The sequence below is a fragment of the Numenius arquata genome, chromosome 3, assembly GCF_964106895.1.
Source record: "Numenius arquata chromosome 3, bNumArq3.hap1.1, whole genome shotgun sequence".
Lineage (NCBI taxonomy): Eukaryota > Metazoa > Chordata > Aves > Charadriiformes > Scolopacidae > Numenius > Numenius arquata.
Genome location: NC_133578.1, coordinates 29,631,706 through 29,756,769, shown reverse-complemented (window position 1 = coordinate 29,756,769; position 125,064 = coordinate 29,631,706). Strand labels below are relative to the sequence as shown.

Below are 125,064 nucleotides of genomic sequence, written 5' to 3'. Positions count from 1 at the left end.
GAAAATTGAGTTTATTCCAAAGATTTTAAACTAACTGTACTCTATATGTGTATATATATATGCTTATATATATGTATACATTTAAAAATTGCGGAGCACTGCTTGCTGACAATCTCGTATTTCTCTACTTCTGTATTTGCATACTTTTTATGGCCATTCCACCCAACTGTTCCACTGGGACTGAGGGCCCTAGAATCCAATTTGTGTTGGAATATATAGAGCATCCTGCTAGATGCCTAATGGGAACTGAAACCTCAGCTGTGTGAAACTGTAGAGCATCCAGTCAGTGCATTAGGTTAAAAAAAGGATAAGAGAATCCTAGAATTTCCTTAATGTAGTGTCCTAAAGTATGTGCTCTCAAACCCACCACTATGATATTCATTGGCTGTGAACCTGCATAAATATTCTCCTTTGACCTCTGAACACACTTGCCTTTGGACATGCTATCAGTAGTCTACAAACCTTTGTTATTGACAGTTTACGTACCAGACTGTATTCAAAATGGAAGAAATCAAGCAAGACTATTTATTTACTTCCAGTTGTCATTTATGGTCTTGTTGACATCTTATTTAAATATGGCAGAACAAGGGCCCCATGGAAAAAAACATGCTGAAATGTCTGATTATTTTTTTCTAGAGGCAGGCCTACATCTAAATCATGGATCCAAATAGCATAAAAAACATAGAGAAAAAGGGGATAAGAGACAACCAGATTTCAGATTTCTCAGGCTCTCTCTGTAGCAGGTCTTGAACTCTGAAGCCAAATTTTGGGCTTTAGGACCATCTCTTCTGTTTGTTAAGGGAGATATTTTTCACCTGTATACATGGTGTACTCAGTCAATCTCTGGACTTCAGTTTTTGGGTGCTCATATGCAAGTGTCTTAGTCATTACTAAAATTGTGAACCATAGCTGGTATTTTGTAGAAGTCTCCATTTTGGAAATGCATAATCAGCGACACATTCCAGGATCCATTTTTTACAATGACAACTTTTGTTTCTTTGCAGATATTTTAAGCTGTACACTTCAAACTTGTGTAATCTGTTATAGCTAGATCCTTTTTAGGCCTGTGTCTCCTTGCTATAGTTGTACAGTTGTCCTCTATTTGTAAACTATGAGTAGAAGCAGACTAATAAAGAAAGGCTAATACTCTCTGAAAGGCTTCTTGGAAGCAAACCCATAAATAGATGATTTGGTAACAGTTGAGGACTGAGTTATCCAGCTGTACAAAGGAGAAGCTTAATGTTGTTTCCTCATGCTAGATTTATGCCTATTTGCAAAAGAGAAGCCTTTATAAGAAAGTCAGATTGTGGTTTCCAAGGCCATGGAACTGTAGGATGAGAACAAATTGAGACAAAAGTCTCACAAAATAGTGTACATAGAGGAAGCAACTAAAACAAATGTGAGTTTTTGTGAATACCTAAATAATATTTTGGAGCAGAGCAGTCAATCATAGAATCATGCAGGTGGGAAGGGCCCTCCAGAGGCCATCTTGGCCAACCTCCAACTAGAGCAGGTTGCTCAGGGACATATCCAGCTGAGTTTTAAATATCTCCAAGGATGGAAATTCTACAATATCTGTGCAGGCTGATCCAATATTTGGCCATCTTTATGGTAAAAAACAAAACAAAACAAAACAAAAAAACCCAAACCAAACTCTAAAAAATCCGTGTGTCAAGTAGGAATTTTCCATGTTGCAACTTTTTTCATTGCTTCTTCCACTGTGCACCTTCAAGAGTCTGGCTTCTCCTCTATAACCTCTCTTAGGTATTTGTAGACAGCAATAAGATCTACCCTTACCCTTCTCTTCCCAATGTTGAACCATGTCTCTCAGCCTCTCTTCATCCATCATGTGTTCCAGAACCTGATCTCCATGGTGGCTCTCTGCTAGACTCGCTCCAATATGTCAATAATTTTCTTGTAGTGGGGAGACCAAAAGGAGACAGAATATTCTAGATCAAGATGTACTTCATATGTTACGATGTTGATATAGTTTATTTATTCTGGATTTTTCCATTATCTAATTCAGACAAGCTATACTCTATGATGAGATTCTATTTTGAAAAGTGTCTTATAACCAGTGTAAAGATTTTTCTAATCGGATTTGCTGAATCTATATATAAAAATATGCTTATAGAAATATGCTCTCTATACTGCTGGCTCGAGGCTTGGCAAGCAAAATTCCGACATAATCATTGCTGGATGTTTTACCTTAAAATAAAAAAATGTATTGTTGCACTCATACTACATCAAATATGAAGAAACATGGTAGTGTATTTTAGTCACTTTTTAGACCAAAACAACACTTCAGTGCATCTTTTCTCTGCTTGCTTTTCCCCTTAGGAGATAAAGAGCAACCTATAATATCACATGTATTTTATAAAGATTGGTCTAACAGAAAAGGGGATTCCAGAGCCCAGAGTATTTTTCATTATCCTGGAGTTGTTCTTTTTTGATAGCTGGTAGTCTAGAAAATTACATTACCTGGATAAATTGGCAAATGAAGAAAAGAAAGGGCTGAAATCCTAGATTCTTTCAATGTCTAGGACAAGGTCCTGAGCAGTCTGATCTAACTAAACTGTTTTTTAAACAAAGGGTTGACCTCCAGAGGTGCCTTCCAACTTTAATTTTCCTGTGTTTCTATGATTGATTCATTTCAAAGCTCTCACTGATTGTGTACTGGTTCTAGTTCTTCCCAGTCTTGTGCTGTGGAACAGACTATAGGACAGGTCTGTAGGGTTTCTCTCAAACTCTGATAGTTTAATCTTTATTAAACTTTATAATGCTTCTTCATGAGGGAGACTTAGAGAGGAAGAAATCTTAAAAAAACCCCAAACCTAAAGGAAGCCAGTTTGAAGCAATATCATACCATGAAATGTGTCACAGCTGCAGGGACCAACCAGATATTATGGAAACAAGTTTGTTAGCCTGGAAGACCCATACGTTCTCTCAAAAATGGTTTCCAGGTCGTGAAATCTAGGCCAATGTAAATTTCTACAAAGGTAAACAATAAATTTTCCTTTTGTTTTCATTCATTCTTATTTTCCTCATGCTTTTTGGAAATGGGTTTACTATTTTTTTAGGCTAGCACATTTTCACTTATTATGTGGAAAGCCCTACCAAACACAGATGGGGAAGAAGAACCTGAATGCAAGAGCCCCCAGGTCCTTGCTTTTGCAGCTGTTTTAATTTCAGGAGTAAAAAGATAGCTAATCACTAGGGTATGTGGCTAAAATGGAGTCAATTAATATGATAGTTGTAGTGACTGAGTGTATCTTATCTGTGACCTTTCTGGTATCTACAGAATCAGGCTTTCTCCCTCATTTTTACCTGGCCCTAGACAATTTGGGCTTTTTAGCTGTCTCCAACACAAAGGTCGCTCCTCCTATTTAACGTAGTTTGTTTATCTATGTACAAAAAAGGTCATAATTGGTGCTTTTGACAAAACTGATGAAAATCCAACTTACTTAAGTGTTTCCTTTTATCTGCCTGTTCCCTTAATGTGTGTCAAAATCTTTAAATTAAAAAAAAAATAAAAAGAGGAAAAAATTGTAAATAATTTAATGTTACTAGGCCAGCACCCAGTGGATCAAGGGCTTTTATTCTTGATTTCATTCAGGACTTGGCACATCCTGTCATTCCATGCAGCAAGACTGTTTTTAAGCTTTTGTATCCTGGGTGACGCCTCTAACCCAACACTCTTTTAAAGTACTTTTTGGTGATTTCAGATAGAATGGCACTTGCAAACATCCCCACATACCAAGAACAACAAAAAAATGTGTGACAATAACTCCATTTAACTCTGTCTTGAGAAATGAAAATTATTTCCTCCCAAAATATTACAACTACTCATTGAAAAGTCTTGTCTGTCTTTCATCGGCGTTAAATCTACGCCTTCTTGAATGATCATTTCTAGATCAAGCTTGAATATTCTTCTTCCTTTTGTCACATTTGTATCTCTTTTTATTGATAGTTTAGGGATGACGCCTGCAGTCTTTCTCCTCCACAGCTCTACACTGGCTTCAGTGGCAAGATTTAGCATTGTAAGAACTGTAGGATCTGGCCCACCAGGTACTACGGTCTGTCTTGTAAAGCTGAGACTTTCCTCCTCCCTTAGAGGAAGAAGTCCAAGACGTACTTGTGCTATATAAGTTATATATATAATGATACAGTTGTATATATAAATTATATACATAAAAATGTGGAGATGGGAGGGCAGGCTGCCTTTATCACCTCAAGAATGGATTTCCTTACCTGAAAACTTTCAAGTGCAGGTGTCATTTTTCAAACAGGGTTTTATAGTTTTCCTTAATGCTTGTTAATGGCATTTTTGCTGTAATAATTAAAGTTGGAACTCTTTGCGATTTTCAAAACGAAAGCTTTGATGATTTTTTTAAGTGCTTTGGTCCTAACTTCTATATACTGCCAGAAAACAGGTTCTCCACCCTGTCTCTGTGTGGATGTGGATGTACAACAGTATCCCATATATACCTACACAGAAGAGGAAACTGAGCTACTGACTTACAGTTTGTAGTAGCCAACTGTGCCTATTGCTTTGATTTAGGGAGGGCACTTGCTGTTGCCACTGCATTTTAGGAATCATGTCAGCTTCTGTAGGAAAGTTTTCAACGATGCTGGGAAATATATGTTGCTGTGTACTGTGAATGAGTAGGCTGCAAATTTGGGGGTTGGGAGGGGAGGTGGGAAGGGAGGGGTATGAGGGCTTAGCATGTACACACTAAAAGTGAACTAGAATGGATGGAAAGGTGACATTTTTAGCCTTTATTGTTGGGCTCTCGGGGAAATGAAAAGCTACCATGCAGCCCCTGGAAGGCCTGATGGCTGAAGGGCTGATCTTTACTTTATATTTTGCAACATATGTTTTACCCGTTGCTCTGTATTTTAAACCCCAGGCCTGTCAGATTCTGGAAATAGATCAAAACACTGGTTTAAACACTACTTTGTTACCAAGGCCATGTCTCTACCAGAGAAGTTGCCCTACTTTAAAATATTGGTCTAGTTAAGATCACTTTTAAGCTGCACCTATTGCTTGATTGCCTGGATTGAGTTTGCATTGGCATCCCTTGCAGTTAAGCTAAAGTGTAAGAAATGCTTAAGCCAATTAAGATAACTCTACAGGAAGGTTCTTGCACCAATTTAAGTACCTGGTTTTGAAATCACTGCGTATAAACCGTGACAGCTTTTCTCTTAGAAACAAGGCCTTAGTTTAGCATGTCTACTACTTTCTAGTTGAAAAAATAATAATGCAGGCTGAGATTTTTTTAATTTTTTTTTTGCTTTGCAAAACGGCCTGTTTTCTTTCTTGTCCTTGGAAACATTTCTTGCTCTCTACTACACATTAGGTTTTTGTTTGGGGGATTTTTTTTAGCAACAACAACAAAAAAGTATGAATGCTCCCTATTTAAGAAAGAAAACCAACATTGCTTGAAGGACTTTCATTTTGCACTATAATTTTTCTTTTACCAGATGTGTCTGACAAGTGCATTTTGGAGATGCCCTCGGTCACGTTCTCTCAGGCCTACTCTGGTATTTCTAATATATCACAGAAGTACCCAATCTTGTAGCCCTCAGTTCTGCCTTTTTTTGACATTTTATTTTTTTTAAGCTTTTTATATATATATATATAAATATATTACTTTGTCAGTTTTTTTGCTGTACAAAAAGTCTTAAGATTTAAAAATATTATTTGTATTATATGATGGTGGTATGTTAATGTTACAAAATTATTAATGAAGAAAAAATTTATTTTTGTTACTGGTCTGTTTCATAATTCTTTTTTAAATTGGTATATTGTAAGATATCTATGCAAAAATGTTATGTGACGCATTTTTATTTAAGAATGTAATATGTGTAATAAACAGTAGAATGTGTTTGGCCCGACAGTGTTTAGTGTGCCTTGTATATTATTTCTTCATGAAAACTTCTGTGAATGGTGAAATGGCTTTATGAATATCAGTTAATGCCATGGTTCTGTAAACAGTTATTGACATGAAATACATAACTTCTAAGTGTGCTTTAGCTTATCAGAATCACATTTTTGGATTAAAATAATTCCTTTTTAAAAAGAATTTATTTTATAACAGTTCAAGTGTTGCTTATATTCGTGCTGTATCACATGTTGCTTTTGGAAAAGATGCTCAAGAAGGAAATTCTTATTCTTAAAAGCTGACCAGATTTCCATCTGGCTTGTAATACTACTTCTGTTGGAGTCAGTGACTTCTGTTATTTGACATTTTACACTGGTTAAAGATTTCAGCCAGTATTATTTTTGTAAAAGACACAGAGAACACTTGCATTGCATTTTCCATGCCTCGCTTTAAAACATTTGTCAGTCCATGGTCAAAATAGGACTAGACTTTGAGGCTCCTTAGCAGTAGTGCTATGCTCTTGTCCATGCATCAGGTTGTCTTGCAGGAGTGCTGTATTTTTCTCTTTCCTCTCCCTCAATCATTTAGTCTCCCTCTTTAATGTCTGCAAAATTGCAAGCACAATTGAATCTACCTGGATGCTTAAGTACTAAAAATGTATTTAGGCAGTAAAAACAGTCATTCTGAGCACAATTACTTTGCAGCGTCATGGCATAAAATGAAATTACTTTTTCAAGTCAGGCCAGTATCTCTTTAGGTTTTTGCTGTCTTGTGCTCACACACTGCAGCAGCCTCAGTGGGCACTGCATATGAACATCCTATAGGGCTCATTTGATGCAAACTTGCTAGCTTTTATTCCTGGGACAACATGCTTCACTTGCCCTGTTGGGAGACATGCTGGGACTGTTTATGTCAGACAGACGGAAGGTAGGATTCCCCTCCTGACATCTGCGTCTAGAAGCCAGATGACCATTCTAACCTCCTCATTTATACTCCCTTTGTAGCTAATGAAGAGAGACATATCCAGAAGTGACTCACTCCAGGGGATGAGTTGAATGCAAAAGGAGCTGAGGTGGTGTCACGCATTTCTGGAAAGCCACGTGGTAAGTTGGAAGAAGAAAGTTCCAGTGATGCCCATGGCTGTCCTGGTCACTCAGGTAGTACCAGATGTTTGATGATGGTTATAATTTATAGCGTTTGGGTGTATGTTAATGAACAGCTCTTGAACACTGGAAAAGGACTCAGCAGAGGTCAAAATTTTGGGCTTGTGTTCCAAATCATCAAAACTGCACAGTGCTCTGGTTGCTTTAGTGTGGCAGTGATACCTTGGTGTCACTCTTATGGAGCTGTTGTGGTTTGGACTGGACTGGCCACTGAATCAAAGTGGTAAGTGAGACAGTCAATCATCTGAGTTTTTGGCATCCTACCATGAAAATACGAGGCTGAAAAAAAACTGGTCTCTTTGTTATAATTTGAAGTATTTGTGTGATGTAGGTATGAATGGAGTTATGTATGACACAGAATTCTTTCTGCAAATAGAATTTTGACTTTATAGGTTTTTTTCTTGTAAAGACAAGGTCCAAGTTCTTCACTTTCTCTTTCCTTGAAAACTTCTGGAAGCTGTTACATGTCTATTGGTCTATACAAAGATAATTCTAGTGTAAATTAGTATTCTACTCTCCGCCTGTGAGAGGGACTTAAAGAGAGCTCTGCAACAGCCTTTCCAAAGGAAACTTTGGGGCAGCACAGCTGGTTTTTTGGCCTGTGTTCAACTGGAATGAATTGGAGGGGGGATTATCAATTACACATAAATATACAAGCAGTTTGTCTTCCAGGAACTTCTAGAAAACACAATGTTTTACTATCATACACTTCCTATTAGAAGCAGGTAGGTTATTAGTCCACAGGAATAGCTGTTAGATGCTTCCTGGGGCTGGAGGCCAGGGAAAAGAGATGCTGTGAAAGGACTCCTTCCCTCTGAAATTGTTCAGGTGGCATACAGTCATGCTCCTTGGGCAGCTCCCACTGTCGGGGTGCAGAGTTCTCTAAGGAAAGAAAAGACAAATTTATTCACTTCTAGGGTTAGACTGAGTATCACCATCTTACTGAGCTTACGTGCTGTGAACTCATCACACGCGAGCTTTGTGTGACTTTTCAGACGTAGTTCCTCTCTTTCAAATGCATCTCGGCTGAAGCAGAGAGGGGCTGAGCAGACCTTACCTGTTCCTCAGGCCGCAGGAGGCTGAGGGAGCTCAGCGCTGCCTAGGCACGACTCCGCAACATAGGGCTGTCTGGTGGGCAGCTGACTCGAACAGAGGGGGTTGCCAGATGCAGGGACCCTATTCCTAAGAAGTTAGTTAGGTGCTGCACCCAGGCCCTAGCACAGCAGAGCCCGAGCTAGGAGACGGGGTGAAATGGTGTCCCTCCAGCCCTGGAGGCAGCAGTCTGCTACCCTTCGGAGGGCAGGGACAGAGGGGAGGGCCTCTCTGGCCGCCACGCTGAGGGGAGGCACAGGGACCCACAAAATGGCGCCTCTCCCCCCCTCAGGTCTCCCAGCAGCAGCCGGCCTATCCTCTCAGGCACCTTTTGGAATTGACTGCAAGCCCTGCTCAGTGGCTGAGCAACTGGATGGTGGCAGCAACAACAGGAGTTTTAAGGTTGAAGGGAAGAAGCACAGGAGGAAATATTTTCCTCCCATCAGGTGAGTCCTTTCCTGGCATGTGGAAGCCATGCTGCCCCCTCTCCCTGTACAGCAATTCTGTCACCTTTTTGTCCCTTACACATACTTCACTGTTTCGGGGTCCCTCTTGCAAAGCTGGCCAGGCTTTCTGCCTAGCCTTGAGGGTTTTCTTTTCACAGTGCTGGTAACCAAAGAATTACAAAATGGCGCCATGTTCTTCATGGTGGGGGTTGTTATTAACCCCTCATCTGCTTTTCGCTCAGCATTTTTGATGCTGGGTGCCTGCCTTTCCAAGCCACTGCATGGATAAAAACCAGGCACCTAGGCATCGATGGATCATATTTTCATTTGTAAACTCAACAGGGCCATAGCCCAGTCATCCGTCCTGTTAAATTGCTAGTTTGGCCGGTCAGACAGCCCCTGCAGCACTGCCTGGGTATGGCTCAGGGCTAGCAGGTGCCCAAAGGCAGCGTAGACATGGGCACTGTTTTAGAAGATCGTGAGGGGGAAGGTAAGAGATTTCAGTGGTGTGAGACGTAAGCCATGCTGAGCCAGTCAGCCTCAGGGCCGGAGTGTTTACTTGTCCACATGAATGCCGACAGCACTCCCACACAGCACCATTCCCTCCCACAGCTGCTGTTGGGCTCTTGTGATGACCACAGCTGTCTGTGAGGAGGGCATGATGGGCTCACGGGAGCTGTGTCACTGTGATCAGGTGTTGCCCAAAATGAACTGATTTGTGGGGTGAGAAGGTAGCTGTGCTGCTCTCTAAACACAGCCCCTGGCAGCCAGGCCACTCTGGCTCAGTGCCTTAGATGTCTGCCACGGCACAGAAGCTTCAAGATGACGGCTGTGCCAGCAGTAGCTGGGATGGCTGCCAGGCTGGGCAGGCCTCCTTCCTCCCCTGCCGCTGCATGTGTTTGGTGGCACTGGGCAGCAGGAGGTAAGTGCATGCTCCAGAAGGAAGCTGGCCCACCACAGTGGGCAAGTGAAAAAAACATCCACAGGCTGAGCAATTTTGTTCAGCCTCTGAACGAGAGACCAGCCCCGGGGTAGTTGCTGCCTGACAAACTTAAGGAGGGCAGTTTTCCTTTTGATGTTAGTGGGAATTATATTGTACGCATACCAAGGGAAGAATGTGCCCCTGATTAATCGGAAATTACTGGCAGTGAGTCATTGTGTCAAAAGGGTTTTTTTGGCAACTCATCCCTCACCTTTCAGAGGGGCCCCACTTCTACACAGGGAAGGACTTGCTCGGAAGCAACTTGAACAGATGAAAAGTAGTCAACAACTCTGAGAAAACTGCCTGTATATTTGTGTCAATTTAAAAGAGAAATGTACACTCAAATTTAAATGCCTTCTTGATTTACTTTTTTTTTCTTTTTACAGAAGAGAAAGGGATGAAGAGGACACTGAAGACAAAACATGCAAAGAAAATCTCAACTAAAATTTGATTTTATATAGAGCAAAATATTAGTGGAGCTGTATGGCAAGGAACTGTACCAGGATTTGGAAGCGCCAGATTGTACCCATGCCACAGCAGACATTTTAGGTAAATTTAACTAAATGTCATCATCTTGTATTGGCTCAGTTTTAATGATGTGCACCCCTTTTCCTCTGTATGCTCCTATGTAGCATGAGTACAGTATGCCCATGGAATTCACTTGCTCCATGGCTCTGGCAGACACAAAGCAAGGTGTTAATGTCTGTGTAAGACATTTTGCCTGGATGATTCTGTTGTGAAAGGCTAATGCTGGTTTCCTCTTTTCACGAGCAAAGTAGAGATGGTCCACTTAATAGAAGTTTAAACTTTAGCAATAGGCAGTGGGGAGAAGGTTTTTATTGACAATAGCCAAGCCCAAGGAGGATGGTTTAAACTATCTTTTTTTATTACCGAATTCTGTGCTAAATCCAGATTCTAGCAATTTACAGCCTAGTCTGCAGAGTGCTTGAGTTGACTTTGACACCAAGTTGGGAAAGGCATCTCTCCTTGACCAAAACCAAACTGTAGCCATTGGTTACATTACCCCTTTTTATAAGTACAGCAATCAGTTTTCTCTAAGGCAGGGAGTGACTTCATTACTCTGTGTGTTGATTTTTCTGAAAAGAATTTGTAAATATTTTCAGAAGAATCCGTGATTCCAGTAGTAGGATATGACTCTCGGAGAGCTCTCTAATTTTCATTTGTCCAATTATGGTGCCAATTATCTTATGGTGTGACGGCACTGAAAACAAGAAGAGTCTGATGCCACAATCACTTTCTGCTCATGGTGGTTTTGTTTTTGCTTTGTTTGGGGAAAAATTATAGTGGTGAAAATACCAGGTAAATCAAGGAAGTTTATGATTCTTCCTTCACATGCCACGTGCCTCACACCTGACCCAGAAGAACTACTTGGAGGACTAAAACAGTCTCTGCACCTCTTAAATTCAAGGTTTATTGATTCTAACTGCCTTTAGCTGTGCCAACCATTGCCAGCTGTGGAGATGGATACACATCTGTTAAGAACCAGACTAACATCTATTTCATGTGCTGGCAACTGTCAGAGTGAACAGGTAATCACCATCAGCATGATTACTGCTTTATGTATTGTACCAAACACGTGCATATGTATTTATGCAACTGTATACACACATGTATTTAGGGATATTCAAGTTCTTATGTTTCCTCCTGGCCTTCCTGGTAGTACTATAACACAATTCTTAAGAACATTCTCCTACCCCCACTTCAATATTTAACCAGTGTGAGAGGAGGAGAGGAACAAAGCTCTTGTGAGTGTAATATTAGTATGGTGTTAAGTGGCTTTGTCTGCCAAACCAGATACTCCTGTGACACTATAAACGTGTCACTTCGGTCCAAATTCACAGGTGGTATTCAATGCCTAAATATCTTTATGGGTATTGAGAGGCTTTTAGCCTCCCAACTCCTTAAACCAGGAATGATAGCATTCCTCTACCAGACAGGGCTACCTGTATTAATGAGATTATCAGATTCCAAAGATACAGAGGCCCCAGACTGACTTCCCTGGTATCACCTGTCTGCTAATCTGTTTGTAACACCATGTTGTTCCTGCTTAATATAACTTTCAATCAAGTTATATCCTGTTAAACACCAACCTCTCCTTAGTTGACTGTCATGAAGTGATAGCTTCAGTGGGAACGCCACGATATTCAGATTCAGTAGGTGAAATCACAGCATTACAATGGTTCTCCTCTTTCCCTGCCTTTTGTTCTCTGTTGTATTCTTTATTGGATTTGTGTGATGGATCACACAGTGGCTGTGAGTATTCTGGGAAGGGCCAAGCATGTGCTTGTGAACTGAATGAGTTCTCCATCTTAGTAGGACTTGTTTCTTTTCACTTGAAGACATGTAAATTTTAGGGGGCATATGTATTTGAGTCTTGTTTGGGGCCATACTGATGTATGCTGTGTGATGCTGATCCCTATTTTGTGATGCCGGTGCACGTTTGCTCTCTCATCTGGAAACTGGAAGCAATACTACGAATTGCTTGTCAAGAGTGACTGTGAGGATCAAATGTTTTGAGGGGGGAAGTAACTGCTAAGAATATTATTTGTTTGGTAGTAAGCAGTTTTTTTTGCTGTATCCTTGAATCTCTATTGCCATCAAAGACAAAAATGTACTGTGGTTCTGTGAGAAACTCTGAGACTGGTGCTAATACACTGTGACCCCCTTAGGAAAAAAACAGAATATACGTATGGAAGAGGTTGTATGCTATTGGCAGTGCTTGAGAGCATCAGTGCATACTCCAGTCTCTTCCTTTCTTGGACAATTGTAGGGTGCAGGCATTAAAGTTCATGGTCCATAGATATTTAGGGGTGGAAGAAGGAAATTAGAGTATTTATGTGGCAGTTATTCAACCTGATGTTTTTGAGAGAGATTATCTCCAAAGAGAGGAAGACGTTTATTTCCAACGTGTCTGAGCAGATAAATTGTTATGGGTCACTCTTCAGGACTGAATACAGAAAAAAATTCCTTTTTCTGAAAAGTTAACCCTAACCTGGTGTCTGATCTAAAAGCCATTAAAGCTATTGGGCAGGTTTGAATAGAGTTTAGATTGCAATCTTAATTCTCAGTCCTGAATATGGAGATTTTTTGTTGTATGCCATTTTTAAAAATTTTTCCATACAATAGATTTTTTTTTTTTTTAAAAAACACCAACAAAAATTGTAAAAGACAGCCAATCTAATTATAATATTTCTGTTGGTATCCATTTTGTTGTCTCCAAAAGGAGCAGACTCCTGCCATGGTTCTGCTCTTCTGCATAGCTCTGATTTTAATAATAACAGGAGGAGCATACAGAAAGCGTAACATTTTCTGCAGGGGACCAGTCCATGCCTCAGCATTAATAATGTAGCAAATTAACAGTCTTCTCTAAGAACTGTTCCTTTGAATGACCAGTGTGCCATATTTCCTACGAAACCATAGTTTATGACTAATACACTGGTCAGATGTTACACATACATTCATGTCAAAGATTACCAAATGGCAGTAACAATGGAGATATTTTCCAAGCTTTACACAGACTTTTGCTTTCCATTCCTCTCCTCCTGGAGGAATTTCCATTCCTCCTTTAAAAAAAGAAAAAGTTAATTATCAGTCTACCTCGAGCACTTCTTTTTTCTCATCTAACTGCCCCCAGCCCCCTCCCCACCCGTCAAGCTGTGTGAAATCTTTCCAGCAAGGCCTAAAAACATGTGATATCCTCTTCGATTCATGTTTCCTGTGGAATCTCAAGCTGAGAGAGGCCTCGGGATAAAGCAGTAACTGACAGGGGGATGGCAAGACAGTCAGGATTGTGTAGGCGTGCAGAACTGAGGAACCGGGGCCGCTCAATATGTTTTTAATGAAACTAATAAATACAGCCAGTGAATGAATAGAGCTGATTGACACAGGGAGTTCCTAGTTCCCCCCTTCCATCTGCAGCCTTTTTGGTAGCAGAACAGAATAAAGAAATTTAAAAGGAAACTGGGGCATATATTTTCAAAGAAATGTTATACAAAATTGCAAGCAAACTGCTGGATAAAAGAAAAATTGTTCTTTTTCTACAAAAAGTCTAACAAGGTTTTCCCATGATCTTTCCACAGAAAAGAATCAAACGCTCTCTCACAGTTTCCAATGAGCCAATGGAAAGATCAGTAATGGAACAGCTGAAAAAAATGCAAAGTAGAAATTGTTTTTCATTATCATTTTCGTGACAGGGAAAAAATTACTAGGAAAAATCAGCTGTCCCACTGCTTTAAAAAAAAAATATAAAGAAAAAAATAGAAATCAGCTTTGAAATGTCTTTTGATGATATAGAGGAGGCATTTCTAAGGGAAAATGCAGCCCTGATCTAATTATGGAAAGGGGTTTGCAGCCACATAGCCCTGACCTCATCACACCATGCAGGATCAGGCAGCGCATTGCCTGCGCTGCGTAGGATCTGGGTAGCCAAATCTTTGGGTAAAAGAGTGCCTGCATTTCCACATACGTTATTTTTCCCCCATTAACATGCTGACTATGTATTCAGTTCTAAAAGATGGGAACAGGGATGACCTTGAGGATAACTAAATTGAAATCACAGTGGTATATTCTGAAATAAGGAGCTAGGCAGAGGAATTGTTTAAAAATAGGTAGATGGCCAAAAATAAATGCTATCAATGTCTACATACCACAAGCTTAAAAATAATAACAGGTGAAATCAGAGTGTATGACAGTGGAAGTAGAATTTGACGTAATGGGTGTTTCTAAAGAATGAGGGAACATTAAAAATCAACGGGATATTGTAATACTTACTATAATCTCTAGATCAAGGACACATTAGGTCACAGAGTGAGGGGGAGGAAGGGACTCTGCAGCTGCAAGAGACCATTGGATCTATATAGATAAGATTGTAGTAGGTGAAGAAAACCAGATCTATATTTATACCAGTAAAATATTTATGTATTAATTGTTGACAAGAAGCAACTCTATATTAGAAGTAAATAAAAGGGGCCATAGTATAACTCTGAGCAACCTCCTTAGGTAAGAAGCGTGCCAAAGAGTAGCTTGCCAATATTAAAGTTTGGAAAGGAGGAATTTTCTTACCAAAAATACAAATTCAAATAGAGAAGCTAGTGAACAAGCCATAGAACTGTGACTAAAGATGTTCAGAGCCTTAGGCTGAGCAAGGAGGCTTTTTCTGAGTAACTCACAGTGATTACAAACCCTATAAAGCAGGTTTTAAAGACTAGATTATGTAATGCCTGCTTCTCTGCCTTCCAACCTCACACCCTAACATTACACTGAAATATTTTCCAACATATTCTTCCTTCTGCTGTTCCCCTTTATATCTCTCTCCCACAAAAGTCTTATAGCAATAGCCCAGCTGTTTTCTTGCTGCTGTGAATATATGCAGAAGACTTCCACACCACTGTACAGATGATAGACCAGAATTCCTCAAAGCATCCCCGAGATGCTTAACCTTATACCTCGCACATGCTGAAATCAAGATATCTAATTAAAGTTGTGGCATGGGAGGGAGGGGGTGAGGTACTCCACAGAGGTTTAGGTCAAGCATATGCACAAGTCTTTATACGGACAGACCCTCCAAATCTCATGGAAAAGTGGAAAAAAAACCCCAAAACAATAAACCCCCAAACCTGTAAATTCATACTTACAACAAAGATTATTTGTATTTGAAAAATAATTTGGCCAGAGCCTGACTTGCAATGGCTAATATTCTTATTCCATATCTAGGTTAGTCTTGCTGTCTCTCTACTGAATCCCACCAATACCCAAATCAAACTAATGTAGTTCAGATTTTCTGTAACTCTCACTTCTCATTCTGGGTCCTAAGTAAATAGCTGCATCACGTGCATCATGCCAAGCAGGCAGCAAAGCTGAGCTCTGACAAGTCAACTACAAATATACCAGGGTCAAACTCATTGGTATCAATGGAAGTTTTGTTTTAGCAGTGAAAGTGGATTGGAATCCCCTCTGGGCTAATCTGTTGTGAGTGCTTGTGCTATTGATTCTAGGAAGATGAATATTTTTTAAAAGTACAGAAAAAGAAGTCAGGAAGACAATAAGTGGTAGTAGCACGAAAAAACATTTAACTGAAAATAAAAATCCTTTTTTTTTAACAATTATTAATTATTTAATTAGCAGCCCCCCAGTTCTTGCTTCTTTTCTTTTTTCTAGGGAACCATCTATATAATCGGGGAGTTTTGATCAGATGAATGGTTTTTGCAGATACAAGCAATTAGTACACTGGCTGTCACAAGTTTGGCTGTCAAAAAAAACCTCTGCAGGTTTTATGCCTCCTATGGATTATCAAGCTGGAAACTGCGATAGAATGAACTTTCATGAGTAACCCTTAGAAGCGCATGAGATTATCCTTAAGGAAGTGATTAGACTCCTTTCAAGTATTTCAAGTGAAATACACCCAACCTGAGATTATCAAATTCATGAATCACATTTCTAGAATTTTGTTTCCTGGAGCTCAGATCCAAAATCATGACTGCTGCCAACCCTAGGGTGGGTCCTATTTCTGTGAAAATCAGAATCATTGCATTGGCTTTACAGGCAACACATGCAGGCTCTAAATGTCTAATTAAAACACGAGACCTCTTTATTAAAATATTTTAAAAGTATTCGTAACGTTTTTCCACATTTGCAACAGGTGGGAATATTTTTTGCCATGGTGACAAACACAGAAAATTAGATGGGTATTCAAAAGATGTCCTGGAGACTTAGGAAGGATGAAGTTTTGCATGGCGGTTTTATTTTTTCCTCTTTTGTTTTGTCTTGTTTTGTTTTACTTGCTATTTGTGAGGGTCCTTGGTGCTAATTTATGGTTTTCAAAAACATAGTTAAGTAGTTCATTTATAGAAGACAAACATAAATGAAAAAGCCAGATTTAGTCTTATGTATACTTAGTCCTTAGGCTTCCAGAGAAATTTAAATGATTCAGAAGTACAAATTCCAGTTAAAAAGTTGGGAATGCGCTGCTATTTTTATAACCTATTTCCCCACCTTATTATTTAAATAATTACCTCCTGCAGTGCCTCACCCACCCACCCTATTTAGAAAAGAGAGGAACTTTGCACAGGTGCATTATATATGAGGGGGGGGGAAAGAAAAGGGGAAAGGTTAAAAAAAAAAAAAGGAAATGGAAAAAGGGGGGCAAAAGAAGAAAGGAAAAAAAACAAAGAAGAAAAAAACAGAAAAAAGAAGGCATTTATCTATAGAGCTGCAAAAGAGAAGACAGTCTCCATTTCAGCAAAGACTTCTTGTTCCCAAAAAGGTGATTAATCATGTGCTTGAAATTAAACACACACTTATGTGCCTTGCAAAATTTGGATATAGGAGGAAATTGTGTCTTGAGTAGAACATCCTGATTTTATTTCCTAAAATGTTTTCTTGTCTTTAAGATCTTGTCTGTTCTGTCTGACTGGAGAATTGATACTCACAAGACAAAATTGATCTAGGCTCTGGAGCAACTGATTGCCAGCAGGTCAGCTGAAGCATACCTTGTGCTGGGGACAAATTGGCGGGGTTCTCCAGTTGTTAAGGAATCTGCTGGGAAAGACAGCATACGTATTTCCGATTTTATTAGTACAGGGACAGAAATTGGCAGCAGATCCTCATTCTTTACATTCATCCTCACTTGCAAGTATCTGGGTGCTAGAAAAAAAATTAATGGATAGGTTCTTATTTATATTCTGGTACCTTTGCATAGCTGGGTAGAAGGGCTTTCATGTTAGAATTGAGAAAAAAAAAATGCGCTGAACTATGAAGTGGTATAAATAGCTTTTCTGTAAATGTGAATCTGACCTAAAGTACTAGGAGCTCCAGAGTGAAAGAATAGCATTGTTTAAAAATAAAGGGGCAGAGAGGCTTAAGTTCAGGCATGTAATTGCTTTACAGACAGTCATCATGCAAAAATAGAAGGCAAAAACTTGTCAGAAAAAGTAAGACAGTGTGATACATTAAGACATTTACCCCTAGGTAAATCTCCAGAAATCAACAGATTGGTGTAAATTGAGCCTGGAGCAAGACAGTACTCCGAGATAACATTCGCTCAAGTTACCTCCCTTATTATTGGAAGGATTGTGGGCTGCAGCCACATCTATCTGGAGCTGCAGCACAAGAGGATAAAGGGAGAATGCCTGAGAACTAATTAACAAGTTACCAGCTGAGTGGGTCTCATTATTTTGAAATGTAAATGCTTTTATTGATTAAATCTGGACCATTAGCTCTGCTCTGTGATAGAGGAAGTTTCATCAGAAGTGAAAAAAGAGGAAGCAAGGAGCTTTGTGGTGTTGTGATGGCCATTGAAATAGCCGATCCACTGGGGAATGTCCCAAGAATGTACAGAGAGTTGAAAACATGAGTTTTTATATTTGAACTTATCCTCTGCAACTGAAGCTGTGAGAGGCTCTTACTCTCTTCAGATTATGCAGAAATGAAAAACATGATTTACACTGACCAGCAGTTACCAAACAGTCAATTTAATGATAAGACAAATTTCTATTCAGCAGGTTCTTGGTAACATTTCATATAAATGTAAATTCTAGTACAGAACCGGCAAAAGTTTCTTCTCAGATCCTTACCGTAGATTTTTATCTGCTCTAGATGCCTGGAGTTCCTATTCCCGAAAACAAATTTCTGCACACGTAAAAAGATGTGTGTAGTGGATTTAGACACTTTTCCAACTGACTTGCAGAAGAATAATCACCTAATTTAAACTCCCACTGAAAGGCACATTTTTTATAAACAAGGTCAAATTCTATCCTGATTATAGAGCAGGATGAAGAAAAAAAAATTTAAGTTAGCAAAACAACCATGTGTAACAAAGATGTCCTTTCAAAACTTCTGGTCCTGTGGTGTGGATTTCTAGATCTGAAATATGCAGTCAGCCTCCTCAGCCAAACTCTTCTTCACTCATGTCCGGGAGCCAAGACCATACCATTTGGATTTTGCAATCCACTTTTCTTCTGTCTTCTTTCCAAGCACAGGACAAGACTCCCCAGGCATTTCATTACCAGAAATCATAGTGATCTTCTGCCTTGGGATGGTGTTATATGAAATGCAGTTACTTGTATATTGAATGACCAAAGGACCAATAGGATCATCTGAAGTATTACTCCACAGCTATGCAGCTCAGTCAGCCTGTCAAAAGTACCATACTCTGTGTGCTGCAACTTTCAGTGAGCAGTATTTTTCATAAAGTTTGTGGTGAAGGCTTTGGGTGTGGTGGCCAAACTTGCAGTTATGGAGTTGTCTCCAGCTCCACTACAGTGCTTATTGCTCAAGTTTTTGGGCTACCGAGAAAATCTATGTGGTATTTGAAAAGAAGAGCCCCTGGAAAAACTGGAAGGCCTCATTATATATTGGCTAGACCACAAATAGTTCCTCCTTCTTGTTTAACAAGAAGTCACCACCTACTTTTCTTCTTATTCTTTCCAGATTCACAGTCAGGCTTTAATTTACGTATTCAAGAGTAAAACCTTCACCGCTAACATGAAAATGTAGGTTTGTGTCACAGTAGCACCAAGAACTAATTAGGAGCAGGGTACCCATCACGCTAGGTGCTGCACAAACTTGTGAAGGAAACTGTGATAAAGGTGTTGACTTCTAGTTTAACACAGCATCAGCACCCGGGGCAGAAGGAGGTGGGGAGTTAGGGGAACGCATGGTTATAGAGACCAGCTTTGAGAATGTAAATTGGGTAAGGATTTTGAATTCTCCTCCTTTCTGAACCTAAGGCCCCAGTGATGGGATACCAGTACAATAAGTAAAACTGTGTTCCTTCGAACTACCTTGTTTTGTCTTCTGGCTTTATCAATTGACTAGCAGTTGTTTTCACTGCAAAGTAAAACAAAAAGTGAAAAAAACCCACAGAGTGAGCATACCAGATGTTTTTCATGTATGTTTAATATAGCACTAGCAGAGCATTATCCCAAATGACTTATACCCTCTCAAACAATGATAGCTCTAGGAAAAAGCAAATATTGGCACTCCAATAATGTTTGCCCAGCCATCAGTGAGCAATATACAGCACTCAGACCATCTTTGTTACAGGAATCAATTAGGAAAATGGAGAATTGAGGTCCTCCAATTAGAAGTATATAATAAATGTTGACATTATTGAAAGTGTCCACTTTATGAATCTTTCTGAAGCTATGCATTTATCAGCTTCTCAGTTGGTAGCACTTGAAACTCCCTCCAGTTGACTACCTCCCAGTATCCCATACCTTTAACTTTAACCTTATCTCTCACATGTGAAAGCAGATCTTTGTCACCCTAGATCCACCTATTCTGCCTCTAAAAATTATCAGTACCGGCTTTATCAGAGGACATGATCCTGCACCTGAGAAGCTATAAAAAATATGCTCCCAGGGAAGTTTCCTCCTGTTCCCATTAACTGCATGGTGTCCTGACATAGACTTCATATACTTTGATTACATGACATCCCTCTTCTTCCTGCAAACAATTTTTTCCTTCTCTCTGCTTGGCTGATGCTAAGGTTAGCCTTCCTCTGTACCAAAACACTGACATTTGAAAATAAAGGTCTGGGATCTTGAGTGAGTTCTCCTTCGCCACTTTATACCACCAGAGAGGCCAGGGAGTCAGCAGCCCCTCTGCACACTGTGAGGACTGGAGCTCCAGCTCTTGTGTCACTGGAGCACTCAAAGCAGTCAGAGGAGATTAGTGACTCAAACCCTAAACGTTCAATGAATGAAAGCTGGTTCCAGTTGTTTGGGTCTGCAATGCATGGGATAGAACTTCTTACAAGAGAGATTCAGTGAACACTCTAAAAAACTCCATCAGGGGTAGATCGTTAGTTTGTTTCCTGTGTACTATTTTCTGATTCTGTTAGTATTCACAAATATCTCCACATCTAGCATTTTTCCATTACGGTCTCTATAATTTGTCACCGCTTCTCCTAGGACAAACATTTGCGGTGGAAAGATAAATCTGATTGCTTTTTTTTAAGATTGTAGCTTTTTCTTTTCCTTCTTTTCTGATAGCTTCATTATTGTTTCTGGCAGCTGAGTCACAAGAAGATGTTACACAAAGGGTATTTACAGTATAATGAGGTTCAATGGAGTTGAAAGCTAAAGTTCATTAGCCTCACATTTAAGACTATTAGAGCAGAGAGGCTGTAGTGAAGCATTGTGTTTGTCATTTGCACAGTGTTTCTGAAAAGCAAACAGCATAGATTCTTCGGACACTTACTGGCTTCCTTTCTAGCCTCCCAGCTGATTTTCATTTGCAACAGAGTCCAGTATTGCAGAATGGAGATTGATGGAACCATTCAGTGCAGTGTCAGCAAGCGTACGTAACCTCTGCTCTGACCATCACCAAAGTTACCAGGAGAATGAATCAGAAAGGATTTGAGCAAAAGATGGTGTCGGTACCATAGTGACCATGCAGTTGCTAAGGATGTGATTAGCACTCCGATTGCAGGAACGGGAGAGTTAATTGCTATGTCCTCATTCCATTTCTCTAGGGGAATACCTGTTTGCCAATTCTACAAGACAAAAAAGCCCAACCAACTGCCTCTTGATTTTACAGCATCTGAAGGCAGCACCTGTTTGACCCTGAACATCTCCATTATGAAACTAGAATACTTAACTTCTAGTGCAGCATAGTGCAGCATATGCAGTGCTAACAACTGCCTTTTTTTTTTTTCTCTTGGGCTTTTTTTTGCTAGATTTCCCCCTCCCATGCACAACATGCACTTACTTGCTCACTTCCCCCTGGAGGTTGGAGTGCCTTTTTTTTTTTTTTCGATAAGTCTGAAATTCAGCTATTAAGCTGAAGAAGGCTCAGGGAAATGAACTGAAATGACTAGTGAGAAGAAAAATGGCACTGTAAGGATAGGATAAAAAAAAAGCTCTGGGTAATAGAGATTGATCACTCAATCTGTCCATGGCCTCAAATAAAACTGAGTGAATTTAACACGTTAGTTTACAGTTAAGAAGCTGAGTTGTTTCAGCGGATATAATATAGTTTCAGATTATCATGGGGAGCCATTTATTTATTTTTGCATTTGTGAGTCATTTAGGCAGTCCCTTTATGTGAGTGAAAATACGTTTATTTTCCCACTCCCTGCTGTTGTGTGTTCTATTAATATCACACTAGTTGAAATAGATGGGCACACTAGAAACTATTTGGTGTTGAATTTGTTTTTCATATTTCTTTTTCTCTTCTTTTTCTTCTTCAGTCAGCTATTTTTATATAACAGTTCAAAAGCCCCAGGCACTTTTAATACAAGTTTTCCTCCATTTTGAAAGCAGAGGGCTTAACCCTGCAATAACAATCCACAAGGATGCAGGAGCCTATGTAAGGTCTGTGATGTCTTTTATCCCTTTCAGACAAGGTGGAGGTGACTCTGTATTTCCCTAGCTTTCCAAAACGAAGCATTGGGCACTCAGAAGTGGCCCCACTTCCAGCTGCTTCTATTTGATTAAAATAAAAGGAAAAAAGCTAGAAGCTGTCAAAAGGGAAGCTAAAGTGAATAGAAAAGGGATGTTGCTGTGAGATATACTGGTCCCTGTAGTTTACCAGCAAACACAATTACCATCTCCCCTCCCTCACCAAGGACATTCCTGATAGATGCTGACACAGATGATCTTGCCCCTTTCCTCATGACAGAAGGTAATGGCATACTGGTAAATTTGGCTCTTTTTATGCTCCCCATAACCTCCTGGAGTTGTTTCTCTTTGCTCTGCCCTTCCTATGGCTCCGTCTGAATTTTAGTAAAATATGGACACTCCAAGCAGGGATCTGGTGCCATGTCATGCTTGGCACTGTATGTATAGACTATAATGAGAATACTGAAGAGTTTTTTAGGTGAAGAGATGGGGCACAACAGGTTTACAAAGAAAATCAGTGGAGAAAATTAATGTGAAGTGTTCCCAGCTGATCTGAGCAGTTCCCAACTGAGGGAGGTCACAGAGGAGAGCTCAGAGTCCAGGAGCCGGAGAGACCCAGAAGACCTGGCTTTCAAATCTGACTCAGTTGTTCTTACTCATATTGAAATGATGGTAGATTAAAGCACTCGTACTTGATGGAGATGCTCCTCCCTTGATGGAGGAAAGGGGATTGTGCTGGGGGCTCCAGGAAGTTATCTGTGGGCTCCTGAACTCATTTAGGCTGGATTGTGCTATCTGTCTGTGGCAGAAGCAGGATGGTACTGAAAATGAGATCCTTTTCACACCCTCGGCCAGCATGACCCAGCTAGTGTGCAGCAGACATCAATCAGGGTGTTTGCCTCTGCCTGTGGCTGAGCTGCAAGGCTGCTCTAGTGCCCCTGGCTTGGCTCTTGCTTTGCCCCTATTTGTCTCCCCAATATGTGTCCCTCTCTCCTTGTGCTGCATACTGTCTAGGTAGCAAGGTGTGTGCAGTGTGGAAGAGGTGCTGTATTTTAAATGTCACTATTGTACCTTGTCCAGCATGGCCCTGACCTCTTGGTGTTGGTCTTAAGAGCTACAGAAATAGAAGTTTATACATAAATCCTCACACCTTAACAATAAAGGAAGGGTGGGCTGATCATGACCCCTTGATGGATATTCCCACCCTCCCTAGGAGCCTTCAACCCTAGGTTGTCACTCCATGATGGAACACATATTACTATCATCTTTTGAATGTAACCTCAACAACTTTCTCCTTGTAGGAAGGTGCCTCTGTCTCTTTGTTCTTTGGTGATCATATATTTTGGTTTACATACAACCCATCTTATATCCTCACCTCTGCCAGTGGGAGGGCAGTAATTTTGAAAGGACATTAACAGTCTATCAATTAATAAGTGCTTCTGATAGATCGATAAAAGTGCCAGCTCTTCCAAAGGCACTGCTGAACAGTAAGCAAATGTTATGTAAAGGTGAAGAGCTACATATAGACTGCTCCACTGACTTAGGCAAACAGATAAAAAGACATGAACAAGCTTCCTGGAGAGAGAATCTAAAAAGACCAGTCACAGTGAGCAAGTGATCGGAACAACAGATTACAAGAGAAAGCAGGAAATAAGGGACAGCTATATTGGTATCAGTCCTACTTTTCTTAAAGTCCAAGAGGGATGTGTCAGCATCTACAAATAAGAGCAAGATCAAGACATGAGAACCTATCCCCTCATTGCCTACCACTTGCATTGAATATGCTGGTATTATCTACTTTCTCAGTCACTTTATTCAGCTGAGGAAATAAGCCTGGTAAAATGTGTCGTATGTCTTCCCCAGGAACAAGTCCGCAACATCTGAGTGTTTTTGATCTAGGACATAATTTTCCTCTGGTGTTACTAGAAAAATCGGTGGTATCACCCTATGAGTCATCTTGTACAGCAGCAGTTTTTGAAGGTGTTCTGCCTTCTAATGCTGCATATCTTTTAATAAGTCTTTTTCCAAAGTCCTCAGGCCCTAGGAAGCCAATTTATAACACATATCTTTTTAAATACATGTGCCAGAAACCCACACATTCAGCATGTCGAGCACAGGAGCTTGACATTAAGTTCTTAAACCTGTGGCTGAGATCCTAAAAATAAGCACCAGAATTTTCAAGAGGGATGAAATCTAAAGAGCTTCAACCCTGCATCAAGAAATTATGTATTTGGTCCTTTTGAAAAGCCAAAAAATAACAAGAGACAGGGCTTGTAATGCAGGACTCATTTTCTACCCTGTGTGAAGTGTTTTACAGCATTTTACGCTGGTTTCTCTTTAGAGTGATATCCATCCATTAGAGGACTGGACCAGGGTCCAGGAATTTTCATCACCTCTTATTGTTGACCTGTTGTCTCGGCTACAGTTTCTTTTTCTATAAAATGAAAGGTGGGGCGGGAGGATAAAAATGTAAGGGGAAAAGAAGAAATTATGGTGATCAGATCTATGAAGCAGATAGAGATCTCCTGACAAAAACAGGCCAGAAGGGGGAAAAAGGTCCCTGAATTTGGTCCTATATTTACACAGAGATGTAAGTATAATTATTATAGGACTGCACAGTCCTGATATGATAGGAAAATTGCTGCTCTGTCATATAACCAACCCTCTGCCCCATAAATCATTGCCCAGTTGTTCTGCTGGAAAAACTTCTGTTATTTCCCTGAAAACATGAAAAATGAATTTATACTACCTGGCTTCTGGAGACCAAACAGTAGCTGTACCTGGAAAATTACTTTCCTGGCAAATCTTTATACTAATAAAGCATGTTCCTTCTGTGCAGGCAGATCCCAGGAGGCAAGAGCATTCAGCATTTCATAACTTGGGATCTCAGTGGCAGGGCTGGGCCTTGGGTTTTTTTATTTTGTTTTGTTTGTGGGGTTTTTTTTCTATGACTAGCAGTCTCCTAAGCAACAAAATGGGTAGGAGGAAAAATAGCAACTAGGCTAATAACAAAACTAGGGGAAATCCCAGCCTGAGTCATTGTAGGAAAGGGAATTAGCAGTACCCTTGAGCCTTGTGACACTTATTCAACAGAAAAAGTTGTTCAAGATTATCATCCTGTCACCTGATGAAGATATGGGGTGTGTTCTTAATGGTCTTCCTAATTGTAGAGCAAAACTCCCTCCTTGCCTTGCCTTGCCTTCTGCTTGCTTTTAATAAAGCAGTATTTTAACAATTGAAGAGCGAGACAGTCCTCATTTCAGCAGGAGCTAAATTCACATAGAAACCAGATTTTTTTCCCAGATTGGCTTTAAATGGGAAAAAAGCCTGGCATTTCTACCGGCTTGCTCTTGCTTTTCCAGCCACAAATGGGAGCAGAATCTGACTCTAGTCACTCCCATAAGGGCAGCTCCTGTATAGCTCAAAGCTTCCTCTTTTCTCTACGGAGGTCTTGTCTGAGATCTCTTCTATCTGAAGGATGTGTTTTTTTAGGGCTGACACTTTCTTTATCTCTAAGCATTTATGCTGATGTTTTAAGGATATTCCTACAAAACAGAAAGTTGTTCAAGTGTGTTTCTAGAGAGTACAGTGGTCAGTCCTTAGTTAACACTTCCACAGGAAGCTGCAGTGCAATAATCACATGTTTTAGTTTGTCCAACTTCCAGAAGGATCAAAGAACTCTCAGAACAACCTTTGGCTGAACTCAGGTATGTCCAAAAATACCAATTTGTGTAGGTGCTACTCTTCCTCTAAATGCCCTGTGGGTTTTTTTCCTATTTTTGACAGCTTTCAGCACATACATTAATTAACATGCAGTGTAATTTATATGTTGATATTGGCTTTTATTGTGTATGACTACATATTACATGACTACTCAGCATTCGAGCTTCAGCTTCTTTTCTCATCATCCTCTTGTGGTTTGGTTCAGGCCTTTTCATGTTTGTAATGCAATTGAGTCAGCTATGTCTAATAATCCTCATCATTTAACAGAAAACAATAATACAACCAAGCAGCAGAATTAACGAAGTCTAGTTTCCTCTGAAATTGTGTCCCCACCCACACACAGTCTGTAACCCACTTCTCCTCAATTTTCATCATAAGTGTGCCAAAAAAACAGCCTCAATTTCCTCCACTCTCTTCTTGGAGAGCCCCCCCTCGGCTCTTTTCAAATAAGACCTAATTACTGACCTCATCACACACCCCTTTTCCTATTAAAGGCACAAAGTGCGGGCTGTACTCCACGCAGCCATGTTTTTTTACAGACCTTGTAGGAACTTCTTGCTTTTGTGACCTCTTTCACATTACCAGTTTGGCTGAAGGCAGCCAGCTGGTTCACAAGTTATTAAGGAGAGACTGAGAGATAGACAGTATGATCTCTCAGGCTTTATTTCTTCAGGAAAAGAGGATAAAACCACAAAGTAATTAGAGCCCTTATGTCTATGGACGTGGGTTTTCAGAGGCATCTTTATCCCACTGAGCTGGTGATTTTATTGAGGAGTTATTGTGTATACTCCCGCATATTATCTAATCACTACGTTTTACCATCGTCCACTGAGGACAATAGAAATGTTTTAGTATAATGGTTAATTTGTCTAGTTGGCTGTGAGAGACTGGGAACTGCATTTAACCAAGGCAACAATTCCCTTCTTTTTTAAACAGTTTGGAAGTTTCCAGGGACCTTGTCTGACTCCTGATTCCCCTCCCTTACTGTTCCCTGTCTTCTGAATTGGCACATGTTGCCAAAAGTGCCTGCTGCCCAAGGAGTGGATGGCATGGCTTCCTATCGGGCTGTCAACATAGTTCTTTTAATCAGTCAGGGATTTGTTGCTGAATGAAAGAAATCTCCCCCAGACATCTTTCAAGTGAATGGTCTCCACAGAATTCCCAACCCAAGTTGCCGTGGGAAACTGGGTAAAAAGGTTTTAGAAATCAAGCTCTGGTCTCAAGCGTATTAGGATTTACAGGGTCAGATCCAGCATTGCTAAGGCTAGGAGAAGTTTAGCTATGGACTCAGTGAGTGCAGGATTAAGCCCATTGCCACTTAGCTACCATGGAGACAGAAACCTTAGAAAATTCTGAGACATTACTGGTGTGCTGGACTAATTTCAAGCTTAAATTTTGAATAGTCTGTACAGCAAGTTTAACATTGCTATTTAAATTATAGTCAACTATCTTTTCTCTTAATATATATCAAATAATATATATATTTACACCTTGGAAGTACGTTGTGGTTTTGCAAATTCTCTTCCTTTTCATCTAGAAAAAATGACTGCTCAACAAAGACGATGATTTCCCTTTAAGCAGCTTCTGTTTCCACTCTTGTGTTTGGAAAATGCTGCTGTTCTTTAGTGAAGAGCCCTCTGAGACACTCAGCTTTCTCCGAGGTCAGAACTCCTCACCCGCTTGCTGGAGTCTGCTCCTGACGTATCATCATATTAATGTTTCTGGTGGGTTTCTCTAAAATGGCTGTGTGTTTTGAAGCTGAGGAAGAGGTGGGGTCAGTAATTTCACAGAGTGCTATAGCACCACGTCAACATTTGGGTTTAGTCCTCTAAGTAAAACCTGCTGCACTTCATATAGAAATCTAAGATCTCTCTCAAAAAATGTGACCTTTAAGCAGGGTGTATTTCACTAGAATACCTGTTAAACATACTATCAAATGCTTTTCATGGTTTTTCTGTAGAAAAACAAAATGAGAAATTTGCACTACATTACTAAAAATACTGTGTAAGATAAATATGATGAGCAAAAAGTATTGATTAGCTCTAGGATGCTATGTGTTTTTAAAGTAGACCTGTGCTTAGAAGCAATTTCTTTTCCTTTGAATCCTATTTTCATTTTAAAGCTCTATGGCTCAGTTTGAATGCTACAGAGTAGTGAGTAGGTCACTGACTGAGACTCCAAAGATGTGGGCCCATGCTGTGTTCTGCAGTCCATCTTGTTGGGCACATTTATGCAAGCTGGTTTTCTTTCCCCTCAGTTCACATATGCTTTGTTGAGTAGTTTCTCTTGCTGCTAAGAGTAAGACTTTCAATAGTCATGTAGGTCTCACTGTGTTCACCTCACTGGAAGTACTATAGTCACATAAAAGGTAATATTTTTGCTGTTCAAAAACATAGAACTCCAAAATAGTTCTGCACTGAAAGTCTACAGTATGGGAAACTGCCACTTTAGCCTATTCAGAAAATAAATAGCTGCTTCTTTCCTGGTCAGTTTGCATCAACGTAGCCCCTCTGAGAGAACCTTCACCTGGCAGATGATTGAAGAATAACAAGGTATGTCAATGGTACTGACCAGACCATCTAATTTGAGTGATCCTGCGAATGGAGTAGGTGTAGTATTAGGATAAGCTTTGTCTCAACAGCTATCTTGGTCTAAAGAACTCAGCTGGAGTTCCTGATTTTCCTTGGAAGATAGTCAAAAGAGCTCAATATTCTGCTGATATTTGTAAAGAAAGCATACAATAGATACAACATCAGATTCCTGGTAACCTGGACAAAACCCACACGTTACAGCTGAAAAATAGCTTCATGACCTTCTTATCCATATAGTCTAAAGGAAGTGACAATTTCTGGAACTTACTCTTTTTCAGCCCCTGGGACAATGTGGGTCACAAGATAGATAATTAATGGATGAAGCCTGTCTCTGGATCCTTGAGAGTCCGTGGGATCCACAAAAATAATTAAGACAAGTAAGACTTGCTAAACAAAACATGTGTATATATATATAATAAATACACATATATTTGAAATATAAATTTCCTGTGCTGAACAGAGTCATACCTATTAGAAAAGGTTGAAAACTGAAGGTAAAGGTACAATCCCACAGCTTGAAGGGGGACACAGAAGAGGAGAACTTGAGACTTTACTCAACTAGACAACCACCCAAGAAATGTACCCCAGAGAGCATCCTAGGAGAGACAGTCTTTTATTGGCCTTTTTTGTCATTTCTAGCTTCTTTGATTCCGTACATTTTGATGTCCTTTAAATAGAACAGGGCTGCTATCAATCTCTTGATCTGTTATCCTGGCACACATAATGACAATTCTATGTGCAGATGGAGCCAGGGGAATTTTACTGCCTTTTTTTTTTCTAAAAAACATGTCCAAACTGCTTTTGGATTCACTGCTTCTCCACCCCCATCATTCTGCTACCTCTTCCCATTTCTTTGCTGCTTACATTGCATGACTTTTCTCCCACTTGTTAGATATATGCTTTATTTTATAATGTTTCTCATGCACTAAAAAAAGTGCTAAGTCAAGCAGTTACCAGAGCTGGAAGATCTAACCTTCCTCCAATCAGCACAACCATCATGTAATAGCCATCATGTTAACTTTAAGTATAGATTATTATTATTGAGCTTGTATTACCTTGGCTGTTTGCCCAGCATGTCCTTGATAACTCAGGGTCACAAAAAATGAGTAATACTCTGGTCCTACTCAATAAGACACAGGATCAGCATGATGAAAATGACCTTAGCATTCAAGAATCCTTTAAATTTGGCACTCCAAATTAAATTAAAAAATGGTTTAGATTGCTTTCCATGAACAATTGCTATTAACCCTTATTCCCCTTCTTGCCCCTTCCCAAGACTATTATTGATTCCCAGTTGCTCAGATAAGAAGATATGCTAAGAATATCCTTGGATAATGTTTTGGGGATTTAAGGCACTAACAAGTTTATGAAATTAATGGGATTCTGTAGGTAGCAGACAAAAGACAGTTGGATAGATTTCTCCATGCATGAGTAGCTTGATACCTGCCTCTGAGATGGGAGCAATGCCAAGTAACGCATTTTGGCTGTGAAACTCTTGTGCAATCATTTCCCCTACAGAATTACATTGTCCTGGTGTGGGATGGTGTGTCACCCCTGAGCATGACCCTTTAATAATATTTCCTAGTCAACTGTTTGACACAGAGCTGGCTTTCCCAGATTTCTACCTCTTGGTAATGATCCCTTTAAGTGTTTTCAAAATCACACCATAATTGGTTCAGGTCAATGTCACAGGTAACTGCTGAAGCAAACAACAGCGAATTCAGAGACAGTGCCAATATCACAAGTGTGATAGTGCCACAAGGGGCATTGCTTATCCCAAGGAAGATTCATTTTTCAAGTAGAAGCTAAAGCATACCCCCTTCCCCCCCTCAAACCAAACCAAACAAATCAAAAAACCCTCCCTTATTTATTTCTAACTAGGTAGCTTGAAAAAAAAAAGTTGCAACACGCAAATCTAAAAGAACATGCAGAATGAAGTGAGCAGAGAGAAGTTGGAGTAAAATGGCATTTCTCATAGATTAATGCGTTTCAGGTTTTTTAGGAACTAGGAACACAAGACATTAAATAGAGACTTACTTTTTGTGTGTTAGATGATGGGAGTGCGTGGGGGATCCTTTCTACAATCAGTTGGTTGACCTGCCCTGGCACTAGCAGTAAATAACATGAAAACCTGTACTGCAGTCTCAGGATGGAAACTTCTATTGTGTGACTGTCAAATAGAATTTTACACCTAACTATCACAGAGTGCGATGCCTACTCCTGTGTTCCTTGCTGCCTGGTTATGCTTGTGCTCAGTATCTCCCTCATTAGCTTTAGTCCTTCTTCTGCCCTGTGCCTCACTAATAATCAGTAATCCTTTTCCTCCTCAGCCCTCTCCCAGGTAAAGCTGTATGGGTGTTTGAGAACAGGAAGACTTCATATTTTCAAAACAAGGGCTGTCTCTTTTAGATGCTCATGCAGAAGAAGCTAAAGGTAGGAAAAATGGTGCGATTAGTCCATCTGTGACCTACCCTCTTTCCCACTGCTAAAGCCAGTGTTACTTACATCTTTGTCAGCACAGTAAATTTCCATTATTTTTGCAAATGCTCTCCCTCCTCTAGAGATTTTCCATTGCAGTTGGCACTGTGCAATCCTAACCATCTCTCCCTAAATTATATTGCTTTCATTTGAGGCATTCCCACACAACAGAGTGCAGCTATGATAGGATGTACCTTGGGTCAATATACTGAGGTGAATTAAAAGGTGTGAGCATGGCACTGCATTTGCTCTTGCTTGCCACTGGCTGCCTTGTGAATAGCACACTCATAGTGTTTGCCAACTTGCAGAAAAGAAGCTGATTTTATGAATGCCCACCATGCACGTAAACAGACACCGTGAGATTTGGCAGTCAGGAGCAAGTGATGACAAGCTGTCATCAAATTATTCCTTTATACCAACAAGGATCATCCAGATCCGTTGGAAGTAGGATGCAGGAAATATAAAATGCATTTTAGACAAGATTTTCATTAAAGGTACCCAAGTTTACTAATTCTAATGCCCAATCATAACCATGTTATTGGTCCCCTCTCAGCTTAGTGGTAATGAAAACAAAGCAGCCTTGGCCAGCCATTTATATAGAAGGAAATTGTGAGCATAGTATGTTTCATCAAAGCAATGGGTTCTGCTGTTGGTTTTGTGTATGGTATAACTGGATATCCCACCTAGTCAAGAAAATCCAGCTCTGGATAAAGCCAAAAGAAGATGCAGGGAATGAGACAAAGTTTACCAGGACCATGAATACCTACAGGTTTTAGGCTGAGGGAACCCAAGACAAGCTCATGATACTTTTTTCTTTTCTTTTCCATTCAGAGCCTGACCTTTCTGTCTGAAGCAGTTCCCAGGCTACTTTAGAAAAGGGGGATTTTGGGCTAGAGGGATTTGGGACACAAATGGCTAGGTCTTCAGCTGCCATAAATCAATACGTTTCCATCTACAATAATATCTGGAACACACTGAGAACATCTTTCTGTGTTTCTGTGCAGGTTTGTTCCAGTTAAGACTGCTTCCAATTTTCATACACAGTCTAAGGTGTTCAAGTCTGAGAGTTTTTCACTTGAGTTAGGACCTGCACAAAAGAATAATGTTTGAGTGCGTTTCTGGACCATAAGCAGTTTATCAGGAGGTAACAACTTGTGTTGCTAGTGCTTCCCCAGAAAAGTCAACTGACAGAGGTGTTTTCCACATTCCCACTCAAAACTGTAGGTTTTTGCTCTTTCATCATGTGATGCTCTAAGAAATGAGGTTACACACGTTCATTTAATAGTATAGTTCCCTCGTGATATCTTCACTTTCCTTAATGAGGGCAGTGTTGCTAACTTGTTAGGAGCCTGAGGACTGTATCAAATTAACATAGCATGGAGGAGAAATTAACATAGAGAGGAGCTCCTTGCATGAAATGGAATGAGATCACTTATGGCCCATTCTTCAATCATTATTTTTGTATTACAGACAAAATGTTAAGAAGGATAATATAGGACACTTACTCAGAACTGGGATACCCCTGTTTTTATTCAATAACCTGAATGACCAAAAGTAATTAATCCTTTGCAATACTAATTATATAATAAAGCAAGCATGATTTGGGTGTTTAACTCTGAGATAAAAAGGGAAGGGGCATGGGTCTTGGTAAAATTATTGGAGAGAAACAACAATGAATAGTAGAATCTTTTAGTTTTGCATGATAACTTTTAGTTTTGCATGTGTTTACACAAGTAAATCAGAAGTCACACTGTTGTCTCAGTAGGATAATGCTGTGCTTCTAACAAGAAATCAGAAAGCTGCTCATTCCATACTTCATCATAAAGCAAAACCTGGCAATGGTCAGAAAAAGCAACAGCGGAATGCAGGAGAGATAAAACCATGCAATGGATTCATAAAATAAGAGGAGTTTCAATGGAGACATCCATACTATCTTTTTCTTTAAAATTTTCCTTTGCAAAACATGGTTGATAAAATACACCCTCTCTGCAGTGATTTTTGTCAGCCATACATACCACTCTTCTATGAGCACAAAAGGTACGCAGAGAAGTCAGCAGACTGCGAGGGTGTGTGAAATATAGAGCCTGTGTAATGTTTGTGAAGATCAATTTGCTGCAGCATTGGCCTTTTAGTGGTTGTGGCTTGTTTGTGCAATGATAGTTCCTAAAAGCAGCTGTAAGCACTCATTGCAGGACATCTGTTCTGCAATGGCAATGAGGGCAAGGTGCTGCTTCCACACAACCTTCATTTGTGGTTTCACTATGCAAAGTCGGTGAGTCATTGCTGACAGATCCAAGGAGCTGTAAGCTCAGGCATGATCAGTGTGCTGACAGCAGCAGACATTCCTCTAAATAATGATTATTGCCAAATATCTCTTTTTTTTTTTTTTTTTTTTTTTTTTCTGGAGAACTCTTCCTCTCAACTTCTATGATTCTTGAATGCTGGGAATGCTGGAAGCAAAATCTCCTCTCATCCCCCTGCCTAGTTGCCATATGCAGGGGCATCTTCCCCTCCCTAGTGGTGGTTATTGTAACAAGGGGAGCTAATAGCGGACTGAGCCAGTCCACAGAAACCTACTAATTAACTTTGGGACACACCTGGTTGTATCTTGTAGTGGTAAACAATTTTCTCAAAAGATACCCAAGATCAGCAAAACCAGCTCCGTTTCTCTCTGGTTCTAGGCTTACAGGTTGTGCAACTTCTCTGAATCCACTAAAAAAGTCCTGGCTGGCAGCATTTTTGTACCGGTGTAGTCATGGGTTAGTGTTGGAAAGTGATTGGTGGCAGCCCAATCTTGGGTTGGCTTTGGCAAGGTGAGCATGTGGACATTCGTCCCCAGAGGACACTGCCATCTGCTGCTGGTGGCACTGGGAGCTTCACTGCTGTGTGCCAGCAAATGGCTACAGAACACTCGTGGTCAAACCCCACTCAGAATCACAGAATCATAGAATACCAGGTTGGAAGGGACCTCAAGGATCATCTGGTCCAACCTCTCTTGGCAAAAGCTTAAAGACAGCTCACAGTGATGGGCCAGATGGACTTGTCTTGTTTCTTATGGTTCCAAAGATACAATATACAAATACAAATTTAAAGGCTTACAAGTCACATCCTAAACTAAACATAAGTTTGGGGAGTGATGCTCCTGTGGGGAGAAGTGCTAATTAGTGACACCTTCTGCTACAGAGCCCAGCGACAGACGGGTCTTACTGTAAATGAGTGGTTGGTCTGGAAGGACTATGCTCTGGGGAACCTTCAGGAGTCAGACAGATTTAGCTACACCAATTGGTAATAATCTGTGGACAATGAACACAGGAGCTATTTGTCAACTAACAGTACAGGTAAAATGACAATAAGCTGTGCTTTGGAAAAATGACTGCAAGGTTTTGTCTGTTCGGGGTTTGTTTGTTTGTTTTAACAGTACCATGTTTAAGTAATATGCATCCTTCTCTTGGCAGCATTGGAAGAGAATTGGACAAAAGAATTTTCCAGATTCTGCCACAGACCCTCTTTGAGATCTTGGTTAAGTCACTGAGTCTTGCTGTACTTTATAACTTGAAGACAGTTATTACAGTTGTATTACAGTTCTTTCAATGTCCTTTATCTGTGAGCTTTCTGGCACAAGCTCTTGATCTGCATTTGCCATCACTGGCCTTCAAACAATCAAGGGGAAAAAAAAAAGGCATTCTCTTCCCCAAAGCTGGAAATATATTGTTGAAAATCTCTGGTTAGAACACCTTTAATTTTCAAGTGGAATCTTGAAATTTGCTAAGAAAATCAGACATTTAATACAATGTTTTTAAATTGTTATTATTTTTTCCCCCTGGACTCTTCATTTCCTATCAGAAAAAAAAAATAATTTGTCCTATTACCTGTAATAGCCAAGCCTGGTGAGCATATCTCTGGGATGTGGGACTCCTGGATTCAAACGCAGACAGAATACAGGTTAAAATAGGTCTTCTGTATTTCAGTGAATGCCCTGCACCCTCTGGTGTTGGCTGTAACAACACAGAAGCTCTTGGCATTTTCTTTTGAGCAGCTCAGGCGGAGGGGCCCTGCTCAATGGGCTGAAGCATTTCCTATCCTCTGGCACTCCAGTGAGCTTCCAGCTTCGCGTGGGGATCCCAGGCAGAACCCTGCAAGATGCAGGCTCTCTGAAATGATGGAGAGCCACGCAAATGGGCCCCAGTCGTTCTGCAGAGTCAGTCCCAAAGGATTAAGGTGGTTTGTAAGAAAGGCACACCTCTGTAAATAAAGTTCTTTGCATACCATGTGTAATGAAGTCCCTTAGGAGTCTGACTTTAGGAGAATATTTGTAGCCACCATTCAGCCAGTTTTAGTAGTTGAGGATGCAAAGAAATCGCTCTCTGGTCTGCTCCGTGAGGACTAGCACCCCATCCTCACCTTCCTTTTACCTTTCTCTTTTGTATTTTTGAAGGATTTGCGCAGTTTGTATCATCACTAATCTGACTGCACCTAAATCGCAGGGCCCACACCTCTTGTCTGTCCCCACATGCTTGCACCAGCTCAACTCTCCACTTTGTTTCAGGCTGCTGTTGATGGTTGCTTGATTATGACCTTTTACTAGCTTTTGAGGCCCTGTATTTTCTGGTAAATCCCAATGTGTCAGTTTATGGAAAGAGGGTGGATGTCAAGGAAGCTGTCCAATTTTCTGTAGTGGGAACTGGAGACATTTTGCTAATGCCAGCAAGACGCAGCAGTCAGTGGGGTCAGGCAGTGGGGAGAATTGTGACAGGGCAGGACTGGCTGACATAAGGGTGACATAGGCGCAGGTGAGCCCTGAAAACATGCTCAAGAACCAGGGAGTAACAGTGTTCTGTCCCCATGTGTACTCAAGCTGGCTTCTTGCAGAGCCAGCAAGGGAAGCTTGGGAAATTGCCACAACTCTTCATCCTTTTCTCCCTCCCTAAAACACAGCTATCAGAATGCAAGTGGATGCTCGTTATTTTGTGGGATGAGCCTTTATTGAAATAGTTGACATTTAGTTCCTCTGTTCATGATATTTTGTCTTTTCAAAGGGACTTTGTACTTTGCATGTGAGTCTCTTACTGAGTTCTCTAAACTGTTTTTAAGAAGCAGTCCATGTAAGTAGAACATTCAGGCAAAGACTCAGGCCTAGGCTGCCAGAGGTCAGCATCACAGCCCCACCGGGGAAGTACTTCTGATCAACATACTCTATGATAGTTGTCACAGCCAACATAGTCTCTTCACACGTGGGCTGGATCTGGTCAACGGGTAGAACAAATCCGTGAGTACCGTTGTCTCGCAGTTCAAATGTGTAGGAGAAAGGAATGCCAATCATGTGAGCCCAGTCCCGTGAGGAGCCTGAGTTACTGTCTGTGAATTTAAAATTAGAGGGGAGATATATGTATTAAGCACAGTTCTTTGAAAATACTTCTTGCTATAGTTAATGCAAGATTATACCCGAATCCCTGAACTAAGCAGCAATCGTATATCACTGTGACATGGAGAACAGAGTTTCTAGGTGCTACAATTCTTAGTTATACTAAAAGTCTTTCATGGAGTTTCCTAAGTGAAACAATCCTCCATAAGATGGTATTGTACAATAACAGGAGATGAGTTCCAGGGATTCTGTGTTTGTAGCATTTTACTGTGATTAGTGTGGAATACAAGATGGACTGGCCATTTGTCTGTTTTGGTACTTCATTTCCTACATTGACACTGCCTGGGGTTTCTTTGTATATTTGTTTTTAAGCGTAACTTTGGTTGAGTCTGAAAAATTTCTGGCTACTCCCTGTTCATATGCCTCATGGATATTTTTTCTTACCTATTCAGTATAAGTACAAACCTTGGCAAAATGCAGTCCTGGGCATGGACAAGTTACCTTGTACTTACACTGCATTGCTCATGCAGTAGGTGACTTGTGAGACATATGTGAACAGACATTGTGAATACGCAAAACCACATGGGTACAGGAGCCAACTGCTTACTCTTCTCAGTGACTGGCATGACTTATTGCTTACTGGGAAAAGACTGAGTTTACCAGGCAGGCTCTAGAGCCCTCTAGTCCTCTACGTAAAAGCCGTCAAGTAGTACCAGCTGTGATGGTGTGGTCGTGATGTGGCTCTCCACTCCACTAGGAACAAGGCTGAAACCGACATATTTCACGCAGAATTGCAAGCAGCTGCCGTGTGATAATGTCTGATGGAGTAACTGTAGACCTGATTGGGATTTAAATTTTTCCTTGACTCCAGTGAAGACAAATAGGAGTTTTGCTGCTGACTTCAGCAGGGTCAGGATGATGTATCACCAGTCTCCTTCTGTCCCCTGTGATGTATCTGTGAGGAATTCGTGTAGGAACTAGCTTCTGATCAATGCTTCCTTCCTTCCTGCAGTCAGCTTTATAACGTACAGTGTTATCTTGTATTCAAATGACTGCTGCTTAGATGTTCCAATGAACCAGCCCATTAAATATTACTCAAAGAGGAAACTCAGCAAAAGAGTACTTACTGATTCCTGTGACACAAGAGTGACTCTCTTCTTTGAAAAATAGAGCAATCAAAGGGAAACATAAAGAAACTTACATAAAATTGAAGAGGTTGATCCTACTTTATAACTGGTCCCATACTTTCCCATCAGAGCAGCAGCTGCTTTCTCTGCAACATGCATCTATAAATTCAAAATAGGAACAGCATTGTCATGAGTACCAGTACATTCAACCATTATTTTGAGTGGGCCAAAATTTTTGTCTCTTTCAGCTTTACATTTACATATGATCAGTTTTAAGTTTTGATATTATAAATTCAGGACTTTAGAGAAACCCATTACAAACATTTGGGCAAATTGTTCTTGATTTTTTAATGAAAATGATATTAAAATTTTGAAAATTACTCTGCTATTAGGTAAAGTATTTGCTTTGTTGTAAAGCTAGGGGGCTGTATTTTGGAGAGTTAGAGTCTATGCTGTATAGCATGCTGACTACAGCAGTGATTAATCCTTTACACTTACTATATTGCCATAGACTCTGTATCCCACCATCTTTAGAAACTGAGCCATAGACAGACTAAATGACTTCTTCAGTGACTCATATGAAGTCCAAACCAAGTCCCTCATGCTCTAGACTAGTGCTCCAGCTACTGAAATGTTCATAAATATACATGTTAATGAACTCAAATTAGAACACTGAGAAACTGAGGGAAGAAGTAACCAAGAAGCAGGTGCCTGCTTTGCTCCCATTCTCCTAGTGAACATGTTTGGAATACCCTTTCTGGACACAATCGTTGACAACCATGTGTATATAATGTGCTGGCATCCTCAAGTGCAAATGCATTCTTGTATGCAGCAAGAATAATAATTCAATTTTCCTGATTTAATATGAAGGATTAGGATTAATTCTGAGGCAAATAACCTTGCTGATACTGCACATACAACAGGCAAACCAAGAAAGATGCAGAGACCACAGCCCTACATTAGGGAAATGAATAACTAAAGCCCTGGAGACCTGCCTCAAAGGAAGCTTTCTTTAAAGAAAAGTTACTTATTACTTCTTTTCCTTGTTACTTCACTTTTCCTCCATAGAAACACTAAATCAGTGTCACAAGAGGTTCTGTTTAGGGGACAGGAAAGCAGCGTTAAATAGAAGCCAAGAGCTCTGATATATTATTAGATAGACGTGAGAGGATTTGTAAATCAGAGAATACACAGAGCTAATGTAGATATTAAACTCCATACAGGATGGTTCCAATTTTTGTGGCTGAGCAAGGGAGGGGAGCCAATGCCAGCCCATAGCCTGTCCTCACTGTGTGGGAAATGTGAGGAGCGGCAGTAACTCTGGGAGCCAAGTCCCTGAATAAGCCCAGCTCCTCTGAAGGAAAGGCAAGAGGGCAAATAGGTTTGTGCCACATGCAGTATACTGCCTGTACTTGTTCTCTACAAGTGTACAAGATGAATGTTTTGCCCTACCAGTTCTTCACTGTTACTTGGAGGTTCAGTTGTGAAGCCATATGGTGTGAGGATGTACTGTCCATAGGAGTGAATTGTTAAATAGCACAAAATGTCACTCTTCTTCCTTTCAATTAACTGAGCCACAGCTCTTGTCTCGGGCTCTGATTCTGGTCCAGATCCACAGAAAGTTTCACTGCTGCAGTTATAAGAAACACCAATACCTGGAGAGGAATACAAAAAGTGAATCAATGGAGATACATATAAATACCAGTTCAGAGGCAACAGGGAAATTTACATTGCAGTGTTAAGGTGTGTGTTTATGTGGGCAGGGAGACTAGACAGCTCAGTGGGATTTTAACATTTTACTTTGTTGGTAGAAACTAAGGTTTTCTACAAGACTGAAATATTTAACGCAGATTTGGAGGCTGACTGCAGCAAAAACACTCTGACACCACCACAATGTACCACCTTGCCAGGGAAGCTAGAGACGCTCCTTGAAATTCATGGCATAGACAACTACTGGCTGTTAAGTGACTAACTCCTAACATTGCTGCCTAGAGCTGATGCTTGCTCCTGCAGTGAATTAGAGGTATAGTTATATAAGCAGCAATTTTCTGCTCACAAAAATAAATGCTAGTTGAAAGTCAATGACTTAATATTTTTATAAACCAGGTTTTTATTTTTACATATGTCTTGATGACAGCAAGATGAGTATTCCTTTCATATAGGATCTCACCTCATTTCAGAGACTAGTTATTACTCTTGCTTTACACTTGCGTTGCTGATCTGAAATACTTAGAACTTACTGCCCCAGGAGGAATTGAAGTTTCGGTTGAGATCTGTCCCATAGCAGGTGCCATTCATATGGGGAGAACGGTTTTTCCTCCACAGACGATCCTAAACAAAAGTAACTGCAGTTACATAATAACAACTTAATGATCCATAGGGCCTAGTGATAATATGGTGTAAATACTCCTTTATTTTAGATGTCCGCATTCTGAGTAACTCTTGCATTGTAATAGTGCAACTGTGTGTGCAAGGGTGATAAAGCTTAGTGATAGAACATTTTATCTACTACAGCCAGGCTGTCATATTACACAAGCCTGCATGCACCTTGAAATGAGCCCACTGAGCTTTAAAAAAAAAGTAGAATTTTTCTGTAGTACTCAATTGCTTCCATGCAGTGCTGCACTCCTAAGAAAGACTTGGCATTGTGAGGGATACCTCTGTGCCCAAGAGATGACAGCTGAATTTATGTTTGTTTCAAATTAAAAAAGATTAATGCTTTTTTGTTAGCTAATCTTGCTGCTGCTCCTTGGTTCCCTACTATACTCATTGCTACACTTAGTTCTCTGCAGACCTCACTGCACTGCCTGTATGAGCTTCGTGGCTGAATTACCCATGCATCCAAGTGCAATGTATGGTATGCCCCAAACCTGCCGGGGAGCCAGCTGGGAGCCAGCAGGATCCACATGGTGGTAGGCTGAGCCTATTAGGCCATGCTGAGGTCCTGCATTAAAAGGTGTTTTGACTGGGCTGTAAGATAGATGAGAGTAGCTGAAGACCAACATTTTGCATTATCCTCCATATCAGAAAAGGAACATTATTTGGGAGGGCACATCTATTTCAAAACCAAATAGCCCAATATTTGACCAATTCTTCTCCTGTCCCATGCTGCAAAGGTGCTTAGACCCATCTGGCAGTTGACTTTTCCTGTGAAGAATGACTGACTCTTCCAGACATGCTTAAGTCCATCAACCAAGCCATGAGCTGTTATCAGGGAACTAAGTCCATCCTCAGAAACCCAAAAGCAATTGATACTGTGGTTTTGTCCTTTCTTCCCCAGGCTCATGACATTTGCTAGGATTTTTTAGCCCCATAATCTCAAGTGACTGCTGATTTACCAGAAGAAACAAAACCTCTCTGCCATGAGAGGATTTGTGTGAGTAATGATTCTGTCACTGTTCTCTGTTTAAATATAATTGCTATGATTGCATCTAAAATTAACAAATCATGCTAGACACATCTAACTTTCAATCTAGTTCCTGGATTTTCACTACTTACTTTTTCCCAGGAATAGATATAGCCATCAATATTGAGGACTGGCAAGACATAGAGGTCCAAATTCTGTAGAAATTTGCTTATCTTTGGGTCAGATTTGTAATTTTGAAGAATCTGAAAAGAAAAAGTACAGAGGACTGAGCAGAGAATCTAGTTATAATCGCTGGAAAGAGCTAGTTTAGAACTATCATCAGGGAATCACGCACTCCTGAATATCATCATGGTATCTGAGATCTGCTTGATCTCCAGATATGTGGAGATATCTACCTTTTGCCATTAAGAAAAAGACAGTATATAGTCACATGGATATAGTTTTGCAGGTATGAAGGCTGCATGATAGTGTAACTGTGTGCCAGTACACGTGGAACATTGCTATACCATATCTTCGGGTTGCTTTATTCCAGGGAGACTGTGGATTTGTGATGCAGAGAGGCTTGATCCAAAAGCTACTGTGGGAAATGGAGAGATTGCTATCAAGTTCAGAGGCTTTGGAATCAGTTCAGGTGGAGGAAATGATGCACTAACAAATATTCCTCTCAGACTGCGATTTGCACTTAGTTCTCCACAGGTATCTGTACTATTTACTAATTTTGAAAATCATATTTTAACAGAAAAAGCATAATTCTTGGTGCCACAACAGAGAAGAGAACTGAAGTATCCAAAGTGATATGGGTTTTTTTATTATCTAAGTGGAAAAGTGGGGACTCACTTCTTTCACAAACCACTGGCAGAAGGCTGGAGAGATCCATTCTCTGGCGTGAATCCCACAGTCCATCCAAATGATCTTTTTGGTTTTATCTGATGGTTGGCTGATCTGAGGGAGTGTAAAAATGATCATTTGGAAAACTTACATTACATTAAAACAGCCTACCATAACACAGAAAGAAAAGGATGTACCTTGATGTGTTGTTGAGCCATCTGAGATTTTTATTATTACAGATATCATTATGACAAGCTCTCCTTCCTAATAAACCCATCTCTGTAGTATTTTAGGGCAAGAGTTTTAAAGTGTTTGTTGAGCAGGACTGTCAATAAACTAGTTTCTTTTTCATTTATATTAGTCATTCACAGGACTGGTTTTTCTTACTTTGAGATTATTTTTTTTTCAGGAAGGGAAACAAAAAAAGGCAGGGAATCTAATTTTACTCAGCAATAGGAACAGATTAGACGATAACTAAACCAATTAATAAGACTATGGTTTTTACTAGAGAGTCTGATAAAAAATGTCATGGAATACTCCTAGCAGAAAGGCTATATGCTGCAATAAGTAAAAAAAACAACGAAACAAAACTCTTTATCCTCACACACAGCTGTTGCCAAGCTAGTTTCAGCTTGATTAGTATTTCTAAACAAGACTTCAGTTAAATTTGTTGTTTTCACTGCATAATAACAAGGTTATAGTGACAGTGTATATGAAAGTTGGCAAATCTTACTGTAGTGTAGAGGAGTAAAACCATTTCCTATTATTTCAGTGAACTGGGATGAGCACTGTTTTAGGAAAGATCTGAATCCTGTTTTCTCCTGTGTACTTTTCTGTGAAGATGCCTCTTACTCATTTTAAGAAAGCTCCTCCCTTACCTGCAGATAATACATTGTTCGATTCTCAATTGTCTTCCCCAGGTAGTGCTGAGTCACCAGCTCACTGTTGCTCTTCTGGATCTGAGTCATCCATTGATAAATCTGAAATAGTCACAAAGAATTCTTGGCCTAAAGTGAGAGTTTCCTTCTCTTTCCCACCTCCATTTCCAGATTAAGGCCTTTTATTTTGCTTAGACAAGCAATGTTTTCCTCAGAGCTTATTTCAATTTGTGATCTCACTTAACACTCATGGAAGGCCTTTCACTTGCCTCTGAGCAAATGCATGGTCGTATCTCACTGGGTGCTAAAAGATAACATCACTGCAATACAGCACTGATACTCTGTCCTGGTTCTCATTCAACATGCCTGTCCTTTTGGCATCTTTCTGTTTACTTCACCAGATGTGGAGTCACACCACCAAATCTTCAAAACAATATTACAGTCTCTTCCCTATCAGTACTGATTCTTCACACCTGAGTTCAGCAGCAGTCATCCCCAATGGGTAGCTCAAACAACGTATATGTGAGGATTGACTCTGCTCTCTCACTCTTTTTGTGTGTCTAGGAGGAAAATATCACCATGCTCTGCTTACTCACTGGTCTGTGAAACATAGCACCAAGAAGTCTTCACTGCCCCACCCTCATGACATTATTCTCTTCTAAAGTGTCAAAAACTTGTCCTTAAGTTACTTCTTTCTACAGGCCTCCCACTGTTCACCTCTTCTTCCTCACTGGGATTCCAGAGATGCAGTAGCCATTGCACTTCGCATTTGGCTCAGCATCAAACATACTGGGGCCTAAACGAATAAATGCTAGAGATAATGATAAAGCATAATAAAGAGCTCCACTGACTCCAGCTGAGCTTTCTGCAAGCACAGAGTTGCTTGCTGTGATATTTACAAAATAGCAGCAACAAAGCAAGCAAGCAGACTTGGGTTCCTCTTTACCTCTTCCATTGGATGATACTGGGTGTAGACATAACCTTCTGGGACCTGCCTGTCACTGCTCCTCTCCTTTGGCATGCTCTGATCCATAAGTTCCTGCACGTCAGGTATTAGGACCCTGAGGGGAGAGGAAAAAGGGAGATAGAAAAGAAAATAATCCCTAACAATTACTGCAGAACTATCATGGTGGGTACATTGCTTACATCAACAAATGAAAGGATTTAGCCCTCCCTTCTGTTGTGGGCTGCCTGGCAAATCACCATCAGCATAATGGTAAGAGAAATTTCAAAATACTGAGATTTTCACTGGGTTTTAATAATAAAGTAACAATTTTACCAGTTGGGTTTTTTTTTAAAGATTGTCAATTTTCTACCAAAAATGTTCAATAGCTTTCTTTTCTTCACTGCTGCTGCTTCTCGGTAAAACTGTAAAATACCACCTTTTGGGAAAAGGAGGGAAAAGTGAAAAATTTAAGATTAGTGTTTCATTGTCATTTATGGAGAAATTTTTAATTTGCAAAGACTTCACAGAAGTATTTGTTGGAATTTGCAAAAGTCAGAACAACCTCCCTCTTTCCTTCAAAAAGCTCTTCTTGCTTTTTAGCTACAAATTACTTCTGAAATAAATACAGCACAGGCGTGCTTTCATGATTAAGGTAGTCAATAAAACCTTTTCCTTGGCTTCAGAGGACTTTATGCACTGTGCTTTCTCAATCCAATCAGTTCCTTGTAACACTGTTACAAATCTGAGCTCATTGTAAATGCTTCGGATAAGACAATTGCAAAGGTAGCTTAAGCATTGTTGATTTCAAACACTGTAAGTGCTAATAGGCTATTCTGCTGACAGTAGCACTCATGGGCATTTCTGGAAACTGCACATAAGAAACTTGTAAGAGTAGTAACAGCCGACTTTCACTCCGAGCTTTGATGTTTATTCACATCTGAACTTCAAACTAAAATTTAGGCAATGCAAATTCCCATGAACTGAAACCACACATGCAAAATGCCTTATCAGAGCTCTGGAGAATTGAAATCCCAGAGTATGACACAGTCAGAATATTGATGTCCTGATTATAATTTGTCATTTATGTCTCTATCATTATATACCTAACAGTCATGTTACCTTCCTTGCATGTCAACTGCCTTCTAAAAGGTGGTTCCTGCTTTGAATCTGTTATAGGAACTTTAACTCTAACATTGCCATACTCATCTCAACCCTTTTGCAATACAAAGCCAAAATTTCAGCTTGACTGTTAAATTACCCACCTCTTTCTTTAGGACCCTACACAAGGTGAACACAGTTCTGGCCCTAATCTGAGGGGGAGGGGACGGAAAAAAATGACATTAAGTTAGCTTCAGTTTAGTCTTTACATTTCCACTAGAATCAGTCGAAAACTTTAGCAAATGAAGAGACTAGATATAAGTAAGAGGTTAAATATCTTCTGGAATGTGGTCTAAGTGATGAATACCTAAACCTGATGCTAGATCATTTGTACTGGCTCCTACCTTATCTGTCTCCATCTCTGGTTGTCAGGGCATCATACTTACTAAAAAGAATTTGTCAGGCAAGATGCAGGATGTCAAGATCAGCTTTAACTCTAAACAGCTTTGAAGTGACACCAATCCTCCTTTAACTTATCTTTGATTGGTAAATGTCAGTGTATGCCCATTGGCCGTTTGTCACCAGCCCTGAATGACTACAGGATTGTTTATATGAAATATAGCTAACTACTGGTTACCTGAAAAAGTCAGTTCCAAATGGGAATGAGACTGTGTGAAGAATAGACCTTATTTAATTCCATTTGGCTTTATAAACACTCTTTGTATCTGGATTGGATCTTCTGGTTGGCAGTAGAAGCAAGGCAGTTAGTGAAAATGTGTGGCTGGGTAGGTGTGATAAAAGCATCATTGGTCATTTGCAGCTTGTGGCTCCCAATTGCGTGCTCAGTAGGGACTTCCACTGAGATCTTTGTCCTAGGCTGGGATGTCTCTGTTTAGCTGGATGGTGCCAGGAAATTCTCACCAGCCTGGCAGGGGACAGGATAGGGATAGAAAACTGCAGCTCTGAAGAAACTGGCTGAATATTTACTTTGAAAGGTCTCTTCTCCAAACCAGAGGAGGAACAAAAGACAGGGAAGGGAAAAGGAGAGCTACAGAAACTGCTTCTGTGCAGTGACACTGGTTAAACCTTTGGCATTTCCAAAATAGGGGGGAACCTGTGTTCAGGTATCCATACTTTCCAAGAGCAAAGCATGTTCCTGTAAGGTTGTACCAAGTTTTGCTTCCTGACTTTAGAATAAAAAACTGAGTCATACTTCTGGGCGCCATCCTCTGCCACTGAGAAGGCAACAGCAGGAAAGAAGACAGTTGGGGTCGCCTCAGATCCCAGCTCCAAATTCACAGTCCAGGCTAGCTGGAAGGTGAATAAACAGGGCACGGGGGAATGTGCCTTTAAAACTCAAAGGTGTATCTAGCATCTGTGCATTGGGCAGGTCAAGGGAAGTTGGAGCCACTTGAAAAAAAGATTGGGTCCTATCGTCAATACTTGCTGACTGTTCATTGGAAGGGCTAGGTCCTTTCATGATAGCACAGATTCTTAGAACCAGCCTTCCCCATCAGGAAATTAGGGGTCGTACTTGTAAGAGATCATATGATGATCTAAGTTGTCTTTCACCTCCTGCACCAGAGAGGCTGGGACCCGTATGTGCAGGTCTTCTCCAGCCCGGATGTCTTCAGGCAGCTGGGGCTTCCACAAATCCAGCTGTGCAGAGGAGAAGAAAGAAATGCACAAATCAAGCTCTTTTTGCAGAATGAGAAAATATATTTATGATAGAGTAGCCTCATATCAATAACTGGAAGAAGTTTTGCTTCAAATTCTCCCCTTAACTATTCTCCAACCATCTGTTCATAGAGCATGCAGCACAGGCTTAGTGTTTCCATTGACTCAGGCACCACTGATAAGGAGCAGTTCCTTCACAGAGCCATGCAAGGTAACTGACTTCTTCCCATAAATGCCTTTAGGTAGTGGAAGGGTAATTCCACCCTACACTAAGAAAAAAAAGTTAGGTAAAGCTTTTTCAAGTTTACTTTAACCTTCATTCCTGTTCAAAGTTACATGGAGATCTGTTTTACAGTCCAAGACCCCAGTCTGCTTTTTGGGTACACATGGTTATCTTTACTCACCCATAGAGTGCTGCAAAGATGCTGAAGATGTTGGACTTGCTGAAATGTTTCTGGCACAATATGAAACACCTGATCCCTGGAAATTCAGCAGAGAAACAGGACCAGTTTTAATGTCTGTTAAAGTATCCATGATTTCATAAGTCAAAAAGAGATATTTTGTTATGTAGAAGGAAGATAGAGCATGTAACTGAGTGCTGTTCCAATAAAAGCATATCCGAGTGATGAAATCCTGGAATGTCTTAGCTGCAAGTAGAAGTAAGTGATGCGGGTTTTCTGTTGTTAGAGCATTAGGTTAACTCTGCTTCCTTGCCAGTGATAATTCTTTATTCACCATAACAGCTTCACTGAAGTCAGCTGCTTGCATGAGCCCTGGTATTTGTTTCTGCCTTTGCAGGACCAGGGCCAAAACAAGATCATCGATAATATATAATAAACTATTTATTTGATAAGATGTCATTTTTTTTTTTCTCCTGGTCAGGAATTATTCAGTTATGCCAGATAGACTTGGTGCTTTGCTGATCTACTTGAGCATGCAAGAACATTAGGTAGTCATGATAAATGAACATTGCTAAAAGCTTGAGATGTTCACAAACTACTTGTCATGAGAATAGCCAATTTATTCCACAAATAGTGGGTAGTGTGGTCTCCAAATTGCATATTCTTAATGAATTCACAGGAAACAAAAATTTCTAATACAGGATCTATGATTTTTTATTTCTAGAAAAGTCATACAGATCCAGTGTCCGAGTATATGTTTTCATGAGGCCCCATGACACTTTAATTTACTGCAGGCTAAATCTGAAAAAAATATCGAAAGTTTACAAAGAACAAATTAAAATGCTTGGACATGCAAAAAAAGCAAATCTGTATGTTCTATTTAAAAAAACCTTTGTAATTATTTTTCTAATTCTTTTCCAGTGTTCGTTCAGATCAGTTTTCCAGAACTGATAGCAAGTGTGACATCTCTAATGAAAGGGTTTCATAATGAGGAGTGGATTTTGACGACTACATTGCATTACTCAAAGGTGAGATAGCAGTTATGCACTGTTTGTGTGATAGAATGAGGAACCTGAGAAATATTCGTATTTGTTAGTAACCAATAACCACTGCTTCACAATCTCCTTCAGTGACTTCAGTGGGCCTTGGTCCCTTTACAGGACACATACAAAAAAAGAACATTTTACATTTTAAAGCTTCTGTAACAGAAATTCTTGTTGCAAAAGCCTTGTATGGTGAATCATTATGGTCATCAATATAATATGCTGTCATCATCTGAATTGCAACTGCTATCATTTGTGCTTCCATACACAAATGTACAATTATCAGCTTAATATACATGCAAATAGAATTCACTATTCATTCACTTTACCCACTGAAAAATAGGGAGATTTGGGGTTTTTTACATCTCTCTTGAATGCATCACCTTTGCTGATAGAAAAATGTAGAACTTGATAGTTAAAATGGGCTGTTTACTACTGGTTCAGGAGATGCTGTTAACATATAACACCCTTATCTATGGGGCAAAATGATTACATTTGCATTGCTAACAATTTGCTACAACAGCCATGATATCTTTGTAATAGAACCTTGTAGATGCAGGATAAACATCTTTGCTGGGAGAATAAACATCTCAGCTGCAGTTCAGAGTTTATTCTCTCTAAATGCCTGGGCTTGCTTTGCTCTTTGTCTATCAGGAAGGGAAACAATATCCTGTAATATCTTTCTATCCTCATTGACATTATGTCTTAATTACACCAAATGGAAGAAATGCCAGACAGTCAGATTTCTGCCAGATGGCCAGCTCTTATTTACTGATAAACCTTTTACAATAGCCAGTGTGGAGACAAATCATTTTTAATAGTAAACTAAGATTAGAAAGCACATAGTCATTTACGATTATGGACTAGAATTCTCAGTGGAGAAGTGCAAAGTCAGCTCATGTGACCATGTGAGAACAACAGTTTTTTAAATGCTACAGTTAAGCTTTCTTACCAAGTTAAAGGACTTTCTCAGCACAAGCTGTGTTTCCTTGTATGCTCATAGATCAGATATTTCATTTAAGTTGTTGAACAGAGAAAAGACCAGTGAAAATGGGCTTTACTAGTAATTTCATCTTTATGCAGGTACTGCCCACCCAAAGTCACACTGACCATTCTATTAAGTGTGTTTTTAAATCCCATGCGCGTACTCAACAGGTTCAGCCCTGAACAGCAATTAGAAAGACAAATGAACACTACATTACCAAGGGTCTGTTGAATTCTCTCCAGTGAAATTGACAGGCTCTGAGTCCCTGATACAAATCTGAAGACTAAATATTATCCAAGTGAAATAACGCATTTTAAAGAGAGAAGTGGTGACTCTGTATGTTCTGCAATTGCCAGGAGAGTTGTTGAACAGGTATACTATGAAGGACTTGCAGTAGGTATTGCTTCGTTTTTTCTCCATTTTAAAACTGTATTCAAGGGATATAATTAGTCTAGAGTCATTCAGCACTGGGCTACTTTCTCTGTTCACTTTAGAAAATTCCATGTATAAAGTTATGTGTGGATAGCTGGCCTCCACACTATATTTCTGCCCGTCCTGAAAATCCCAGTTGCTGTAAAGGCAGAGTGACCTTTCATTCCTTGTAAAGTTGAGGATGAATGAAAAAAAATAGTTTAGATAGGAAAACAGCATAATTTTATATCGCTCATTTTCTTACGAAGCAGAACTGAGAATGGAGAATACAGAAAAACTAGACATTTCATAGTTTTCAAAAACGTTAATCTGTAATAAAAAATGTGATAATCTCATTCTCTGAACACTTTTGGTTGATGGTTGTCTGGACCAACTCCATTAGCTTATTTTTGTTATTTCTACTGATTTCCAACAGGGAGTCAATATCTAAGTTGCTTTTTAAGACACCATCTTTTTCATGTAACCTCAGCTGTCTTTTATTAATGGATATAATTTTGCTCAGTCATCCCCCCACTTTATACTCAGAAAAAGCATTTTATTCCTACAGCATCTGATTTCAAAGTTCGTTATGAAAGAGGCTAAGACAAATGAATTTCAGCTAATGGAAGCAGGGCATCCTGAGGTCCATTTGAGGGGCATTCTGTGTCTCCTACAGTTGCAGCCATATCTTTGTTGGCTTGGATTTGGTTCAGTCTTTCTTCATTTCCCATCTTTGTATTTTCTTTCCAAATCTTACAAAGCCTACAGCTTAGTAACCCTATCTCCAGGTTTTCAGGCTGTAATTGTTATGAACAGTTCCTGGAAATTTCACTGCATGCACAATTCTTCATGATACCCCATTCACACTCACCCGTCATATCGCAATTTCAAGCTGAGTTTTCCAGGAATTAGCATCCCCAGAGAAAAGATGATCCCAGGAAAAAGCCACATCTTTGTGCAAAGAACCCAGACCTGACAGTGCAGGACTAGAGAGGAGGAGAATAGATCTGGAATGAACACTATATTTGTACAATTATAATATATAACCAGACTTATCCTGGAAGTGAACCTGCCCTTGTTGAATCATTAACTTTGCTTTTAAGTAGTTTTACTTTTTCTTAATTCTCCAAGCTCTCTGTTCCACACCTCTAAACACAAACACATACAAATAGCAACATTCTCACTGAGTGCTTCTTCTAAGAAGATTTTTCTGTATGATACCTTCAAATCTTTGAAAAAGTTATGTGACAAATTTTGTAGTCATTGGAGAAAATGTTACCTGCAAGATCGATGGCAACTAGTGAAGATTAGTTTATAAGAATCACAGCGATGGGAGGAACAAGAGAACACTGGTAAAACAAGCTCCATCCTTGCTCTCTTTCTTCCTCTGTTTCTGTCTTTGTGGAGCACTTCTTTGACCTCTTAATTGCAATTCTGTCACTTGCCTAGCCAAAAGGAGGACATGAAAGGAACAACCAACATTTCTGTAAAAGGGAAAGACGGGGACATCACAGTCTCATCTAAACCACTTTCAGTTGGACCAGATCAGTCTCTGGCCACAAACTATCAACTTTACACTGTCATAAAGAGCATTTTTTGTTATATACTCAAAATAGTGGGCTGGTTAGTATCTGAAATATTTAATTTCTTGCTTAGTTCATATATCAAGAGTAAACAGTTGAATTCCTTCCTTAATAGACTACAATTAGAATACAGAACAGTTCTTCGGAAAGAAATTGTTTCACTTAGATTATCTCTTGGATTAAAGCTATCCCATGGTGATTTAATGCAGAAAACTACATGGATTTGGGGTGAATATAGTCCAGTAAGTCAGTTTGTGTACACATGCAATGGACATTAACTGCAATTATAATATCTTTGTAAATCTTTCTCAGCAAAGTATGAAGTCTTCTAACATTACTACCAAGGCTGTCATCAAGGAAACAGGCAGCAGAACAGTCCCAGTATAAAAGAGGACCAGCTTATCTCAAAAGTGTGTTCTCACAAAACCAGGCTGCATGCAAGAGAAGAATATGTTCTTCTTCATAAATCACACCAGACCCTTTCCATTTTATTGCTACATGCTATAATCTGCTCAACAGCCCAAACCTGGAAATGATGGATATTTCCCTCTGTGTAGATACCAAACCCACAATGACTTCCAAAAGAGCTGAAGGCAGTCCAGTTCACAAGATTAGAGGCAGCTCTGTTTGTGAGGCATCAGAAAAACAAACTCATGTTGGAAGACTGTATTGCATACTGACACCCAGTTCATCTGCTCAGATAACCTTTGCTTTTCTTCCTTTGTCTCCACTGCTATGAGGTAGACTAATGTTTTGAAGACTTCTGCAGTTTTGTCTGTGCCCTTTTACCAAAGCTGACTTTGAATTGGGGTTCAGTCCCTTGACAGGGATTCAGAATCTAGAAATAAGAAAAATTTCTAAGAAATTAGAAATATTTCTAAGAAATAAGAAAAATGGAGGCACAGAGGAAAAATCAAGAGGCTTCAACCTTTTTTTTTCTCTTGCAAAGAAGACATGCACAAATGGAGCAAATCATGGTATACACTAAAATTCAACTCCAGCCCAAAGCTTACACCTCAACACTGAAAGCAGAAACTGTTTATTCTATGGTGAAAACATTACTTCTATGATGCCAAATAGTTATGAAGATAGATAGGGTCATTTTGCTTAATGGGCATAGGATTCAGAAGAAATGACAGTTGCTTGCTAAGTCTTTGATTCAAATTCCTTTGAAGCCTAGTTGGTTTTAATGGGCTTTAGATAAAAGTCCTGTGAAATAATTGTGGACTTTTCTCACTGATTTAAAAAATGGACTTGTTTTGGGAGTTCAGCAGAAGATTTGTTCATAAAAGACAATACTTAAGTATGTACTTAATGTTCAGCTTGCAAGCAGCACTGCTGGATTCAGAATAAAAGCCATTAGAGACATTATTCTGCCACCAATGCAAAAATATCTTGGGACAAACAGTTAACTTCCAACAAACCTATTGCCCTCTTGGGCATAAATGTCTCTGTCAGTAATAAAGCCTGTTCTTTGGTCAGGTTCTTACTGGCAGCTGCTTATTTTTCTAGCAAATGTGGAAGGCAGCTTAATCCATTTATCCCTCCTTGAAAACTGTGTGCAAAAAGGCATGGGACATTCTGGGGAGAGGAAAGGTTGTAAACATATGGCACAAACATGCCATATGAAACCATGTGGTGTCCTTTCTTCCAAACCAGTTTACTTTGCAGTTCTTCCATACGTTCTTCTTAGAGCTTCAGAGCATTTTTTTCAGCATCAGTTTAGCCTCTCAACTGTCCTGTGAGACAAGCAAATATTATTTCCACTACTTAAAAGATTAAGAAAAAAGGGGAAAAAAGTGACTCCCCAAGGTGACATAGGAATACTGCTGCAGAGCCAGGAATAGAATTCAGATCTCCTGACTCTCTGTCTGGTGCTTCCTTAAATATATGACCATCTGCTCTCCTGCTGGAAGTATAGATACTATATGCTGACTTCAACAAGCTGGCTGCTAAGCCTGTTAGTTTATCCTCTTTTTATCCCATACTGATATCATCTCAAGCTAAGCTTTTGGCCTGGAGTCAAAGTGATTTCCAGTGTTTGAATGATTCGACCTGCTTGTTATTGTTTTAACCTTGCACCACACATATGCTCAGCTATTTGTGACTTATCTGCATACGGTCTGTGTAGAAACAGCTGCAAGCTAGAACTATTTTGTTTAAAGATTCCATACTGAAGCATACCACGTTTTAAACAACTATCATATAGCAGTGAGTTTGATCCTGGTAGCTGCTTGCACCCAGATTTCCTACTGAACTGCATGTAATTTTCAAGGACAAAGAGCTTATTAAAAGGACAAAAAACTTACGCACTTGTGTGTCTCCATAAACATCAGTTCATCATGTTAAGCTCTCACAGTTCCACAGCTAAATGCCACACTGAGTCCATCTGAACTAAACCAAACTAGAACTAGATGGAATTCAACATGATCAAACATGATGATTTTTTTAAATCATCACCTTGATTCTGAGAAACCCATCTCCAGTAAATCTCTTCTTTCACGGCTGCAGAACACTCATGGTATGTATTCAAGATAGAATCATCACTCAGTAGGGTCAATACAGTAGCATGCTGACTAATGTGCCTTAAATCCTAGTCTTCTGCTCCACTGAAGAAGGAGGGTGGATAATTCAGCTGTTTTACTAAAATATCCTCTGGTTATCACTGTAGCCATACTTAGAGGAAGCACATAATGAATCGACAGTTTTGTTTCCCCTTGACTTGTCATAGGGCATAGTTTATTCTATAGGTATTGTCTTTTTCTATGAGTAGTAAAAGATATTTCTGTCCTTCTGAGCAATGTTCAAAATACTCCAATTCATTTTACAATATTAAGTATATGGTCTTGATTCTGCAGCATATGAACGTACAGCAGTATGTTGTGTGGCCTCTAATGTGAATCATTGCTCCTCTCAGTATGCCAAGTCTTCAGCTTTCACAGCTTTGTTAGAGAAAGTTTTTTTCTGAAATTCTCTGGAACTTCATTTTGATTTGACAGTGCTAACTGTTCTTAAGCCTCATTAGCTCCATCAGCAATCCTAGCATAAGTGGGAATATACCAGAAGCTATGCTGAGTTATAACAATTCCCCTCTAGTCATCTTGCTGAGTTTTCCTCTCTCTCTTTCTCTGAGATTACAGTGAAAACACCCCATTAACCTTACATTTGGGATTTTAAAATAATCTTAAACCAGAAACAATTCCAGCCAACATACACTAGATTAGAATTATATTACTGCAGTGTCCTGCAGATCATCAAGTGACATAGGATACTTAAGCTTTAGCTTAGTGGAACTAATTTGATGATTAGTACATGATCTAGTAATTTCAAGAGATACACATTTACAGATACTTTCAAAGATTTCTCCATAGTTTTTACAGCATTTGTACACATGCATACTCACATAATTTGAGCCAAAACTGGAAGTATCAGTGTGTTGTGTCAGTGTGGGAAATAACGCCTGCCTTTTCTCCATAAGACCCATGATGCAGTTTTTAGACAGCTTTGTTATCAGGGAGGAGCTTCAAGCACCCGTTCAGAAAGCAGTTCCTTATGGAAGTGGGCTGAAGCAGGCTGACAAAATCTGTATTGGTTTAATTAGGCTGGCAAAGCAGCTTCCTCAGGCACCATCTTCTTTAACCAGGAAAGGAGAATGTTATTAGTGAATTGTCTTTCCTTACTAACAGGTGGCCTGGGTGATTATTTTTCCTTCATCCTTTAGACAGCAAAATGTCACTGCTAAGGAACCTTGACGTCATCCCTTACCATACAATCTGAGTTCAAGATGGTATTTGCCACCTGTTACTAAAAGGTAACAAACACTATTGGTTCAGTTCTAGGAGTTAAAGATGGTTACCCTTACAAGGAGTTGTACACAAAACCCTACAGTCCTTGTGTAAACACAGTTCCTATGGGAAAATTGTCTGCATAAGAATTGTGCAATTTAACTTAAAAAAAATACTAGTAGTATATTTCAGGTGCAATGATAAATTGCTGAACCCAAAGTCCACACATACAAGCTGGCTGCAAAATATTGCCCTTGTAGTTTGATCAAAGGATAGTTTCAATTTGCTGACAGCTTTTAATGTGCTTGAATCCACTGTGAGAAAGACCAGTTAGATTTTCTCACTCACATTCTCTACTCCTGAAAACTTTCCCTCATAAGAATATCTTCTGATGACATGATTAGAACTTATGATTTCAAAGGTATTGCTCAGGGGAAAAGGATTTTCAGAAGTGTTTGATCCTATATTGGTGTTCTGAGTGGGCAAGAATTAAGCAAGAACCCTTGACTTTGTGAAGAAACAAAACTTTTTGTAAACCTTTAGCTGTCAAATCAATGTTATTCTTTTAAAGAAGGTGTCAAATAGGATTAAAAGCCTGTCTTGTATTTTTAAATAAAATAATTACCTCTGCAAGTAAATAAACTAGTATTATTTTATTGCTACTAGCAGAACTCTACAGGACAGCACATAAGTCTCTGTTATTGCTTAATGGTTAACAAACAAGCTTACTGCACTGTATTCTAGAATAACCAACATCACTTTTAATGAGTTCTATTACAAGCACTAAAATACTTTATGATTAGATGTGAATATTCTTGCACGTGATTTCTTAGACCCAAACAACATACACTATATTCCCTTTAATGTAAGTAATTAGCTTTTGCAGCTACAAAACATGTTCATACTAACCTTTGGCCTCTGTTCTATCAACAGTGATAGACATACTTGTCTTTCTGTTTAATACTAGCACCACTGAGCATAACAGTATTGCTTGCATGCATGTAGCTATGTATATATGGCCATGCAAGGTAAGTAATACTCCAAACCTCTCAACTAGCATGAGGATCTGTTAAAAATGGTTATGATGTCCCTGAGGAATCTCAGTGATTATTAATGAAACCAAGAGTACCTGATGAAGGATCTCAGAGCAGATGTCGTCTGAGCGAAACAAATCCATTCAATGTAAACTACTGTCAGAATTTCTGGTGTATTTTTGCAAATAAGCCTTAAACAATTTATAAGCTGGATTTGGAGTGTACTGTGTATGTATGGATGTGACATGCAGTAGAAACAGCTTGTATTTTGGGGTCTGATTTTGTAAAAAAATAGTAGCTGCTAATAGTATCTGTGGAAAGTACTGGGTAGTGTATCTTTGCACTGCTAGTTGTGACAGGGCCGGGCAGGTTTGCAGTAAGGCTGTTGATGTGGCTTGCATTGGTCACAAGTTTTGGGGTTCTTCAGTGAAGGCAGATGTTTCTTTCACAATTAGCCAAGACTTTCTCCACTCTCGTGGCTGAACTGTTACTATTTGGACAAGGAGTGGATCTGAAATATCAACCAGCTCTGCCTGGCAGAACTTAGACATCCAAGCAACTCAACATGGGGACATTTCCATTATACAGGTGGGGAACACAGACACCTGGCTGTGCTGCAACTGTGCCCCTGCTACGAAACAGGGCATTCCTTTGAGTCACGGCACTACCAAGATGGGTGCAAACACGAGGACTCTGGGTGCGCCACGGGAACCTCCTGAGTGACTTGCCCATGAGCAAACAGATAAGTGGTGGCAAGCAGGGAGCTGAACTCAGATTTCCCATGTCTCTGCCGAATTCCTTAATGTCAAATCATCTTATCCTCTGTTCAGAGAGAGTGGTTTTGATACCTTCATTGTTATTCTCTTTTTTTTCCCTTCAAATACTGAATTATAAGATTCAGTAAATGAATAGCAAACCTACCACCAGCAGCAGAAAGTTTGGAAAGTTCTCTTTTTATTCTGCATCAGCAGAAATCAAACCAACCTTCATCCTCCTCAGTACTACCTTTTGGAGGGAGTACTGCCTACTGAGAAAGAAGTCTTCTTGCTGACATCAGTGAAGCATTCACCATTTTGTACTGTTCCTTGACCATAGACTGATACAGAGCAAATTTCCAAACAGGTTTTTTTTTTGCCAGCTTGACTTTTCAGATCTCCGTCATTTTCCTTACATTTATACAGAAGTGGCCCAGCCTGAAGATTCATTTAGAAGGTGATGTGTCCCTGGGACAAATCGTTCATTGGCAAAATGGAGCATATTCTAAAACATCAGACACAAATTCAATAGCAGTCTTTACCCTCTTCTTGCCTCATAAACCGCAGTATACGAAGGGCTTAGGTGGCCTTTGTATTTTCCGGAGAATTCCCTGTGTCAAGGAACCATCTGTTGTTCTGTTAAAGCTGATATCTAGCTGCTGAGTCAGCACAAAGGGCAACTAAACCCCCAGTATTGGTCTTCGATATGTATATTTAAAAAGATTAAATTGTCTTTTATTACATGACGGACATTTCAAATGTGGGCTCCATGCTTGGTCTCTCCTCCCCCTGTAGCTATTGTGTGCAATAACGTCTTAACCTACAAATGTTATACTCCACAACAAGCCATTGTATGTTTCCTGAATCTCACCTCATCTGTGTCAGTACACATCAAGACTGCAGTGACAATTCTCACCATTTACACCAGCCTCTGTGCAGTCAGACTCTGATTCACCAGCTGTTCCCTACTGCAGAACGGGAAAACGAGGCTCACGTAGCAGTTCAATTTTTCTCCTTTGAAGTCACAGAGCCCCAGCCTCAGCTGGTGTATGTTGCTGTGGTGCCCTGACTTTAACGTAAACCAGGTGATGGGCCACTCCCTCTTTTCACACACTCCCCACACACTTCCCCATGTTTCTAAAGGGTGGTCGTGTACAGATGACATCTTATGTGCAGCGGAAGCTGTATGATGGAAATCGAACAGGCGAATAAAGAAAACTTACCAAGTGCCCTTTGTGGATTGAACTGATAAGCATAAACTACTGCATGTTCTCAGGAAGAACACAAAGAGCTGAACACAAAGAGCGTTCAGTAAATTGTCTCTGTCTGGAGATATGGATAGAGTTCCTTACCTATAGCAGTGAAAAGTGAAAAGAAATTCCATTTATAAAAATTTGCATCTTGCTACATAAAGCAAGAGCATATCTGGGTTTTGATGGGTGCCATGGCAACAATGTTACTGGAGTATACCATAGGAGCATTTTGGGAGAGAGGGAAGAGGATGAAACAAGAAGCTCACTGGTTATCTGTGGACACAAGGACTTCTGCTGCAGACTTAAAGACAGATTCTCCTTCTTGTTCCTGGGTGTCTGTTTACAGTTGCCACCACATTCATACTTTCACTTTATACTGTGGTTGTCCAGAAATAATGAAAAAAAGGAAAAAACCTGCTACCACTAGAAGGATAGATCTGAAACATAGTTTGGAGTTCCTTTATATTTGAATTGCTTGTAAGAGAAGAACAATGTAAAACTACTAAAGCCACTGTGATTACTAGCGAAGAACAAAACCGCAGGATTACATGTTCAGTAAAACCTATGCTTTGGTACCATAATTGCTTTAAAAGTATGCATGTAGAGAATAACAGATAACCATGGCTCTGCTTTTGTTCTGAAATAACTAATTTCAGCAAATTTCGCCTAGGAGTGGATGCTCCACCTTTTTTTGATATCTACAAAACACCTGCAATTCTTTTTAAATTCAGGTATTCTAATGTCAGTGAAGAGGTATTGAAACTGGAACCTCATTATGTGCTCTGAGATTTGGGTGCACAGAGAATACCTTAACATTAACAAATGGCAATGTAAAATAACACCTACTGCAATGCCCTGAGGGGAAAGGGGATGGCAGAAGGGGGACGTGGGGGAGTGGGGAGGTGGAAGAAAGCATTAGAGGGAAGTCTCAGTATTTTCTTAATTTTAGCAATTAACCAGAGCCGCATCTCTAGGTCTCTGCATACAAAGCATTATTCAACCTCTTGCCTAAGCAGAAACAGTTGCAATACCTGAGAAATAGACTTTCATTCTCTAATTCCAAGCTCTAGTCTATTTAGATTCTGATTTCTTAACAAAAATCTAACTCTTGAAATGTACTTTTAGTCCCTCTTTCCCAGTCACTTCTGAACGTCTTGGCCAATTTGAGAGCAAAGTGGAAGTTTTAAAGAGAGTTCCTGGATGTTTCCTGTAAATGAATGGCTGGAATATCTCATACTCTGAGAAGGCTGGAGTTAGGGCTCAAAAGTGTTTTTAGACATAAGCAAAACGAAGCAGGAGAGAACTACAAGTCATCAGAGTCTGCAAATCCAGTTGCTTATGGAAACAATTTTTTCCCAACACTCACTATTCTCATTCTGCATTACATCACAAACTTGGTTTCATTTTTGCTCAGATGGTACTAGTTTATTTTCTGTTCATGCAAGAGCCTTCTTGACCCTTGCAGCCTACATCTTCTGCCTTCCTGTTTCTTGCTCTCATTTTAGATCTGTTCACACATCCTGCAATGCTTAACATCATCCTTGAGCCAGTGAAGTTTGCTATTTAACTAGTATTTGTAAATCCTTCTCAAAATGTTTTCTTATTGATTGTGTGATATATGACAATGATCTGAGCTTGTCACCCTTTTGTATGTGGATATCCCTCAGATGACCTGGAGAATTCAAAGGATTTGCATTATTCTCAAAGTATATGCATTATTCTCAAGGAAAAACTTACCAGATAAGCCAGCTTTATCATGGCATTTTACTGTTTTGTAATAAGGTAAGATTTGTGAGTCAAAGTGTCTAACAGCAAGCAGCATGTAAAAAACAGGAATCATAAAAGGCAGCATCTGTTTCTTTGAGATTAGCAGGACAAATACTTTAGTCCAGTATTTCATAGCTCAGAGTGAGGGAAAGATTTGCAGGGGTCTACTTCTCAGACTTTGTGGCCCAAGAATAAAGTATGCTGCCTCTTCATACAAGAATCTAGTCAAATACAAGGTTGTTCTGTGCAGCTGAGTCCACTGTCTTTAAGTCATAGCTACATAATTACTCTAAGCCCTATACTTGCTTTATCTTTAATGAACCTTCAACTGATCTAAGATCCTCCCCTCCGTCAGCAAATTAATTAATTACCTATTTTCACTTTACACAGGGTTAAGAACCTTGGCCTTGCTACAGATTGGATACACCCTTGGAATACCTTGGAATTTATTGAGTTAAACACCACAGCAAATATCTGGCTTCCATCCATTAATAAGATACACCCATGGGCTGTATGAAATGAAGCCATATTCAGCTTTCTTGTTCCTCATTTCTTGTTCAGAAAAGACTTCCAGCCACTGCACTTACAGTGTTCTGACTGTGAATAAAGGTTAGAAACACACGTTCCTGGGTCTGCAGGAAGACTGTGAAAATGGTAGAGAAAGGGCACTTGCATCTCCTGTTAGCCTTACTGGCAGGTCAGCTAAAAACATCTGTTTAGTATCTGTTTTGCTTTAAAAGGGGGATTTTGCACCTTTTGCACCAAACAATCCACGCAGTGACAAAACCCACAATTACAGGAGCAAAATAATTATTGCTGATCTTCGTTGTGAGTCTCCCACTAATTTTAATAAGCATGATTCAAGAGAGAGAAGAGAATGGTGTTCTAAATACAGATTGTAATGCACAAAACAGAGGATTAGATCTCCCTTACTATGTGAATTGGACACCTGAGAAACCTGGGTTTATTTCAGATATTGCAACTGCTTTTTAGCAGATGTAGAGATTCAAGAAACCCACAGCTCTGAAGTCTCTGTGGCAGCAGCTACATGCTTGTACAAGCTACTGCTTGGAACTATGAATCACTGTAGGTGACAGTAATGACTTAAATTAGAGATGGCATACCGCAAGATATTTTAATAAGCAAGGTGGTCATTATGGCAAACTACTACACTTTCATTCTGATTGTTTAAGTATCCACCTACTAGTAAGGTGTTAAAAAAAAAACAGAAAGAGGGTGATCAGCTACTTTAATGTAACATGCTATGCCATTTTGTGCCCACTGGTGGCTGATTCTGTCCAGGCTGCTAGCACCCAAGAAGACAGTATACTTCCCTGTCTGGTGTTTGTCCCTGTAGAGATGGGACCTACGTACCTGCTACTGAGGACCTGACTGAAAAGCCTGAAGCATAGGAAGCAGTTTCCCAGCTCAGGTGAGAGCTGCAGCTGACACTGCATTAGCTTGGTTTGTAGGGCTTCAGCTTTGAACCGCACCAAATGCTTTCCCAAACACAGCTCTGAGCACCACCCGACTCTCCAGCACACAGCATTTTAGACCTCCTCCAGTGCAGGCTGGGACCATGAGTCAGTCGGGCAGCTCAGAACATCAGAATGGCTCTGACCAGTCTGCTTCACAGATGAATTTGTACAGACCTTAAAGTAGCAGATCCAAAAAGGTGGCACAACAAACGTCTCATCCAGTCAAGCAGATGAACTCTGTTCTGCTTGTTACATTTTACAGTTGCATCAAATCTGTTTTTCTGCATGCGCTGCATTTCAGAGACCGAAATGCAGAACAGCTCTCTCTGCTTTCTATGCCAGACTACTGTGACACTTCTTTGGTTGCCGTTTCCTTCATCTTTCTGCATGTTCCGCACGAAGTTGAGCAGTGACTTTTGTTTTAAGCACATTGTTTCTTTTCACCTTATCACTGTAATGCCTTTTTTATCTCATCACTGTAATACCTTAACCATGTGTCCACGCTGCTTCAAAAAGACAAAGAACATAACGCTTGAAGCTTATCAGGTGAAGCAAGAGCACCACCGTTAGGTAGCACACACTCACTGTAAAAGTATTGCTGTTTCCCTTCATGCCGGTAAGGCTTTGGCTACGATACAGCAAAGTTGTGACTGAAGATCTGATTATACCACAGAAACATGCAAGCTGGTGTTGGCAAATGTACGTATTTCGAGCACTGGAATGCTCTAAGTACTTCAGCAACTCCAGCACAAGAAATGGACTTTACTAGTAAATGTTAACCAAGAACGGAAAAAAGGTACCAGTTTGCTCCTTCAGCTCAAAGGCCAAAGCTGCTTTGCACTTCTAGGATTCTGCCAACATAACCGATTCCACCACTACGTAAGAGGCCAGTGGAGATGCCGTGTGTATGTAATGAACAAATCTGAGTATTGCAACACCTCTTTAAATAGTTGTGCAGGCACTATATCAGAAACAGAGAGCAAGAGTCAGTTTATAGATCCGTCAGACCTGTGTTCTTGTAGCGAGAAGCAAAAGGTTCAAAAGAAAAAGCATACAGCTAACGGAATCATTATTCGCTTGGACTTCTGAAAACTGGGTGATTGATTTATTCAGAAACTTTTCATGTAACTTTGGATCTTTTAATATACCTCAGGCTGAGTTATTTCCTGCTTTGCCATCTATAGTTCTGCACAGAGAACATGGTACCACTTGAAATAGTCACTTTCTTTCCCTGACCCAGCTCAAGAGAGAAATTTGACTCGGGGCATAGGGGAGGGGAAGCAAAATGAAGATAAAATGAAGCCATTTCAACAGTAACTGATGTCAGGATAATTTTTGGATTAATAAGTAGTTCCACTAAAGAAAACCCGCTCCCACTTCACAAAAGAAAACCCTCACTATCAGCAGACGTTGTTCACTTTACAAACTTTTCTCAATCTGTAATACTTTGGAGTAGGCAGTTGTGTATATAACTGCTTATCTCTTCCCTCAAAACTTTACATTAATTACAGAGGAAAAAGAGAGATCAGGAGACCCAAAATTTTTAGTTTATTTTAATTGCTATCCTGCACAGTCACTTCAGAAAAAGGGAAAGCATTTTCTGAATAAATTTTTTCTTTCAAAAACTCAACTGCATCTTCGTTTGTCATTTCCTGAAACTTCTTGTTCAGGACCTAGAAGAAAGGAGAAGCAAAGGATACTTAGTTCTATTGTCTTTAGCAAACTACCCTGTCTCGCAACCCAAGCACTCAGTGATGAGAAGGCCATAGGGAGTCACTGTATTTTGAAAACAAGTTGACTTCTATCATTCATTCTATAAAAATCAGGGAAATAAGTCAAAGTCACATAGGTTTTTTAGGTACAAAGCAATTCAATGGCTAGATTCTTTTATTTATTTATTTATTTTTGCTGAACTATGTTTATATTTATTTCATTGATGATGATAAGTGGTAGCTTGTCTTTTAGAGTTCCTTTCTCTTTTCTCCCTGGTGACACCAACACTGCCTTCTAAGTAGAGGTGATATATAATTACCACTCCAGAGAAGGCTCACTATTCCCTACAAGGTCTGTTCTACCAAACGAACATACTCATTACTCTGCTGGTAACAGGACTGAAACAGAGAGAATAACAGGACTCTTCTTACCAGAATCACATGATAGCCCAGTTTATTTAGATGCCGCTTCTTCACTGCCAGTTTCCCTTGGGGATGTGTTGTACCCAGACAGAAGGCAGACAGAGGAACAAAGAGAAAAGCCAATCTACAACCAAGAATAGTAGGGAAGACTCCATTGTATAAATGCAGAATAAACTTTTTTTTTTTTTGAGACAATGATTCAATTATGTCCTTTAACACTGCAGAATATATAACTGTCTTTCTGGCAGCCAAAAATATCAGAACTGCACAAATTTCATTATCATTTTCCTTCTCCAGACTTACTTAATTTGGACCCTCTCTTCTTCTGTGAGCTTCACACAAGTATCAGCATCTACCTAAATACCTAGAGCAAAATTAAGTCCTTAGATCTCCACTTCTCCCATAATGAGAAAGAAATAGATCATTCAGAATTACACATTATTTTGACAGCTTCTCTATTGACTTTGATCCTTTGCTAATATTCAAAATCAGTTACTTGCTGCCGTAAAAACCTACTTGGAAGGGTGAGGGAAGCTGAATGCCTTGGAAACCTAACAGTGAGCTTCTGTTACACAATTCACTAGCTCTCCTTTTCCCAAAACTCAAACTATACAAAATACATTGCTGTGCAGTGATCCAGCACACAAATGTTAAGTATTACTCAATTCTACTTAAGCATTACTTAAATGATATATGTCCCACTTCAGTTACTGAGAGGTCATTCTTCTATACAAGATTAAATTAATCACCTAAAATGTGGATATGATGATCCTTTTTATTCAAATTATATTTCAGCAGCTGAACTGATTGCCATAACATACCATTGAGATGCACATTTTAGAGACTTAAGAGAATAACACATAAATACTTGGAATTTTAAAAGCGTAATGTACCAGTTTTAGGGAAAGGATTTCAGTCATAGTTCAAAACCTGTATCCATTACAAGAGTATCAGATTACTGTGATGCTTTCTGCCTATTTCTGTGAAATGTTAAGTTTTAGCCTCTGTTAGAAGAAGGTACTGAGCTGGATTAATTATTGCTCTGAACTGGCATGGCAAATTTTGTGTATCTCAGTGAGCACAAATAACAAGTTAGTTATCTACTTTCCTTCTGCAAATCAGTGAACCAAAGAAGTAACTGCATGGAATATATACAAATAAAACTAGCCTACTAGAAAAAAAATGCAGTCAAAAAAGACACCTTTGAACACTTGAATCAACATGATCATCTGTTGCAGATATTGGGAGCACTTTCTTTCTGTCTGAATCCACTCTGATTTCAAAATCTGAAAACAAAACAACAAAACATTTAACACTACAAGAGGTTACAATTAATGTTCAAATTTTAATTGTTCAAATTGTTTTCAAATTAACGGTTCATTTGAAAAAGTTAACAGATACTGTCACTGCTCTGTTCCTAATTGCTGTTCTCTAATAACTTTAATTACTAATATATCTAATTACTGATGGCTTTTCCCTCCCTGCAACCAATATAAACAGCTATAGCTTGCACATCTCCAGGAAAAAAAAAAAATTTTTGGAAACTGTAGAGATAACTTTATGAGAGTGAAATCATAGTTTAAAGAAAATAGTCTTGATCACAGTCCATCATACCTACTCAGATTTTCGCGTAATCCTATTCCTCATTAGAAATATTTAGGAAGAAAATTATTATAAATGCAGAAAAATTGGTAACCTGGGTGGTTGGCAAAAAAAATAAGCAATATCAAATATAAAAGAAAACAAACGTTATGAAATGATTACAGAAGGTTATATCCAATTTCATAAATTAAACTAGAACCCAAACCTTAGACATAGCTTCAGAAAAAAAACAAGTCAGAGAACAAAAGAAGGCTGAATCACTAATGTGATTCCGTACTAACATGACAACTCTCTAAAACAGTTGGCCATATTGGATTTATGTACAACTAATATCTGCTTGCTGGTGCTTAACAAAAAGTCCAAAGCAGTTTTGTAAATAAGAGCAATGATAAAGTTTTAGTAAATTGACTTAAACAATTTAACAGAAGCATGCTAGAAGGTAGATTAACCAATCAAAGAGAACAATTGTTAAAGTACTGCGTCTTCTAAGCGTTACACTTAATCACTTGCACCCTACGCAAATTTGTTACCACCTTATTATCTTGGGGATTATAAATCTACATTAAATAGAATATGACAGTAATTTGGCTTCATACCAATATGATACTTATATGGCAGCTGAACATTTTGCCGAAACATGTTCTCATCTCCCAGAAGTTCTATGAGTGCCTCCTGAGCCTTTCTGAGATTAAGAGATATCAATGAGGAGGAATTCTCAGTCAGGACAAATGCAGGCTTTGCGAAGGAAGGGCTATCAAGTTCCACACATGCTTTCACAGAGCGAAGCATCACTTCCTTTTGTTCTTTGTGAAGATCATCTGAAAAAGTATACAAAAAATATTTCATCCTACGTATCTCACAGAATTTTTCATGTTATTATCATTTATAGTCTGTTCTGTCAGAGCAAATGAATTTCAATATAGGAATCAAAACCCAATTGTTTTTTCACTGAATATTATTGAGTATCTTCAATATATTGTTAAATATACACCATCAATCCATTAATTATAATATTAAAGTCTACAGCTGGGCCCTGCCTATTTATGCAGTCTTTCCCCTCTACTGTACACAGCTCTGTGAATGCTACCAGTTATCACAGGTGACTTAAGGAGAACATGGAATGGGAGAGAATGCATTAAAACCATTTCTAAAATCCAGACAACTAGAAGCTATTTATAAAACAAAGAAGAGATATCGGACTTGGCCATAATTTTGAAACTGTGCTTTAAGAGTACTAAGCTGCACAAACTCTAAGCAGTTACAGTTTTGTAACTTTCAGGTTCAGTCACAGCAGGCTCAACAGCAAGACACCGTGGTTTACTCTACATTGAATTTCTACTCTGCTGAACTACTCTACTGACTGTAGAGAATTGTAATGTGGAAACCAAAGTCTACTATAAGCCACTCCAAGGTCCTCATCATAACTCAGCAGTCAAAAAACCTTTTAACTCATGATTCCAGGTACTAAAGTTGATTTACAAAGGTTAAGACTTCCTGTGTTTTTAAAAATGCCTAAACATCTGTCTAAGCTAGAACCCCTAGCTGTCACACATTTCTACCACTTCACAAATCTCATATTCATGTCTCTCCACGTGCACACCTACTACTAAACTATTGCCACCATTGGGCCCAATACAATAATCCTCATGCTCTAGTGCAGAAACAGATCACTTAGATCACCATGACTATGCTAGCTTTGTCTTGAGGACTTCAAATGTAATATTAATCATGTTAGCATTCTTTGATTTCCAAACTTCTAACACAACAAATTATGTACAGACACAGACTATCCCTTTTAAAACACAAACATGAGAAAGTAAGGCCTGACCTGACAAGAGAAGTTCATCCCTGCTGTCCTTTTGCAGCAGCTCATCAAGTGCACGATGAGGAAGATATCCTAAGATGCAAAGTGAATACACTGCCTTCAGCAGCTCTGTGTTGGAAATCTGAGGGAGGTACTTATTCAAGCAGTTATGAAGAGTCTCAAAAAACCTTTTCCAAAAGCAGAAGAAAAGTATCTAAATACACAAATAAGGTTAAATAAAATACAGATTTCAAACAAAATTACAAGTTAAAATCTCTATTATCTTGTATAATCATATGTTGTGTAATCCAGCATTAGCTTTTGATTCCTCTTTGAGGACACAGCTCCCTATCAACAGATTTAGCAGCCTCGTCAGTCCAGAACCTAGTCGCTGTTTTCAATTACAAAGAAAAATTCCTATGTAGAAAAAATGTGAAAAGACACAGCGAATTTACCTTACAGATTACTAAAACAGGATTATGAACTCTTTCACAACTGAAATCAAATACTAGTTGCCATACATTACTCTTTAACGACTACATAACATATTATCAGGCATTCTAAATGAAAACCTACAGATGCTTTTGGCCTCTGGGAATATAGTTGAGTCGTGAATACACTCGGAGAACAATCAAAAGGTTTTTCAAGTTGAGGAATTCAGGGTCTTCTGTCACCTTCTCAGCAAAAATATCCATCAGCTCACTAGGCTGAAAGCCAAGTGTCTCAAAGGCAGAAAGAAAAAGCATCATCTAAAAGAAAAGATAGTTTTATAAGGTCAAGAAAGCCAGTAAAGTGGATCCTACCTGTTGATTTCATAAAAAGCATTTTTAATGAAAGCAAATTTTTCAAATCATAACACCCCCTTTATTTCTTATTTCTTTATTCATCAATAAACAGAAGAGCATTTAAAACAATTTAACTGTATCAACTTCATGAGATCGGTATTCCTAATAATAAAACACAAACACAAGGAAAGGTAAGATGGGAAGCACCTGATATTCTACTAGTACCACTACAAATTATTTAGTCTCAAACTCACCTGTCTTTTGTCCCAAAGGCAGGCAGTGGAATTAACATAGTCTGCTACTGCTGAAAACAGTTTAACATTACGGTACTGGAGACTGTAGCAAGCTTCCAGAATGAGAATAAAGTGCCGAAATGAAACATCATGGACATTCTCTGTAACAGAAGAGCAAAAAAGGACAAATGATACAAAGTAATGGGAAGTGTAGGTTGGAGATACTGTGGGATCAGTTTGGCTAAGTTTGGAGAAGGGGGGGAAAAGTTGCGTAAGAACTGTGGAACAGACCGAGACTAGCTAGGCAAAGTCAACTCAGCTAAAAGACATGAAGAAACGGAGGCAGAAGAAACCAAACTGAGTCAGGATCAAACTAGAAAGGATAAGTCAGCAGAAGGAGACAAATTAACAAAAGAAGCAAGAAGACTGTGTTCCCAGAACGTCTTGTGTTCCAGGATTCTTGATTTTCAGCACCTCCCTACACTCAGCATGGAAACCTTCAGGGTTATCCCCTTTAGTACTGAAGGAGCCTTTGGGCTGTCCACTTCACCATGTCAGCTGAGGAAGCAACAAAGAGCTGGATCTAAAGCTGCTGATTAATCAGATATCAGCACTTGATGAAATTTATGGGTTTTTTTCCCCATTTGGTTTTACAAAATGGCAAGAAACCATATATATGAATCTACGTCTAGAAAGCACTAAAGGCTGTCAAGCACTAAAGCATTAGTGCATGCCAAACTGGAAAACATGGAACCATGATGTAACCTCCTGGCATATCAGCGTAATGACACAGATTGAGTGCCAGATGACAAAAGACTTCTGCATGGGACTGCTACACAAGATGGACCTACTCCTGAGATGAAAAAGGTTAAGTACTGAAGGTTCTTTCTTGAACATCCCACTTTGATGCAATGACGGGCACACATGTCATAAGACAGTGACTGCAAGAGAAAAGAGCATAGTTACAGTAGGATCAGCACTAATCAAAACTAGACTTTATCTTTTGCTCTGCCAGAGGACTCAAGAGGATAGCAGGAAAATAACTGAATTTAACTCCTGAGTTGTGCTCAGTGATTTTTCAGGCTCAGCATAAAAACACTGTTACCTCATTTCTTGAAGTGCTGAGTGCCGACAACTGCAATGGAAGCCAATGAGAGCTGTGCATCAAATAAAGTGATTTGCAATGCTAAGTATTCTTAAAGAAAATAGGCTAACGAAATCTCGTATTACTGGACACTTTGACCTTAATCTCTCTCTTCTGCACAATTAGAAAATTAGTATCACCACTGGGTCACTCCCTTGCTGCTACAAAAATTAACTCAATAAGTATCTATGAAGGACACAGTTATTACAATTCTGGTCAGGTCCCCAGATACGGGAGAGGCGGCTACTTTCTTGAGAGCCCCAGCAACCAGCACAAGATCTGGAAAATCTGCTGGAGTATTCCTTTGCCCCATCGGTCCCAAAGCGTGCTCCTCCCTCCTCTTCCTATTCTATCTCCAGCCTCTGATGGGGGATCATATCTGTCCAGAAAATAATCACTCTGTCCCCAGAGCATCATTTGCATGATGTGCAGCGTGTAAGTCCTGAGAACATGCACTAAAAAAATCCAGAAAAAAGTACTGAGTAGCTGCTCGGTCTGTGTATACCACCTAGCTTGTGTACTGAGTGTGGTGAAAGTGCTATGGGAGAAGCCAGTATGCATAATTAAAGACCATGTCCTAACACATATGAACAACCAGGACAAATAAAGGCTGTGCAAGCAGTCAAACCACCCCTGGTTCATTTATGTTAAGAATGCTATTTTGCTGTCTTAATGGGTTTTTTAGACACAAATTCATAAGTATTTTAAGTGTGAATTAATACATACTGACCATGTACTTAAGAAATGTATTATAAAGGTATGAAGAATGGCAAAAGCATTAGTTTTTATTTAATTTTTTTCTGGCCTGCAACATGACCCAGTAGTGTGCCCAGGTGGCCAAGGCAGCCAAAAGCATCTTTGCATGTATCAGGAACAGCATGGTGAGTAGGACTAGGGACGTGATCGTCCCTCTGTACTCGGCACTGGTGAGGCCCCACCTCGAGTACTGTGTCCAGTTTTGGGCCCCTTAACACAGAAAAGACATTGAGGTGCTGGAGCGGGTCCAGAGAAGGGCAACGAAGCTGGTGAGGGTTCTGGAGAGTGAGTCGTATGAGGAAAGACTGGGATCGTTTAGCCTAGAGAAAAAGAGGCTGAGGGGAGACCTTATCGCTGTCTACAACTACCTGAAAGGAGGTTGTAGAGAAGCAGGGATTGGTCTCTTCTCCCAAGTCACAGGCGATAGGACAAGAGGAAATGGCCTCAAGTTGCGCCAGGGGAGGTTCAGATTGGATATTAGGAAAAATTTGTACACTAAAAGGGTTATTAAGCACTGGAATGGGCTGCCCAGGGAAGTGGCTGAGGCACCATCCCTGGAGGTTTTCAAAAGACGGGTTGAGATAGTGCTTAGAGACATAGTTTAGTAATGGGGGGGGGGGGGGGTTGTATGGTTTTCTTTTGGTTTTTTTTATCAGAGTTAGGTTGATGGTTGGACTAGATGATCTTAAAGGTCCCTTCCAACCTAGACGATTCTATGATTCTATGAGTTAGTTAAGCAGCACTCAATAATTAAATCCACTTAATCAGGAAAACACTACATTCCCTTTAGTTTATCAACAAATCACATCAAGTCACCAAACCATCCTGTAAGATGTCCAGTTCCAATTCAGATTTGTTTTAAAAGTTTATCTGAAATCTATTTTTTCTTGCTAGAATTTTTTTTCCTAAATTCTGCATACACAAAAATGCAAAGAAAAATATGTAATTTGGGTAAATGTTAAGAAGGGCAGAGAAGAAAAGAGCTATTTGCTTTCATTATTGATCAGTAATTTTCTGTCTTGCTGCTTGTCAAATGGCGCCACATTACTATAATATCCTGTAAAACAAAGATGTTTCTTGAGTTTTAAAGGAAATCAGAAAAGGGAGATGAGACAATAATTCGGAGGAATTTGATATAAGGAAGGGAAATTTAATAAACATATTTTTTTCTTACCCTGGATCTTTTTACTGCAGGCATTCAGGATTGGAACGGAACAATAATACATTGCATCCAGAGCCAAAAACATACGCAGAGCATTCGGGAAAGTCAGATGGTCTATCTCTTTCAAAACTGCCATCTAAAGTGAATCAGAGTTTATTAAATCCTTCATTCTTCAGGTATATTATCACTGCTTTCTGGTGAAGGCATTTTCACCACACCTTTCCCAAATTCCATAGCCTGTTCAGACTTATATGAAAGAAAAAGGAGCAACAAACAGCAAAAACATAAAGTAACTACTCTCAATTTCTTAATACGCAATTATAGCAGGTCAAGTGTTCTAGAGCTGTGTCACTATGCAAGTTCCCAGAAATTTGCTTTTATATGTTTTTTTTTAAAGAAAGAAGTCTCAGTAAAGCTCATTTCCAAATACTGTGAATATATATCTTCTACTAACTCTTAAAAACATAGCAGAAATTTAATTGGCACAGCTGACTTATTTAATAGTACCCCAATTACTGTTTTGGATGTGTGTGAAAGCTGTACGCCTTCAAGGTGATCCAACAGCACGCCGAGTGGCATACAGCTACAAATGTGGACTGAGGCACAAAGGTCAGCTCTGATGCCGTAAAAGAGACTTCATTTATTGAAGCAGTAATTAGATTGATATAAAAGACAGTAAAAATGAGACTACAAAGTATACTGGCTATTAAAATACAATATTCTTACTGCATGCATATCAAAGGTTAAATACAAAATGCATCTACAATATAAACGACACTTTATTAAAAATAGCACCCTGTAGGCTTAGAAAATTAAAAGCTCCCTTCAGTTAACAAGTGGAAATGTTACTTTCTTCTCAGTTCCACGTTCCACCATATCTTCAGTTTCTCACCATGTTGTAAAAAGTGGTACCTTGTCCAAGGTTTTACAATTTACTTACATCTAACACATTGCATGAGCCCCCTGCACTGCTCTATTCTTGCCCAGTTTCCCATCAGTGGTACCTTCCTTCACTTCCCCACGAATGCTATTACAAACTGACCTCAGAGCCCTTCAGCTATGCGATGAAAACACTAGCAGGCCCTGTTTGAAAGGTTTCAAAAAGTGTCTTTAAATCAGGGAACAAAACTCAGTATGTCCTGCCATAAAATCTACAGCCTGCTCCCAACCACTGTATTTCACAGGGGACCTTTCAGATGCACAGAAAGATAAGGCCATGAGGTAGGTGAGTTCTCCTGGCATCTCACTCCCATCGGTCCTCTAGCCCCGTACCATTATTGGACACAGCCCCATCACAGACTAGTTTTCTGTCATCTTGTCTTCCAGCCACAAGATGAGCAAGGGAATCAGGGACCAGCCTGCAAGTGCTTCTATGAAATACCATGTGACCAACCCAAATGAGGTGAGGGCAATGCTATTTTACTGCCTCAATTCCTTTTGTACCATCTCCATTGCTTTCTGCCCCCTTTCACAGTGGGATATTCCCAGCCTCCTATTTTAAGTTTTTCCTGCAGATATAGCTGGACTATGAAGCATATAGCAAACACAGTTAACCCTTCTATTACATTTTGAGTGTCTGGAAAGAACCGTAACAATTTATAAACAGTGCAAGAGCATGGGCTTTGTGCAAATAAAATGAGCCTCCAACTAAATTTACCTCTAATTTCTTTTTCAGAAAGACTGGAACATCTTTTCCCAAGCATTTCATCAGGTTTTGCAGTATAAAGATGTCTCTGATACTTGGAATGCGCTGCTCCACTAGTAATCTGATGAAGAAACACACACAAAGCCTTGAGCTAGAGAGAGTAACTGTTTAATAGAGCTTTCCCCATTTCAGCAGAAACAGGTAGGTAGCCCCGTTCTCCCTCACAGATGTACACCTGAGTTAAAGCTGTAATTCCCTTCTCCTCTCCCACCTCTTTTTTGCAAGGCTGGTATAACTCTACATGATGTAGCTGCAGCATAGATATTTAGCACATGGAAATAATTATATATGCTTTCTTAATGTTATCCTGATAGATGAGTGTTGTTGCTGATACATTAACAGCAGGGGCATCTGACCAGACTGCACACGTGACTGTGCAGACATGAGTGCTGTTAAGCCTCAAGGAATGAACACCCTTCTGCAGAAAAAAAATAAATAAATTGCACATTTGTATCATAGAATCATCTATGTGCAGGCAAGTTCTGAAACAGCCAGGAAACCTGGGGACAGACACTGATAATAACTTGGTGCAAGCGAGGAAAAAAATCAAACAAGCAGTGCTTTGGGCTGCAGGAACAGAAGGGGATATCATAACACAGAGGAATCACAAGCATAAGATGAAGGAGTTCTGCATTCCCAGTACCTCCTTTTCTGGCTCAGAGGGAGGTATTGTAATTGTTATGTCTGAATCACCCTTACATATACCTGCACAGCTACAAAAATAGGAAGTGTCACTTTCTTAGGCAGTGCACTGCTCTGAAATTCATCCCTGCAAATGCTTCCTGCAAACGGACATCAAGACAGAGAAAGAGCTGTAGGTGGATCTCCTGCTTTCTACTAAATTAAAAGAATTGTTTATCTGAGCTTCCAGGAGAACCTGGTTTTTGCATATCACTTCTCAAAGGGATCAGATCATCCTCCTTCTCAAAGCAGGACCTGACATAGGACCAAAAATCCTAATCCATGGCAAATTTTGTGACAGCCTCAGTACAAACAATCTCATTGGAGTGAGCAGATTGGTTATCCACATTAAATCTCATTGGCCCAGAAAAAATTACTACAGTAAAAGAAGTTATTCTGATACAGCACTACACAGAAGCCTTGCTGGATGCACAGATAAAGTCTAAACATGTCTTCATCTTAATTTTTACTTGCTAAATTAAAATAAAATATTCCCTGGCTGTTAAACAGCATTTTTCGTCATAACAAATCAAAATACTTCACAAAGGAAGCTAGTCTCATTACCTCCTTTCTACACAGGGATAAAACAGACGCATAGACATGCGAAGCGACTTGACCAACATCACAAAAAGCCCACAGTGGTGGAGCTGTGGTCAGAATATGAATCCCCCGCAGAGCAGCCTAGCACCCTCTGCCATCGGAAGCCTTTCTGCTTGAAACTGCAAAGACAATGCCAAAAATCACTGTCTTGTACAGCTATTATCTCATGTGATCATTTAAGTCCTAAAACCACAGTATGTCTTTTATGCCCAGACACTCTCTCCATGATTTCTACAATACATATATTCAAAAAACATTTAAATATAAACATGTGAAAGATTTTTCTCACTGTAATCCAGCTTGAAGAGCGCTCACATTCTTGTCTTTTTCCAGCTCTGCTAAAGTAGTCGCCAAAACTGAGATACATCGATTATCAAGTTGATTGAGCTTCTCCTGTTAAAGAGTTTCCACGTCAGATTACTTCAGACCAGTAAAAGTTTCAGAAAAGAAAAACTGACCACTCTTAATCTGTACTTGCCATCTTCTTTTTCTCCCAGAAGTCAATTCATAAGCTTTAATTCTGCAGTGACCTACAAGGTCTCATATCAGTCAAATTTAGTTTGAAAAGTGTAATGATTTTTGACATTTCTCTTCTCTTTTGAATCTGTCTGAAATCAGGCAGTGGTTTCAAAAATTAAGGAAATTAGAAGTACACACAAATTAATTATGGGAGCCCCGTTTCCATGGAATGTCAGACCGAAGCAGGGATGTAACCCAACTCTCTCTGATGTTGCACAGCCTCCCAGAATTAGCCCAGAGGTTTCAGCCCAAACTTAGGAAAAGAGGGATTTTGGTACTTACTTGGCACACCCTCACCAAAGTCTGGACTAGGAGAGTGTTCTGAGGAACACCCAGGTTCACCACGGCATGCAGACTGAAGACCAGGTCACCTCGTGTCATCCTTCTGGAGTCCCGCAGCAGCTGCTGACAAAGCTTGACAAAAGCTGGGTGCTCAAAGATCAGCTGCTTCTCATAACGCTGCTGGTCTTCGGACAGGTTTCTGAAGAGCTTCCATATCGTAGTTAAAGAATTTGTGAAGTGTTTGATGGAAGCAGCAGACTCTGTAGCCAAGTCCAGTACATCACTGGGGCAGGTACATTTCTGGAGACTATCAAAGAATGGTTCGCTACGATCCATTCCACGCTTTCCTCTGAAACTCCCAGAATCATCCAACTTTTCAAGTTCCAAGGAGCTGTGGGGAGCCTGTTCACTCACCAAAGCCTCTGTACCCTTCTCTGGTTGTATTTTAGCACCTGTGCTAAAAACATCTATTTTTTGAGACAGAAATCGAAGAGATGATCCATGCAGAGGAGAAATATTTAAAAATAATTTCCTGAAGTTCACATTTTCCAGGGGATCCCTGTATCTGCCAATCCATAATATGTGTTTTCTTGTTGTGGCTGAAGATTTGGGAGTAAGCACAGAATTACACCTATGCATGCACCTAACAGTATTTAATAAATAACTTATTTTATTATTCATTTTTGCTAATGTCTCATGAGTAGATTTGAAATGCCAACTCCAAGTAAGGGATCCGATGAAATTCTACCAGTGGAAACAGTCCTGGATGAACTGCTTAAGATCACTTATCTGTAAAAACAATTGAAAATTATGGATTAGTGACCAGACTTTCAGTTCCTGAAGTTTCAATTTCTGTATCTATGTACATCTTCTACAGGAGAGAGAGAAAAAAAAAAAAGGGAAAAAGATCCATGGAAAATTATTTGCAGAGAGCCTTTTACTGGGTGTTCTACGGTTTAGTGAAAGCTCTCAACACGAGGCTAACTCATACTGGGTGTCAACTCTTTTTCCTCTTTGCCGTTTTAACCAAAATCTATGCCGGGAGGGTGAGTCTGTTCCTAACGGCCGTTTCTCCAAGCAGACCCGTCTCCTGGCGGGGCTCTGGTGGGAGCCAGCCTCCGGCGCCGGCTCACAGAACCCTGCCCCGCCACACAATCTGTCCTGGCCTCCCTGCCGCCACCCCCCGGGGCCGCGGCACCCGGCGGGGCAATGCCTCCCGGTTTCGGCTTCGCTTTCTGCAGGCGCTGGGAACGCCGCCCGGCCGGGTGCGGTACCAGCGGCGCAGGCCCGCCGTCCGGCGCCAAGGGGACAACGAGCCTTACGGCGATTTCGCTCGATACACCCGGGCCCAACAGCGGTGGATCCCGCCAGACCGTGCCGTGCCGCGCCGCGCTGTGTCATGCCGGGACGGACGGGCGGGTGGGTGGCGCGCCGGCTCCCCCGCCGCCCGGTAGCCGTTACCTCGCACGCGACGGCGCCATGACACCGCGGGTCCCGTCCCCCACTCTCCGCGCGCTCTCGGCAGGCCTCGCGAGAGGGACGGGGCGGGCCGAGGGACAAACCGCCTCCGCGGCGCGTTGCTGCGCGACGCCGGAGCGACCGTTGGAGGGTGCCGCGCGCATGGCCAAGCTGGTGGTGGCGGGTGAGGCGCGGCGGCGGGTGTTCGTCTCTGCGGGCTTCGAAGCTTCCCGTTCTTTCTGCCTCCCTAGAGAGCGGTGTCTGTACGGAAACCTGCCTCAGCCGGTTCCGAGTCAGCCTGCTCCCCTTCTTAGCCCGGCGGTGAGGCTTCTGCCGCTCTCTGCTGCCGTTGTGCCGCCCGCCCCCCCCCCGCTGGCCGCCTCAGCGCTGGCTGAGGAGACTGCTTCACCTCCGAAATTATCCTTTCTTTGCGCCTCATATGCTTGTCCTGTTACTTTCTGGGAACTTTCTGGGAACTTTCTGCTGGTTACATAAGACCAGGGGTCAATACTTGGTCCAGTTTTGTTCAACATATTCATCAATGACCTGGAAGAGGGGACAGAGTGTATCCTCAGCAAGTTTGCTGATGATACCAAACTGGGAGGGCTGGACGACACTCCAGAGGGCTGTGCCGCCATCCAGTGTGACCTGAACAGGCTGGAGAGCTGGGCAGAGAGGAACCTAATGAGGTTCAACAAGGGCAAGTGTAGGGTCCTGCACCTGGGGAGAAAGAATGCCAGACACCAATATAGATTAGGGGTGGACCTGCTTTCCAGTGCTTTGCACTTCTAAGGAGAAGGATCTGGGAGTCCTGGTGGATAGTAAACTATCCATGAGCCAGCAATGTGCCCTTGTCGCCAAGAGGGCCAGTGGAATCCTGGGCTGCATAGGGAAGAGTGTGGCTAGTAGGTCGAGAGAGGTCATTCTCCCCCTCTACTCTGCACTGGTGAGGCCACAACTAGAATACTGCATCCAGTTCTGGGCTCCCCAATTCAAGAGAGACAGGGAACTACTGGAGAGAGTCCAGCGTAGGGCAACTAAGATGATTGAGGGATTAGAGCATCTCCCTTATGAAGAAAGGCTGAGAGAGCTGGGACTCTAGCCTGGAGAAGAGAAGGCTGAGGGGAGACCTTATTAATGCTTATAAGTATCTAAAGGGTGGGTTGAAGGAGGATGGAGCCAGACTCTTTTCAGTGGTTCCCAGTGACAGGACAAGGGGCAACGGGCACAAGCTGGAACATAGGAAGTTCCATTCAAATATGAGGAGAAACTTCTTTACGGTGAGGGTGACAGAGCACTGGAACAGGCTGCCCAGGGAGGTTGTGGAGTCCCCTTCTCTGGAGATTTTCAAGACCCGCCTGGATGCAATCCTGAGTAATGTGCTCTAGGCAATTCTGCTTTAGCAGGGGAGTTGGACTAGGTGATCTCTAGAGGTCCCTTCCAACTCTGACAATTCCGTGATTCCATGATATCATGACTCTCTTTTAACTGGAGCAATTGCTTTCTGTTATTCCCCCATTTTGCACACACTGATAGATGAGTAAGTTGTGAAGCACCTTGTAATTATGCATTGAGAGGAAATAATAGGAATGTTTATAGCTGTAATATTTAAGTGTTATCAAATGTGAAAAAGTATTATAACCTTTTGTTGGGGATGTTTACATTAGCAGTGGCTTCATGACATTTGTGAAAGGAATGGATGGGAACACAGAGAGTCTCCTATCATTTGGAGAGAACTGTTGCAACGGTTAATTGGAACAAGTGAAAAACATTTGGCCTGTTAAGCCCTTATCAGTCAATGTCACAAAATCTGCCATTTGTGGTGGTGTTGCTCTGTTCACAGGTAAGGCAAACTGCCCTTACTATGCCAAAGCTGAACTCCTGGCTGACTATCTCCAGGCTAACTTGCCAGACTTCAGGGTTCACAAGATCACTCAGCACCCTGACAAATGGGAGGTAAGGAATCATAAGTCAAGTCATTGGCAGATGCCCTGGAAAGGTGCTCTACATGCTCTAGAAAGCAACAAATGTGATTATCTATAGTATGTGTCATCTTCTGTGTTTCAGTTTTGGTATGTGAGTAGTGGTGCTGCAGAAGCAGCTTTGGCTACACGAGCCAGCCAGAGGAGAGGTTTGAGTGTTGTGAGAGACTGGCATTCTCGTGAATCTTACCACAGAAGATGGGCACAATATGTGGGCCAGCCTAAAGCTGGGTTTTGTCAGTAAGAAGTTCAAGTTTATTAATTTTTTACTACGTATAAATGGCTGCTCAGCCTGTAAATCATTTGCACACTGTGATTGCATATGCCTTCAGAGTTCTTACTTGTCAAGAACATTTCTGGCAATCAGGGGCTTTGAATTACACCATAAGTATGAAATTAAATCTCACATATTTGTTTACAATGTGGATGGGCCTTTCTGAGTACTTTTGCTGTAGACGTTGCCATGTCTACACTGTAGTCTCTATGAGGAACTGAAAAACTGCAGTGTTACTTCATGAGATAGACAGTACTATGATGTTTATTACTGCTTATATTTTGTTTGACACCTCAACCAAGTAACTAGAACCATTAAGTCAACAGCAATTAACCTTTGCAGCTTACCTTCTGCGGATAAATAGGAATCCTCAGATTACTCACTGCTTCACAACATGACTATCTTCAGCACCACTAAGAGAACTGAGCAAAATTACAGCAATAAAAGCAAGAAGACCTTTTGCACCTTTGCTGAAGTATCACAGTATATCACCATGCCTTGCTTTCTGTTATTCCCCCATTTTGCACACACTGATAGATGAGTAAGTTGTGAAGCACCTTGTAATTATGCATTGAGAAGAAATAATAGGAATGTTTATAGCTGTAATATTTAAGTGTTATCAAATGTGAAAAAGTATTATAACCTTTTGTTGGGGATGTTTACATTAGCAGTGGCTTCATGACATTTGTGAAAGGAATGGATGGGAACACAAAGAGTCTCCTATCATTTGGAGAGAATTGTTGGACCGTGGAGGGAAGGGCCTGCTTCTGGGAGGAGTTAATGATTTTCTGGAATATGCTCAGGTAATGAGTTGACTCTAATACTATAAGTCCATATTTTATGTTTTCTTATAATGTTGTTCTTTATTCCTCCTTCAGATGTAAAGTAAAGCTATCCTTTCCAATGTTACCTTGGTGTGTTTGGGTTGTCACTTGATTAGAGATCATCCTTTTTGTTCTTAGCAGTATTACGGCATCACCTCAATGATGTTGAGTGAGGAAATGGTAGACGTTGCTGAGGAGAACCTGCAGGCGTATATTGAAATTGAAAAAGAGGAGGAAGAGATTAAAGGTCTTATCAAGCCTTTGCAGATCTGGATCACTAGGTGAGAGTAAAAAGTATATGAAGTTTCACTCAACTTCAGAAGAATGCACTTTTTCCTATTGCATATAACAGGTGTAACCATCTGAAGCTATACATGAATCCCTGTAATTTGCTCATTTGAATTAAGTTCTGCACCTGTCACTATGAGCATTCAGTATATAATTTAGAAATTATTTCTACTTTTGGTACATTTTGCACCAATTTAAGTGAGGGATGTGAACAGGGAACATTTAGACAGCAAACATTTCACCTTAGGGGAAAGCAAGTATTTACAAAATAAGCTAGGAATTTTGTAGTGCAACTATCTTGCATTAAATGTTTCTGGAAATACTTAAATAAGTAAAGAGTTTCTTGCAGTTCTAGCTTTAGAAATTTTTTTATTTCTGGTAGTCATAACAGAGCACCTTAAAAAAAATTGTGGTTCTTTAAAGGCACCAATTTTTAAGTGACAGTATCAACTGAAACATAGAGGATGGAAAAACTTTCAAATGAAAGGAAGACCCAACTGTTTTAATTTTTAACCTGTTGAAATGGCAGAAAGAGCAATAAAGGACCTAAGCTAATGGTCTATTTAAACATAATCAAATACAAAAGAAAGGTCTTTGTGTGTATTTATATAATACTTCCAAACAAGCAGTGGTTAGCCATTAACTGCAATTTTTCTGTACCCTTTTCTTATCAGTGCATCAGCTCCAACCTGTTATCAGCTGATCCCTCTGTTGGCAAATGGAGAAGTGTTTGGGATGACCACAGAAATCAGTATCCATTTGCTTGACACTGACCAGTTTAAGGAAGTTCTTTCTGGTATTGTAATGGAAGCTGAAGACATGGCGTTCCCACTCCTCCGCAGTATTTCAGTGCACACTGAAATAGATGAGGCTTTTATTCAAGCCGATATTGTCATTGTTCTTGATGATGTCCTCTTAAACCATGAAGTCCAGTCCCTTGAGAACTACATCAGAGAAGTGAGTGACATCTGTCAAGTGTATGCTCCCCTGATTGAGAAGAATGCCAAGAGTGAGGTCAGAGTAATTTCATCAGGAAAAACCTTCATAAACCTTAAGGCGATGATGATTATGACATACGGCCCGTCCATTAAGGCTGAAAATGTCATTGCTGTTGCGACATCCTGGGAAAGTGCAGCTAAAGCCACACTGGCCAGGAAGCTGAATATGAACGCAACAGGTGAATATTTGTGTTCTGGTAGCATTTGAGGAATTCAGTGGATGGACGCCTTTGAGAGTACATATTTCACTGCAGAACATAGTTGATGTGCGTGCAGAAATGCAAGCACAACAGTGCACCCACTGAATTGCGTGGCTGTACAGAATGCCAGGGTGTGACTAGCAGGTGCTACTCTTCTCTGTGCTAACCGCTATCTGGATCTGTGCCTGATGCCATGAATGTCAATTGTTTTGCTAACTCTTGGACGCAGCCCTGCTATTCTGGTATGTATTTCATGCTGGAAATACACTAAGAAGGACTGAGCTGAATTGTGAACTAGGACTTCAAGGTTGCATTTGCACTCTACTGTGCATTGTTATTTTGGAGACACACAAACTAGCTGTGAATAAACATGCCAATATACTGCTGTGCAGATAAAGAGAGTATAGTAGAACTGTGTTGTAGTATTATTTCTGGGTTAATTAGCTTGCTTTCTCAGGTCAGTTGTTATAGCTTGGTTATATTTGCATGGTTCTGTACTGCATAGCAAAGGTGTGCTCCAACAGCCTGCTCAGCGTCAGAATTCTGTCAGTGTTGCAGGGGTAGAAACTGGTCATCAATTACAAGTCTAGACATTTTGGAGCCTAATAAAATAGAAAAGTAAGTTAATAGGCCAAACACCCTATCAGCAGGTTATTTGAGAAATTCCTTTTGCACCAAAGCAGTTAGGGGTTTTTTTAAACATTTTTTTTACTGTTAGGCATTCTATATTTGCATGTGCAGGATTTTAAAAGGAACATTGCTGTATATTTGCAATATGATTTTTTCTGACAGATAAGTATTTACTAGGTTTTGTCTAGTATGTACAATAACATGATATAAATTAAAATTCCTTTTTCAACTTGTGATGAAGTTTCATGTGTTATGGAAAACCTTGTTGCATTTTTCAGATCAAATAATTTTTGCTATCAAGGCAGGATACTGAGTTGAAGAATAATTAATCTTGAAAGGGACTTCTGAAGGTCATCTAGTCCAGCCTACGCTCTGAAAGTATTTGTCTGTCTCTTCATTAATCTATGTATTTTCCTCTGTTACAGGAGTTAAAGATGTGATTGTTTGGGGCAATATTACTGGCTGTAACTACATTGATTTGTCACATGCAAAACTTTATGGATATGACTGTGCTATTTGGGGCCCAGCTAATTTTCCACGTCCTGTGTTGAATATGATTTATGATAGGTACGGTAGAGATTTATATTTTTTTTCAAGTAAAACTAAATAACTGCTTTTAATCCATGTTTATCTGAACTGTTTAATAAATGCCAAGAAAGGTTTTGTTTTCAGGATTTGTCTTTATTGACTAGCGCTGTGCATAAAGGAAAGTTCAAGTTGAAGCACTCAGTCTGCAAAAGAAGTTGAGTAACTCCTAGTGCTATACATAGTTCTGACTCTCCTGCCAACTTTGCATATAACTGTATTTTCCTACATATTAAGTGTCTTTCTCTTCTATCATATCATGAGCAGCCTATAAAAAGTAATGGAAGTCCAGATAGTGACTTAGATGTCTAGTATGCATGAAGAAACTTTGAAATAATACTAAACATATATCTGCATCTTGAAGTACCTGAATTCCATTGAACATCCAGCCAGAGCACACTAATGTTGTCAGTTTCCCAAACCAGACAATTTGTTAACATATATAAAAAGGCTACCTGGCAGCTGGATAGCTTCTTGCGAAAAGAGAAGCATCAGAGAAAGGATGGGTGCGGGGAGAGGGTAGCAGATGTGATGTACACTCAGGCCTGGCTATATGGAGCTCCCACTCTGGTCTAAACCTGGCGTTTATTGGACAGCAGACATTTCTTTTGTTCTATACTTGTACTGTGCCTAGCACAGGGGGTTTATGGTTTATGACTGGGTTCTTACATAAGATGGTAATACATAATCATCATCATCGTTATCATCATAGAGGTTATAACTTGAGTAAGTGACCTAACTTTCATAGTTAATTAGTGCTTCTTCTTACCGTTTGAGCTACTTTTTGTTAGACTCTATTTTTTTCTGTCTTTAAGTGCCTTGCCTTCAGCAGTGAAATTTGAATAAAAGTTTTGACTATTTTCTTCCTTCAGGTTTACTTCCTTTTTCCTCTAGAAAGCTACTCTTCCTTCAGTCATCTTAGTGGGTTTTTTTCCCCCCTTTTTTTATTGGTAGTGAATGGATCCATTCAGAATTTCTATCTGAACAGAATTCACTGAGTTCCAGGGTCAGTAATTGTGTGGGAATGTTACCTGCTCATGCGGTAGCCACTGTACTGAGATACTGGTATCATGGCTCTCCTCCTGGGGAGATCGTTTCTGTGGGAGTACTTACTGAAGGTAAATCTACTTTTGCTTCACATATTCTCTTGTAGCTTTCCCCAGTATGTATAATGATATTTTTAATCAAGATTTTTAATGTAATAGAAACTTGTAAAACAAATTATGATATAATGAGAGGCTGAGAGTTTGTTTCAGCATAAGAACCTCCAAATGTAAGCGATTTTGCTCTCCAGAGCATTTGATACTCACTTCTTACAAGCACCTCTTAGATTTATAGTCTTGTTGCAGATTGTCTCTTAGTCTCCTAGTTTAAATGCTTTTCTGCTGTATGCATTTTGCGCAAGGACTCTTTATAAGAAGCATGTTCTTGTGTATTTATGTGGACCAATAAATGGAAAGTTTCACAACAGCCATTTAACCCTTGCATGAAATAAAAAATTTAAGTTTATCCCCTTTTTAAGATGTAAAATTGTTACAGCATTTGTGTTACAGCACAGAAAGACATGGACCTCTTGGAGCAGGGCCAGAGAAGGGCCACAAAAATGATCAGAGGGCTGGAGCACCTCTCCTGTGAGGACAGGCTGAAAGAGTTGGGGTTGTTCAGCCTGGAGAAGAGAAGGCTCCAGGGAGACCTTATTGCAGCCTTTCAGTACTTAAAGTGGGCTTATAAGAAACAGACTTTTTAGTAGGGCCTGTTACAATAGGACAAGGAGCAATGGTTTTAAGCTGAAAGAGGATAGATTTAGACTAGATATAAGGAAGAAATTTTTGATGATGAGGGTGGTAAAACACTGGAACACGTTGGCCAGAGAGGTGGTTGACACTCCATCCTTGGAAACATTCAAGGTCAAGTTGGATGGGGCTCTGAATAACCTGATCTAGTTGAAGATGCCCCTGCTCATTGCAGGGGGGGTTGGACTGCAGGGGGGGCACCTTTAAAGGTCCCTTCCAACCCAAACTATTCTATGATTCACATACATCTAACTAAAATACAAAGTTACAGTAAAAGGGGAACTCTTTAGTCTTTGAACTGCACATTGAAAAAGGCAGTCTCCGTTTATACTAAGATCTTACAGTTGCAGACTTTTGTAAGTCTGTAGGACTTAATCTCGACAGTGGTGAGGATGTGTTTTTTAATCAGAAATAATACATTTGGGTCATTTTCCCCCTCTTCTTCAGGTCAATTTTGTGTTCCTGAAGGAATTGTCTTCTCTATGCCAGTGAGGTTCCAGAATGGTAACTGGAAAGTCGTGACAGAATTAGAAATCAGTGAAACAACCCAAGAAGTTCTGGGACGTTTAGCCCATGAGCTGGTTCAGGTGATGATTTCTTGTATCTACTAGCATGCCCATTCTGCCACCTATGGGTAGGTTGCAACATAACTTTCCAAATGTTAGGCATACAAACTTCACACATGCACTTATGTGTGATAAATACCAGGTATTTATAAGTGTTAGGTAGTATTCATATATTGAAATGAACAGATGACTGTTCTATTGCCCAAAAAGGAGATTATAAAAAAAGTTTACCTATGAAAGTGTAGAATTTGCACCCCTAAGTTCTGCAGGCTTTGTGCAAAACATAAATACTTGTTTTAATTTATTTTTTCTACAATCTATACTAATGATGTCGATTTTGCTTGTGTGGTATTCAGAGTAGTTCTATGCCAGGAGACATATCTTTTGTGATCCTTATGGCTATGACTTTGTATGAATGAAGGCCAGATTTTACTAGGATTAGTGGATGAAAAAAATGGGTGATATTAAAACTACTTTTTTTTTTTTCCATTCAGGAAAAGCTCATTGCACTAAAGGAAATTAATGAAATGCATCCTTATGGAGCTGATAAAATCACCAGTGAAAATTATTTGTGTCAAGGTGGGATTTTCTCCCCATAAAAGACGAGATCAAGTTTTAAGTGAGAATTTAAGTAATGGATTCTTATGTTATGTCCCTTTTGTTTAAAATGGATATAAAATCATTCAGGAAGGAATATAAATAACAAGTGCTTGTCTGATGTATCCTGACCATGCCTGGGGCATGGTGACAGGAAGGGCAAGCCTGCATGGTAGCAACCTTGTTTTGATAAGGTTTTTTTGTGTCATTCACAGATCATGAATATAAAAGCTGAGCATAAATAATACATTTAGCATGACACATTTTAGCTTTGGTTATTAGTAAATATAAAATTGTTTTAACCCAAGTAACTATTATTAGAAAAGCACTTTCACCATATGTCCTACTATATGTTTTTGAAGCTATTCTTTACTATACTTTACTATTCTTTACTATACTTTACTACTCTTTACTATCTAGAAATAATGAGCTGAGTTTCTAACAGATAAAAAAATAATGTAAATTGGAAGTCAAACATCTCATTTTTCCGTTACAGTACCAAACAGTTCATTCAGTATCTTTAGCCTATAAGCCAGTCAGAAGAAGAAAAGTTTGAGACACCTAAAGACAGTAGGCTAAAAAAGAGATATTCCTACTTTCTATAGAGAAGGTAATCTCAGTAAGTAGCAGCTACATCTGCCGTCTTCCAGATGACAGATCTTCTAGAGATCCCTACATTATAAATTATTAAGCCATTTTGCTTTGTTTGTTAATGACACACAAAGTTTATCATGACTTGATTTTTTTTAAAATACACAACAATATGAGAAATTTCAACTAAAAAATTCCAATATTGCTTCCTAATATTTAGAAGCATGTGGGAATGCTGTAGGCTACATGATACTACCATGGCAAAACTCCCCTGAATCCACAATCTACTTTTCCCATGCAGAATAAACCCCGCACAACTTCTGCCAAATCTTTCTGTGCTGCTTTTCCTACCTATTTTACTTTTCAAGTTCTCTGTCATTTTAGGATTGTGTAAGGGAAAGAAGAATTATTCGTCAAAATAAGAACAGTTGAACTTTAAAGTGTGCTTTATTTTTGTTTCTCACATTTTCTCTATTCTCAGGTTCTGAAATCTCTGCACTTTCCCAATGCTCTAGCCATTTCTTTCTACTTTTAGGTCCTAACTTTTCCCTAGTTAGTTTTCTTTCTTTCTTTTCAAATTATTTCCAATACCTTTGTATCAGCACTTACCATAATATGAGCTGTTCTTCGGCATTAAGGGCAGGCTGAAGAGTGGGGAAGCTATTTGGAGCTTGATGCCCAGGGCCTTTCATGAGCACATAAGCTTTTTGGTTATCCATGTTTGTTTCTCAGGAGAGGAGTACGGACATAATAAGATTTTCTTGATAAATGCAGAGTTTAATTATTCCACTAATCATGACCTTGATTAACCCAGACAGGAGATTCCCAATTAGATAGGAGTGTCCTTCCTCGTCTGCTCTGTACTTGTATGGCACTGCTTCTCTGTAGAGCTGTCCCATTCCTCTTGTAGCTGCTTAAAACACTAAGGCCTTTCTACTGCCAGTAGCTGACTGCTTAGTTGTGGCCTCTTCTTGTGACATTAATATCAAGTGCTGTACTATTCAAAGATTACCCAAGTGCCCTGTTTATCTCCTTGCATGTGTAAGTATTTTAGGAGGTTGGCAAAAATATATACTCTTTTTCTTTTTTTACAGAGATGGAAACCTTACCTACTGGCTCACTTTAGCCAGAATTGTCTGGAGGAGAAAATGCTGAAAATTCTCATACTAAAATATTGTTTCCATTGCTCCAAAAAGCAAACTACAAAGAAAGGCTAAACATTATCATAGCTTTTGCAGTATCTTCTTCATCAAAAACTTGGAAATCTGTAGGTAGAAAAATACTTCAAAAGTAGTGTGAATATAAAATTCTTAATCTGGAGACCAAAGCAAAATTCTTGTTGACTTTAGTGAGTCTGAGATTTCATTAACATCCAACAACTTATTTCGTCAGACCAATAAACTGTTTCAAAAACACCTTTTAATATCTAAAGCATTCATATTAAGACAATTTTGAGCAAGAATGTCATGCATAGAGTAGCAGTTTTATAACTCCAAGTTCCTGTTTCAGATTTAATGAAGAACAGTACTTGTGTAAGAATGTGTATTCTTAGGCAAAATTGATTTTTTAACACAAAAAATTAACTGCATGCATTTCCTTGGTGACAAGATCATTTTTGTCTCCATGTTTTTCATTGATTACATGAGTTTCATAGGGACTACTCTCATGTTTTAAGTCAAATGTGCAATTAATTAAGTTCTTGTCTAAAAAGGGTTGTTGAGGAACCATTTTCACTTGCATGTCCTTGGTGTCTTAAAAGATGGATACTGTGTTAAAAGATTGTATTATTATAAATATTATTGTACTTGCTAATTTTTTATCAGATATTTGTTTAAAGCAAAATAAAAAGTTTCCTGTTCTTTGAATCAGATACATATAGTTGGAATAAATTCATTATTTCTGCTCAAGTGGAGGTTCAAACTCTGAACAGGGGTAGACAATTTCTTACATGAGGAAACCAAGAGGAGTTTATTTGTTATTTATCAGCTGATGTGAACAGAATGAGGAGGGGTGTCTCACTGGTCTTAGAAAGAGGAGCTCAGAAAGCTGGCGTATCACAAGGGAGTTGGAAGAGTGTAGTTTCTTACATGAAATGTATATAGGAGAAGCATCATTTACAGGAACTGAGATATCGTTACAAGTATCTTCATGGAAGAGTTGACGTGGGAGTTGTAGAGGCAGGTGTTGAAAAATGTCTTGAAGAAAGTGGTTGGGAATCATTCATTTCATGAGGAAGTGGTCTCCAGGGAATTAGTTTCTAGTAGTGTATGCACAGAAAATTGGCCAAGTCTCTGAGAAGCATCTGGAGGCAGATGTCTCAGGAGAGCATAGCAGGGAAGGATGCTACCAGTAGTCTTTACAAACTACCTAGTTTGTTCCATAGCTCCTTCTCCAAGACAGGGGAGGAAAAGTTGGCTTCCCTAATGTGTGTTTACATTAGGTTTTTTCTATATGGAATATGATTTGTCAGTCTTTTACTCTTTGAATTTTTTTATTCTACCTGTGGAGGTAGTTGTTCCAACAGATTGCAATTCAAGCACCAACACTGCACAGCTGTTAAGGAGAAGGAAATTAATTATTTTTGCTGGCTTACCAGACTTCTGAGGCACTACCTGAAAACTAGAGGCAAAGAATTGCTTCTTAGGAGTTGGGAGGAGAAAGGCAAAACAAATGTCTTGGATGTCTCTTGTATTCTAAATTATTCTAATTAGATTTGGCTAGTGGCCTGCACGGAAATTCAGATCTTTCCTCATGGAAGCATAGTAGAATGGAAACTAAAGTTTCTTTTCCTGGCTTTTGCTTAGGAGAGAAAGAAAGAATAAAAATTATAGGAAAGTTAAAATATGATAACATATTCATACAGTTGTAACACAGTGATAGACTTAGTCATCGCTAATTTTGGGTTTTCTGTAAGTAATAAGTAATTTCTGGTACACATTTTCTCACAAGTGTCTGAGTAATGCTATGTACACAGGATATTCATAGCATTGGTGAATCCTACTACCTGGGTGTTAGAGTAACTGTGGAAAAAAATATGGAAAAGGTCTTTAAGGTAAATGTATGTGTCTTACAAATGTTATATATATTCTGCATAAACCCTTGCCTTTGGGTGTACTGAAGAGTGCATAAGCATTCTGGTTGAGCTGAACAATTCTTGTTCTAGGACATTACCACTAGGACTTACTATTTTTCCCCTTTGTGTAGTTGCAGCAACTGCTTGTTACAGCACACTGTGCTTTCTGCGTTATTGTGCCAGCTTCCACCTCATTTTCAGTCTCTATAGCAACACTGTTTCTCAGCAACTCGGGGATGTATAGTAAAGGCCCCTCAATTTAGAAATAGTGCACTCCAACCATAAGAAAAAAATGTTTTGAAACAAAGATCAAAGAAGTTTTACCTTTAATAATTCAGGATATTTATTACTAATTAATTAGTGTTCTCTGTTTTGACTACTTAGACAATTACCTGATACTTTGATCTGGGCCTTTGCCAGGCATTTGTTGTGAACAGCATTCATTTAAAAGCAAAACCTTTGGAACTGGGTCTCGAAGTCAACTTTTAAGTGCTATAAAACTACTGGGCTTGGCTGGCAGTGTCGCCTGACTTCTGGGTCTTTAGTAAGTAGCTGAGAGAAAGGTAAGCACCATTATTGTATTTAAGAGGAGACAGTAATTTTGACCTTTGAACACAACATAGAATGTTTTCACCCTTCACAGGAAACAAAAGTAATTGTAGTTTATTTATGCATATTTAAAGTGTTGATCATATGTTGTCTGATTTCAAAAGAAGGAAGGCCTCTGTCATCAAGTCAGTTGATCTGTCAGGAGATTTCTGCCTTATTTGGTCTGGTTTGTCTTTCTCTGTACTTCAACTTAATTGTGTAACGTGTTTAAAAATGCCTTTTATTTTCTAAATTACATATTGTGACAACCTGTGTAGACAAACAAAGTACATATAAGTAATCAAACATGTTGCTTATCTTGCACATTTCAGTAGGGTTCAAGAATAAGGCTGCTCTTGTTCTGTGAATAACAGTATTTGTGTTAATGGGATCAGAATTTATAATTGTAGAAATTTATTTCCTGTACATTTGTAATTAATTTTAAAATTCTTTTTTGTTTTGTGGAAGTGTTTTTAATTATTAATACAGGGCACATATGCTGAAATACAACACACTGACTGAAATAGTGTATCAACGAGCAGAGTTAGTTCAGATTTGACGTTTTGGCAGGCAGGTGCCGCTTCTGCTTTCATATGATGTTCATTATAAAGTAGATGTGCTAGCACTGAAGTAGATTCTGTTCAGTTAACTCGAGTACTTCTTCTGCAGTTGAGATCTAGACTCTCCATAGAGTTGTACACAATAATGTAGACTGTACATATGTTAATAATGCCTTTTATATCTTTTTGGAGGGCGGATTCATGGATATGATGTTATGGTGTTGCACAATGACAGCCAGTTTGGTAAAACACATAAACCATACTTAACTTTGGGACCGTGAGTACCCTAGTACAAGGGTATAGCATGCTTATCCATATGGGTAATTTAAAGGTTAGACATGGCACTGTACTGGATAGAGAGCTTGTCATCTTATAGTAAGTATCAAGTGCTAATAGATTATGCATGCTGTACAACTCAGTGACGTCAGTGGATCTATTCTTATTTGAGGGAGCAAATTCTACTGAGTGAGTTCTAATCTAAGTGAGTTTAACCTGTGTATTTTTACATTCATCCACTTGTTTTATTTTATGTACCTTTGGTGGAGAGAAAAAAAGGAGGAAAATATGTGGCAAGCTGTGTGTTTGAAAGTTTATCTTTTAGGTTGCAACATGTAGCTTTCACTAAACACTTATGTTTAATTGATTGCTTAGAATCATCTGATTTCATTGATTTCCCTACATTGACTTTTCTGTCAAGCTATGCAGAGTCATATACTGCTGCACCCATTTTAGGAGTAATTGTATAAGCAAATTTACATGCCTATGTAAATGTTGGGCAGAACTGTAGAACCCAGGGTTGAGTCCAAGCTCAAGGAAAGAAAATAGAAGAAGAGTGTCAAAGAAACATAGTGGTATTTCTTTCAAAGAAGGACTTCAATAAAAACTGTGGCATTGTAGTCTTTAATGAAGATGCTATTAAAGCAAGTCTATATCCCATCATTTTAAATATTTATAGGTTATTTAGAGAGTGGAACACAAAGTTGCAGCTTTCACCATCACATTTATGGTAGACTCAATAATTATAGATCATTGAATATTTATGCTTCATAATTGGCCAATATTCTGTCACATTTATAACAAATGGTCAATGACTCTCACTGGAAAAATGTAATAAACTGAAAGTTTTGGTAAGTTCAGATTTAATTTATTTATTTGGTTATGCTTCCTTTTTCCCTTCCTTCTGAGCTCAAGATATAAATATTCAGCTTAGCTGAAAAATTTAGTTCAATTTGAAAATTTTAGAAAATAGACTCGTGAGCAATTGCAATTAATGAATCTTGCGACGAGTCTGGTGTAAAAGTATGTCCTCAAGTATGTCCTCTCTGACCTGAAATTATATTCTATGGACTGTGTAGTAATCCTGTATGTAAACACTGGACTCTTCAATACTGAAAGATCCCATTTCCTGTACTTGAAATTGTTCTGGGGACTGTTTTCATACTGGTACAATTTTGCAGTTACTAGATTTACTCCTACTTTATCCTGAGCCAAGAGCATACAGAACATGCAATTTTCTGGAGTTTCTCTGTACTTGGCATCAGAACTATTATGTTGTTTTATGTAATTCTGTTTAATTTCATCTCTGAAATGCATCCAGTAAATTGTTCAGATTAAAAGGTTTGATATGAGTGGTTCGATATGTCTCTGTCTGGAAAATGTGGTTTTACACTTTGGTTTGTTTTGTTATAGAACGCCTAATGCCATCTGTTCATTTTAAATGGATCCAGACTTGCAGGGTAAGGATTTTTCTCATTTTTTTTCCAGTTTTGCTCAAGAGACAATTCTGTGTTTGTATGGACAGAAACTAATTAATTGTAGTGAAGTCATGCCACTTTCAGAATCTCTGTGCTGTACCACGTAAATGACAAATTACACAGCTGTGCTGTCCTACCTTTATTTCTGGCTCTGTCTTGGCACCTTCCCTGCCATTATCACCTTGGCTCATGGAATGGTCAGGTGCACAGGGGCTATTTTCCCTAATTTATACTACAGGATAAATTTTTTTTCACTTATTCTAGAATAGGCATGAAGGATGGCCATACGCTGCCTTTCTGAGTACAAAACCTTAGTGGGTACTTCATCTGTTACATAAGAAGTAGCACAAAATGCAGGACTAGCGGGTAATGAGCTGATATCGCCAGGAAACAATGCACTCTTTTCTATATGTGTAGGAATTCCTTTGTCAGCTTCTCAAGAAAGGGCATTTATGAGTCTTGAGGTGAAATTTGACCAACTGCAGAATGATTATATGTTGGTTTTCTGTCCAAAGGGGAAGCTTTATTCCTATGAGAAATGAAAGAGTTTAGTGACCCTAAATGGCGTCTCATATATAATAATCCTAAAATATTTTGTATTATATTTGAGCTTTTTTCCCTTTGTCTGCTGTTTCACTTGTGTGCTTTTGCAAGTTAATTCTGAAACTATTGCTTGACAGGCACAGAATGCCCTACTTTGAGGCCACATTTTGTGTGGTAGGATGGACTTGAAGTGAGTAGCAGATGGCTACTAAACCAGATTGCCTTCACTTAGAAAGTCATTTTGCACATGGAAGGTGTTTGACTTGGATTGTGTGTATGTTTCTAGCATTTGTATTTGAAAATAAGCATTTGGAATTTAATCCATAGCCTGCTGAAAACTGTGGGCGTCTTTCTGTTACTTTCAAAAGAGCTTTGGATCAGTTTACTGAATCCATTACTGATGATGCATGGAAAGCAAAGCTCATTTCTCACATTGTATGAAATGCTACACTACATCTTCAAATAATATCACAAAACACAGTATGACAAGACCAGGACTAAACAGATGGTATAGCAGATACTGGCTTATTTCTATATCTTAGGCAGCATCTGTGAACCAGCAGAGCCCGTAATTTGCTGACTGTTAACATTAGTCTGGTAAATTTCCCTGGTAAATGGGAAACCATTGCCCACAGCCGATTGCCAGACTAAACAGGTAGAGAGTTTCGTGAGTTATTTCTACTCAGTTATACATAATATTTGTTGCTTATCTTTGACTTTAATAAACTGTGAGTCACTCTTCCTCTCTGAAGTACAGGGTGAGAGTCTCTGAGGACAGGAGGATAACTGATAAATCCCTTTCTAGTTTCTAAAGCTTTGTGAACAAGCCCTTTTTTTTGTCCTGAAGTTCTAGGTATGTGTGTAAAGTATCAGGTATAGGTCGTGTTCAGAAGCCCTTACTTCCCACCCAGGAAGACATCCTTTAGTGATGTGAAAGGAACAAGCTGAAATCATGTATGGGTATGGGATTTAGTCAAGCAGTTTGAGTGGGATTACTAAATAGACATGTCAAAAGCCAGTTGCTCTGGTAAATTGCTTATCTTCTTCTGTGAGAGTCCCAGATGTTGATCTTGACAGAAAATTTGTTTAATGCTTGAAACAACATGCATCCAAAACAATAACCCTACTGTGCAGCCTGACAAACTGTTCCTTGTAGAAGAGCATCTCAAATCAAAAACTGTTTTGCCTGAAGAAATATTATTTCATTATGATCTTGGCTAAAAATGTGCACAGTGCATATCCTTTTTTCTGGTCCATGAATAGACTTGATTCCCAAAGAAACAGGTGTGCTTTCTATGTTGAATACTGTTTTTACAACTTGTCATGTCACTGGTCATAGAAAGACCATTTTCCATGCAAAGCTATTGGAAAAAAAGGAAATGTTTTAATTTTTTTCATTTTTTTCAAAATTTTTCTTCAGAGTAATGTGGGGTTTGATCAAATCCAAATGTTGTTTTGATTTTTAGTCAATCTGTTTTTCTTTCCATTATTTTTTTTTAACTAACCACTTTATTGTAATGTGTGTTTTCTTTCACAGAGGCCTTCAATGATGTTCAGAGCTCCGTCTACAGAACAGCTCTAAAACTACGCTCTGTACAAAGTCTGTGCCAGTGTTAGTAGCTGAAAAGAACCCTGTGCTTTGGCAGGGGGAAGAATCTGTTAACAATGTTGTGTTGCTGTCACCATGAGCTATTATGCTACTTTGCTCTCTTATTTTCCACCTGAGAATCTCAGAATGCATTACAAACACTTAAGAGCTAGATAGTACATCATATACAAATTGATTCTCCCCCTCTTTTGAATGTCAGTGAAAATACATTAGTTAAATTCTACAGGCATGAGAGAATCAAATTATTATTACGATCTGCAACACTTCCGTGCAGACATCAGTGGCAATTATGCATCTTTATCTGTATATTATTATTATTCTCGTTAAATGTCAAATTTTCATGTGTTTCTTAGGAGTTGATGTATTGGAAATAATCATGGTTCACATAAAATGCATTGACAGATGTTATTATTAATACTATAAGTATTAGTGAGAATAAAATATGATAGACCAGAAAACCCCTGGCTATTTACTGGATGTAAATTCCATATTGAGCTAAAATGCACGGAAATCTTGAATTTTCCACCTGAAACAGTCTGTTGCTGAAAATGCACAACATTGCAGATGAAGTCATAATGGTAGCACAGAAAAGATGACTAGTTTGTTGGCCTTGGCCATATTTTTTCATTTGGGCATGCTCTTCTATGAATGTATTTACTCTGATCTCAGCCCTGATGTGGTAAATCCGCCTAGTGCTATGTGTCACAACATGGAAGTACCAACTCACACAGGTACCGGTTTTCATTAGCTCTGTTGCCTAGTCCTCCATGTCTCCTCTAGGCACTCATAGCGTCTATACCAGTTACTCTACTCCCCCTTGAACACTGGTGATCAAAATTGTACATGGGTTTCCAGAGTGAGATTCACCAGTGTCTCACACTGATATTTTCCCATCTGTGCTGGAAAGACCGTAGATGACATATTGTAGGTTCTCTGCTTCGTCAGCAATCTACAAACTTTCAATCTACTATAATCTTTCTCTTCCAATGTTAATTCTAATTGATTATGCCTCTGCAGCACTGAATGTGACCTTTAAGAAGCCCTAGCTCTCTCTTCCCACTGGATATTAGTTATTCCATGGCACATTTCTAGTACAGCCTGTTTGCCTCTTCCTTGCCATAGTGCCATGTATTTGTGCATGAGGAGAAAGCTTACATCAAAGCACAAATTGTTTTCATGGTCACTGGGGAGCATTTTTCTGAGGTATTAATGATGCATAGTTTTATGCTATCTGTATGTAGGAAAGTTAGGTCTATAATTTAGATGCAGTTAATCAACCCATTTTCCTCTATAATTTGAATGCAGTTAATGGTGCTATTTTCTTCCCTTCCTATCTATCCCAAAATCACATGCAGGGAATTTAATTTGAGCTGTTCTATCTTTGTAGCCTCACAAATTTTGCTACATCCATAAACCCAGCAAGACCTTTCCCAGATTATTTCCTTTTTATGTTGCATACTGTTTTTAGACTTCGTTTTACAGACTTGTCACTTCTAATAAAAAATGTCAAGCTTCCATTCATTGAAGGAAAGGGGATCCTCATTCATTTCTCCCTTAATTTTCCCACAGTGGATTTGATTGATGTTTCTCTGATTCAGCACATCCTATCAAGTGAACAGAGCCAGAGGAAAAAGCAGATTTCTCTGGAAGTGCAACAGATCTCTGGAATGCTGATGAAACTGTTTGAGAGGGCAAGATTGGAAAAACCAGGCCAGGTAGATCCAAGAGCTGCTGAATTCACGTTGAGCCTGCTAGTTGCCATGTATGACAGGTGAGAGGAAGCACAAATGTAAATCCATCATGAAGTATTGCTACACTAAGTCTGTTTCTACCACTCGTACCATTTCTGTATGAAACCCTCCTGTTTTGATGGTATTTTGTTTGGTATACACAATGGGATTAGTTCAGCTATAGGAGTATGAGGCACAAAACTTTATCAGAGAAACAGTGGTCAAATGTTTCCAGAATTATCTAGAAGTCCAGATGTCTGCCAGTCCATGCTAACTTTTTCTATGAACATCTTTACAGAGAGTCGCTTTTCTTTTGTCTGCCAAGATACTTTGATACACTCCTGAAAAAGAATCCGTATTTGCCTTTGAATGACAGTACCCGTGCACGGGTCAAGAATAGGCCAGTCACTTTTCACCAGCTTAAAAAGTTTATCAACCAATTATGAAACAAAACTACTGTCTTATAACTAAGCTGATCTGCTACGTCCTGTGAATAGCAAATAGTTTCTGGAATTAATAAGGAAGCAGCTCATAGAGTGTACTTCTCTCATGTATTGTTTGTGAATAATGAATTCATTCAGTAAAGGCAGGATTGGTTTGTGATTGTACCAGATTTAAAAGACAAGGGCTAAGTTCATTGTACAGTTTATTCACCACAGGTGAAATGTATTCCCTTCTACATCAGAGCAAAGTTTTTTGCTGAAAGTAAGTGAGATGTAAGTGGTCTTCAGGACTTTTTATTGAATCACTATTCATTAATAATATGATCGCTACTGCTTAAGGTCCCATGTTATTTATTTTTTGTACTTAAAAAAATCAATTAAGGCTAAGAATAAACTGGTGTATTACAAAACAAAGCTAGAAACATCAAGAATATTTGTAATTTGTGTGCACTATAGGGAAACCATTTAGAAGAATCGTCTTAACAGGACTATCTAGGTCTTTTTTTTCTGTTTTCTTAGGACAGTGTGTCATTTTCTTTCTGCTGTAATTTCTTTTGAAAAAAAATTTCACAAGTTTCTTGCCGTGTATCTAGTATATAAAAAACTTCTTACAGTTTTCTTCTAATCCTGTTTTCTCTGTAGAGTGCTGTTCTCCACTATCAACACTGGAAAGTATTCAATGGCAAGAGCACATAAGGGCTTTTCCATTTTTGTGTGGTAGCTTACTTAATAAGCTTATATAAACCACCATAACAACCATTGATTGTATACTTTAGCTTTAATCTTGGACTTTTTTCTATGAAAGTTCTGGAAAAACTAAATATATAAATTCTAGAAACTTTTGACTAACAATTTCCCATGCAGCTCATACTTCAGAGACTACATTGCAGCTTTATGCAGTATGCCCTGTAAAAATGCAGTTTATCTAAAGATTCTTGAAGACAATTTTATGTAATGATATTCTGAAGTGCAACTCTGCTTTGCAAAAGTGATGTCTTCAATATAGAATTGCAGGATTTCCTGATTTATGGTTTCCAATTCATGTCTGCTTTGTCTTCACATAGAGAAATGTTTTTTCATTAGGTGCATACGTTGCAAACTTGGATTCTGAATTAAACTACATTCTTTATGATCTAATGGTCAAAACTGAAGTCCTGCTCCTGCATATATCCTTTTGATTAAGTTGAGTTGCAGTGAAATTAAAGGGAATCAGGCCAAGAGAAGTTTAATGCAGATCTGGGGCCACAGTGAAGCTGCCTGATGATATAATACAAAAATTAGATTGTAATCCTGCTTTCTTTTTCATATTTGGGAAAGTTTTCCACAAATGAAGAGCAGAATTTCTTTCAGACATGCACTGCAAATGTAAAATTATATTTTACTTGGAATGTGAGGTCTTTGAAGGAGATGCTGTCTTTTTGTTTTATGATTGCATGCCATCTTGAACAGTTAACTCTTGTAGTTATGTTCAGGGACAAAGGGTCCTAGACATAAAATATCCCTAAAATGCAACATCAGCTATATGCATATAAAAAGATCAGAGTTTTGATATTGTCTTCCAACATAGCAATATTTTTTTCTTTAGAGATTGCAGTTTTTATAGTCTCGGTGAAGGTAGTGTAACTTTTTTTATTTTTCTAGATCCAGAACAGGTTATATCAAAACTAGATCTGCTGCAGCTGCCCTAATTGCCCTTTCAGGAGACACTCTACTCGCTAAATACAGAGGTGGGAAATATATAATTTTATACATTGCCTGAAATACTGGACATTGAGAAAAATCTCCATTGTAATTTTTTTTACTTTAAAAGAGAATACAGTTCTGCCATGCAAAAAGTAAATTATGTTGACTGCTTAGTTGTAGAGAAAGGCTGATGCAGAAGAATACTTTTGCATCAATGTCCATAGTCATCTTTTAAGACAGGTAGAGCTTAAAAATGAAGAATGAGTTCTATTTGCCTAGCAGAAAAGAACAGAAAACCCCTAGTCTTAAATTACAAAACAACTTTGTATATTTGGTCCATGAAACTTTTAGAGGCCTTTTAACATTAGACAAAAATGCTTGAATAACTAAGTATGACAGATAAAGGTATCCTGGTGCAGTGTGCAGCACAAAGATTTCTGCCTGAATCAAATGCTCAAAATGGAGAACAAATGGACCACAAGTGGCAATTTGCCTCATAATCTCCTACTGCATATTGTGTGTTTCCTTCCAAATTACAATTTGGAATTAACAATTCACAATTTAAATAGGGCATATATTGTGTAAACATATTTAAATATTTTTCTTACAGACATGAAAATTAGCTTATTGTTTCCTTCATCCTTACCTGTCCTGACTGCCAGGAATAAGGAATTGCTGTAATTTCTCCTTCTCTTTCCCCTGCCTGTAGGAAGAAAGTATTGTCACAGCAGTCACTGAGTGCCTGTCAGATAAACAATAAAGGGGAACTTTCTTGAGGGGTTTATTTGGTAGGCTGCAATCATCATGTAGACAGTTTGAGAATAACTAGCTAGAAGACACTTCAGGCTCTGCCAGGATTCCAGTTTCTTTCCTCTGGTTGTTTGCAGCTTTCTTCCAGTTTTATGCTGTCCCTGACGGGAAGGTGGCCTTGATGACCCGTAGTGCCCTGAGAAGCCTACTAACAGACTTAAATCAGGTAATGTCACCGCAGTGCTGTTACAAAACAGATCCTGTAGGACTATTCTAATCTAGGAGAAAAAAAATACATGGTTGATACATTTTATGTTTTATTACATTATGGGACTGTAGTCAGTAGGGCACTCTGGGGGCACAGGGAGCTACCATGCAAAGTAGGTAAAAGAATCCAATTCTGTAGCTTTTCTCAGTCAAAGTAACCAGTCACATCAGTGCCTCTGTGCATTCATTTTGCTGAGCTTACAGGTCCTGGGAACAGCTGCGTACAGCTCTTCCTAAAGCGACTCCAAACTTCAGATTTCTGTACTCACTAGACTAGCTTGCAATTGCAGAAAAATGCCTTAGCATACAGGTATTTCCAGCTGAACGGGCACTGAAAATGGGATCTGAAAATGACCCCTGAGGTTCAAACCCAGTGTTTTTCAGAATTCTAGTATAGCAACATAGTATGTTGATCCATTTCAGTAAGTGAGCTGGAAGCAAATCATTCTGACACATACTGAACAATGAAATGGCGTATTGATGATATGAATACGAACAGGTTTTCTTCAGAACAGTATGTAAAAATGCATTTCCATAGATGCTTCACCATCTGTGTGCTGTCACCATCTCAGCAAAGCATGATGGGAACATCTGTGTTTTATTGAGGTGTTTCTGAGCCTTTCTTCTTGATGCAGATCCCAGCCATTGTGGGAGAAAGCTGCACTCTGTCTTGTCTGGAAATTGCAACTCACAGCTGTTTTCATGGGGTGAGTGAAATTATGATGTCCTGGGAAATTATTTTGAATGTTACTGGTTGATTAAAATTTCAAGTGTATGGTCATATAACATCCACCAGTATCTACTTTTAAGGGGCAGGACTTTTCATCAGTCTCTCAGTATAGGAGGATTTATATCTATAGAAAAGATGCTCAATAAGATACTACTGAAGACTCTTGCATTTATTCCAAAACCTTTGAAACCCATTTTACATGGATGGAAAGTCTATGCTAGAAGAGTTCAATATCAGAGCTTTAATTAGTAGTTGTAGATGAGACCAGTTCTTTTCATGTAAATGGCTGAATTTGAGACGTGTTTTTTCCAGGTTCTGAAGTCAGCAATTGATGAAGAAAAATTCCTGTCTTGGCTGAGATCGGAGCCTGCTGTTCTTCTGTGGCTCCCTACATGTTACAGATTATCAGCCACAGAAATGGTTTCTCACCAAGCTAGATGTAGAGTCTGCAAAACTTTCCCCATTACAGGCCTCAGGTGCGTCAGTAAGTATTGTAGTCTATAGCATCCACATAAATAGTTATTACGATTCTTTGTTGTTGTGGTTTTGGCCAAATTGGCCAATCAGAATGACAGATGGCCCTTCACCTCCTCCAAAGAGAGGAGAGGAAGAGATAAAGAGATCTATGAGTTTAGAAAAAAACCCTAAACTACTTTAATGAAAATTAATATTAAAATCAAAAAGTAAATAATGAAATAGATACAATATGTACAAAACCATATCAAGCTCCCAGGATGACATCACTGGCAGGCACTGGGGAAGTCCCAGACTGGACTTAGCGATGGATGGGAACTGGATTCCAGCTCTGGAGTCAGGAACACACAGATCAGGATCAAAGGCAGATGAACAGACAGGGTCCTCTTCGGATGTCAGCCACTGAAGAAAGAGGGCTGACCCTTTGATCCCTCAGCTTTTATAATGACCATGGGACAGATGGGATGGAATACCCTGTTGGTCAGGTTTGGGTCACCAGTCCTGTCCTCTCCTTCCCACAGGTGGGACCCCTCTACACTTTTTTCCGTTTCTGACCGTCCAACAGGGCAAATGATGAAATTAGCTGACCTTGGTTGTTATAACAATAAGTATAAGCAAGAGCCTCTCTGCATACTGTTCCTTGGCATGGAGCACAAACATTGGTCTTATGACTCTGAGGACGAGCAGTTTTCTCCACAATATGCTGTTAATTTCAGAGAGTTAGGAGAGGCCTAGCTAAGATGTAAAATTACTGAACAGAAAGTTGGTTCTGTTTTACGTCAAACCGGGACATTTGTATACCTTACAGGCTCTAACTGCTGTATAAAGCAACAAGCTTTGGACATAAGTTTAACAAGTAAGACAGGGAACGAGAGAACCATCACAGGCTAGTGCTCAAGCCTGCATCCTGCTTCTTTTTAGTTCACTAGCACAGACATGATTACGGAGGCTTACTGAAAGTAAACTGCCAGTTCAGTGGTAAAGCCAATTAAACCTGTGTATCTCAATTCTTTGTCCCATAATCAGGTGTATTAACTGGCTAGTTAAGTTAGCCAGCTTAGCATCATTCATCTGAGTAATGGTATAAAATGGCCTAATGGTATAAAACCAATACTATCCATTACCTACTGACCAGAATGCTCAGAAAAGCATTTTACTGTTACTCTCTTCTCAATAACAGTAAACTTACAGGCTTAGGTTTTTGCATTTTTATTTTTTTGCATAGCTGCAAATCCTATGTCAATAATGTAGTGATACTACAGTTCCATGACAACAGCAAATAGAGATAAGCTGGTGCATAAGAAGCATATGAAGATGGAACTGCATTCTCAAAAATGGTGCTAGAACAACTCTTTCTTCCTTGAACTGAATTTTGATGCCGCAAATCAATAATAGCAAAATCATTAGTGGGTTCTGGAGTCCAATGTCATGTGGACAAAATAACTCTTGCATTCAGAGAATGCTGAGGAAAGTCGTTACTCTAACAAAAGTGCTTCTCTGCATTTCAGAACACAGGGATCTAGATTTCCAGTAATCAAGCTCATGTACACCAAGCTCTTACTTGTGGGGAAGTAACTTAATCCTTCTATTTTTCCTCACAGGTATCGCTGTCTGAAGTGCCTCAATTTTGACCTTTGCCAAGTCTGCTTTTTCACTGGTGGTCTCCGCAAACCGCATAAGAGGTCACATCCTGTTATGGAGCACTGTGTACAGGTAGAGTCCCATTGTACTGATTCATTTCCCTCTTCAGGTTCATCATGTAGGGAAGTAGGCAGTAGACTCTTGAACTATATTGGTTATGAAATTATGTGTGTCATAGCCAGAATCACAGAATCTTCATGGTTGGAAGGGACCTCTGAGATAATCGAGTCCAACCATATACGCACCCACACACACCAAAAAAAAAAAACAACCAAAACCCAACGCAACGATCTTGGGCAGTAGAGCATGCCCTGAAGTGCCACGTCTACACATCTCTTAAATACCTCCAGGGATGGTGACTCCACCACCTCCCTGGGCAGGCCGTTCCAGTGCCTGACCACTCTCTTGGTAAAGTAGTTCTTCCTAATATCTAATCTAAACCTCCCCTGCCGCAACTTCAGACCATTTCCTCTGGTCCTGTCATTATTCACTTGGGAGAAGAGGCCAGCACCCACCTCTCTACAACCTCCTTTCAGGTAGTTGTAGAGGGCAATGAGGTCTCCCCTCAGCCTCCTCTTCTCCAAACTAAACATGCCCAGTTCCCTCAGCCTCTCCTCATATGACTTGTTCTCTAGACCCCTCACCAGCTTGGTGGCTCTCTTCTGGACACACTGCAGCAGCTCAATGTCCTTCCTGTAGTGAGGGGCCCAAAACTGGACACAGTACTCGAGGTGAGGCCTCACCAGTGCCGAGTACAGAGGCACGATCACTTCCCTAGTCCTGCTGGCCACACTATTCCTGATACAGGCCAGGATGCCGTTGGCCTTCTTGGCCACCTGGGCACACTGCTGGCTCAAATGACCATAGCATATTAGCGTTATTAATCTGGGAACAGTGACTCAGGAAAAGGAAAAAAGGGGGCTTTTAACTTTAGAAGGAGTGTTTTGTTCTGAAATAACTGAATAGAGCCATGAAATGTTGTAGTGCAAGTCCTCTTCCCAAGGAGTTTTATGGCCAGTTTGCCATTTGCAGACCACCCTTAAACCTTGGAAAGACACCTCAATGTATCCCAGTGCTCCTTCCTCCCAATCCCATTGCTGACTTATTCAGAAATTAATTCATCCTATAGTTGTACAAACTCCTTCATGAAATTTCCTTTATTTCAGAGCTTTTCCACTTTATTGTAAACTTTTTGGACTCATTTGTCTCTGTCAGTTAAGGTCGCAGCACAAAGAGGCAGCATGGGCCCAACTAAGTTTGCTTACTTGGGCTCCATTACAGGGGCAACTTGTGCTTTCATCACACTAGTGACAAAGTTCAACACAGGGAATTTGTATTTGGAAGATCAACCTCTCTTTTGAGCAGGAGATTCCAGATCTTGCATACAGCAGCAGACAGATGATTTTCTTTTTGGATCTATATAACAGTATCTTTTTCCATTCCAGTAAATGAGCTGAAAAGCACCCATGAAAGTTGCCCTAATAAGCTGTACTTCACGGTCACCTTCCTGAAACCCTGCACTTAACGTGAATGATACCTGGCTAGTCAGTGTCTGCACCAAAACTAAAGAAAGTTAGACTGCTCTTGCAGTCACCCTTTGTCTGGGGGAACATTAAACTGTAGCCACTTCATTGCTGTCTTTCTGCAAAGCAAACCCTATTGCTAACACTATGAGAAACTATATCTGGCCGCTCAATATCTGCATTAAAAATAGCAGATAGATGTTTATTCCTCCAATTACTCTTCTTCATCTTCCATTTGTGAGAAAGTAGGAGAATCAAATGGCAACTGATCTCCTCATGTAGAGACTTCTAACAGAGACATTAAAATCAGTGTGAATGGAGAGTGATTGGCAGTGTGTGGATGTGGAAGCACCAGAAGGAAGGGCAGGAGGGATGTATCAAGACAGGAGAAGGTGCAGCCTAGATTAGCTGGTCAGCCAGATCACAGCACTTCCACACACAGCTTCTCATGACAACCAAATCAGGAAAACAAAAGGTATCCTGAAACAAAGGACAAACTGCCATTTGAAGATGACATCCCAAGAGATGATGATTTGAAAGTAAAGAACTAGACATAAGACACCCAAACAAGGAGAAAAATGATCATAATTATTGCCAGCTCCTAAAGGAGCTAAAGGCACATCCAAAACCCAGCACACGGTCATTCATGCTAAGAGGAACACAGGAACCTTAAGGAGAACTGACATCTCTTGTCCTCCATGTCACTGTAAGTCATCATGGCCCTACCACGTGTATACACATACACCTTGATGTGTGAATGCTGGCAAGACTACTTGGACACATGTATATTAGTGCTTGTGAGTGAGTGAGTATGAGTGAGTAAAATCAGTTTTGTTTTAAAATGAAGTGCCCTTCCTCTCCTATACTGTCTGACATTGAGCTCTCCCACATTGTTGCTGCAATATTGAACTGGATCACTGAACTTAGGTTTCCTTCATGAAGCTGTACTGTTACACTAACCCTGTAAATATTTTTTTTGTGGCCAAAATCTATACCAAAATTAAAAACATAAGTTATTCAATATGACAGATACCATTTTTATATCCTTCATGTGAAACATAAAATCAGTAGTAAGCCATTTTTCCCATATCTTCCACTCTTAGCAGATGCTGTCCTTGGCTGGGTAAGTGTTCACATTGTCTTTATCAGGAGTGTGCTGCTGAATGGGGATTTGAAATATCAGCACTTTTTTTATTCCTTACCGTGCTGACACCTTGTGGTAATGTTATTACCGTGTCGAGAAATGACTAAGAGGCATGCTGTATGTTTTCTTTGTGTTTTCCTGTTCAGTTAGTCAGGACTCACCCCATGTTCTGCAGCAGGCACTTTCTGGGCCAGAATTGGTTTATGTCCTCCTATAATAGAGCTACTGAGCTTAGTTGTACCTGAGCCTGACACCTCTGTGACAAATGACTGTGGTTTTTAATGTATTGTACAAGAGGAGGATGTGAGGCGCAGACGGCTGTATCAATTAACACTTCATACAAGTATAGAGGTACTTCTTCTCATTGATCAGAAAAACTTAGATATTGGTTGGGCAGAATTATTGTTGTGACTGTGAACTTAATCATTGCACCTGCCAAAAGCCTGTGTTAAGCATTTCCAGGCTGCCTGAATTTGGTCCAGGCAGTTTTCCTTGCCTAGCAGAATTGGAGCTTCTCTTGCCTGTGGTTCTGCATCATCATCCGCCTCAGGCTCCCCTTGTAGGGTTCAGACAGGAGCCATTAACGGCTTCAATTGTTGAACAGGTGGATCTTTGTTTTCTTATGTCTTGCCTTTGCCTTGGACTGTGTCCACTTCTGGGCAGCACCTGTTTGAAAATTCACTCCCTTCTTTATTATCCCTTATTCCAACAGATGTCAGTAAAGGCGAATGCAAAACACTTTCTCCGCACCATCAGGAACAACCTGTTTCAAGAGCGCTGCAGAAGGAAGGAGGCTCAGAGAAGGAGGGCTCTGGAAATAGCGGAGGAGAACTACTTCCCTACTCACAAAAATACTTTGTGAGTTTCTGTTTCCAATGAGTTTACAATCTCTGAATAATATGTCAGGCTGCTTGATTATGTCCTTTGAGTAAGTGATTTTGTTATGACAGATGCCATGTCATGATTTCTCCATTAAAAAGGGAAAGCATAAATGGAAAATTGCTGCACATTGTTCTGTAGCTTAACCATGATTACCATGCTGACAACCTAATGACCAGTTGTCTGATAAAATATAGCATGCTTGTGTCTTCCTTCCCTCCTTTCTTATGTCATCTCTTTCTCTCCATGCCATTTCTTATGCTCAGTCTAGGGTCAAGCATTGCAAATATTTAGTACTTGTCACAATTGCATGGGGTTTTAAGCACCTCCTCTGTGACAAATTCATTGGAAGCTAACTGTGAATACTTTCCACATGTGACCCACAGTGCATTCACTGACAGCCGTTGTACTCAAGTCCCACTGAATTGCAGTCCTGTGGGATTACTCACAATAGTGAGTAGCTGATCTCACTATTCCGAATCTTTCATGTCATTTCTGTTTTGTGTGCTTTTAGTTAACGAGTAAATTCATTACTGTATTTCCATTGATCACAGTTGTGAATAATAAGCATTGGAGGTTGTGTTGTGATTTTCCCTGTAGTTGCTCCTTCCTTGCTCTGAGATTTTGGTTGATATTTAGGTGTAGAAACTAAAGGGAATGATTATATGAGATAAGCACTACAAACTTATGAAGGGTGAGATTCCTTCCAAGTAGTATAAGGACCTAGCAAGTCTTGCATCTCACATATGCTCTTCATATGAGGATTCAGTGAGACTGAAGTTGTGCAAAGGAGGAGAAAAACCTGTTTATAAAACTTGATTGTGCTACACTGCTAGGTAAGTACATTGCTATTAGAAACCAATTGTTATATACACTAAGACCAGTGGATGATAGTTACAGTGATTCTCTCAGAAAATATCATTTCAATGTTTGTTTTTTAGAATGTGTTGAAATGCAAAACATTTTCCATTGCTAATATCTGCCCACTTGTATTCAGCAACAAAAAATCTTTCTTCATTTTGAATGTCATTTAATCCTTCTGTGAGCCATCCAGATCTCACTGTAATTCTGTAGGGTTTTGCTTACCTAATGCTTGGGTAACAATGAGAGAAAGAAGAATTTGGCGTTGCCATTACAGGTGTCACTGTGGGGCTGATAGGTATCTGGGCTTTTCCTAGCATAGAATGGACTGAACAGCAGGATATATGGCCCTTTGCTATCTTGTTGTAGTTGAAACTCCCGAGATATTTAGCTCTTGGCTAAAGGAAGCAAAACCGAGAAGCAGCAAATTGCACTGATGCTAAATGGGTGGAAAGAAGAACCTGTTGTTGAGATTTTGTTGAAAGAGTGGAACTTGTTTTAAGGAATTTCATTCTTTCAGCCAAAATATGCCAGCAGCCATAGCTAAACATACTTCTTGCTTAGTCAATAGCACAGCTGTCTGTCTACTGATAGTGGATTAGTTTTATCTTTCTGGGTACCAAAACCATGTAAGGCTTGATCCTTTCTCTATTCATTATTTCTCTGTTGGTATACAGTCCCCCTGCAGAACTCAGTGCTTCCCCACTTCCTGGCCCTGAAAACCTGTCTTTCCCAGTGGACAGACCTGTCCTGGATTTACCCCAGTTCATATCTGAAAACAGAGCTGTAATGCAGAAGAGTGAGAATAACAGCAAGACGCTAGAGCAAGGCAAGACAAAAGCTCAGGTGAGCAAAACACGATGCTGTAATAGCACTGAAGCTGGAGCAAAAACTACCAAGTTAACTACCTAATTGCCTTCTAATTAATTACCAGTGAAAAAGAAATGTAATGGGCAGCTTCACCTTTCTGTTCATTTCTCACTTGTGGAAAAAAATGTTAAAACTGTAAACTTAATGAAGCTTGAATTTGATACCCTCCCAAGATTAGGGACTAACTCCTTGACTTCCATAACTTTCAGAAGCATTTCTAAGAAAATTTGCTCTGTTACTTTTTTTCTTTTCAAGTTGTCTTAGAACAGCATGTTAAAGACTAGCTGAGACTGGAGTCCTCTCTCTATTCTGACAGTAAAAAATGCCATCATGTCCTCCTACTGCAGGCAAATGTCAAGGAAGGATGACTTAATTCTTATTAGGCTCAGGCCATTTTTGTCACCATGGCAATGGCAAGGGGACAGAATGGGCCCTTCTTAAGGATAAACCCAGAGTAGTGTCCACTCCAACTAAAATAGCTCATGCATAAAAGCTCTCTACTAATTCATTTCCAGGTTGCCTGCATAGAAACGATGCTAGAGGAGTGGGTAGGACAGTGTAGATAAAAATAATTACATAGCAGTTTTTTCTTTCTATATTTATTTGAGAGGTTGGTAGCTCTGCACATACTCGGAATATAGGGAACACTGGGTTGTGTTCAAACCAATTTGTGTCATCCACTCATCTTGTTCTTCCCAGAAGCCAAGGGTGCAGTAACTGAGAGCAAGCCTGTGTGTGTCAGGTCTCTCCTTTGGCTGCTACTTCTGTACTGCCCTTTGGAAGACCTGTCTTTTAGGACACTAATGCACAGCTTGAAATATAGTGCCAGCCAGCACATATCTGCAGGAGAAGTTGTGGGCAGACAGTGCTTAAGCGTGTCATTGTGCTGGCTGGCACTTGTCATTTTAGAAGACAGCAAGACGATTTGGATCCCTATAGTAGGATTCTGTCACATGCATTGCTCTCTCATTCATTTTCTCTCTGGGCTGAGAATTAATTTTGAGCAGTTTTATACTGATTTCCAACATGTTATAGTGCAGATTATTTCAATATTGCCTAAAAAGGTGCAGACCATATGTCCAATGATAGCTTTTAATAGAATCTGTGAGCTTGGAGATACTGGTGACCCAGCTCTTAGTCTCATAATTTCCTGGCATCCCTGATTCCAGCCCAGTTTATACTGTGCCTCTAAAGCAGCTTACCTGGAAAGCGTTTGTCTCCCTAACTTCTGGGCTACTGTCCCCTGCATGGCCCAGAGACTGCTACTTTCATCCAAAGACCAGGAGTTTCTCTTCTCTCTTCTACATCCAGTCTGTTCTGTAATCTCCTTGGCCCAAACCAGTCATGAGACTTGGGACAGACTGTTCCCAAATCAGAATATTCCATTTTGCAGAAATTCCAGGGAATGAGGTTTTTGTTCTAATTTAAAACAAAACATGTTCTTATACACATAGGATTTCATATAGGACAAAGAATTTTTCTATAGACTAAATTTTCCAGTCAGTTCTAGTAGCCATTAGAAATACTTTAATGCACCAGTTGATTGCAATCAGTTAAATAAAAAAGTTAACTAGTAAATCTGTAAAACGGACCAAATCCCAAATTTACCGTGCCCTCTTATAGCAAAAATTGGATAGAAAATGAAATGTTATTGCTGAAAAAGTTATAAACAGATAGTTTTCTCTTTTTTATTATAGGCAATAGCCTCCTTTGAAGCAGATGTGTTAAAAATGTATGAATCCATCAAAAGCATTCACAATGAGAACAGGTAGGTAAATGCAGTAGTATAATGACTGAAGACTGGTGGGCAGTGCTGCTCCAGTGAAGAGCTAGAAGAGAGACGATTTTCCCATACTTTACAGGTTTAGAGATTCAAAAAAAATTCCTGTCAAAGGGGGATGAATGATAAAAACTCAGCAACAAAAATTCTAAATGGAGATCACTGGAAAACAGTTTCTGGCAAAGCAAAACATTTTGGTTTGCTTTCATCAGCATTTCTTCAATTGTTAGTTTACATTTCTAAAACGTATTTTTAAGGGAAAAAAACGATCATTCACATAGCAATATCAGAATAGCATACTTTTTCATTTTTTTCTCTGAATAAGACTTAATCAAAACAAATTTCATAATTCACATAAAGTTTGTAAATCGAAGTCGGATCTCTTTCTAAAAAATACGCTACAAGTCAAATAGAGATTACAGGCTTAATACAGTAACTACTGGTAAAAATTCCACAACTTAGATTATCACAGAAGTCCCTTCTGATATTCAAACCTTTGACAAAATAAAATATTAATTCCTAAGCTACAAATTTCTTGGGTAGTTTGTTTAGGGGTAGGGGTGTGTATGGGCAACCATGCTTACCTTTTCTTTCACTTTTGCTTTTCCCTCCTTCATTTTTGTAGTTATGTATGAATGTGCTGTAGATATCATCATGTCTGTGACCACTGAAACCAATGGAATTACAGTGAAGTGTAGAATTTGATCCTGAATCTACTCTATTTCCTTCAGTATGTTCAGTTCCCTCTGTTCCTTTTTTGTTTCATTCATACAAGCCAATGTACAATTGCTGCTCCAAATTCACACAAGGGCACCCCAAAACTGGAACAAAGTAATTGCAGTTTCATTGTAAGTCTGTGTTCTTGCCTCACCCTCTGTTCTTACATGGGAAAATAAAGAGATATGACAAAGATCTTCAGCTTTTGTTTAGGTTAGCAATACTTGAGAGGATATCTGGGAAGCCTACTTCTGAAATACTGCATCAGCCTCTGACCCAGAGCTTATCATATAACTGGGTGAATGAATCTCATTAGTTATGGGAAGCTCTTTGTTCTTATTTGTGGACCAACTTTCAGCATTTATGTGCCTGTTCACAGAACTGGGCTCGGAGTTAGTTGAAGGTAGTCAGCATTTTACGGTAAAGACACATTAAATGCTCTTATAAGGGACCACTGTAATATTAATCATAATTTTAAATGGTCTGACTTACTGTCCCATTCATACAAATCTTGCATAATTCCAGTGAAACTGATGGAGCTCTTGCCTGTAAGCCAGTGCATACCCAAAAGAAAGTGGATCAGATAAACTTCTGGATGTAACTATGCAAGGGAGATAACTATTTCATCTGTGTGATATGAAGCAGTTGTTTTATTACTGTAGTGCTAACAAGCTTTTCTGTCTGTCTCCATCTCAGCTGTGGGGAAGACAAAACTGTATTTCTGCACTGACTTCTTAGAGAAATTCCAACTCTAGAACAGCGATATGGGTGGTATTTTTGTCATACTGTGCTCTGATAGGTAATTTCTAAATCTTCTCTGGTGTGCACGGAAGGGTGGCTCTTCTCATTACAAAAATCACAGTTTCTTTTCAAGGACAAGTGGCCTGTGCAGAAACTATTGGTATCATCAAACAAGCTGCATAGAATACCAGGAGCAAGAAGAAACTCAGAGGGGTAGAGGCTGCTTTTACTCCTTTGATGCCCAGGGGGAAACATCGGGTATCTTTTGCAGGTTTGGGAGTTGCCATAAGTAGTTTGCTTCTAGACAGAGGGACTGCTACAATGTCTCTCCTGTTGCAACTCCCTTTGTGGGAAATGTAAAACCCCAAGATGCAAGGCTGAGACTTGGCCACAGTTCCACTCAGCCTCGCATCTTTCCTCATCTAGAACGCTACTGTTCTTGATAATTCCATGGATACAGCCCAGTTCCTGAAATACTGACCTCTAACCCCGAAACTGACAAACATTTCCAGAACTGACGAAGAGGAGAAAGTTTGTGCTATGGTGTTTGCTCTTTTCCATGACTGCATACATTTGCATGTGTGTGATCTAGCAAAATTCCCACCCTCCTGTGTCCCTGGCAGGTACATGAAGAAGCAGTTCAACAAGTGGAAGGACAAAATGCAATTTCTTCAGAACTGCCAGGAAGACAAAAGCTGCAAAATAGAGGCAAAGCTCCAGAGCCTGAGAGCAAGCCATGAAAACCTGCAAATGGAACTGCAGCAAATGAAGCAAGAAGTAAAGGTGTAGTGATAAATGCACTAAGAATTTTCACGGCTATGGGCAATTACTGAACACTAACTACTCCTTTTCCTGCAGACCAACACTCTTGATACTATTTCATGCACCTTTGGCTTGTCTGCTTGGTCATTTAAGGTTCTTGTCTTCAGAGAAAGCAGATAGGCTCTTTGCAACAAAGATTTTTCTTGTCATTTAGCATCTAGCACAGATACCCATGTCTGGGATGTTTAGATACTACTGCAATGAAAATAATGAGAGGGTATTCCAGTAAGAGTGAGAATATGGTTTCCAACAGAAGTATTAGATACTGCATTGCAGCCTTTTCTTTAAGGAAGAATCCTGTGTTGGCATTGAATAAATAAAATAATCTTTTGTCATTCCTAGTTTCTGTCTTGTACTGCAATGTAACACAGACCTCTTACAGAAAAAAAAATTATTTATTTTCAATTGCATTGACTCTTGTTCATGTAAAGTATCTCTGAGATTCTAAAAAGGCCCCTATTTCACAAGGAATGTGTACATATTTGCCACCTACAGCATTTAGGTAGCGTTTTCTGCAATGCTGCTTTTAGAGTGTTTTTCAGGGATGGTCAAACACAGAGAAAAGCTAGACGTATCTGCAGTGCATACTTGGTCAGTTTTATATCACTTGCACATGGAGTCCAGTAAGACCTGGCCTGTCCTACCACCCTGTGTGTGTGCTGTGACATGAGCCTGTCCACAACATACAAGACTGGCTGCACACATGCAGTTAAGTGTCCAGTGCAGGCACAGTCAGCTCAGTTACATTAGACTTGGCATTCATGCAGTGGATAGTATTTGCCATCATAATTCTGTCTAGAAAATTCCAAGTACAATTGTGGCACTGACAACCAACCTAGTTTTGAAATTTCAAGTGTTAACAAGTGTGAGGTGTTTGATACGTGTTTAATATACACATATTTTTTTCCCTTAGTTTAATTCTTTTAGAACAATTTTCCTGCAGATCTACTCTTGGAACATTGTTATTCCCACATCTCAGTAGCATTAAAGCACATAATGTCTTCAGATTGGAATTGTGGAAAAAATGGTCACATGGATTTGTCCAAACTTAATCACAAAGTTTTATTTCATTGCAGGAAAATCTTTTATTTGTGAAAAGAATTGGTTCAGTTCACCAGAAATTAAAAAAAAATATTATTATGACCCAAAATTTATTTTCCTACCTGTTTTAGTACTACCACCAAACCAAATTATCAGTTATTCTCCCAATGTAGTTTCTGTGTTTTGTCTATTGTAGGCAATGTTACAGTCATCAGAGCATCCTTTTGTACAGTGTCAGAATATGATGCCAAGAAATCCAGATGTACTGCTGGAAAGGAGAGTGCGGGGTGGATTAAATCCTGCCCAAATAAGGCCTACTCACAGAACATATTCAGACAGGAAATCTTTGAATCCTCCCAACTCTGCAAATAGAATGGAGTTTTTACAGACACCTGAGGTTCCCACTGCAGCGGACTTTACGTTCTCAGAAGACCCACTGGAGTCAGTGGCCCTGCAGAGTGACAGACCTTTTATGGGACAGTATAAAAAAGCAGAAGAGAATCAAACATATCCACCTGAATTGACAGAAAACTCCCTCAGTGGCATTATGAAGAATACGGTTCTTACTCCCACTGCGGTGCAGATACCACCCGATGATAAGGAAGTCAGAGAGGAAGTGGAACTGCAGCAGCTAGTGATGAAACTGAAGGACGCATTGTCTCTCCAAGCCAAACCAGGTATAAGTTCTCTCAGTAATCTTGACACTGTCTTCTCACCTTCATCCAGTTTACTCTATAATATTGCCCATAATCAGAGGAAACTCAGAATCTTGCCTTCACCGTTGTAGAAGTACTCCAGCTCCATACTGTAAGGTAGAACACATTCCTGTAAAGTGGAATATAACCTCTAATGTTGGACTAATTTGAAACAGGAGGAGTCAAAGTGCATAAGAGGAAATCAGTCTCAGCAGTCAATTAAGGTGTAAACTTACACTGGTGAGGGCACGAGGTCTTTTCTGTTGCCACTTCTGTGACACTGTAACTATGACTCTAGTCCCAAGCAGACTTCCAGCAGTACAAAACCCGTTTGTAATCAGTCGTCTTACACAGCAGAGCTTTGTTCGATGCTCAGGATGCCTCACTTTTGACAATGAGGATGTAATGAAGAGAGTGATGGAAAAAGCTGCTGTTTCTACGGTTATCTTAAATTAGAGATTTATAAAGAGTTTTTCAGGGCTCTGGCAGCATACAAATGCTCTGAAAGACTTTAAATCTGTTCTACTTTTCAGCTCAACAGTCTGCTTTGCAGCAGGAGTTCTTCAATACAGCTGAACGTGTTTGCAGATCCTTTTCTGACCTCATCAACCAAATAACTTCACCAGCTTGTAAATGATGGAAACTACCATTCACCTTACAGCTTCACTGACCTATTGAAGGTAATTGATGCCACGTCAGACTCTTTAGTGTCTCAGATGTTCTAGTGTAATAACCCAGCATAACAGATTTCTGCATTTACTGGCTTCACCAGGAACCATAAATAGTGTTAGTGAACAATGTACCTTTTTTATTGGTGGTTTTCAGCTCCTGTGCAGTAGATGTTGGCCCAGCTGATAAAAATCAACATGTCTTCATTGATGTTACACTGGCTTTCACTACTGTCCTGCCCCGTCCTCTCTTCTTACTGCTATGTAGTATGTAATGGCTTGTGTTTGAGGAACATTTATTTTTGATATGAGAGTTGGCTTGAGTCAACAGGTTTCAGTGATGTGTTTTCTGTCATATCATTGTTTCTTAGACTAAAGGAAGGAAAAAGTTCTTAACTGTCAGACTTATCAATACTCTATTAGTCTATGATATTCATATTTTTCCAAAGAACTGAATTCATATTTAAAGGAAAAGATGCTTTGAACATTTAAAGGGATTTCATTGCTTTAGAAGAGCCATTCCATTATTGATTAACTTGTATATTAGTATAGAATGGTTAATAAGAATGTAATGTTTAGTATAGAATGGTTAATAAAAATTTAATTTTACCTGCAGCATCTAAAATGTGAGAAAAGTAATTTTTTCCTTGCTTACTAGCAAATACTTTTGTATTTGATGGAACATACCTAAACCTTCCAGAGTATTAAAAATTCTTGTCAAACCTGTACACACATACATACAGGCATATATATGCACATGAGTAAACATACAAGCTGCACAGAAGTTTGTAAACAGATAGATGACTGGCTGTAGGTAGCAGGTTGTACTTCCTGAAGTTGATTACAAAGCCATCTATTAGACATCAGCAGGGAAACAGGCTGGGGTTTGAAGAGAAAGGAAGATATCACACCAAAGAAAGACTGCATACTAATTTAATCCATTTGTACTACAGTCTAGCTTCATTTCTTGTAATGATGGGTAAGTGAAGGCCTTAGCAAGAATTTAGATCATTCATAGAAGAAAAGTAATAGATGCTCACTGCTTGCCTTTCATTGCTTGTTTCCTACCTGTTTCTTACAGCAGTGCAACTCAGTGAGATACATTGATATAGTCTGTGATGATAGTGTGATCAAATGCATATTGTTTTAGTGAAAGCAGTTCTGAAGGTTGAGATAATGGGTTAAGCTATGGCATGTTAATGATTTGCATGTTATTATCAGATGTTGTACTTCTTTGGATCATTAACTATTTGCTAAATGACAACATGAACTAATGGCAAATATATCAAGTGTGATTCCTCAGCAATGCAAATGATTGCCCATTTCTCTCTCGTTAGTTGTTGATATGCTATGGTCAAGTTACTTCCTTGGAATTGTACTGTATCTCTTGTTGATGACAGCAACAAGGAAAAAATGTTTTTTGTGATAATGCACAGAAGTATTTTAAAGATCTGAGAAATGGAAATTATTCAGTACCACTTCAGAGAGAAGGATTATAGATTCAGCTGCTTACTATCACTGTTCTGCCGGAGGTGCATGAGAAATAGTGAATGAGTATGTCCATGTGAGCTCAAAACCAGTCACAGTTCAAGAAGATTTGCATACTTTTAAGAATTTTGGTTGAATCACTGGATTTCCAGTGATTTCCAACTGGATTTTCAGCTTTCCAAGAGAGAAAATCCTCCTAGTCTTTACAGGAATTTTTCTGTGATTACTACGAAAATAAATTTGGTTTGGATGAAAGCAAAATATTTTGGAAGCTTTGGGAGAAATGTCAGGTAAATTACATATTCTGAACCTTTCTTTCATGTATAATCAAACAGGGTTTAGGCTGATGTGACTGAAAAGGCCAATGAAAAGTGTAGTGCTTAAGAACTGCTGGCCACGCTTCCTTTGATGCAGCCCATGATGCAGTTGGCTTTCTGGGCTGCCAGTGCACATTGTCTGCTCACATCCAGCTTTTCACCCACCAGTACCCCCAAGTCCTCCTCAGGGCTGCTCTCAATCCATTCTCTGCCCAGCCTGTATTTGTGCTAGTGGTTCTCCCGACCCACGTGCAGGACCTTGCACTTGGCCTTGTTGAACTTCATGGGGTTGGCATGGGCTCACCTCTCAAGCCTGTCCAGGTCCCTCTGGATGGCGTCCCTTCCCTCCAGTGTGTTGACCACTCCACACAGCTTGGTGTTGTCAGCAAACTTACTGAGAGTCCACTCTATCCCACTGTCTGTGTCACCAACAAAGATGTTAAACAGCACCAGTCCCAGTACTGACCCTTGAGAAACACCACTCATCACTTGTCTCCACTTGGACATCAAGCCATTGGCCACAACATTTTGAGGGCAACCGTCCAGCCAATTCCTTATCCACCAAGTGGTCCATGCATCAAATCTGTGTCGCTCCAATTTAGAGACAAGGATGGTGTGTGGGACAGTGTCAAATGCTTTGCACAAGTCGAGGTAGATGATGTCTGTTGCTCTTTCCTCATCCACCAACGCTGTAACACCATTGTTGAAGGCCACCAAATTTGTCAGGCATGATTTGCCTTTAGTGAAGCCATGTTGGCTGTCATCGATCACCTTATTTTCCATGTGCCTTAGTACAGTTTCCAGGAGAATCTGCTCTATGATCTTGCCAAGCACAGAGGTGAGACAATGGCCAGTAGTTCCCTGGGTCTTCCTTTTTTCCCTTTTTAAAAATGGAGGTTATGTTTCCCTTTTTCCAGTTGGTGTGAACTTCACCAGACTGACTGCCACAGCTGCTTAAATATGATGGATAGTGGTTTAGCAAGTTCATCCACCAGTTCACTCAGGACCCATGAGTGAATCTCATCAGGTCCCATGGACTTGTGCACCTTCAGGTTCTTCAGATGGTCTTGAACCTCCTCCTAGTCCCTGCCTTTGCCTTCTGCGACTTGGGAGTGTGGCTGGAGCAGCTGCTGGTGGAGACCAAGGCAAAAAAGTCATTGAGCACCTCAGCCTTCTCCATATGCTGGGTGGCCAGGTTTCCCATTTCCTTCTGGAAATTTTCCCTAGTCTTCCTTTTATCACTGACATAACTATAGAAGCTTTTCTTGTTGCCAGTCTGCAGGGACCATGAGTGAAGACTGTCTCTTATGTAAACACAAAGCTGTGCACAATGGGGCTTTCAGATACTTTAATTTAGATAATTACAACAGCAGTACAGGAATGAGCAGATATGTTGTATCTGCTGGAGACAAGCAAGGGTCTTGTCTCCCCCCGCCTCCCACGCTGTGGCAGGGCACTCTCACAGGCTGTGGCTGCAGGCAGAGGCAGCTGGGGGCATGATGCTGAGTACACTAAGTCATGTTCCTGTCCTCATCCTGCTTTAGTGTTCCTTTGTTGCATGAGTAACTTTAAGCACAAATTTAGTGCCATTAAAGCTGATAGCCCTCTTACAGCTTTTTGTCTGCTTCCAGTAAGATCAGGATTTCACCCAATGGGATTATGTTTAAGCTTTATTTTGCTCAGGCCCATTTTAAGACTTCATTTACACATTTTGCTACTTGAACCTATTTCTGCAAGTTGATGAACACCCAGGAAATGAGTTTTTATTTGGTCATTTGGGGAAAAAAAAAAAGCAACCAAGTATTGCCACGTGCACAAGGAAAGAAACTTTGAATGAGCAACTAAATGTAGTCGCCCTGGAAAGCTGAATGTTATAGTTTCATTCAACCAGCCAGACAATGGAAATATTTCATTTCATCAAGAGCATCAAATGTTACCTGCCCAAAGTTATGTTGCATTAGTTTAATATCAAATTGCCTATTTTAGCATTATCAGTAACAGTCATAGGAGACTGATTTGTCCACAAGGAACAAACTAAAAAAGATGCATATTCAAGTTATGTATGAGAATTCTTTTAATTAAGCACTTCAAGTGAGAATGTGTAACATTTTAAGTGGCATTTTTTATAAATAAAATACCATAAAAATATCACAGAATCTCAGAATCACAGAATTCTGTGATGTGAAAGCAAACAGAGGAGCTGTTAGAAACAGAAAACCTGTTAACCCTTTTACTTTTGCTGGAAAACTGGAAACAATTTTTGAAGGTATTTTTAGTATAAAAATAGGTACTATTTTTCTGTAGTAGGTTGATGTCTTTCAGCAGTGGTTGCTTTGTACAAGTGTACAAAGCTATGCATACAACAGTACAATATATGAATGCATATGCATCACTATCTCAACTCTAATCCTGTCTTGGAGCCAGTGGAGGTTTATGGCAACTTCCTGCTCTGCTTCTCTATGTCTTATTGAAGGATCCATTGTTGTCTTTTGGGTGCCAAGCCAGGAAAAAGTTTGAATAGGCCACATGCACAAAAAGCCTGATACTGTCCTAGTTTGAGGTAAAACAGAACCAATTTCATTTTCAGTAATTTTACTTTGCAGCTAAGCCTCTTCTAACTAATTACTCTCTGAAAATAATGGCATATTTTTAAGACAGTGTCTGCTTCCAGAGTGATAAAACATGATTGTTTATAATTTATGCCAAGGAATGGTATGCAGAGAGGCTCCTGCTTATACTTCTTGCTATAACAACCGAGGTCAGCTCACTTTGTTGTATGCCCTTTGGAGGGTTGGAAGGAGAGAGTAGAGGGGTCACACCTGTGGACAGGACAGGTGACCCAAAACCAGCCAACGGGGTATTCTATCCCATCTGCTCATTATAAAAGCTGAGGGATCGAAGTGGTCAGTCTCTTTTTTTAATGGCCAGCATCCAAGGAGGACTCTGTTCATGTGCCATTGATCTCAATCCGTGCGTTCCTGAATCCAGTTCCTGAGTTCAGCTCCCATCCATCTCTGAGTCCAGTCTGGGACTTTCCCAGTGCCTGCTGGTGATGCAGTCATCATCCTGGGAGCTTGATACTGGGTTTGTATATATCATATATCTTTCATTAAAGTAGTTTAGTTTCTTTTCAACTCATACGATGCACTCTCTCTCATTTTCTCTCCTCTGAAGGGAGATGCTCTCCCTTCTCTGAAGGGGAGAGAAGAGAACATCTATTGTTTGGTTTAGTGGCCAGCAACACATACACCCAGATTAAAGTAGGCAACTGCTTATAAATCATGCAGTTTATTAAGGAGACTTGAATTCATAGGTAATTAAAAAAACAAGTCTAAGTTAATCAGAGATACAGTGCTCATAGTTATAGACCTTCCACAATGTAAATTAACATCAATGAAGAATAAAATGCAAAAATTAAAGAGAAGTAGTTAAAAAATATCTTCAAATCAAGATCTTGGACTACATGTGTCATTTCCTCTTTTTCCCTAGTTCTTCAATGATTCTTCCAAGTAATGTAGATCTACTCTTATGCATGTGGATATTTAAATCTTCAAACAAATTTTTCTTCTTCAGAACTGGTGACCTCTGAATATGAGAAAATATCCCTGAAAAGTGACATGAAAATGCATATAAGTAATCAATTTCCAAACAGCAAGAGCAGCTGAATACTCAGTTTCCTACATCCATGTTTGCTCCGTCTTTAGCTGCTACTGGTCCCCACCTTATCAGCATTGCCCCCAACCCTCTTGTTTTGGCAGTAGCCATATTCCTCCATTTGCAAGTTGCCTTTCAGTAACAAGATGCTTTGATCTTTTCCCCCGTCATGGGCCTTTTCCTTCAGTCTTCCTATAAAACTCTTTAACTTGTAATAAGCAGAGTCAAAGCACTCAAGTCTGCTCACAGTCTTACTGACTCACAGGCTTGTCATCAACCTCCTTGCACAGTGGATGAGCTCTCTCACGCTATTAGTAGCACATTTGTTATTTCCTTGAGGAACTATGTGGCATTTTCTTTGCAATGATCTCCAAAAGCCAGTAGATTTGCCTTATTTCTTTTAGATGCATTTGTCTTCTGAAAAAGTAACCGGTTTACACAGTGTCTGTTTATTTACCAGACCTCAAATGCATAATGCGGCAACCTTTGCCCCACTACCCTTATGGCACTTTGCAGCCCAGCAGAGTTGGGACAGCAACTGTTGTGTCTGTCTTGGGCCAGGTGCAAGTGCTGATCTGGGCCCAATTACCTGCACTTGTGAGGAAAGTGGGCACAGCTGTGGCCACTCTGAGTGGCAAGGTAGCAGGGGGACTGCTGAGTGAGGTAGGGAGAGGTAGGGAGGCTTTTGTGTTTGTATTATTCAAATGTTTATACTGGTGAAGTGTTACATAGCTTCTTGAGGGGGATATTTTTGTACAGCTGTTCTTCAGGAAGAGTTGCTGTAAGTACAAAAGCTATGTTTTCCTTGTGGTTCTTAAGTCTTATTTTGGCTTATCGAGAGTTGTTGCATCTAATTCCAGTGTTGTAATGTATTGGAAATGTTTTTATGAAGCCTGCTTTTTCATAGTGTTTGGGTTTTCTTAGGGGAAAGGGATGAGTTACTAAAGATACCTTGGCCAGGTTAACTCTAAAGGATTCTCCTTACTTGTCTCAGTTTAAAGCTGACTAACACTTCTGCAAGATATCTAGGGAAGTTGAAATGCTGCTGGATTAAGTAGGATGTTAGCTGGCTGGAGGCAGTTTGTTAGAGAATTCATATATAGCTGTTCTGATTTTGTTGTGTTTCATGGATTATGTAGAGTTAAAAGAGTATTTTCAGACTCATTAGTAACTACAATCAGGAACCTGGCAGGACTAGATCAGTTCAGAAAACAGTGTTTGAACCTGTGGCTCTGGACCTGGGCTACTTGTACCACTGTGTTGATGTACACTCAGATAGACTTGTTTCCCAGGAGGCCAAAGCATGGGGAACTGTGGAAGTGCTTCAAAGATGTGATGAAGTAGTTCTGTTCAGTACTACTGAAAAGCTTTTACCAAGGACTTCACTAGCTTTTTTGGCTTGAAGGGCTTTTCTGGTTTATTTTTTTAGGAAAGCTCAGTTCCTGATTCCCAATTTTCATGATGACCTCATGGGATTTATCCTTTAGTTCTGATATCTGACTCCAGAATAATAATACCTTAACATCAGCATTTCTGTGCCAATCTCTGTCTTGCTTCTCCAATTCAATGATATGTTTAAGGAACTACAGTGAATGCAGCTTACAGATTGCTTCTGATTTATCGTTCTGTTTGCAATTAAAAAAATTAACTGAAATTGTGAATATTTAAGAATAATAAGATGGGAAAACTTCAGTATGAGCAATAAAGATGTTATTAACAGCTGCAAAAGTAACAGTATAAAGCAAAAAAAAATATCTTGCTTTATTGTTTAACTTCTAGAACAAGCCTACTGAAAGCTATTCATACCTGCCCATGTGAAGTACACAAGGTCATTTAAATGCTGTTAGTGCTGCTCTTTGGGCTAAGAAAACAGGCTCATACGTCTCTTTACGCATAAGAAGCAGTAATTCTAGTCCTCATCATTTGCTACGGTGTGATTTCTATCTGCTATTATTAACAATTGATTTTTGCTTTCCCTGACAAAACAAGGCAGCAGGGCCAAGGGTTACAAAGATTAAAACAGTTGGCTTTGTTAAGAAACTGGAAGACTTGGAGGAGAGGTTAGATAGCTCCTCAAAAAAAAAAAAAAAAAAAAAAATTAGGCTGTTATAAGCTGCCTGCTACTGACTGATGTTAATCAATTGTACAGAGAAACCAGATTAACTGCTTATAACTCAGAAAACAAAGAGGTAAAAGAATAGAGAAGGATAGGAGTTCTTGTTTGTCTTAAAGTGTAAATACCTAGTAGTGCTTAAATTCTGTCTGTATAGGAGTAAACAAAAGTCACTATTAATCACAAAACCCATAATTTGATTCTTCAAAATACATCAGATTGTTACTCTTAATCTTGACTGGAACAAAAGCTCTTTGTTTAGGAAAATCAGTGTGATATAGACATGAAGAGCCAAATGTAAACAAAAGGCTAAGGGGATAATCAGACAGTGATATTCAAAGCTGCAATACTGAAGACTAAAATTCGTCTTGTGCTTTAGCCTGGCAGGTGCCTCAGTTTTTGATAGTACTGATGCCTTGTGTCTAAAGCTGTGTTCTGTTTGCACCCAAAAGAGCACCAGTTCAGTGAGGACCGAGCAACTTGTTTCCTTTGTGATGTCTAAGTCCACCTGGGAACCAGAAGGAGGTCTGTGTCGCCTGCCATCTGTGTATCTCAACACAGTAGAGATTTTATCTTCTCAGAGCTATGTGATAGCTCAGATTCTTTGCAGAGCAGGGTAGGATACACTCCTTTCTTTTAAAATGCAGATAGTGGTTGTTTGGCTCAGAGCTTAGAAACTGGCCCTGTGTGGGTGAGGAGTTGTTCAGTCCAAGGGGATCAATTCAAACACAACTTTATCCTGGCTTAATGGCTAGGATACTCTCTGTAAATAATGGGGGAAAGGACCTCTCAGTCCTTCCGATCTCAAATCCTGTCTTCCAATACGCAAAAGGTTTTAATGTTTGTGGGCAAGAGCTGGACTGTCCAGTGGTATAGTGGCCCTAGGGTGGAAGAATACCAAGTTCAAGTCCCTTTTTAGAGGCACTCTAATGGGTCGCTGTCCGGAGAGGTTCTTTGTTATTCCATGGATATTCCCCCCCTAAACAGCTTAATAACTGAGACCCTGATGTAGAAAGTGAAGATAAGGGTCTGAATCTATTCAAGTAGAAAGGCAGTTCTGCCTTCCCCCTGTAGGCCTGATGTGCTACACTATTGGTGATGGCAGCCCTCCATCAAATTGTAGCACCTGCCCCTTTCTGAAAGTGGATGTTTTCAAGGGAAGGATGAATCTGTTGGTAGCAGGATCAGAACCAAAGCCTTGGAAGGGACTGAGATTCAGGAAAAGCTATGCCGGGGATGGGGAGGCTAAGTGACATGCAACCTTTTGCAAATCCTGCTGTGAGGTGCCAACTCTCACCACGTATGGAGACACTTACTCTAAGTCTGGGGATTCTGCTCTGGGGCTGGGAACCTGGACACTGGGAATTGAATCGTTTAGTGTCATAGGGTAGTGTTCTTCCTCCTGAAGTTGTAGCTGTGTCCGAAAGCCTGTGTGCATCTGAGCTCTATGTCTCTTTCCATTGTGTGTTGGGCAAAGTTACTAGTATGGAAATAGGAAATATCTGGTGGTTAACAACTAGATGGCAAGTAAAAGTATCCTTACTCTTCTGAGGAAAGACTGCCACTCTCCCCAGCAGCACCAGTGTGACACATTTCTGGGGTGACACACCTCTCAGAATGAGGAATTCAGAACGAGCCTGTCCATGGCACAATGGTGGTAAAAATGCTGGCATGGAAGAATATATTAGAATGTTCAGATGCTGAGCTGCCTTCTTGGTTTGAATCCTCCTATATTTCACTTTCTGCTGTCTCTCCTCCCCCACCAAACTGAAATTTAAAAGCTGGCATTAGACTTCAGGTTATTTGGAGATCAAATTTTTACTGAGATCACTTTGAACATAAGCATAGCTCCATACTGGATTGGGGAGTGGGGGGCAGTTATGCAGAACTGTCCCCTGTTTCTATACTATTACCACATAACATAATAAGCACCTGTATCTCTTTTCTTTCCTACTAGACTCTAGTCATTGCCCATGAGACGTGTATTAAAGGAGTAGTAACCTTGGTTTTTCCCTGTGAACTGAGAATGTAAAGTAGAGATCTTCTGTTCAGCTTCTGCTAGCTGCCTTCTCCCTAGGCCATGGGTTCTGGAGAGCACACAGTCCACATAGATATCCCAGAAGAGCTGAGCCAGGTCCCAAAACAGAGCCCCATGTTTCAAGTTCTCTGATGATTTCAGGAAGATCATGAAGTCCCAAAAGCCACTGACAGAGTCAGAAATACGAGGCTTCCTCATCTCCAGTAAGACAGCTGAGGAGGATTCCCAACACTGGGGGTCTGCTCTCCCAAGAGCTAGTGGATCAATTTGGCTATGGCAGAGGGAAGGTGTCACACAGAACGCTCCCATGATTAGCAGAGAGCAGGTGAGTCTCATGTTGCAGTGAATTCTTCCTCTGCTCCCAGGGTCCATTGTGTCACTGAAATGTAACAAAACCAAAATAAGCTGAAAAACTTCTGTTAGATGGAGGAGCAAAGCTCTGGTACCTTACATTATAAAGGAAGCACTTCAGATGTTGCCAACTCTTTCTTTGCTCTTTAAAGATCTGTGTATGCTTTCTTGCACATATAAATGTAAAAACTAGTGGAGCTGCATTGCTCTGTGCAGAGAATTGTGTTAAAATTTGTTAAAATTTGTTAGTCATCCTCAAATTCATATAATGAACTCTCTTATCTGGAACTTCTTCATATTGGAAGTTTTTGGCCTTTCTTGATTTACAGATGCCTAACCATTTTCAGTAAAAATCCATTCCTTTTTACAGAGATTTTAAGCCTTTAGGCAGTCTTGCTTTCCTCAAAATTTTATTTTCCTCAAAATTTTATAAGCCCTTTAAAATAGTCTGCAAACTCCCAGGGCTCTGTGGACAGCAGACTATTTGTTGAAAGTGTGTTCTGAAGAATTAATGGTAAGTTGCAAAATCATCCACTGAACAGGAGTGTTTTGCCATCTAAAACGCAGAACAGTTCTGAAAAGAGGGTATGGCAAAGCCAGAGCATAGCAGGTGTATTGTACAACATGCATACATGCATATAGAAACATAGAATAGGTTGGGTTGAAGGGACCCTTAAAGGTCATCTAGTCCAACCCCCACCCTGCAATGAGTAGGGACATCTTCAACTAGATCTGGTTGCTCAGAGCCCCATCCAACCTAATCTTGAACATTTCCAGGGATGGGGCATCTTCCACCTCTTTGGTCAACATATTCCAGTGCTTTACCACCCTCATTGTAAAATTTTTCCTTTTATTTAGTATAAAACCATTACTCCTTGTATTATTGCAACAGGCCCTACTAAATAAGTTTATTTCTTACAAGCTCTCTTTAAGTACTGAAAGGCTGCAATAAGGTCTCCCTGGAGCCTTTTCTTCTCCAAGCTGAACAACCCCAACTCTATTGGCCTGTCTTCATAGAAGAGGTACTCCAGCCCTCTGATCATTTTTCTCTGGACCCACTCTAACAGGTCCATGTCTTTCCTGTATTGATATCTATATATATAAAAGTACAGACTCTTATTGCAGATCACTGTGACAATTGTCTGTCACACTAAAATTGTGAAACTTGTTACGTAGCAGCTATAGTGGGAGAAATCCTGAGAATGATAACTTTCTGGGGACAGAAAGGCCCAGCTGTCTGCATCAGATTTCATTTCTAGTACGTGCTTCTATTGTGCATTTTCTAACATGCATCTAGTATTTCTAATATTACATTCCTGATACACATTAGAAATGTGTAACAAGTTTGGGGGTTGTTTTTAGTGTAGCTCATGGGAACCTCCCATTTGTGGAAATCTGCAACATCTGAGATCAGCTTTTAGGACAAACAATTCTGTTTAATGTGTGTGCTGATCTGTTGAGTATTCATGCTTTTATGGTTTTGGTTTGATTATTGGAGAGTGTTGCGGGGTGGGAGAAGCTACCTGTCTTAATGAGCTTAACTTAATAATCAACTGGTTTTTTAGTAGAAAGACTCTTCCATGAGTGGTCACCAAGAGCACAAGCAATGTTTCTGTGCTATGTGAGGAAAAATGTGGAAGGCAGAATAAGTGTGTGCAGATGGATTGTGCATGAAAATTAGCCCAGCCACAGCCAGTGTGCAAGACCAGAGAAGGTTAGGCTGCGTTGTGGAATGTATTTCATTGTAGAGCTAAAGGGTTCTTCAGAGATTTCAGTCCTGGCAGTCATTCTTACCTAGCCCCCTATCTGGCTGTTTGGTCAGTTTTTTGGAACATTTTGGAGGTATTCAGGCTTTACTCTCTAACTTTTTTTATCTGAGTTAGGCTCTTATAAGGAGAATTGACTTGACAGCTTTGGATCCAAAACCTGCATTTAATGAATAGAAGAGAGACAGCACACCCTTCCCACGTGGCTCTGCCTAGTGGGATGTCACTTACGACAGTGATGGTAGTAATGAGACTGTCCTCGTGCTGCTCCAAGGATCTCCCGAAGCATCGTTCTTCTGTAGCCTACTGCACAAGGCAGGTTTTGATTGCTCTCTCGGAAGCAAACCTGAAGACATCCTGTGAGTCACTACTTAATTCTTACTTGTTTGTGCATCAGAGGCTTTCCACTGGGCAGCAGTGCATATATGTTGTGCAATATGCACATACATTTCTGTTTACTGAGACTTTTTCAAGAGACATAATTAACTTTCTTTATCAAGTTTCTAGCTTTCAAAAAAACCTTAGCAATCTCAGATTTGGCCATGAGGAGAAAAAACCCCACAAACAAAACAAACTCACCAACAGCAGATAGTTCAAACAAAGGAGTAATACTAAAATCAGCTTTTAAGGGTGGTTCTGTCACTTGGACAGGGGCCATCTGGTTTGCACTGGTTAACGACTGAACTAATTGCTTTGCTTTCTCTGTCTCCCAGTCCCTTTGGAAACTTTCTAAGTTACAAAACTACATAAGACAAGGACAAGGGTTCTGGATTTGTCAGAGGTGTGAGCAAAAGGACTGCGCTGGGCAGGGAACTGGTAGGGCATTAATATGAGAGTGGGTGCTATTTAAGGTATGGCGTGAGTGGCATTGGTCAGGGCCAGTGGCCAAGCCCACTAGTCCTTATGGTCTGGTCAAACTCAGGCAGCATTTTGATGTTAGTCTTCTACAATGTTCAGGATTTTTTTTCTTTAGATGGCTGAGAGCTGAGGGGGATGCTCAGGAAATGTCAGTTTTCATTAACCTGTGCTTGTGGTGGATGATTCCATGCAATCCCCT

The 125,064-nt window shown here is 39.7% G+C and overlaps 5 protein-coding genes across 5 annotated transcripts; 2 read left to right on the top strand and 3 right to left on the bottom strand.

Moving 5' to 3' along the window:
• Positions 1-35,808: 35,808 nt before the first annotated feature.
• On the bottom strand, positions 35,809-49,796 carry CPO (carboxypeptidase O). The gene is made up of 11 exons (XM_074145691.1): positions 49,717-49,796; positions 46,410-46,485; positions 45,863-45,987; positions 43,231-43,345; positions 42,285-42,386; positions 41,416-41,520; positions 40,710-40,820; positions 39,452-39,542; positions 38,664-38,866; positions 37,286-37,370; positions 35,809-36,077 (listed from the first exon to the last, which is right to left on the bottom strand). The coding sequence occupies exons 1-11, from the start codon at positions 49,794-49,796 to the stop codon at positions 35,809-35,811; spliced, it is 1,362 nt and encodes a 453-aa protein (XP_074001792.1).
• An 11,825-nt stretch (positions 49,797-61,621) lies between these two features.
• FASTKD2 (FAST kinase domains 2) lies at positions 61,622-75,449 on the bottom strand. Its single transcript, XM_074145430.1, has 12 exons — positions 75,370-75,449; positions 73,909-74,697; positions 73,397-73,500; positions 71,779-71,887; positions 70,134-70,257; positions 67,081-67,220; positions 66,618-66,790; positions 66,066-66,229; positions 64,834-65,055; positions 63,837-63,921; positions 62,645-62,759; positions 61,622-62,173 (listed from the first exon to the last, which is right to left on the bottom strand). The coding sequence occupies exons 2-12, from the start codon at positions 74,587-74,589 to the stop codon at positions 62,054-62,056; spliced, it is 2,037 nt and encodes a 678-aa protein (XP_074001531.1). The 5' UTR covers positions 74,590-74,697; positions 75,370-75,449; the 3' UTR covers positions 61,622-62,053.
• A 51-nt stretch (positions 75,450-75,500) lies between these two features.
• On the top strand, positions 75,501-86,563 carry MDH1B (malate dehydrogenase 1B). The gene is made up of 10 exons (XM_074145444.1): positions 75,501-75,550; positions 77,210-77,322; positions 78,291-78,425; positions 78,585-78,727; positions 79,409-79,911; positions 80,988-81,129; positions 82,102-82,265; positions 83,388-83,527; positions 84,001-84,085; positions 85,789-86,563. The coding sequence occupies exons 1-10, from the start codon at positions 75,529-75,531 to the stop codon at positions 85,818-85,820; spliced, it is 1,479 nt and encodes a 492-aa protein (XP_074001545.1). The 5' UTR covers positions 75,501-75,528; the 3' UTR covers positions 85,821-86,563.
• Positions 86,564-90,614: 4,051 nt separating this feature from the next.
• On the top strand, positions 90,615-112,249 carry DYTN (dystrotelin). The gene is made up of 14 exons (XM_074145735.1): positions 90,615-90,651; positions 92,750-92,824; positions 94,391-94,592; positions 96,636-96,721; positions 97,565-97,653; positions 98,330-98,401; positions 98,737-98,900; positions 100,500-100,611; positions 103,919-104,064; positions 105,624-105,792; positions 107,514-107,584; positions 109,678-109,837; positions 111,114-111,594; positions 112,146-112,249. The coding sequence occupies exons 1-14, from the start codon at positions 90,633-90,635 to the stop codon at positions 112,247-112,249; spliced, it is 1,950 nt and encodes a 649-aa protein (XP_074001836.1). The 5' UTR covers positions 90,615-90,632.
• A 5,304-nt stretch (positions 112,250-117,553) lies between these two features.
• On the bottom strand, positions 117,554-122,262 carry FAM237A (family with sequence similarity 237 member A). Its single transcript, XM_074145724.1, has 2 exons — positions 121,854-122,262; positions 117,554-117,690 (listed from the first exon to the last, which is right to left on the bottom strand). Exons 1-2 carry the CDS (start codon positions 122,260-122,262, stop codon positions 117,554-117,556), a joined length of 546 nt encoding a protein of 181 aa, XP_074001825.1.
• Between the last annotated feature and the right edge of the window lie 2,802 nt (positions 122,263-125,064).

Coding starts and splice junctions, on each gene's coding strand:
- DYTN (XM_074145735.1), top strand. Junction 96,722..97,564: donor TCTACTCGCTAAATACAGAG/GTGGGAAATATA, acceptor GGTTGTTTGCAG/CTTTCTTCCAGTTTTATGCT. Junction 98,402..98,736: donor CTCACAGCTGTTTTCATGGG/GTGAGTGAAATT, acceptor TGTTTTTTCCAG/GTTCTGAAGTCAGCAATTGA.
- FASTKD2 (XM_074145430.1), bottom strand. CDS start 74,589: ATGAATAATAAAATAAGTTATTTATTAAATACTGTTAGGTGCATGCAT. Junction 62,760..63,836: donor GTTGATTCAAGTGTTCAAAG/GTGTCTTTTTTG, acceptor TCTTGGTTGTAG/ATTGGCTTTTCTCTTTGTTC. Junction 62,174..62,644: donor TGGGCTATCATGTGATTCTG/GTAAGAAGAGTC, acceptor CCTTTCTTCTAG/GTCCTGAACAAGAAGTTTCA.
- MDH1B (XM_074145444.1), top strand. CDS start 75,529: ATGGCCAAGCTGGTGGTGGCGG. Junction 82,266..83,387: donor TGTGGGAGTACTTACTGAAG/GTAAATCTACTT, acceptor CCTCTTCTTCAG/GTCAATTTTGTGTTCCTGAA. Junction 83,528..84,000: donor TAGCCCATGAGCTGGTTCAG/GTGATGATTTCT, acceptor TTTTCCATTCAG/GAAAAGCTCATTGCACTAAA.
- FAM237A (XM_074145724.1), bottom strand. CDS start 122,262: ATGGACCCTGGGAGCAGAGGAAGAATTCACTGCAACATGAGACTCACC. Junction 117,691..121,853: donor GTTCACAGGGAAAAACCAAG/GTTACTACTCCT, acceptor GTCACTTTTCAG/GGATATTTTCTCATATTCAG.
- CPO (XM_074145691.1), bottom strand. CDS start 49,796: ATGTGGCTTTTTCCTGGGATCATCTTTTCTCTGGGGATGCTAATTCCT. Junction 46,486..49,716: donor TTGAAATTGCGATATGACGG/GTGAGTGTGAAT, acceptor CTGAATTTCCAG/GGATCAGGTGTTTCATATTG. Junction 42,387..43,230: donor AGTATCATCCAATGGAAGAG/GTAAAGAGGAAC, acceptor TGACTATTTCAG/ATTTATCAATGGATGACTCA.